This window comes from Hemiscyllium ocellatum (assembly GCF_020745735.1).
Source record: "Hemiscyllium ocellatum isolate sHemOce1 chromosome 27 unlocalized genomic scaffold, sHemOce1.pat.X.cur. SUPER_27_unloc_15, whole genome shotgun sequence".
In the NCBI taxonomy this organism is placed as follows: Eukaryota; Metazoa; Chordata; class Chondrichthyes; order Orectolobiformes; family Hemiscylliidae; genus Hemiscyllium; species Hemiscyllium ocellatum.
In genome coordinates this window covers 503485-640893 of record NW_026867482.1, presented here as the reverse complement: position 1 = coordinate 640893, position 137409 = coordinate 503485, and the positions used below count along the sequence as shown (strand labels likewise).

At 47.6% G+C, this 137409-nt stretch overlaps 4 protein-coding genes, 2 long non-coding RNA genes and 1 pseudogene across 14 annotated transcripts; 2 read left to right on the top strand and 5 right to left on the bottom strand.

The window, feature by feature from the left end:
- Nucleotides 1-12251: 12251 nt before the first annotated feature.
- LOC132807358 (uncharacterized) lies at nt 12252-15280 on the bottom strand. The gene is made up of 2 exons (XR_009641958.1): nt 15191-15280; nt 12252-14555 (listed from the first exon to the last, which is right to left on the bottom strand). It is a non-coding gene; the product is annotated as an uncharacterized LOC132807358 (long non-coding RNA).
- A 7133-nt stretch (nt 15281-22413) lies between these two features.
- LOC132807349 (zinc finger protein 239-like) lies at nt 22414-54986 on the bottom strand. Of its 7 annotated transcripts, XR_009641952.1 has the most exons (4): nt 37203-37507; nt 36116-36316; nt 34116-34220; nt 33353-34003 (listed from the first exon to the last, which is right to left on the bottom strand). XR_009641952.1 is itself a non-coding variant. In XM_060821579.1 (2 exons), exon 2 carries the CDS (start codon nt 43133-43135, stop codon nt 42116-42118), a length of 1020 nt encoding a protein of 339 aa, XP_060677562.1. In that variant the 5' UTR covers nt 43136-43385; nt 54887-54986; the 3' UTR covers nt 39224-42115. The 7 variants fall into 7 exon arrangements, 2 of the variants coding, with proteins under 2 accessions (XP_060677562.1, XP_060677560.1); XR_009641954.1 differs by lacking the exons at nt 33353-34003; nt 36116-36316; nt 37203-37507 and adding exons at nt 22414-22431; nt 54887-54986; XR_009641951.1 differs by lacking the exons at nt 36116-36316; nt 37203-37507 and adding an exon at nt 54887-54986.
- Nucleotides 54987-57496: 2510 nt separating this feature from the next.
- On the bottom strand, nt 57497-109476 carry LOC132807364 (zinc finger protein 271-like; annotated as a pseudogene).
- LOC132807348 (zinc finger protein 7-like) lies at nt 74582-78227 on the top strand. Of its 2 annotated transcripts, XR_009641950.1 has the most exons (3): nt 74582-74683; nt 75622-77177; nt 78160-78227. XR_009641950.1 is itself a non-coding variant. In XM_060821576.1 (2 exons), the coding sequence occupies exon 2, from the start codon at nt 76031-76033 to the stop codon at nt 77081-77083; it is 1053 nt and encodes a 350-aa protein (XP_060677559.1). In that variant the 5' UTR covers nt 74582-74683; nt 75622-76030; the 3' UTR covers nt 77084-77512. The 2 variants fall into 2 exon arrangements, 1 of the variants encoding a protein (XP_060677559.1); XM_060821576.1 differs by lacking the exon at nt 78160-78227 and having other exon boundaries at nt 75622-77512.
- On the bottom strand, nt 89003-95646 carry LOC132807355 (sulfhydryl oxidase 1-like). Of its 2 annotated transcripts, none has more exons than XM_060821586.1 (3): nt 95158-95646; nt 92053-92157; nt 89003-89097 (listed from the first exon to the last, which is right to left on the bottom strand). In XM_060821586.1, the coding sequence occupies exons 1-2, from the start codon at nt 95406-95408 to the stop codon at nt 92091-92093; spliced, it is 318 nt and encodes a 105-aa protein (XP_060677569.1). In that variant the 5' UTR covers nt 95409-95646; the 3' UTR covers nt 89003-89097; nt 92053-92090. The 2 variants fall into 2 exon arrangements, 1 of the variants encoding a protein (XP_060677569.1); XR_009641957.1 differs by lacking the exons at nt 89003-89097; nt 95158-95646 and adding exons at nt 89133-91940; nt 94072-94928.
- A 4494-nt stretch (nt 109477-113970) lies between the features above and the next one.
- LOC132807347 (zinc finger protein 229-like) lies at nt 113971-116788 on the top strand. The gene has a single exon (XM_060821575.1). It carries the CDS (start codon nt 114217-114219, stop codon nt 115393-115395), a length of 1179 nt encoding a protein of 392 aa, XP_060677558.1. The 5' UTR covers nt 113971-114216; the 3' UTR covers nt 115396-116788.
- A 13358-nt stretch (nt 116789-130146) lies between these two features.
- On the bottom strand, nt 130147-132526 carry LOC132807359 (uncharacterized). The gene is made up of 3 exons (XR_009641959.1): nt 132345-132526; nt 130324-130429; nt 130147-130211 (listed from the first exon to the last, which is right to left on the bottom strand). It is a non-coding gene; the product is annotated as an uncharacterized LOC132807359 (long non-coding RNA).
- Between the last annotated feature and the right edge of the window lie 4883 nt (nt 132527-137409).

Here is a 137409-nt window from a genome sequence, read left to right as displayed (position 1 = left end):
GTGACTCTGATTGGCGGGAGGACTAGACTCTTTCCGGTCCTCCAGTATTCCTATTGGCCAATCAAAAGAAAGATCGCGTGCCTATTTTGGCGGACTGCGATGAGCATACCTGGTGTTTTGCTGACACCAGAAAACATGCGCAGTATGTTCTTTTAAGATGCTGGTGTTACTGACAGATTTTAAGTGTCCAAATGCCAAAAAGAAGAAAAGGAGTAGAGTCACAATATTTTTTCCCTGTGGTTCGACATTTTATTGCTTTTGCATTTTGTCTCGCTGCTCAACTTTTGTATGTCTTTTCTCCTTGTTGAGACAGTCTCCCCGTGAGCTGACTGGGCAGAGCTTTAACAGTTACACTGACTGAGTGGGTCTCCCCGTGTGAGCTGACTGTGGGAAGGAGCTTTAACCAGTTACACAGACTGAAGAAACATTACACTATTCGCAGGAGGGAGTGACTGTACACGTTTCCTGAGTGTGATCACACTTTCAATTGTTCATTTGAAACACAGAGTCAAAAAGTCACCAGAACTGCGGAGAAGTTGTGGAAATGTCGACACTGAGGGAAGGGATTCCATTCCCTGTCGGCACTGGAGATTCATCAGCTCAGTCGCAATGCGGAGAGGCCGTTCTTCAAAAAAATTATTACAACATTATTTCTCATTGACAAAAACACATTTACGCTGCCTGATTACCTTGAACTTATACAAGTGCCCTATCATAATATCTTTAATAATAGCTTTGAACATTTTCCCTACGACATATGTTAAGTTAAACGGTCTGCAGTTTCCTGTTCTCGGTCTCACGAAAGGACTTTTCTAATCTAAAGAAACGACCCTGAAACTAATGAGATTTGGAAAATTAAAACCAATACATTAAATATTTCACTGGCTAGTTTGTCTTTCAGTGTCGAGGATGAAATCAGACTTGTCAGCTCGTAGTTTCAACAATTTACTCAGTACTACTTCCCTAGTAATTGTAATTTTTTTCAGTTCCTCCCTCCTTTCAATTCCTGATTTACAGCTAGTTCCAGGGTGTTACTTTTATCCTCTCGAGTGAAGTCAAATTCTAGCTCTTTCCAATTCATCTGCCATCTCTTTATCCTCCGTTACTGAATCCCCAGACTCATTTTCTGCAGAACCAACACTTACTTGTTAACGTTTTTTAAGAAAAGCTGACAAAACTTTCCTACCTGTTTTTATTGTTTTGGCTAACTTTCTAACCCTAATTGTTGTGTTCCTGCCTACATTATTTCTGACGTTTTGCCACAGCTCTCAACTCTAGCATCAACCTGTCTGCTTAGTCGAGAGAACTAAGCTTGGATAAGTGTTGCAAAACACACAAGGGCAAATCTGTCCTCTCCAGAAAGTGTTAGTGCTTAACATGATAAAATTCACTTTGAAATATTGTTCATCCAAATTTTACCAAACACATACTACAGATTCAACATCCCACAATGACACCCAGTTTTGTTATGATCTTTAATTCTGAAGAGACATTTGAATACCCAGTGATTAACTGAGAGAACTCTTCGTTAATTTTTCACATTTTGAAACATCTAAAAATTACCAATTAACTGGATTAACTTAGCAGAATGGGATGTATAGCCTTAATTGTAAATCTATGTTTCTTTACATCCCTGCAAGAGTTCCCACGAATATCTACATGAATCTTGATAGTTCATTCACTTTTGGGAATAGTCCAAGGCATGCAACATCTCTCTAGGATTCCAAATATTCCTGGTAATTGTATGTGAGAAAAGTTCTGCCACCCTGGCAACCCACAATAGGCCCACAATTGGCCAAACTGTACCAAAACACCCAGAATGCCTCAGCAGGGACCAAGCAGGCTGACAAGTGAAACTAGGCAGGACTCGCAGACAAGGGAATACCTGTACACTTCAAGCACCCACTAACAATGACAGAGCACCACCGCTATCCCAAAGCCCCGAGGGCAGCTTCACAACCCAGCAACACCAAAGCCACACAAAGGACAGGTCAGACAGAGAGGCACCAGCAAGAGCACTACTCCCAGGACAGGATAATGGAAGCAACTCACCACTTCAGAGGAGACATTAGCACCTCCCTGCAAAGAGAAATGATCCATCGATACTGTCAGAATGTTGCTTTGTGTAGAGAATTAGGACATTCCTCTGATAACTGTTTTCCAATTAACATCATTGTAACCATATTACTCGATTTCCAGCAGCAACATTCCATTGCCATACAGAGAACTGGCTGTGGGGTCACTTTACTACCTAAAGCCAACCTGTCCCTACAATGTGCCCCTGCCCCGAACCCCGCCACCCTACTCCCACTAACTCTGACCACCATTACGGATGACCACGATTGTTTAGACCTTGTCCAGCAGGTCGTCACCCCGCACCTTGACCGCTCTGAAACACCTCTAGACAACCCTGACCTCATACTCGATACAGATGGCTCCTCCTTCAGGCCCTCAGAACACTGCACACCGGCAGGGTATGCCATCTGCACTCCTTTCTCAGTCCTAGAGTTAGCTGCACTGCCAGATGGGGCACATCTGCACAAGCTGTGGTGCTGTTTGTGCTCATTCGGGCTTGTGTCATTGCTAAAGGACACACAGCAAACATTGATCCTGACTCCAGATATGCCTTCGGAGTCATTCACGATTTCGGCACATTCTGGAAACAGGCAGACTTCATCATTTCAGCAGGGAGGCCACTACAACACGCTGCATTGATATCTAACCTCCTGGTAGCAGTCCTGTTACCCTCAGCCCTAGTAATTATCAAATGCCGTGCCCATACCTCTGCCACTGACCCGGTCACCCTCCGGAATGCCTCAGCTGACACAGCAGCCCGGAAGTCGCACTGCACCCCACCATCTACATCCTGCAGGATCCCAGAATAGCAAAGACCCCAGTATTCCCTGAGCCCATGGAGGCAGTGCGAGCTACTCAAGAAACTTCTCCACAGCAGGGAAAGGACAGTTGGGCCCACAGTGGGGCCACACAATCTCCTTCGCTTAACCTGCTAATACACCCTGATGGCCACATCATTTGTCCAAGAGCACACACTGGCCCTAGCAGCCCACGGCATTGACCACACTGGCAAGAAGGTATGATGCATACTGATTCAGTCCTGGTATGCACCAGGATTCACTGCTGCTGCCCAAGCCCTGCTATCACAGTGCCTCATCTGCCTGCAGAACAATGCAGGGAAGCCAGTTGCCAAGTATGACCATCTGCCAGTTCTTGAAGGACCGTTCAGCCTCTTACAGGTTAACTTCACACACATGCCCCAAAAACAGGGTTACAAGTACATCCTGGTCATCATAGACTTGTTCTCCAAATGGGTGGAAGCATTTCCCACAAGAAAAGGACAATGCACACACGGTAGTATAATGCCTCCTAAATGATGTCATTCCCAGATTTGGAGTTCCTGGTAGCATAGAGATTGACAGGGGACTCACTTCACTGCTAGGCTCACGACTAGCATTAGCGAGGCACTAGGGATACCGTGGCGACACTACACCCCCTACCAACCTCAGTCATCAGGAATGGTCGAGCGGATGAATAGCACCCTTAAAACCACACTGACCAAGATCACCCAGGACACAGGACTGACCAGGCCAGACGCCTTGCCACTTGCCCTGTATACTATACCTGTGCAGGCAAACCACATGACTGGGCTCACCCGTTTTGAGATGCTTATGGGGTGACCTATGCCCACCGATACCAGGCCTCCTAAACTCTCCACAGATACTGACACAAGAGACCCTGCAGTGTGTCCAGGCCCTTAGCAGGAGCATTAGTGTTACGCATGATCAGGTCAGGGCTGCATTGCCCACATCCCAATCAGTGCCCATTCATCCGTTCCAACTCAGGGACTACATCATGATAACATCACTGAAAAGGACTCCCTCTTCCCGAGTTGGAAAGGCCCGTACCTCATCCTGCTGACAACCTGGACAGCTGTGAAACTGGAAGGACGGCTCAAATGGACACATGCCACCCGCTGCAAGAGGGCTCCACAACCCAATGAACACGGACCAGAGAGAGAAGAAGACACTACTCCACCCACCGAGGATGGATCCAGCTGCTCGCCTCAGCATCAGCACCCACGGCCTGACCATCACACTGTGACTTGCTGGTAAACAGGGACAAAGCGCGAGATATTTAATAATCCGGTGTGACTTGTGGGCTAACACCTTCCTGAGAATGGCCCATCAGTATGCCCAGAGATTCAACCAGACCCACTGTTGGGTCTGCACTAGAGTCCCTGTCCACTCTCATGGGGGCATTCCCTTAGCCCCAATCCCTTTTAACATCTCTGACAAGGCGGAATGGTGGCTGGAATCAGACAGGTCCCCGGAGGTTACCACACTCAAAATACCACCAGCAACGACCAAATATGGAGACAAGAGCCCAGCCTGCTGTATGTCTGCGGGTTACCACCTGGACAAATTGAAAGAGTGGTTTTACCCGGCCTACAAGCCCTCCCATGAGCCCCCAGCCCTGACCATTGCTGACACCAGCCCACACGGGCCACCTGCGGGATCCATCTGTTTGAAACACACACAGCCATCCGGATGGGAGGCTGGCTGCAGCCAGTGCATTGACTCCCTGCTCCTAACTCCCACACACGCCGATCTGCTGCAGATGGCAGCATTTTAAACTGACAGGATCACCCAGAATACCACCTTCCTCACCAGCTGGACAGGGACCCAGACACTCCATCTCCGAACTTACAATGGCACCTATTTTATCTGTGCCCACAAAGTCTACCCCTGGTTGCTGTTATCCTGGACTGGGAGCTGCTATGTCAGGTAGGCGGTATCATTCATCTATCACTCCCAGTCCCCTCCCTTCCTAAAGCCCATGACATGCAGCAGATAAGCCCTTGCTACCCTTGAAGTAGCCCTCTACCTGATGGCACTGCACCGCCACACACCCCCATCCCCAATATCTTGCACACCTCTATCAAGTCACCTCTCATTCTTCTTCACTCCAGTGAGAAAAGCCTTGGCTGCCTCAACCCTCCAGCCCAGGCAGCATGCAAGTAAATCTCCTCTGCACCTTTTCTAAGTTTCCACATCTTTCCAATAATGAGGCGACCAGAATGGAACACATTATTCCAAGTGTGGTCTCACCAGGATTCTATGGAGCTGCAACATAACCTTGCACCTCTTAAACTCAATATCTCGCTAATGAAAGCAAACACAACATACACCTTCTTAACAACCCTATCAACTTGGGTGGCAATTTTGAGGGATTTGTGGACATGGGTCCATACATCCCTCTGTTCCTCCATACTGCCAAGAATTCTGCCTTTAACTCTGTATTCTGCATTCAAATTTGACCTTTCACAGTGAATGACTTCACACTTTTCCAGGTTGATCTCCATCTGCCACTTATCAGCCCAGTTATGCATCTTGTCAATGTCTCATTGCAACCTACAACAGCCCTGCACACAATCCACAACTCTACCAACTGAACGTGGTACACGTGGCAATAAATCAAATTAAATCAAATCAAAATGCTCTCACAAACAGCCCTCAGTGGGAATCTGACTCCTGGCCAGCACTTTATTTCTCATATAGATTCAGTATACTTGCATCTGTCCTTATGGCAGATCAAGAGACAATTAAATGTGTCAAGTTGAGGAAACACAGCCTGTCACACAGATCTGGACCAACATTTTCCAGCGTCTATCCGCTTCTCCGGATTGACTTGCTTTCCCTCCAGCTCCTGCAAACCAACAGTTAAACCCCAGGGAGAGAAAAAAATGGAAAAGAAAGGGGAGGGTGAGAAAACAGAGCATTGTGCTCACAAATGTTGGACAGAAGAAGGCTGGGATAAAGCTTATTCTTCATTCAGAAAAAGAGCAGCATGGGGGGCGGGGCTCTGATTGGCAGGAGGACCAATCTCCTTCCGGTCCTCCAGGGTTGACCAAAGGTCGATTCCCCGTCCATCAAAACAATGAGGGGCGGGGCCTTATGTCGATCTCACACATGCGCACCAGCACCTCCATTACTGCATGCATCCGCACTGCCGGCAGATAGTGATTTCTGGACCGCATAGGATTGTGGGAGCTACAGCCGCCATTAACGTGGTGAAATCCAGTGTTCCTTATGCTTTCTTAACGTCCTATTGATGTGTTGGTGAAGTATATGTCAAGAGCCAATCTTTAATCGAGTTTCGATTTATGCACTGAGTTAAACACTACAAGTGTTTAATTCTAAACTCTGTTTCCAATTCAGTGTCAGTATATCACTTTCTCTGTCCTCAAGTAAAGACCGAAACAGTGCCCTCCATCTATCTCTCTTTTCTAGTGTTTTCTTTAGGTTGCAGATTCCAACCCTCTGTTTCGATCATTTATTAAACATTACTCGTGGTACATGGGCATCACTGGCTAGCCAGCATTTAGTTCCCCTTGAAAAGATGGTGGTGGCCTGCCTTCTCCAACTGCTGTGGTCCACACACTGTACAGTGACCCACAATGCCTTTAGGGAGGTAAATTCCAGGACATGGACCCAGCAACACTGAAGGAACAGCAATAGGTTTCCAAGTCAAGATGGTGAGTGGCTAGGAAGTTATTTGCAAAAGGTTGTGTTCCCAAGTATGTGTTGTTCTGGTCCTTCTAGATGGGGTTAAACATTACACAATACCAGATTAGAGTCCAACAGGTATATGTGGAAGCACTAGCTTTTGGAGCGCTGCTCCTTCATCAGGTGGTTGTGGAGTATGAAGGAGAAGCACACATAAAGCTAGTGCTTCCAAATAAACCTGTTGGACTATAAACTGGTGTTGTGAGATTTTCAACTTTGTACACCTCAGTCCAACACCGGCATCTCCAAATCACTTCTAGATAGAGATGGTTGTTGATTTGGAAGACATTTTCCAAGGATCTTTGGTGAATTTCTGTGGTGCATCTTGTAGATAGTGGATACTATTGCTTCTGAACAGTGGGGCAGAGGGAGTGGATGTATGTGGATATGGTGCCAATCAAGCAGGCTACTTTGTCATGGAGTCATAGAGATGTACAGCATGAAAACAGACCCTTCGGTCCAACTCGTTCATGCTGACCAGATATCCCAACCTAATCTCATCCCACCTGCCTGCACCAGCCCAAATCCCTCCAAATCTTTCCTATTCATATACCCTTCCAGATGACTTTTAAAATGTTGCAATTGTACTAGCTTCCAACACTTCCAATGGTAGCACATTCCAACCACGCATTACCCTGTGAGTGAAAAAGTTGCCCTTTAGGTCTTTTTTATATCTTTTCCCTCTTACCGTAAACCTCTGCCCTCATTCTGAACTTGCCCATCCCAGGGAAAAGATCTTGTCTATTCGCCCTATCCATGCCCCTCATGATTTTATCAAGCTCTATAATGTTCACCCCTCAGCCTCAAATGCCCCAGGAATACACCCAGAGTCTATTCAACCTCTCCCTATAGCTCAAATCCTCCAACCCTGGCAATATCCTTGTCAACCTTTTCTGAACCCTTTCAAGTTTCACAACATCCTTCCGATAGGAAGGAGACCAGAACTGCACGCAATGTTCCAAAAGCGGCCTAAACAGTGACGTGTTCAACCAACCTAACAGTATTAAAAAAACTTGGCTTCAGCTAACACATACCTCAGTTTCCTAGATTTGTGTATTGGCATATTTGCTTCCTATTTGTCAAATGCAAGCTGCAGTTCAACTGATCAACCTTCCTTAGCAATCTAAACTTGTGTGTCGATGACTCCTTTTTACTGCTATAAAAGTTATACTTGTCCAAAATTCCCCATAGCACATCCTTCCCCTTCACATTTGCTGCTCTTATTTCCAAATTTCCCAAAAAATATTTATCCATTTTTGTGGCATTGTAACTAAACTGAACATACTGTCCCAGATAAGCAGCAATATTTAAACAAGGCAAAAATGCTCTTGTCCCAGTGTTCTGGTTATATTTCAATACTTCAAAACTATGTCTCTTATTAAACAGTACAAACAGTGTACTATCATTTGACTCATGCGAATAACTTTTAATCTCAGTTTAAATTTTAGTTTTCACTCGTTTTCTTTCCCATAACTCATTTAAATTGCCTGTATATCTTTAGCACGTAGAGTACGTAATGCTGTCTATTGTAGTTTTATGGAAATTTGATAAAAGCTGCAATTGGTTTGATTCCTAGGTTATTTAAAGATCAGAAGCAACAAACATCTAATGGCCTTAGCATTCCACTCAACACCATTCCCTCAGTCTCAACCCAATTCTTCCCAATTGCACTTTTTCTTATTTTTGAACCAAATTCTTAGTTTGATTTCCCATGGAGCTAGGGTAGTCTTACACCCAATAAAAGCAAAAGTAAATGCTTTTGCTGGGTTCAAACCTTAACATGGAATGATAGATTGTGACCACTAGGGGCTGTGTAAGCAATTAAAGTGTGAGATACTCAGTACAGGTTTCAAAACTGAATTTCATCAATTGAATGTCCGGTTTACAGATTAAAACTCAATGTCCAATGCCTTGAGCTGCTACTAGTAGCTCTGGAACATCTTTCATAAATTGCTAATTCAACTTTTCTAAAATAGTTCAAAAAATCTTCACTTGATCTATGAAGTTTCTAATCTTCATTTATTCTAAGTGGATTGCAGAGTTGTTTTTTTTCCCAGTTCAGTGAGACCCATTTCCATTAGAATCCAGCATTGAGAAATTCAACGTCACATCTTTCTAATTATTAGATATTATTTTTAAAGTAATAAAATCCTATGCTGTTTTCATCCCTTAAATCAAATCAATGGATAATTGAAATTGCTATTTACACAGAAAACAACTAACCAATAATTAACAAGAGGCAGATTGCTCGGCATAGACTCCATTTATAATTCACCATATCTCCAGCATACATCTATAGTAATCTTGTTAAAATGAATTGTTTTAAACTCTCAGTTTATAGTCAGCAATGTGCATTGATGTAATCCTAGATGGTATCAAGTTTTTTGAATGTTGTTGAAGCTGCACCCATCCAAACTGGTGGGAGAGTATTCCATTACACTGCTGACTTGTGCCTTGTCGAAGATAAACAGGTTTTGGGAGTCAGGAGTGGACTTACTCACTGCAGTATTCCTGACCTCTGACCTGCTCTTCTAGCCACTATATATATGTGGCTAGTCGAGTTGCGTTTCTGGTAAATAGTAAACCCCGAGGATGTTGATAGTGGGGTACTTAGTGACTGTAATACTGTTGAATATCACGGGGCAGTGGTCAAACTCTCTTTTGTGGATGAGTCATTGCTCGGCATTTGCATGGCACATGTTACTTGCCACTCACCAACCCATTGGATATTATTAAGATCTTGTCACATTTCAAACTGAACTCCTTCAATTTGGGAGGAGTTGTAAATCGTGCTGAACATTGTGCAATTATTGGCAAACATCTTCACTTCTGATGATGGAGGAAGGTCATTGATGAAGATGGTTGGGCCAAGGACACTACCCTCTGAACTCCTGCAGAGACGTCCTGGAGCTGAGATGACTGACCTCCAATACCCATAGCCATCTTTCTATGTGCTGGGTATGACTTAATTATTAAGTCACACAAACAATATTTCAAAACTAATTGAAGGAATAGGTATGAGACACCCCTCTTCTGGGTGTTTCTAGATCCAAGTGTTGACTTTCATCAACTTTTTTGATCTTGGCAGTTTCCTTTCTCTCCAACATTTGTTTCATGTCAGCAAGTTGAATTCTTCATTTTCAGGAAAACGTTTTACAAGGTAACATTCTTAATATCTGTGTAACATTCCATGGGAAAATTGTTTGTAGTCTGCCAGTTGAAGAGAATTTCTGAAAATATTTGACAAATGCACAGCTTCCACAAGACCCAGTGTTCCCAAAGTTGGAGTACATTTAACAGCCCCTTAATATTTTCCAGGATTCCCAGGATCAGGGATATGTGCCACTTTTACCCACCACAAATCTCCTGAAATTGGGTACACTAAAAACCCAGCAGGAAGATCATCAGTAAAAAGGTCTGGTTTTGGTAATAGAGTTATAGACTTATAGAGTCACTCTGCACGGAAACAGACCCTTTGGTTCAACTCATCCATGCTGACCAGATATCCCAATCTGAGCCAGTCCCAAGTTCCAGGATTTGGTCCATATCCCTTTAAAAGGTGACTGGAGGAATATTTTGGTTTTAAATGTTGTAATTGTACCCACCTGCACTACTTTCTCTGGCAGATTGTTTCACACACACACCACCCTGTGCAGGAAAAAGTTGCACCTTTGTAAATTTTTCCCCCTCTCACCTTCAACTTATACCCTCTAGCTCTGGACTCCCCATCCCTGGGAAAAGGACCTTGGCAATTTGCCATATCCTTGCCCCTCATGATTTTATAAACCTCTATAAGGTCACCCCTCCAACTCCGATGCTCAGGGTAAAAATGCCCCAGCATCTTCCTAGAAGTCAAAACCTCCAGTCCTGGCAACATCCCTGTAAATCTTTTCTGCAGCCTCTCAAGTTTAACAGGGTCGTTCCAAATGAATGGTGACCAGACTGCCATGCCGTGTCCTAAAAGTAATCATCCCAATGTCCTGTACAGCCACAACAGGACGTCCCAACGCCTCTCCTCAATGCTGTGATCAACGAAAGCAAGCATTTTCTTCACAATCCTGTCTTCCTCCAACTCCACTTTCAAGGAATTATGTGCTGCATTCCTGGGACTATTTGTTTAGCAGCTGATACATTCACTGTATCAATCTGCCCTGCTTAGTCTTCTCCAATTTTGTTCCATTTGCCCACACAGGTGGGTCTTGTTGACTTTGTTCTGAGTAGTGTGGATGCTTTCTCCCTTCCATTAACACCTATATGATACCTCAATCGCTTCTTCACCATCATTACCAATCTCTGCCTTTGGCTCTAGGTACTCTCACCATGTTACCCTCGCTCTTACTCTCCCCTCTGGCAAGGACATAAAAACGAGCATTTTCCAGCACCATTCAGTTCTGAACAAGAGTGAAAACAGACTTTGGACATGAACTGTTTCTCATTCCATGCATGTTTCCTGATGTGAAGACTTCTCCCCCCCCCCCCCCCCCAGCCCACACAAGGATAGAAATGTCAGGACCTATTTCTCCAAATGTTATCTTTGATCTGCTCATGACACATTCCTTGGATTTGGAGTGTTCTGATGTAGTGTTTAATAGGAATCCATCAAAATTAACATCCAGTCTTGTCTGAGAGCAGAACCAACTCAACTGACCGAACAAGCTGCACAACTCTTCTGTCGGATCTGTAGACGCGACATCCTCTCTCTCTCTCGTTAACACAACAGGATTAGAAAGGCTTGGAGTACTATTCTCTCTGAACACGATTCCTAATCTACTGTTATTCCAGACTTATATGCGTAACATCTAAACCTAAATAGTTAAAGCTCCTCAGCCTGATCTCCCACAAACAACAGAATGGTTTCAGCACAGAAGGAACGTGCTCAAATGGAATGTCTGTTCTTAAATTCCATGTTAAGGTTATTATTGCATTAATCTGTTATAAATGGTGTCTGTTTCAGAAAGGCACAGAGAGACATGCTTTTGTGGAACCCTACGGGAGTTTTCTGATCACAGAATCATACAGTACAGAAAAGGCCCTGTGGCCCATCAAGTGTGTACCACCAATATATTATCACTTACACAAGAGTCATAGAGCTGTACAGCAAGGAATCAGACTCATTGGTGTTTAAAACTAGAGGACATAGGTTTAAGGTGGGGGGGAAGGAGGGAAAAGAGAGAGAAGGGGATCTAAGTGGCAACCTTTTCACACAGAAGGTGGTGCACGTACAAAATGAGTTACCAGAGGGAGTGGTGGGACTGGTACAATTACAACATTTCAAAGGCATCTGGATGGAGAGGTGAATTCAGAGAGATATGGGTCAATTGCACGCAAATGGGATGAGATTAATTTCAGATATCTGGCCATCATGGCCACGTTGGATGGAAAGGTCAGTTTCTGTGCTGTCCAGCTCTATAGTGGGGTCATAACCCATGTCCACATTCTGTCCTCTACCTTGCCACTCGTTGTGAGGCTCAGAGCCTGGGAATATCGTTGGGTCACCCAGACCCTGACAATTTCCACATAGCTCTGGGCATTTCTCACAAACACCACTCGGATTGTCAGCCGCCATCAGAAACTTTAGTTTTCCTTTTTATCCATCCTTCAGCACTGGGCAAGAATTCTCTGTTCCCGTTGTGGGATCGTGTTCAAATAGCGACCAAAATCAGCAACTGGTGAAAACAGCCTCTTTATTCAGCAACCACAAGTTGTACAAGTTTGAGGTGGTGATGGAAACCCGAAATACCATCCTTACAGCAGCCTCTTTACACACAGTTCTTATAGAGATTAACACTCCATCACTATGGTGTCCCATTGTTTTATCTATTGTACACAAACGTTGGCTGCTACTCCCGATGGGATTGAGATTGTCTGTGTGGTCTGCTTGCAGAACTAAGAGGTGACAGTCCTTTTGTCTTTTAAGTCAGCAAATGTTAGTAAAATTACTCGGCCTGTGTGCTCTAAATAAATTAGCCATTGTACCTGCACTGAATAAAAGAATAAACGGAATTAAACTGTTTACTGCAGCTGGGTTGGGAGACTTGTTTAGTATTTGCCAGTGAGAGTTTCATTCATTCCTGCAATTTCATGGAAGCGCAGTCTCGATAGTCAGCTTCTTAAAGGGGACAGTGGCTGCGAGTCAGGGAAACTGATGTATTTATGTATTGATGTATTTATTCAGGTCCTGATAGATGGTTGGCAAGGGCTGATTAATATCGTATTCTTTCATGGTGATAAGATGGCAGGGAGGTATTGTTCTGAAAACATGTTGACAGTTATTGAGAGGTAGCATTTGATGCAGAAATAGGCCTAAACACTGCTTGTAGCAAGAGCTGGTAAGGGATGAAGGTGTGAAAAAGCAGTAATGAGTGTTTTAGCTTATTCTATTTTGTAATAGTAAAATATACTACAAAACTGTGAGTGAGTGAGTGAGTGAATGAATGAATGAAGCAAGCTATGTTACAGGAAAGAGTTATGGGTGAATGAAATGGGAATGCAATATTATTAGATACAGGGCTCCTGTGAGCAAGTTAGAAAAGACTTATGAATGACTTAATAGAAAGAGTTTGAGAGTGGGTTAGTAAAGAGACCTACAATACAATATCTCACACCACGTCATCGTCCTGCCAGCCTTGTGGGGTCGGAGAAACCGGAGCCAATCTTTACACAGGGCAGGTTTCTTCAGCGTCAAACATGACAGATATACACCTCCTGACTTCAGTCCATGTTCCAAATCAGTAAGTGTGTCTTAACAGTTGCTCAACTCACCAGGCAATGTATGCCCTCTTGAATATTAATACAAGTAACACCCACAAAGCATCCAAACGTTTGCTACTCAGTGTGACTGGATTGGTGTCTGACCAGATGGTATGACTGACTGAATCCCTTCCCGCACTTGTAGATAGGCTGGTGTCTCCGCAGGGAAGACCAATCAATGAACCCCTTCCCACACACTGAGCAGGCGAATGGTCTCTCCCCGGTGTGGACCTGTTGGTGACTCTGCAGGTTGGAGGACTGAATGAATGCCTTCCCGCCAATGGAGCATGTAAACGGCCTCTCCCCGGTGTGGACCCGTGGTGTCTCTGCAGAGAAGATGAATCATTGAAGCCCTCCCCGCACATGGAGCAGGTGAATAGTCTCTCCCCGGTGACACTGCAGGGTGGATGAAGCGCTGAAAGTGCTTACCACACACAGAGGTGAACGGCCTCTCCCTGGTGTGGACCCGCTGGTGGGTAACCAGGGTGCATAACTGAACGAACGCCTTCCATCAGACAGAGCAGGTGTACGGCCTCTCCCTTGTGTGGACCCACTGGTGACTCTGGAAGTTGGAAGACCGGTTGAATGCTTTCCCACATACACAGCAGGTGAAAGGCCTCTCCCTAGAGTGGACCCGCTGGTGACTATGCAGAGTGGATAACTGAACGAACGCCTTCCTACACACGTTGCATGTGAAAGGCCTTGTCCTCCCGTCTGGACCCGCTGGGGGGTCACCAGGGCAGATGAATGGGTGAACCCCTTCCCACACACTGAGCAGGTGAATGGCCTCTCCCTAGTGTGATGGTGGCGATGGCTTTCGCAAACTCTGGAAGTTGAATTCCTTCCCGCAGTCCCCACATTTCCACTGTTTCTCCATCACGTGGGAATCCCCACCGCCCTCTAGTGTCAACAACCAGTTGAAGGACCACTCACAAATAGAACATGTTCTATGTCTTGCTGCTGCGAATGAGGTGTTGCTATTTCAGTCTTTGTACCCGCTTAAAGCTCTTCCTACAGTCAGTTCACTGGTACACGCTCACTGAGGTCTGTGTACTTCGGTCTCACTGAAGTTTGAAACCTTTCAAAGCAGGCAGGACAGAAGACAAATAAAATATCCAGTGAGATTCAAAAGGCTGATAACATTCCTGTGCCAGTGAATCGATTGGCTCGATCAGATCTTGTTTTGAGATTACTGGCTGCAATTCCATCCGTTCTCATATCCTGCAAAATGGAGATTACAGAAGACATCACTGTCTACACAGGATAGAAACTCCAAACAGACAGTTTTGGTTCCTGTGGAACATTCTTTCTGCTCTCCCTCCCCCCAGAATTTGAATCTAAATACCACAGTCTCCCTCCATCCTCACTAGGTATTATTGCCCCATGTTCCAAATTCTCCATAAATGCTGAAAAATATTGACTGATGGATCTATGCTCGCCTCTTCCTGCCCTGGACACAGCTTGTCACAGATTGAACTATGAGTGAGCCATTCAGCTCCTGGGGTTTGCTCTGCTGTTCCAAAGACCATGTCAGTACTGCTTTGGCCTTCACTCCATTTCCTGCTGTTCTCAGTAACCTTTCATATCCCTGCCATTTAAAATTCTCTTCAATTAAGCCTTGAATATATTCCATGAGCCAGTCTCCATTACTATCTGTGGGGGAGCATTCCATAGACTAACAAGAAAGGAATACATTCCTAATTTCTCCCTGAAATGGGAGACCACTTCCAGGCAGGTGGAGACTAGTTAGTTTAGAATCACGTTCAGCATGGACTGGATGGAATAAAGAGTCAGAAACGGAGCAGTTTAACCCCAGAATGGAAAGGGGGGGTGAAAAAAGAAAGTGCCGTACTCACAGATGGTGGACAGAGAAAGGAAGTTGCAGTCCGAGTTGAAGCTCAACCTTAATTCGGGGGGAAGCGGGGAGAGGAGTAACATCAGCTTCAGAGGCTCATGGTCTAACTTCCGCAGTCAGTCAATACGGCGGCTCTGATTGACACGCGGAACAATCGCCTTCCAGCCATCCAGGCATTCCAATTGGCTCACAATTGACCTGTGTGATGTCATGACATGTGGCCAATAGGAGAGAACCATCTTGGAACACGGGATTGTCATCGGCCGGCTACCTCCGGACGTCCCGCCTTCGTACGTGAACGTCACAATGCGGAAGTAGCCCGATCAGTTTCAAACTGATACCCCCAACTCTGAGCAACATCTGGGAGCAAAGCAATATCCCCCCACTTTCTATTCCTCATCCTGGGAAGGAGAAAGAAGAGGGAAGGCACTGTACACTTGTACCAATTGGCGGCGGAGAGTGTAGAATGCAAGCGAAGGGGTTTCAGATTCGCTCTCTCATAAGGCTTTCTGATCCTCATGGCATTTATCAGAACTAGAACGTGAAAAGGGTCAGAGATTTGTCCAGTGTTATTAAATTGTTAAACATTCAACGTGCTTTTCGTGGTTTTCTCACATTCGATTATAATTAATTGTCGTAATTGTGTGTTGCAGCTATGTCATATACTTCCAATTATGCTGTTATCGAAGGGGACGGTAAGTGGGCACTGGACAAAGAGACATAGAGATGTCCAGCATGGGAACAGACCCCTCAGTCTAACTCGTTCATGCTGACCAGTTAACCTGGATAAATCTAGTCCCATTTACCAACATTTGCCCACATCCCTGTAAACCCTTCCTAATTCATTCACCCATCTAGATCCCCTATAAATATTGTAATTGTATCAGCCTCCACCACTTTATCTGCAGATCATTCCATACGTACAAAGAGAGTCCATTCATCAGTCTAACAATGGCAGGGAAGGAGCTCTTTCTGAACCTGTTGGTGCATGTGTTTCCAGATTCTGTATCTTCTGCCTGACCAAAGATGTTGTGAGAGAGCATTAGGGGGTTGGAGGAGAATTTGATGATTTTGGCAGCATTTCTGCGGCAAAGTGAAGTGTAGGTGGTGACCGTGGAGGGTAGGTTGACTTCCATGATGGTCTGCAATGTGCATACAACCTTCTGTAGTATCTTACCATTCTGAGCAAAGCAGTAGCTGGACTAGGTCGTTACACATCCAGATAAAACACTTTCTATAGTGCATCTGTAAAAGTTGGTGAGGGTCATTATTGATATACCGAATTGCGTGAGCCTCCTGAGAAGGAGTGTTGTTGTGCTATCCTGACTGAGATTGCCCCATCATTTTTCCAGATGGTAAGAACACTCAAACAACCCACCGTGGAGTTTGCATTGCTGACAGAAAGCAGTTTGTGTTCTGCAGCAGCTTAGTCACTCACACACTAGGTGCTGTGAGATTAAAAGTACAAAGAGCCATGAGGAACCAGAGGTTTTTCCAACCAACATTCAAACTGATCAGTCTAAACCTTGAAGTCTCAAACGAAATCTAGAAGTTCACTTAGCCAAAAGCTAATGGAGGCATCCTCATAAAATTACCAGATGTTCTTGGAATCCTGAGAAGAATTCAAGTGAATCCTAGAAAGATATTGCCTGTCTTAGACTATTCCCAAAAAGTGAATGAACTATCAAGATTCATATAAAGATTTGTGGGAACTATGGCAGGGAAGGAAAGAAAACTAGATTTACAATTTAATGCCATACACACTATTCTGCTAAGTTACTCCTGTTGATTAGGTTTTCACATTTTTAAACAAAAAAAAGAGCTGTTCTTCCAGTTAATGACTGGGTTTTCAAACTTCTCTTCAAAGTTAATAGTTTTTTTCTTCAAACTGAATGATTGTAACAAAAGTGCATCTCATTGTTGAATTTTGAATCTGTAGGATGTGCTTAGTAAAGTTTGAATGAACAATATTTCAAAGTGAATTTTATCATTTTAAGTACCAAGACATTCTGGAGAGGAAAAACTTGTCCTTGTGTGTTTTGCAACACTTAATCAAGGTAAGTTTAATAGAAGAAGCAGAGAGGTTGATGCTCGAGTTGAGAGCTGGGGCAAAACAGCTGAAATAATGCAGGCAGTAGCACAGCAATTAGGGTTAGAAAGTTAGCCAAAAATACAAAAACAGGTAGGAAAGTTTCTTCAGCTTTCTTTTAAAAAGTTAACAAAGTAAGTGTTGGTTCTATAGAAAATTAGTCTGTGGATTCAATAACGGAGGATAAAGAGATGGCAAATGAATTAAAAAAGAGCTTGAATCTGTTTTCACTAGGGAGGATACAAGTAACACCCTGGAACTAGCTGTAAATCAGGAATTGAAAGGGAGGAAGTAACTGAAGAAAATTACAATTACCAGGGAAGTAGTACTGAGTAAACTGTTGGAACTATGATTTGACAACTTCCGGGTACCTGAAAGATTTCATCTAAGACTCTTAAAGAAACACTAACCAGTGAAATAGTTAACGCATTGGTTTTAATTTTCCACAACGTCATTAGTTTCAGGGAAGGTTTCTTTAAATTGTGTAAACTCTTTTCTTCAAAAAGGGAGACAGAGAATGGGAAACTGCAGACCATTTCCCTTACCATATGTCATAGGGAAAATGTCGAAAGCTATAAATAAAGATGTTATGACAGGGCACTTGTATACGTTCAAGGTAATCAGGCAGTGTGAATGTATTTTTGTCAATGGGAAATAATGTTGTAATAATGTTTTGAAGAACTGCCTCTTCCCAATGCGACTGAGCTCATGAATCTCCGGTGCCAACAGAGAATGGTATCCCTTTCCCCAGTCCCCACATTTCCACGACTTCTCCGCAGTTGTGGTGTCCTTTTGGCTCCTTGTTTCTGATCAGCAAGTGAAACTGTGATCACACTCAGGAAACGTGCACAGTTACTCTCTGCTGCGAATAGTGTAACGTTTCTTCAATCTGTGTAACGGGTTACAGCTCCTTCCCACAGTCAGCTCACTGGGGCACACACTCTCTCAACATTGGGAAAAGATGGACAAAAGTTGAGCAGCGAGACAAAATGCAAAAGCAATAAAATGTCGAGCCACAATGAAGATTGAGCTTCACCCAGATTGCAAATTCTTTCCTCTGTCCAATATCTGCGAGTGCGGTATTTTCTTTTCTCACCCCCTTTTCCAATTCTTTTTCATTCTGGAGTTGACTTGCAGCAACTGAAGGAAAGGGAGTGAATCCGGGAGGGGAAAGACTCTGAAAATGTTAGTCCAGGTCTGTGTCATAATCGGAAAAATAGACAGGCAGGAGGCTGCAAGAACACAGCAAGCCAGGCAACATCAGGAGGTGGAGAAGTCGACATCTTGGGTGTAACCTTTGTTCATAACTGGGGGTGGATGTAGGGAGAGATACAGAGACAGGGTGTGCTGGGGACACAATGGTGAGGTGGGGATAGGTGAAGACGGGTGGAGGGTACGACCTGATGGGTCAATAGGAGGAAGGAATCTGGTTGGTGGCAGAGAGGAGTGGAAAGGAAGGGTCAAGGCTGAGAAGGGAATTGTGGATAGGAAATGAAGTTATTTGAAAATGGGGTACTCTATGTTGAGTCCTCTGGGCTGTAGGCTGCCCAGGTGGAAGATGGGGAGTCGTTCCTCCAGGTTGCAGTTTAGTTTGTTGTGACAATGCAAGAGACCAAAGATGGTCATGTCAGAAAGGGCGTAGGAACAGGAATTAAAATGGATTGGTGACTGGGGAGGTATGAGCTGAAAGTGTGTTGCTGGAAAAGCAGGTCATGCAGCATCCAAGGAGCAGGCGAGTTGACGTTTCGGGCCTGAGCTCTTCTTCAGGAATGATGTGTGGATGTACAAAGGGGTCTCAGCGTCCTTCAACACCAGTCAATGCCAGTTGTCAGACAGGTGCAGCAAGCAATCAGCAAGGCAAGTGGTATATTAGCAAGAGGAATTGAGTTCAGAAGTGGGGATATCTTCCTGCATTTAGGGGGCCATTCCTGAAGAAGGGCTCAGGCCTGAAACGTCGACTTTCCTGCTCCTTGGATGCTGCTTGACTTGCTGCGCTTTTCCAGCAACACACTTTCAGCTCTGATCTCCAGCATCTGCAGTCCTCACTTTCTCTCCTGGGGAGGTATGGTCAGCCTCTGTGGACCCGGCTACAATGCTCAGCGAACCATTCCCATGTTTATGCTCTGTCTCCCCGATGTAGAGAATACCACAATTTCCAACACATGGTAAATACAGTGCTGTAATGTGAAGTTATAGCCTTTGCTGTGAAAAAAGGCAGAAAGGAGGTGTATTGTTTAAACCATGATGTATTGGGAAGCTGTGAAAGGGAGAACTGCAGATGCTGGAGATCTGAGTCAAAGTGTGGCATTGGAAAAGCACAGCAGGTAAGGCAGCATCCAAGGAACAGAAGAGTCAACGTTTCGGGCACGAGCCCTTCATCAGGAATGATGTGTGGATGTAGAAAGGGAGCTCAGTGTCCTTCTACACCAGTCACTGCCAGTTGTCAGACAGGTGCAGCAAGCAATCGGCAAGGCAAGTGATATATTAGCAAGAGGAGTTGAGGTCAGAAGTGGGGATATCTTCGTGCAGTTAGGGGTCATTGAATATATCCAAGGCTGCATCCATCTGATTTTTGAACATCAAATAAGTGAATGTTTATGGGGAAAGGCAAGAAAATGATTTTAAGACCAGTATAGGACAGTTACAGAGTCATACAGCACAGAAACAGACCCTTCAGACCAACTAGTCCATGCTGACTATATTCACAAACTAAACTAGTCACAGCTGCCTGTGTTTGGCCCATGCCCCTCCGAACCTTTCCTATTCATGTACTTATCCAAATGCCTTTTAAACATTGTTACTGTACCTGCATCCACCACTTCCTCTGGATATTCATCCACACACAAACTACTCTCTGAGTATAAAACAAAAGGTACCCTTCATGCTTTTTTAAAAGCTTTCTCCTCTCACCTTCAAATTGGCTGCCTTATCTTGAAACCCCCACCCAAGGGAAAGGATACCCATCGGTCAACTCGGCTATGTCTCTTGTGATGTTATAAACTTCTGTAAGGTCAACTCTCAGCCTTCTATGTTGCAGCGAAAATGTCCCAGCCTATCCACGTAGATGTTGGCAGATTCATATCCAGTTATGATTTGGTGAATGCTGGTGCAGGCTTGAAAGACCAAATAGCTTATTCCTGCTTCCAATTCTCACAGTCTGTGTCCAGGACAGCAAGAGACCATAGGACAGAGGAGCAGAAATTAGGCCATTCAGCCCATCAGGCCTGTTCCACCATTTAATATGGCTGATAGGTTTCTCAACCCCATTCTCTCACTTTGTCCCCGTAACCCTCTATCCCCTTGATATTCAAAGTCTCCATCTCAGTCTTAAATATCCTCAATGACCAGGCCTCCACAGCCTTCTGTGGCAGTGAATTCCATAGATTCACCACTCACCGCTATTCTGAAAATTCTTTCCTTTACTCTAAGGCTGTGCCCACTGGTTCTAGTCTCTCCAACCAATGGAAACATCTTCCCAACGTCCACTCTGTTCAGGCTGTTCAGGATTCAGTATTGTTTGTTTCAATTAGAACACCCCTCTCCCCCCCAAAGTGTGGGCCTGTTAACCAGCATGAACCAGACCCTTCAGGTTGTGGTACAGGAAGGATTAGGTTGAGCAAACTGAGAATAGAGGGAGAGTGTGTGGGATGGAGATTTTCAAATTCTAGGGAACAAGAGAGGAGAAATAGAGTTCACTATAAATTAGAATTGATTGGATGGGCTGAAGGGCCAAGGAGTGGCAGATGAAAATGCGTGGTTTGCATTTTGGTCAAGCAATGCAGGAAAGACTGACACACTTCAGAGGAGTGTTGCAGAACAAAGAGACCTTGGAGTGCAAGTTCATAGTTCGTTGTAGATTGAGTCACTGGTAGACAGGATAGTGAAGAAGGCATTTGGTATGCTTCCCTTTATTGGTCAGACCATTGAGTATAGGAGTTGGGAGGTCATGCTGCAGCTGTACAGGCCATGTTTGGGAGACTGCATTTGTTTCTGGTCTCCCTGCTATTGGAAAGATATTGTGTAACTTTGAAAGGGGTCAGAAAAGATTGACAACCTGTAGCCAGAGTTGGAGGGTTTAAACTACAGGGAGAGGCTGAATACACTGGGGATATTTTCCCTGGAACATCGAAGGCTGAAGGATGACCATGTCGACATTCATAAGGAGCATGGATAGGGTGAATACCCAAGGTCATTACCCCAGGGTAGGGAAGTCCAAAACTAGAGGGGCGTATGGTTGAGGTGAGAGGGGAATTTTAAAATTCTTCTGGTTGGGCACATGAATAGAAAGGATTTAGAGGGATATGGACCACATGCAGGCAAATTGGAGTAGGTTAATTTAGGATACCTGTTTGGCACAGACAAATTGGACCGACTGCTGTATGACTTTCATCGTCTTCTGTGAAAGCAGAAATCTGATGGTGAAGACTGGAGTTTCAGGATGTTTTGCCCTTACTGGGAGCAGAAATGTTTGACTGAAGTGTGTTGGTGTTAATGTCTTGATGTTCCATTTTGCTCCCACCTTCCTGGAGATGTTAACAGGTTGTTCATCAAGAAGCTGCATTGCACCCTGAATTGACATTTTTTTTTGCTGAGTGAGGCAATACTTCCTTCGAGTTACGCTGTACCAAGGATCCAGTTACAAAAGGACAGCTTGGTGGTGACAAACAGTAAAGAAGGTGAGGTGGGATGGGTGGAGAGTGTGTGTGCTTTTTCTACGCTTTTTTGCTGGGGGAGGGGGGGTGGTTCTGAAGCTGTAACAAAGTTGGGTCACAATAAAGGTTACCTGAACTTACTACCGGGCTCAGATTCTCATTGAAAGCTTTGAACTCCAAGAGTTTTTAGTATTAAAGCTGCTCATTTCTTTCAGCCTGCTGCACTAAGTTTCCAATGTCGCGTATCAAATGGAGCAGTGAATGAGTAGCTAGTATCTTGAAAAATTGGGAATTTTTCAGGAGTGCAGACTGAATCATTTCATTGACATTGTAAAGTGTAATGGCAGCACCGGGAGGTGTGGGCTGTGTTCACAAGATACAATATGGAGGAGCCGGTATTGGAGTGGGGTGGATAGAGTTAAAAATCTCACATCACCAGTTATAGCCCACAGATTTATTTGGAAGCACCCACTTTTGGAGTGCAGCTCCTTCATCGGGTAGCTGTGGACCAGGGTAATGAGACACAGATTTCATAGCAAAAGATCACAGTGTCATGCAACTGATAGGAGATATTGAACAAGCCGAGATTGCTGTTACCTCTTTCATCTTTTAGAATGGGTTGCAGGTTTTGGTTCATTAATATAAATCTTTTAAACCACATTCTCGAGATGACTTAAGGTTTTATAAAAAATAGGTGACATCTCAGTCCAGACAATGCTTTAAAGGTGTGAGGTTCGAGTCTATCAGTATCCCAATCTTGAATCAGACCGGTTCTATTTCCAAAGTAGGAATGTATAAAATATTACATGGATTGACTGCCTGCAGTTTACGTGCTCTTTGAGCAAAATTGAATGTATCTGCAAGAATAATCCTGCCAATACAAATTCACCCCAAAGAGATATGTGTGTGCATTCATGAGAGAATGTGAGTGTGTGCATGTAAGATTGTGTGCGTGCAGGTAAATTGTGAGTGTGATGGAGTATAAGCCTGTGAATGTGTTGGGGGGAGTATGTCTGTGTGTCTGAGAGAGAGCACGTGTGTATGAGAGAGGTATGGATAAAAGCAAGGGCTTGCATTTTGTGAAAACCAGGAAGGGCAGGACATGTACAGTTAATGGTAGGGCCCTGGGTTATGTTGTAAAACAGAGAGACATGGGGAGGGGGAGGGTGGTGAGGGATCATGTACTTTTTTAGAGAGGCTGGGACTTTTTTCACTGGAGTGAAGGAGGCTGAGGGGTGACCTCATTGAGATTTATAAAATCATGAGGAGTGGCGGTAAGGTGAATAGCAAAGGGTTCTTCCTTAGCATAAAACTAGGGGTTATTAAAAATGAGCTCGAGGCTAGGTGACATATTTCCTTAAGGTGAGAGGAGAGAGATTTAAAAGGAACCTGACAGGTAATGGTTTGACAGAGAATGGTTTGCACGTGGACTGAACTTGCTGAGGAACTGGTAGATGCAGGTACAGTTACAACCTTTAAAGACATTTGGGTGGGTACATGAATGGAAAGGTTTAGAGGGATATGGGCCAAATGCAGGTGAGTGGGACTAGTTTAGTTTCGGAATCCTGCTCGGCATGGACGAGTTGTTTCTGTGTTGTATACCTCTATGAACCAAAAGTGACCTCATTGAAATCAGTAGAATTCTGAAAGGGGCTTGACAGGATAGGTACAGATAAAATGCTCCTTTGGTTAGGGGTGTGGTTAGGGAGTCATAGAATCCCGAAAATGTGGAAGTAGGCCATTCAGCCCATCCATTCCACACTGGCCCTCTGAAGAACATCCCACCCATACCTACCCACTTACTCTATATTTCCCATGGATAATCCACCCTAATTTGCACATCCCTGGGCACTATAGGTAATTTAGCACAGCCAATCCACCCTAATTTGCACCCTAATCTATAAATTACCTTCTCAAGAGTATAATTTAAATGCAGAGCTTTTCTAAGAAAAATGTCAGTCTGACTCAACATTGGGACCCAGACAGAATTCACACTGTTATTAGAAAAACTCTGCATTTAAATGACATTCTTGAGAAGGTAATTAAAAACAAGTTCAGGGATTAACATATCACAGAGCAGAAACCCATTCTAAAAGATGGAAGATTTAATCTAAAATTGTTTAATGTATCACATTTTCATGACACTGGACTGTTTTTGCTACAAATTCCGGGATCACGATCTAATTCTCCACAACCACCTGATGAAGGAGCGGCGCTCCGAAAGCTAGTGCTTCCAAATAAACCTGTTGGATTCCAATCTGGTGTTGTGTGATTTTTAACTTTGTCCATGGGAAACTCATGAGTTGTGGGCTGGTAACAGTTGTTATTTTGTGATCCTGATGAAGGACTTTTGCCCGAAACGTTGCTTTCTCTACACTTTGGATGCTACCTGAACTGCTGTGCTCTTCCAGCACCACTAATCCAGAATCTGGTTTCCAGCATCTGCAGTCATTGTTTTTACCATTTTGTGATCCTGCACTCAGATGAGACTGGATATTGCTTTTTAATGGATCATAACTGAAACAACAATGGAACACCTTAAATTCAAGGAATTTTGATGGGCAAATCGAACCTTGAAGAGATAATATTCTTACATTAATAACGCTGGGTGACCCAAATTAGACATTTTATTGATAGTTCCAATATCATATTCCTGCTGGATTCTTTTCAGGGCAAACAATTTCAGATGGGAGAAATTCTATATCCTGGGGAGGCAGTGAAATAAAAAACAGTTGTTTAAAGCATTTTAACTGTAGACCCACGAGCTCTTGTCCATTAAATCTCTTTATTTGCAGAAATAGCCCGTGAAAAGGTCCATGTCCCTTTAAAATGCAGATTGCCTCTTTTAGATATGAGGCCGTTCCGTTAGATGTCGGAATATCTGTTTAAATGGAGCCGTGAGCTTTCCCAATGTAGACAGGGCTCCTCGAAACGTGGCAGTGTCCCCCCTGCAGCTGCAGAGCGAGACAGGAGAGTTTGTTTTTGTGAATGAGCAGTTGTAGCGCGAGGTGGCTGTTGCTTGGTGACGGTGAGGCTCCCCCGGCCCCGCCCATCCCCCCGTGCAGACGTCACGCGGGGGTGAAGGCGGTTGGGAGGAGAAGTCGCTCGAGCGGGGAAGCGGCGGCCGTTAGGAAAATGGCGCCGTGCGGCCCGGGGCAGACCCCCGTCACTGGTCACCGCCGCCTTCCTGGCGCAGCTGCTGTGTCACGGCCACACCGGCCGGCTGTACAGCAGGCAGGAGCCGGTGACCATTCTGGAGGCGGATGGGGTTAAGGCCCTGCTTGGGAACTGGTCGGGCGCCTGGGTGGTGGAGTTCTACTGGTCGTGGGGCGGCCCCTGTGTCAACTATGGGGCCACCTGGAAGGTACTGGGCCCGGGAGGTGAAAGGTGAGGCAGGTTGTGGGGGGGACGGAGGGGAAGGAATGTGGGGCCTGTCCTGTCATAGTCACATTTTACACTCACTTTCCATCTGCTTTTACTGGCGCTTGTGCTGTTTACCCCTCACTGTTTTTTAATCCTTGTGCTGTTTACCCCTCACTGTTACTTGTGCAATTGCTGAGGGTAGTGTGTAAATACTAGTGAAGGATACTATGCACCAGCATGTATATGTTCCTCAGTTATTGAAGGGGCAGGACCTGTTGAGAATGGTTAGTAAAGTATGTGGTGCACTAAGCCTTGTTAACATGGAGATAGTTTGGTATTTGGAAAAATATACTTTTTATTATTTAGAATCATAAAGATGTACAGCACATGAACACACCCATTTGGTCCAACCTGTCCATGCCAACCAGATATCCTAAATTAATCTAGTCCCATTTGTCAGCACTTGGTTCATATACCCATCCTGATGCCTTTTAAATGCTGTAATTATACGGCCTCCACTACTTCCTCTCGCAGCTCATTCCATACGTGCACCATCCTCTGCATGGAAAAGTTGCCCCTTAGGTACCTTTAATATCTTTCTGCTCTCACCCTAAACCTATGCCCTGTAGTTGTGAACCTCACCCCTATTCTGGGGAAAAGACATTAAAAAAAATGTTGAGCAGCCAGACAAAAGCGATAAAATGTTAAGCCACATGGGGAAAAAGAACTGTGGCTCTACCCTTTATTTCTCCTCTTGGCATTTGAACATTTAACATCTGTCAATAACACCAGCATCGCCACAGAGCACATTGTGTCTGCTCCTCGGTGTGAACAACAGCGCACCTGCTCGCTGGTGTCACCAGTACATTGTCCATGCTCCTCGCTGTCGGCAGAAAAGGAGACATCGCTTATCTCTGTTCCTAAAGGTCTTCCCTTTATTCTTAAAGCTGTGTCCTCTGGTCCTAGTCTCTCCTACCAATGGAAACATCTTCCCAATGTCATTGCACTGTGGGGATGAAGCCCTAGCCTGTCCAGTAATTTCTGGTGGGTGAGACTAGGCCTCAAGGTTAGAGGGAGTAGCTTTCAGAAAGAGATGAGGAGGAACTGCTTTTCCCAGAGGGTCGTGAATCTATGGAATAGTCTAGATTAGAGTGGTGCTGGAAAAGCTAGGCAGGTCAGGCAGCATCAGGAGAGTAGGAAAATCGATGTTTCGGGCAAAAGCCCTTCATCAAAATCTAGGGAATACACTGGCTAAGGAAGCAATAGAGGCAGCTTCATTAAGTATATTCAAGATACAGTTGGGTGGGATTTGGCCTGGTTGGGGAGTTAAGGGGTTCCTTGTGACAGTGCAGGGAGGAGAAGATGAAACGATGGATAGATCAGCCATGATCTTAATGAATGACGGAGCAGGCTCACTTGTAGCAACTGGAGTGAATCCAGCGAGGGAGCAGACTTTGGGACCTCAGGTATGTGTCTTGGTTACCTGGGTGAGGAGAGACAGAAGTTCAGGTTGGGACTTTTTTCCATAGCTTGCCAGAGTCTGAGGAGTGACCTTATACACTTTTATATCATCATGAGGGGCATGGATAGGGTAAATAAACATGGTATTTTCCTTTGGATGGGGCAGTCCAGAAGTAGAGGATAATAAGCTTAGGATCGAGTGTGTGGTGCAGCAGCAAGTCAGGCAGCATCCGAGGAGCAGGAAAATTGACGTTTCAGGGAAACTCCCTTCAGGGAAGTGTGTGTGTGTTTGTGCGCTGTGAGTGTGTTTTTGCATGTGTGCCTGCTTGATAAAGTGTGATTGTGATGGAGTATGAGTCTGCGAGAGGGTGAGAGTTTTGAGGGGGTGGTGTGTGTGTATGTCTGAGAGAGAGCGTGTGTGTATGAGAGAGGAATGGATATAAGTGAGGGGTTGCATTTGCTAAAATAAAGGAGGGCAAGAGTTGTACAGGTAATGGTAGGGCCCTGGGTCATGTTGTAGAACAGAGACATGGAGGTGTTCAGGTTCATTGTTCTTGAAAGTTACATCACTGGTAGAGGGGGGTGAAGAAGGTGTTCAGCACACTTGCCTTCATGGTTCACATGCTGAGTTCAGGAGTTGGGACATCATGTTGGAGATGCACACAGAAAGTACGTTACTCCGAGGGTGATAGGTGCCTGTAACGCATTGCCAGCAGAGGTAGGGACGGTAGATTCATTCAAGGTGCATCCAAGCAGTAGGACAGTCGAAGTTTCGGGCACAAGCCCTTCATCAGGAATGATACATGGATGTTCAGAGGGGCATCAGCGTCCTTCTGTGCCAGTTGTCAGACAGGTGCAGCAGGCAATGAGCATGGCAAGTGGTGTGTTAGCAAGAGGAATGGAGTTCAGAGATGGGAATGTCATCCTGCAGTTAGGGGGTCATTTGAATAAATTCAAGGTTGAGTTAATCTGATTTTTGAACAAGAAAGAAGTGAATGTTTATTGCGGAAGGCAAGAAAATGGTTTTAAGCCCAGTTTAGAACAGTTCCAGAGTCAGACAACACAGAAACAGACCCTTCAGTCCAACTAAACCGTGCTGTGTTCACAAACTAAACTAGTCCCATCTGTGTGTATTTGGCCCATATCCCTCTGAACCTTTCCTATTCACGTACTTATCCAAATGTCTTTTAAACCTTGTTACTGTACCTACATCCACCACCGTGTCTGGACATTGATTCCACACACAAACTACTCTCAAAAAAAAGGCGCTACTCCAGTCTTTTGAAAATCTTTCTTCACTCACCTTCCTCATTTGCTCCCTAATCTTGAAACCCCCATCCTAGGGAAAGGACACCTGCGGTTCACCTCATCTACCCTCCATGATTTTATGAGCCTCCTTTTAAGGTCACATCTCAACCTCATGTGTTCCAGTGAAAAAAGTCCCAGCCTATCCACCCAGCTGTAGGTATATTCATATCCAGTTATGAATTGTTCAATGCTGGTGCTGACTTGAAAGACCGAATGGCCTAGTCTTGCTCCCAACTCTCTCACTCTGTGTCCAGGACAGCAAGAGGCCCTAAGTCAGAGGAGCAGAAATTAGGCCATTCAGTCCATCAGGTCTAATCACCCCATTCAATCGTGGCTGCTAGGTTTCTCAACCCCATTCTCCTTTAACCCTTGATACTCAAGAACCTATCTGTCTCAGTTTTAAATATCCCCAGTGACCTGGCCTCCACAGCCTTCTATGGAAATAGATTCCACAGATTCACCGCTCTCTGGCTGAAGAAGTTTCTCCTTTCTAAAAGGACTTCCCTTTACTCGAAGCGCTGCCCTCTGGTCTGAGTCTGTCCTACCAATGGAAACATCTTCGCGACATCCACTCTGTCTGGGCTGTTCAGGATTATGTATGTTTCAATTAGACCCCCCCCCGAGTGTGGGTCTTTTAATCAGCATGAACCAGACCATTCAGGATGAGGTACAGCAGGGATTGGGGTCAGCAAAATGAGAATGTAGGGAGAGTGTGTGGATTGGAGATTTTCAGCTTGGGAATGAGAGAGAAAAGAGGGTTTGCTATAACTTAGAATTGATCGGATGGGCCAAAGTGTGGTAGATGGAATTAAATTTTGAGAAATTCGAGTTGTTGCATTTTGGTCAAGCAATTCAGGCAGGACTGACAGAGATAAGGGGAGTGTTGCAGAACAAAGAGACCTTGGAGTGCAGGTTCCATAGTTCCTTGAAAGTGGAGTCTCAGGTAGACAGGATAATGAATGAGGCATTTGGTAGGATGGCCTTTATTGGTCAGAGCATCGAGTAGATGAGTTGGGAGGTCATGTTGTGGCTGTCCAGGATGTTGGTTAAGCCAATTTTGGAATACTGCGTTCAGTTCTGGTCTCCCATTTTCCATGGAGCATCAGAGGCTGAGGGGTAAACTTATAGACCTTTGTAATGGGCATGGATAGGGGGGGGGGGAACCTAAGGTCTTTTCCCCAGGGTAGGGGAGTCCAAGAAAACTAGAAGGCATATGTTTGAGGTGAGAGCAGAATGATTTAACAGGGGTCTGAGGGGCAATCTTTTCACATAGAGGGTGGTGCATGTATGGCACGAACTGCCAGAGGAAGTGGTGGAGACTGGTACAATTACAACATTTAAAAGGCGTATGGATGTCGGTCTGTTCTCAGCTCTGCTGGATTTGTGTTGAAGCTTTGGCCGCCCCCCCCCCCACCCGCCCCCCGAGAGTGGGATGGTGCTTTCAATTTTGTGAAATAACAAAAGAAAAGAACTTTCCGCAGAAAGTAGAATTGCTTGTTCAGAGTTTCTACCCTGCACTGACAGTGATGACTTTTGTAATCTCTTTTTACATTTCAGGATCTGAAGATGGAAGTTTCAAAATCAACAGACGAAGGCCTAATGCCCAAAACGTTGACTCTCCTGCTCCTCGGATGCTGCCTGACCTGCTGTGCTTTTCCAGCGCCGCATTTTCTGACTCTGACTCTCCAGCGTCTGCAGTCCTTACTTTGACCTCCATGTCTGACAGTCATTCAATCCAATCCATCGGGACCGCAACAGTTTGCAACTATGATTCTGTGAGGAGCAAAGCTGTTTGGTTCCTGTTTGGGTACGTTTTCAGCATCAGTGGGACTGGATGAGAGACCCTACCATTGCAGTGCACTGAGTGAGGAGCGTGCAACAGCTCTACGGTTTGGAAAGAGGAATTCACGGTGGAGAGAAGCTCCACATGCGTTTGTGCGGCTGAAGCTTCGGCCATGGAGAAACCCGAGGAATCCCGCCCCGTGGAGAAACCATGGAAGTGTGATGACTGTGGGAAAGGCTTGTTTCCCGTCTGCCCTGGAGACTCATTGGCGCAGTCACACTGGGGAGAGGCCGTTCCCCTGCCCTGACTGCAGGAAGGACTTCAGCGATTCCTCCAACCTCCAGACCCACCAGTGGATCCACATGGGGGAGAGGCCCTTAAGCTGCCCCGAGTGCGGGAAGGCCTTTACCCAGGCCGCCTCCTTGCTGACCTACCAGCGGGATCACGTGGCATTGCAGGAGGATTGAAAGAAAGACGGCCGAGTGCCTTTACCAACTGGACTATCAACCCAGTTCCAGTGGCTCCCGAGTTCGATTCCCACAACAGATGGCGGAATTGGAATTTGGTCAGAAATCTGGAGTTCAGAATCTAACGGTGAAACTATTGTCGGTGGGGTGGGGGTGGAAAAAAAAAACCCCTTCTGATTCACTCAGTTCTTTTTTAGGGAAGACTTGAGCAGTTATTAGAGCAGTCGTCCCAGCTGCATCCTTTACCCGCTCTGGCCTACACGTGACTCCAGACCCACAATAGTCTGGTTGACTCTATGCTGCTCATCCAACTTACTTGGATACAGGTTGAAATTGCTGAGTGAGGCAATACTTCCTCCAGGTTAAGGCGATATCAAGGATCCAATTACAAAGGGACAACTCAGTGGTGACCAATAATGAAGAAAGTGAGGAGTTGCACTTTGACCTTGAGCATTTTTTAAAAAATTGCTACTTTTTCTACACCTTTCTGCTGGGAGATTCTGAAGCTGTAACAAAGTTGGGTCACAATAAAGATTACCTGAACTTCACACTGAGCTCATACTCTCAATGAGAGCTTTAAACTGCAACAGGTTTTTGGTTTAAAACTGCTGATTTCTTACAGGAGAAAGTTAGAACTGCAGATGCTGGAGATCAGGGTCAAGATTAGAGTGGTGCTGGCAAAGTACTGCAGGTCAGGCAGCATCCGAGGAGCAGGAAAATCGACATTTCGGGTTTGCTCCAGACTCCACCCTCCTTACTGTGTCAACCATCTGTGAGTAGGGTACTCTCTTCACAACTCCTTTTCCATTTATTTCATTCTGGGCTTCAATTTATGACTTGCAGCAACTGAAAGGAAAGAGAGTGAATCCATGGAATGGACAGAATTGGGAAAAGTTTGTTTATAACAGAGTGTTTCATGTATTGAGTGAATGTAAAGAGGAAGTGGTGGATGCATGTTCAGATGCAACGTTTAAAATTCATGTGGATAAGTACATGAATAGGGAAGGTGTGGATGTATATGGGCCAAATACTGGCAAGTGGCACTAGTTTAGTTTGAGAACATAGTCAGCATGGAATAGTTGGACTGAAGGGTCTGTTTCTGTGCTGTCTGACCATAACTGTTCTGTCGTGGTCTTAAAACCATTTTCTTGCCTTCCACTTTAAAAATGTCTACTCTTCCTGTATCCAAAACATAAACCACAAAAAAACACACCTCATCCACACAACATAAAAATCCACACTTTGTTGTTCAAAAATCAGATGAACTCAGCCTTGAATAAATTCAATGACTCCCTAACTGCAGGAAGACATCCCCATTTCTAATCTCAGTTCAGCCTGCTAATATACCACTTGCCTTGCTGCACCTGTCTGACAACTGGCATTGACTGATGTAGAAGGATGCCTCTAATCAAAGCACTGATCACAGGGTGGTCTGGTTTCAGGACCTGATTTCTCTATCCTCTGTTGATCTCCCTGTTCCCACAGACTAAGATGTTGGTCTGTTCTCAGCTCTGCTAGATTTCTGCTAAAGCTTTGACCCCGCCTTTTATAACTTCTGGAACGATAAAATATTCAATCAAGACCCAAGCCACAATCTCCCAGCCTGTCAACTATCCTAATACAAGGTGTAGTCATAGCAGGGAATCAAACAAGAAAAATAAAACAAAATCGTAAATAAATAGATACACGTGCTTAATGTTTGTTCATGAGGAAGTAAACCAGAAATAGGGGTCTCCCAGGAATCTTCCAATGCCCTACTTGAGGAATTCTGTCACCCTTACACCTATGAGGATCCAGCTATGAATTACAACAACATTTACACCAACAGAAATAAAGCAACGGTTATCAAATAACAATAAACAGCATGGAAATAGACTGTTTCTCTATCTCGTGCACACACGAGATAGATCATCCATGGGGGTGGGTTTGTATTTGCAGCATGGTGTTTGCAAATACATTCAACTTTGCAAGGTTTGTAGCTCAGGTTGAGGATTAGGGTGTAGGTTTGCTCGCTGAGCTGTAGGTTTGATATCCAGACGTTTCATTACCTGGTTCGGGAACATCATCAGTGGCGACCTCCAAGTGAAGCGAAGCTGTTGTCTCCTGCTTTCGATTTATATGTTTGGCCTGGATGGGGTTCCTGGGGTTTGTGGTGATGTCATTTCCTGTTCATTTTCTGAGGGGTTGATAGATGGTAGCTCGATCTATGTGTTTGTTTATGGTGTTGTAATTGGAGTGCCAGGCCTCTAGGAATTCTCTGGCATGTCTTTGCTTAGCCTGTCCCAGGATAGATGTTGTCCCAGTCGAAGTGGTGTTTTCTTTCATCCGTATGTTGGGCTACAAGGGATAGAAGATCGTGTCTTTTTATGGCTAGCTGGTGTGCGTGTATCCTGGTGGCTAACTTTCTTCCTGTATGTCCTACGTAGCGTTTGTGGCAGTCCTTGCAAACCCCCGGAGTATGGGTCTGGGTGATATACGCGTCGGCAGGTCGGTGTGGACTTGTTGGGCCGAAGGGCCTGTTTCCACACTAAGTAATCTAATCTAATCTAAAAAGATTTACAAGGATGTCGCCAAGACTGGAGGATTTGAGCTATAGGGAGAGACAGAACAGGCTGGGGCTATTTTCCCTGGAGCGTCAGAGGCTGAGGGGTGACCTTATAGAGGTTTATAAAATCATGAGGGGCATGGATAGGATAGATAGACAAAGTCTTTTCTATGGGATGGGAGAGTCCAGAACTACAGGGCATAGGTTTAGGGTGAGAGGGGAAAGATATGAAAGAGACCTAAGGGGCAACCTTCTCATTTAGAGGGTGGTACGTGTATGGAATGAGCTGCCAGAGGAAGTGGTGGAGGCTGATACAATTGCAACATTTAAAAGGCAACTGGGGGAAATATGGGCCCCGTGCTGGCAGGTGGGACTAGATGGGGTTGGGATATCTGGTTGGCATATACGAGTTGTCCAGGTTCAGGTGGATTGACAGTACTGAAATACCCATAGTGCCCAGGGATGTGCAGGTTAGGTGCATTAGTCAGGGGTAAATGTTGAGCAATGGGGTAGGGGAATTGCATGGTGGGTTACCCTTTGGAGGATCGGTGTGTAGTCTTTGGGTCAAGTGGCCTGCTTCTACACTGTGGGGAGTCTCTGAAGGGGAAGGGATTTTTGTAAACTGTGCAAGGCAACGCAGGAGTAGTGCGGGGGCCTGCTGTTGGCCTTGCCCTGCCCCTTGCACCTCCCCCTGTTGTTGAGCTGTCTAAAACACAGCTATTCTTTCTCTGCCCTTTTGCTGGGGGCATCTGCCGCTGTAACAATGTTGGGCCACAATAAAGGTAACCAGAACGTACTGCTGGGCTCAGGCTCTCATTGAAAGCTCCAAGCGGTTTTTGTTTTAAAGCTGCTCATTTCTTGCAGCCTCCTGCACTAAGTTTCCAAAGTCGTGTATCAGATGGAGCAGTGAATGAGTAGCTGGTTTCGTTAGAAATTATAAACTTTTCAGGAGTGCAGGCACTGCATCGTTTCATCGGCAGTTTACTGGCAGCACCGGGAGGTATGGGCTGTGTTCATTAGAAAGGAGGTGGAGGTGCTGCTGTTGGACTAGGTGGGACAAGGTTGAAAAATCACAACAGTGGGTTATAGTCCAACAGATTTATTTGGAAGCACTAGCTTTCAGTGCGCTGCTCCTTCATCGGGTAGCTGTGGAGCAGGATCAGAAGACGCAGAGTTAAGAGCAAAAGGTCACAGTGTCATGCAACTGATATGATATATTGACAAATGTAGATTGATGTTAAACATTCAGCACACTTACCTTAATTGTTCACACCATTGAACAAAGGAGTGGGGACATCATGTTGAAGGTGTACAGGATGTTGGTGAAGTCACTTGTAGAGTACTGAGAAGGCTTCTGGTGGCCCTGTAATAGGAAGAATACTATTACAGAGAGTCCAGTAAAGATTTACCAGGATGTTGCCAGGACTGGAGGGTTTGAGTTATAAGGAGAAGCTGAAACTGTCTTCACTGGAGCACAGGAGGTTGAGGGGTGACCTCATTGAGATTGATATGATCATGAGGGTTCTAAGTAACATGAACATCAAATAGCGAGGAGCCTGCACGGTTATGTCAAGTGAGTGGGGGAGAAATTGTGGCATTTGGACACTTTAAATCCATCAAAAACAGCATCTCCATAGAGCATACTGTGCATGTCAGGTGAGGTGCCAGAAGACTGGAGGTTGGCTAACGTGGTGCCACTGTTTAAGAAGGGTGGTAAGGACAAGCCAGGGAACTATAGATCAGTGTGCCTGACATCAGTGGTGGGCACATTGTTGGAGGGAATCCTAAGGGACAGGATTCTACCTTCATCTAGGTGGATGGGCTGGGACTTTTTCACTGGAGCATTGGAAGTGGAGATGTGACCTTATCAACGTTTATAAAATCATGAGGGGAGAGATGAGGTGAACAAAGGGTGTCCTTCCCCTAGGGTTGGGGTTTCAAGATTAGGGAGCAAACTTTGACGGTGACAGGAGAAGGATTTTAAAAAGACTTGAAGGGCACAATTTTTTTTTTTACACAGTAGTTCACGTGAGGACTAAATGTCTAGAGGATGTGGTGGATGCAGGTACAGTAACGTCATGAATAGGAAAGGTTTGGAGGGATATGGGCCAAAACACTGCCAGGTGGGACTGGTTTAGTTTGAGAACATAGTCAGCATTGACTAGTTGTACTGAAGGGTCTGTTTCTGTGCTGTCTGACTCTGGAACTGTCTTAAAACTGGATACTGGTCTTACAACCATTTTTTTGCCTTCCCCCACAAGCATCCACGTGAACTCAGCCTTGAATATATTCTATGACCTCCTAACTGCTGGAAGACATTCCCACTTCTGAACTTAATTCCTCTTGCTAATATGCCACTTGCCTTGCTCATTGCCTGCTGCACCTGTCTGACAACTGGCACAGAAGGACGCTGATGCCCCTCTGAACATCCACGCATCATTCCTGATGAAGAGCTTGTGCCTCAAACTACGACTGTCCTACTGCTCGACCCACTGTGCTTTGCCAGTTATGGTCTTCTCTACGTCAGGAAGACCGAGCGTAAACTTGGGGAATGGTTTGCCGAGCATCACAGCCAGGTCCACAGAGGCTGAGCGGACTTCCCAGTCTCCACCCATTTTAATGCCCCTTCCCACTCCCCTTCTGACAAATTGGAGGAACAAAACCTCATCTTGTCTGAGCAGTCCACAGTCCGGAGGACTCGACACTGAGTTCTCCAATTTCAAATAATCTCCCATCCCATCCCCCAACTCACTTCCCAGCCCTTTCCACTCTTCCCTGCCAACTAGATTCCTTCCTCCCATTCACCAACCAGGTTATGGGGATAAGGCAGGAACAGGATACTGATTGAGGATGATCAGCCACGATCATAATGAATGGTGGTGCTGGCTCAAAGGGCAGAAGAGCTGACTCCTGCATCTATTGTACCTTCTACCTGTCTCCACCTATCCTCACTTCATCACCCTGCCCCCAGCACACCCTTGTTCCACAGCTCTCCCTATTCCCACCCCCAATCCTGAACAAGGGTTCCACCAGATACCTCAACTCTTCCACCTACTGATACTGCCTGGCTTGCTGCATTCGTCCAGTCTCCTGCCTGTCTATTTTGTCAATTGAGACAAAGGCTTGGACTAATTTTTCCAGAGTCTGTCCCCTCACTGGATTCACTCCCATTCCTTTCAGTTGCTCCAAGTCAACAATTGAACCCCAGAATGAAATGTAAATGGAAAAGGGGGTGAGAAAAGAGAATGCTGTACTCACAGATGTTGGACAGAGGAAGGAAGCTGCAGTCTGAGTGAAGCTCAATCTTCATTGAGAGAGGGGAGGGGCAGGAACTTCAGAACCTCATGGCCCAACTTCCGCGTTCACCAATAGGGGAGCTCCGAATGGCAGGAGGACAAATCTCCTTCCGGTCCTCCGGTGAGCCTTATTTGTCCATCAAAAGTAGGTTTTGCCCCTTTTCTGCCGACAATGAGGAACACGCACAATGTTTTGATGACATTGGCAAACATGTGCCCTGCTTGTTGACACCGAGGAGTGTACACAATATGCTCTGTAGCAATGCTGGTGTTATTGACAGATTTTCAGTTTCCAAATGTCTATTGGAGATCAAAAAGGGCAGAGCGATATTTTTTCCCCCATGTGGCTTGATATTTGATTGCTTTTGCATTTGTTTGGCTGCTCAATGTTTTTAAGTCTTTTCCTCTGTGTTGGGGTGACCTTCACAACTAGAGGACATAGGTTTAGGGTGAGGCCACAAAGATATAAAAGATACCTGAAGGGCAATGTTTCCATGCAGAGGGTGGTGTGTGTATGGAATGAGCTGCCAGAGGAAGTGGAGGAGGCCGGTATAATTACAGCCTTTAAAAAGTATCTGGATGGGTATATGAATAGGAATGGTGTAGAGGGATATAGTGCTGGCAATGGGGACTAGATTAATGTAGGATATCTGGTTGGCGTGGACAGGTTGGACTGAGGGGATCTGTTTCCGTGCTGAAAATCTCTACGACTCTAAATAATAAAAAGTCAACTTTTCCAATGAACATATCCATGTTAACAAGGCTTAGTGCACAACCTGCTTTACTAACCGTTCTCAACAGGTCCTGCCCCTTCAATAACTGAGGAACATATACATGCTGGTGCATAGTATCCTTCACTAGTATTTACACACTACCCTCAGCAATTGTACAAGTAACAGTGAGGGGTAAACAGCACAAGGATTAAAACACAGTGAGGGGTAAACAGCACAAGCGCCAGTAAAAGCAGATGGAAAGTGAGTGTAAAATGTGACTATGACAGGACAGGCCCCACATTCCTTCCCCTCCGTCCCCCCCACAACCTGCCTCACCTTTCACCTCCCGGGCCCAGTACCTTCCAGGTGGCCCCATAGTTGACACAGGGGCCGCCCCACGACCAGTAGAACTCCACCACCCAGGCGGCCGACCAGTTCCCAAACAGGCCCTTAACCCCATCCGCCTCCAGAATGGTCACCGGCTCCTGCCTGCTGTACAGCCGGCCGGTGTGGCCGTGACACAGCAGCTGCGCCAGGAAGGCGGCGGTGACCAGTGACGGGGGTCTGCCCCGGGCCGCACGGCGCCATTTTCCTAACGGCCGCCGCTTCCCCGCTCGAGCGACTTCTCCTCCCAACCGCCTTCGCCCCCGCGTGACGTCTGCACGGGGGGATGGGCGGGGCCGGGTGAGCCTCACCGTCACCAAGCAACAGCCACCTCGCGCTACAACTGCTCATTCACAAAAACAAACTCTCCTGTCTCGCTCTGCAGCTGCAGGGGGGACACTGCCACGTTTCGAGGAGCCCTGTCTACATTGGGAAAGCTCACCGCTCCATTTAAACAGATATTCCGACATCTGATACAACGATGTTAACTTTCAACTGCGTTCAGGGAACATGTATTTTGCTCTGAGTAAGTCTATTGAGTTTAACTGCAGCACGGCTGTAGTTTTAAACTTGTTTGCTTTCCTGAACAGCTAGGTTTAAATGTTTTATTCGTTAGAAGAAAATTAGTGATAGTTCACATATCCACCCTGAAATGGGGTGGGTAACTGGATTGAGTGGGTAGGCGCCATACTAAGTTTAACTTTGGGGACAGCCTTTGAGCTGCATATGAACAAACTGCTTACATGTTGCACTTATCGACTGCTAAATATCGGCTCTTGTTATCTTAACACTTAGCCTTCTGATTGGACATTGCAAAGGTTCACCTCCCGCCCACACCCCGCCAGCACCCTTCCCAAGGGTCAGACCCTCCCTCTCTCCAGGCACACAGTCTGAATAATTGACGAAGCAAAATTCACTGTCAAATCCCATCAACATGGAAGATCCCAGCCCACCCTACCTCCCACTCTGTACCCAACCCATCCAAAAACCACAAAACATCATCTCATCTTTAAAAAACAAAAGAAAAACTGGACCGCATCAAAACGTTCAACAACGGTCAACGCTATGACTGTTACACAACACTTTACGGAGCTACATTTCAACTTGAGTTCGTTTGCACTCCCTCATGAGAGTTCACATTAAAAGCTCATTGTACCAAATCAACGGCATGCCACAGCTCTCTGGAATTCAGCGGAATTCTTCCTGGTATCCCTCATGTTTTCTGGTTTTTTTGAGAAAGGAGACCCTCCCGTGAGCTTCGCCTTCAGATCTCCTTGGCTACGCCCAAAGTTTCGGCTGATCAGTTCAAGCACAGGGTCGCAGCCTTTTCTTGCTAAGCTCAGCTGGCTTAAACGTTAGCAACGCCTCTGGTTCCCGTTGGGATTTACGCTCCCGAGCGCAGACCTGGCCCGCAGCCTCTAGTCCCACAGGTCCTGCTGACTGCAAACTGTCCTTCTGTCAGCAAAAATACAAACACGACGGGGACAGTGTTCATTTCGCTATTCTCAATGTCAACTCTGACCCCACGAAAGGTTCTCTTTTCAGGGGCGGGCATGTCAATTGCCTACTTGGGGTTTGGTGAAATGTCTCAACAAGTGTTTCCGTTTGTCTATATTTACAAGAATTCTAACCCCAACTAGACATTTACATGTAAAATCTAAGAATTATGCAACGTGACACATGAAAGCATGATGAGGAGCATCTCCTGTGTCCTCTCTCAGCTCAGAGAAGACTTAAACCCCGCTCCCCCCTGTCACATTCCTCCAGGTGACAAAAGGAACTTAACGCAGGCGGATTATAAGGGGTTGCTCAGTGGTCACAGCGCCAATGGACCCGGGTTCAATTCCAGCCTCAGGGGCAACTGTCCGTGTGGAGTTTACACATTTCCAGCCTGCGCCTGCGGTGCTCCGGCTTCCTCCCACAATCCAAAGATGCATAGGTGAGGGTGGATTGGCTATGCTAAATTACCCATAGTACCTAGGGATGTGTACGTGAGGGTGGATTGGCCATGCTAAATTACCCATAGTACTGTTAGGACGGAATTTGTCCTTGCATGTTCGTTTTAGGAGGAGAGACAACAGACGCTCAATTGTTTGGCACAAGCAGACTTTATTGCAGAATCGTAGCTGATACAGTGAATCACCATGCATTCACTGGAGAAGGCGCGTTCTGCCTTCCCCTCCCAAATCTGCTCCTGCTATACTCTTTGCTAAGCAGAGCTTCGCGGAGCTACTAAGCATTGCCTTATTAGGACATTTCGCGATTGCTAGGCGTTTCCTGTTATTGAGCTCATTTGGGCATTGGCAGCTGAGCTGGCCACGTAAGCAACAGTTTCAATTTCCCAATCAGCAGCTACAGCTACAGTTTCGATTCCCCAAACAGCAGCTATAGCTCCACCCTCCCTTGACCTATTTTATCCTAACAGTACCCAGGGATATGTAGGATTGGGTAATTTAGCATGGCCAATCTACCCTAACCTACACATCCCTGGGTACTATGGGTAATTTAGCATGGCCAATCCACCCTTAGTGTAGGATTGGCCAGGCTAAATTGTCCTATAGTATCCAGGGAACGTGCAGGTTTGGGTGGACTGGCCGTGCTAAATTACATAGTGTTTGGGGATGTGCAGGTTAGGGGGCATTGACCATGCTAAATTACCCATAGTGCCCAGGGATGTGTAGGCTAGGTGGGTTAGCCAATGGGAATTGCAGGGTTACGGGCAGAGGTCTGGGTGAGGGAGGGTTGGTGTGAATTGGATGGGCTGAAGGGCCTACTCCTACACTGCAGGGGTTCTAAGCGTGAGATGAGGTGCTTGACAGAAACGATGGGGAAGAGGCAGTGAAAACACAACGAGACCGTTTGAAAGTGGGAGCATGACAGGAGGGGGTGGGTAAATGGGATGTGGTGAGGGAGGGGGCTTAGGAGAGAAAGAGACACAGAAAGAGAGGGTCACACACAGATGCAACTGGTGAAAGTGGGGAAGATTGTGATAGGTTCAGATAAGGTGGAGGAAGAAAAGCTGTTCCCTATTCACTGATAGTGACAAGGTCAGGGGCGGCCTGAAGGTCAGGGGTTTGAGCAGGAGAGAGAGGAGGAAAACAGAGGAAAAACAGGTTTACCCAGCAAGCAGCAATACGCTGGAATCCGCTGTCACCTCAGAGAGACAGACAGACGCAGAGAGAGAGAGAGACAGAGCCAGAGACGGGGAGGTAATCAGATGAAAGGCCTCCCTGTGCTGTGAGATCCAAAAGGAGCACGCGAGCAGCTGCCCCAGTGTTTCTGGCGGTCTGAGGCATCTCCCCCTCGCCCCATTACCGGTACCGCTCTCCCGTCCCATTGGCACCTTCCCGGTGAACGGCCCACTCTCCCAATACACTCAAGCTGCCCCTTCCCCCACCCCCCCCGGGGGCTGGAAGAGGACGGAACAGCCCGTTCCGGAGCGGAGCTCGGGAACGCTGCCCATGTCCGCGACGTCCTTTCCGAGAAAGGAAACAAAAAGGACAACAGACAGGGGACCACCCGCATCAACGGGAATGACAACATTTCACCCTCAGACAAGGCTTTGTCAAGAGATGTACAGCATGGAAACAGACCCTTCGGTCTAACCCGTCCGTACCGACCAAATATCCCAACTCAAACTAGTCCCACCTGCCAATACCCGGCCCATATCCCTCCAAACCCTTCCTATTCATATACCCATCCAAATGCCTCTTAAATGTTGCAATTGTACCAGCCTCCACCACATCCTCTGGCAGCTCATTCCGTACACACACCACCTTCTGTATGAAAACGTTGCCCTGTAGGTCTCTTTTATATCTTCCCCTCTCACCCTAAACCTATGCCCTCTAGTTCTGGATTCCCCAACCCCAGGGAAAAGACTTTGCCTATTTATCCTATCCATGCCGGTCATAATTTTGTAAACCTCTATAAGGTCATCCCTCAGCCTCCGACGCTCCAGGGAAAACAGCCCCAGCCTGTTCAGCCTCTCCCTGTAGCTCAGATCCTCCAACCCTGGCAACATCCTTGTCAATCTTTTCTGAACCATTCCAAGTTTCGCAACAGCGGGGAGACCCAGAAATGGAAAAGACTGAAGGGGGAAGTCAGCGGTTAATCTTTTGAAGAGGTTACAAAGGAGAGACCTCTGTTTGCAGCGGGAATGACCCCCACAGTAGCAGGTCGAGGTGGACGGCATTTAAAGAGAAGCTGGATACAGACGTCAGGGAGAAAGGAACTGAAGGGAATGCTGCTGTAAGGGAAATCAAGTGTGAGCGAGTGAAGGGGAGGTGCGTAGAGGCTCACATGGGTCAGAAATAGAGAGAGAGAGACCAGTTGAGCTGAAGGACCTGACTGGAGACTCAATGGGACAGAGAGTGAAATCTTGGATCCACCTGCAAGAGAAGGAGAAACACGTGATTTACCTTCCAGGATTAAGCAAGTCCCGCAGATTCTGCAGATCACTTTATTGGCCAGAGCACTGAGTATAGGGGTTGGGGTCTGGACAGGACATTGATTCGGCCACTTTTGGAATACACAGGAACCTCGATTATCCAAAGGACACATGCAGGGTGTATTTCAGTCACTTGACGATTAGATCCCTTACAGTGTGGAAACAGGCCCAACCAGTCCACACTGAGCCTCCGAAGAGTAACCCACCCAGACCCATTTCCCTCTGACTAATGTACCTAACACGACGGGCAATTTAGCATGGCCAATTCACCCTGACCTGCACATCTTTGGACTGTGGGACGGAACCGGAGCACTAGGAGGAAACCCACGCAGACGCGGGGAGAATGTGCAAACTCCACACAGTCTGTCGCTTGAGGCAGGAATGAAACCCGGGTCCCTGGTACTGTGAGGTAGCAGCGCTAACCACTGAGCCACCGTGCTGGTTCATCTAATTCTGGATAATCGAAGTTCCTCTGTATTATGTGCACTTCTGGTCTATCGGAAGGATGTTCCCCCGTGTGGACCTGCTGGTGGATCTGGAGGCCGGACGAGTGGGGGAAGCCCTTGCCGCAGACCAGGCAGGTGAAGGCCCCCTCGCCGGTGTGGACCTGCTGGTGCCGCAGCAGGTTGGACGACTGGGTGAAGCCCTTGCCGCAGAGGGAGCAGGTGAAGGGCCGCTCCCCGGTGTGGACCCGCTGGTGCCGCAGCAGGGTGGACGAGCGAGTGAAGCCCTTGCCGCACAACGAGCAGGTGAAGGGCCGCTCCCCGGTGTGGACCTGCTGGTGGGTCAGCAGGGTGGACGACTGGGTGAAGCCCTTGCCGCAGACGAAGCAGGTGAAGGCCCCCTCGCCGGTGTGGACCTGCTGGTGCCGCAGCAGGTGGGACGACTGGGTGAAGCCCTTGCCGCAGACGGAGCAGGTGAAGGGCCGCTCCCCGGTGTGGACCTGCCAGTGCTTGAGCAGGTAGGACGAGTGAGAGAAGCCCTTGCCGCACACCGAGCAGGTGAATGGCCGCTCCCCGGTGTGGAGCCGCTGGTGGGTCAGCAGGTGGGACGAGTGAGAGAAGCCCTTGCCGCAGACGGAGCAGCTGAACGGCCTCTCCTCGGTGTGGACCCATTGGTGCGAGAACAGGTTGGATGACTTGGTGAAGCCCTTGCCACAGACGGAACAGGTGAAGGGCCGCTCCCCGGTGTGGACACGCTGGTGGGACAGCAGGTGGGACGAGTCAGAGAAGACCTTGCCGCAGACGGAGCAGGTGAAGGGCCTCTCCCCGGTGTGGACCCGCTGGTGGGTCAGCAGGTGGGATGACTGGGTGAAGCCCTTGCCGCAAACGGAGCAGGTGAAGGGCCGCTCCCCGGTGTGGACACGGCGGTGGATCTCCAGCACGGAGGGGGAGCGGAATCCTTTCCCGCAATCCCCACACTTCCACGGTTTCTCCATGGCGCGCGGAATGCCTCCTGAGACTTCCTTTCCCCACAGTGGGCAAACTGGCTCAGGCACGTGCCCCTGTGGTTCAGGTAAAGATGATACTTTAAGAGCCTACTGAAGCAGACAAAAACGTTCAAAGAATTTTCCCCTTCTGGACTGAAAGAGGGACGTCTCTCCTGTCCCACGAATCAAGGGGCTCTGTCAGACCTTCACATGGTACTCAGTTGCGAAGCTCTACCTGCAAAGCTGCTCTTCTCATATCCTGTGAAAAGGGGATTACAAAAGTCATTGCTGCCTGCACACAACAGGAAATCAGAACAGATCATTCTAGTTTCTGTAGAACTTCCCTAAAACAATCAAGTTACAATATGCAGATGCCAGTGTTGGGCTGGGGTGTACAAAGTTAAAAAAAAATCACATCACCAGGTTGTAGTCCATTAGATTTGTTTAGAAGTTCGAGCTTTCAGAGCTCTGCACCTTCATCAGGTAGCTAGTAAAACCTCCAGGCGAAAAAGACAGCAGATGCTGGAGATCAGAGTGGTGCTGGAAAAGCTCAGCAGGTCAGGCAGCATCCGAGGAGCAGGAACAAAAAAAATCAACGTTTCGGGCAAAAGCCCTTCATCAGGAATGAGGAAAGAATGAGGACACTTTCCTCATTCCTGAAGAAGGGCTCATGCCCGAAACGTCAAATCTCCTGTTCCTTGGATGCTGCCTGACCTGCTGAGCTTTTCCAGCAACACATTTTCAGTTCTGATCTCCAGCATCTGCAGGCCTCATTTTCTCCTATAACCTAGAGTTGTGTGATTTTTAACTTTAAAAAGTGTTGCAAATCTCCACACACACACACTTTTCTTCAATTCTCACTCTGCTGTTTCTGATATTACCCATCCCCCAGTATTGTCCAGAAAGGGACAAAAGCTGTAAATCTCCATCCCACACACTCTTTAACTCTTGCTGTACCTAATATCCCACCTCCCTCCCCCATGCTCCAGCAGGGTCTGACTGATGCTCATTGACTGAGCCACACTCACCTCTTCCTGGACACAGGGACCCTCCAGACCAACACAACATCAGCTCCCCTTAACCGCCCCCCCCGTAACGGCGCATGTGCAGGAGCATCCGGTCACGTGAATGGAGGGACCGCCGTCGTCACAAAGGCCGCGCGTTGATTGGAATGAGTGCCCGCCCGTGCGGCGTTCCAGCCTTTCCCATTGGTCCACCGCGCCGTGCGTCACGCGGCGGCGCTGGTCTTTGTGACGCCCAGGCCCACGTGACCTCTCTCCTCCACCACCACCCCCAACGCGCCCCTCCCTTCACCTTGACACGGGGAAGCATGACCAATGGGGAGCCTTGGAGGACCGGAAGGAAGGTTGGTCCTCCTACCAATCAGAGCATCCCCTCATTGTCTGAATGCGGAAGTTGGAGCATGAGCTCCTGCTGCTCTCTCTCTCTCTGAATGAAGATTGAGTGTTACCCCAGACTGCACCAACCTCTGTGAGTACAGCACCCTCTCTTCTCACCCCTCCTATTCCATTTCTTTTCTCATTTTGGGATTAAACTGTTGGTTTGTAGGAAGTGAAGTGAAAGGAGGTGAACTCAGGAAAGGTGCATATGCTGGATGCATTGGTCTGGATCGCTGTCTGTGTCTCTCTCGTGTCCTTCATCAGGAATTGCGGAGGGGGAGGGGTGGAAAGGGTGCTGAGAGATAAATAGGAAGGTGGGAGTGGGGCTGGGGGTAAGGTAGATGCAGGTTGGGTGGGGGGTGATGGTGACAGGGTGGAGCAGATTGGTGGGAAGGAAGATGGACAGGTGGGACAGTTCAAGAGGGTGGTGCTGAGTTGGAGGGTTGGAGCTGGGGTGGGAGGGGGGAGGGAATGTGAGGAAACTGGTGAAATCGATGTTGATGCCATGTGGTTGCAGGGTCCTAGGCCACCTGATACCTGGAGGAAGAATGCCTCTGCATTGGGACCCTCCAACCATACGGGATCATTCTCCCCCTCCCCCCCCAGCCCAATCCCAGATACAACCCTCGAACTTGGGAATGCTCTTTTGAACTGTCCCACCTGTCCATCTGCCTTCCCATCTATCTGCTCCACCCTCCTCTCTGACCTGTCACCTTCTTCCCCCACTTTCATCTACCCATAGCATTCTCAGCTCCCTTCCCCCAGTCCCACCTCCCTCCCCCAGTCCCACCTCCCTCCCATTTATCTCTCAGTCCCTTTGGGCCCACCCCACATTCCTAATCAAGGGGTTATGCCCAAAACGTCAAACCTCCTGCTCCTCAGATGCTGGCTGACCTGCTGTACTCTTGCAGCACCAGACATTTAGGTGCTAATTTGTCTGGATGTTCTGATGTGACCCCTTCGCAGATGTGAAGTCACATTCGAGAAAAACTCCTTCATGGAATGTGGGCTTTTTTTTTGGCAAGGCCAACAATGTTTTCGTCCGTAACTGCCCTTCAGACAAGAGGATTGCCAGACTTTAGGGGGCATTTTAAAAGTCAAGCACGTGAGCCATCATATGCAGGCAGCACCAAGTTCATGCTAGCGGGTTTCCTTCCCTGAAGAGCGTTATTGAATCAAATGGGTTTTCAGAAAAGTTTCATTCTCTCAATGACTGAGACTAGTTTTCAATTCAGATTTTAAAAAAATAAATTTAAATTCCCCAATGTTTGTTTTTACTGGTATTTGGACCCATGAGCCCAGATTATTTGCCTGGGGCCTCCGGATTGCTGGTCCAGTGTTGTTGTTATAACATCACTGACTCACCTGGACAGCATTGAGAGTCATACAGATGTATAGCACACAAAGAGACCCTATGTGCAACTGGTGCATACCGAGCCCATAGCCAAAATTGATCTAGTCCGATGTGCCAGCACGTCCCTCTAAACCCTTCCCATTCATATTCCCATCCAGATGCCTTTTAAATGTTGCAATTGTCCCAGCCTCCACCACTTCCTCTGGCAGCTCATTCCATACACGCACCACCCTCTGACTGACAAAGTTGCCCCTTAGGTCCTTTTTATGTCTTTTCCCCTCTCACCTCTAGTTCTGGACTCTCCCACCCCAGGGAAAAGACCTTGTCTATTCACCCTATCCATGCCCCTCATCATTTTATAAACCTCAATAAGGTCACCCCTCAGCCTCCGATGCTCCAGGAAAAACAGCCCCAGCTTATTTAGCCACTCCCTGTAGCTCAAACCCTGGCAACATCTTTGTAAACATTTTCTGAGCCCTTTCAAGTTTCGTTTAACTGAACAGTAAAAGTCATACTGGACAGGGATATATCATAGTGTTACTATGCAATATGTATTTATTTACGGCTGTATAAATTTGATTTATAATTTATTTCTAGTTATATCATAGTGTTGTAGCCATGTTATGTATTCCAAGTTTTGGAGAAGATTTGTAGCTTGGCTGCTCGTTGTTGTGGTTCTGTTTGCCGAGCTGGGTATTGGTGTTGCAGACGTTTCGTCCCCTGTCTAGGTGACATCCTCAGTGCTTGGGAGTCTCCTGTGAAGCACTTCTGTGTTGTTTCCTCCGGCATTTACAGTGGTTTGTCTCTGCCGCTTCCGATTGTCAGTTCCATCTGTCCGCTGCAATGGCCGGTATAGTGGGTCCAGGTCGATTTGTTTATTGATTGAATCTGTGGATGAGTGCCATGCCTCTAGGAATTCCCTGGCTGTTCTCTGTTTGGCTTGTCCTGTAATAGTAGTGTTATGGATGTGGATCATTAGCTGTCTTCCTGTTTGTCCTATGTAGTGTTTTGTGCAGTCCTTATTGTGTACAAAATCCCATGCAAGGCCTGCACAAAACACTACATAGGACAAACAGGAAGACAGCTAACGATCTGCATCCATGAATATCAACTAGCCACGAAACGACACGACCAGCTATCCTTGGTAGCCATACACGCAGATGACAAGCAACATGAATTCGACTTGGACAACACTACTATTATAGGACAAGCCAAACCGAGAACAGCCAGGGAATTCCTAGAGGCATGGCACTCATCCACAGATTCAATCAATAAGCACATCGACCTGGACCCAATATACCGACCGCTGCAGCGGACAGCTGGAACTGACAACCGGAAGCGGGCAGAGACAAACCACTATAAATGCCGGAGGAAAGATCACAGAAGCGCTTCACAGGAGGCTCCCAAGCACTGAGGATGTCACCTAGACAGGGGACGAAACGTCTGCAACACACATTCCCAGCTCGGCGAACAGAACCACAACATGTCATGTATTTCCAGTCATACCCTTTACAGGACAGGAGAATACTGGGCTCAATGCTGACTCTGTGGATGAATCTAGTCAGACTCATTCCTCTCTATATCCACAGAGTCCTGAAAGTGTATTCCTCTATAGGGTCCCTCCAGTCTCACTTGGGTATTGATCGACTCCACTACAGTCATCCTCAGAGCGAGCATATTCTAGGTCTTGTTACCAAAGCAAAGTTCTTGCTCTGATTCTCTTCCCCCCACACACACATCTTGGTCTGTCAATATGGTAGAAAGAGAGGGGGGGGCAGATAACTAGGTTAGCAAACTGCATGAGGGTGGCATGATGGCTCAGTAGGTAGCACCGATGCCTCATAGTGCCAGGGACCTGGGTTCAATTCCAGCCTCGGGCGACTCTCCGTGTGGGTTTCCCCCGAGTGCGCCGGTTTCCTCCCACAGTCCAACCTTGTGCAGGTGAGGGTGGGTTGGCCGTGCTAAATTGCCCAGAGTGTTCAGGGATGTGTAGCTTAGGTGCACGTGTCAGGGGTAAATATAGGGGAATGGGTCTGGGTGGGATACTCATCACAGGGTCAGTCTGGACTTGTTGGGCCAAAGGGCCTGTTTCCACACTGTAGGGGTTCTAATTCTTAACTTTTCTTGGAGCTAGATCTGTCAAATGTCAGGAATCAGAAAAATTGGGAGGGAGCGTATTAGGTACGGCAGTAGGGAGAGTGTGTGGGATGGAGACTCTCAGGTTTTGGGTTATGGGCGTGGAATGAATATTCCGTGAAATCGATCTGTTAAACTCTGAGATTCTACGTGATACTGACAGCGATGACTTTCTAATTGACAGGCTTTCACAGGAGGATTTACCTGCATATCTTGAACTAATTGCCTCAGCCAGCTTGACTCATTGGGACTGGAATTTTATCGACCTTTTGAGTAGAGAAGGAGGATTGTCCCGCCTGCTTCCAGAGATCTGACTGGTAAAGCACTGAGATGCCGCTGTTCGAGGGTGGAGGGAGCTTTACCGGAGCGGAGAGTTAGCCAGCCGGCCACCCGCAGCAGAGTGGGACGTCAGAGGGAGCGTCGAACCTGGAGGGAGCCCGCGCCGTGGGGAAACCGTGGAAGTGTGGGGAATGCGGGAAGGGGTTTCGAGTCCCCTCTGAGCTGGAGATCCACCGGCGCGGTCACACCGGGGAGAGGCCGTTCTCCTACCCCGAGTCCGGCAAGGCCTTCATTGGGTCCTCCAAGCTGCTGAGGCACCGGCGGGTCCACACCGGGGACAGGCCGTACCCCTGGCCCAAGTGTGGCAAGGCCCTTCACCCAGCTGTCCCACCTGCAGACGCACCGGCGCCTCCACACACCAGGGAGAGGCCTCTCACCTGCCCCGGGGGCGGCAAGGCCTTCAATCGATCGCCGACCCTGCGGACGCACAGGCGCCTTCCAAACCTGATCGCACGGAGTTGAAGTCTGCAGCGAATCCCACCCAGGACTGGGGGGATCGTGCCCGTGGGGGGATTGTGCCCCGTTCAAAGACAGTGGGTGAAGCGGGAAGGGAGCGAGGCTTCCTTTCTGCCGGACTGGCCGCTCTCGCTCCCTTTGCTTCCCGTGGGACCGATGCTGTTTGAGGCTGGGACTGCACGTTCCCCGGGCCAAAGATCTGCAGGAGCTGAGGAAGTGCACTCCTTTCACACCGGATGGTAAATCATGTTTGTCCCATCTATTTCAGTCTTAAATACCCTCCGTGACCTGGCCTCCCAGCCTCCTGTGGCAGTGAATTCCACAGATTCCCCACTCTCTGTCTGAAGAGGTTTCTCCTTATCTCCGTTCTAAAAGGTCTAAGGCTGTGCCCTCGGCTCCTGGTCTCTCCTACCAATGGAAACATCTTCCCAATGGTCACAGGTAGATCAAAGTCAAATACAATAGCCTCTATTCCATTGAGTGTCCAGCACACTTTATAACACTTTGTAAAATCAGGAGGGCCATTGATCAGGTGAGTGGCAGGTGTCTTTTCCCGATAGAATAAAGAATATTCCAGCACAGGAACAGGCCCTTCGGCCCTCCAAGCCTACACCGATCCAGATCCTCTATCTAAACCTGCTGCCTATTTTCTCAGGATCTGTATCCCTCTGCTCCCTGCCCTGTCATGTATCTGTTGAGGTACATCTTAAATGACACCATTGTTCCCGTCCCTACCATCTCCGCTGGCAACACATTCCAGGTACCCAGCACCCTCTGCGTAAAGAACTTTCCATACATATCTTAAATCTTTCCCCTCTCACTTTGAACTCATGACCCCAGGTAACGGAGTCCTCCACTCTGGGGAAAAACATTTCTTGCTATCCACCCTGTCTATACCTCTCATGATTTTGTTGGCTTCAATCAGGTCCCCCCTCAACCTCCGTCTTTCCAATGAAAATAATCCTGATCTATTCAAACACTCTTCATAGTTAGCATCCTCCATACCAGGTAACATCCTGGTGTACCTCCTCTGCACCCTCTCCAAAGCATCCACATCCATTTGGGAATGTGGCAACCAGAACTGTACGTGGTATTCCAAATCTGGCCGAAACAAAGTCTTATCTAACTGTAACATGACCTGTCAACTCTTGTACTCAATACTCTGTCCGATGAAGGAAAGTGTGCCATATGCCGCCTTGACCACTCTACTGACCTGCATTGCCATCTTCAGGGAACAATGGGCCTGAACACACAGATCTCTCTCTACATCAGTTTTCCCCAGGACTTTTCCATTTACTGCATAGTTCGCTCTTGAATTGGATCTTCCAAAATGCATCACCTCACATTTGTCTGGCTTGAGCTCCATCTGCCATTTCTCTGCCCAACTCTCCAGTCTATTCTCCATTCTGCTGTATTCTCTGACAGTCCCCTTCACTATCTGCTACTCCACCAGTCTTAGTGTCAACTGCAAACTTGCTAATGAGGCAACCTACACCTTCCTCCAAATCATTTAGATATATCACAAACAACAGTGCTCCCAATTAGCCTAATCTCATGCTAGTGCTCTTAAGAGTTCTGTAATTTATTGTACGGTTATTGTATTTCTTTCTCCCTTGTGTCTGTATCCAGCTTCCCCTTAATTCTACTCCCCTCTTCATCTCTTTGCCCACTCATCATCCCTTCACAAATCAGCATATCATAAGACCATAGGAGCTGAAATTAGGCCATTCACCCTATTGAGTCTACTCCACCATTCAATTGTGGCTGTTAACTTTCTCAAGCCCATTTGTCCCGAAACCCTTGATCCCCTTGATACACGAACATTTCTGTCTCCATCTTAAATACGCTCAATGATCTGGCCTCCACAGCCTTCTGTGGTTGTGAATTCCATAGATACACCACTCTCTGGCTGAAGAAGTTTTTCCTTATCTCCCAACGAAAGGGTCTTCCTTTTCCTCTAAGGCTGTACCTTCGGATCCTAATTTGTCCTAACAATGGAAACATCTTCCTAACAGAGCCGACCAGAGTTCCCAGTCACCACCTATTTCAATTCCCCTTCCACCCCCTTTCTGACATTACCATCTTTGGCCTCCTCTATTGCCACAACGAATCAAATTGGAGGGACAACACCTCATCTTAATAGGGAAGGAAGTAAGCAATAAATAATAGATCACTACAGAGTGCTCAGGAACAAAGGGACCTTACTGTCCAAGTTCAGAGATCCCCGAAGGTATCAGTACAGGTAAAACGGGGGATGAGGAAGGCATAGATTGGTACTTTTTCACACAGAGGGTGGTGCGTGTGTGCAATGAGCTGTGAGAGGAAGTGGAGGCTGGCACAAATACAACTTTTAAAGGGCAGCTGGATGGGGATGTGAATAGGTAGGGTTTAGAGGGATATGGGCCAAGTGCTGGTAAATAGGATAGATTAATTTCAGATATCTAGTCAGCATGGATGAGATGGACTGTTTCTGTGCTTCCACAGAAGCACGGTGTTTCTGGCCATCCACTTCATTTTGAAATGTTTTCACTACCACTTGGAACACCCTGTTAGGGTTCAGAGTGTGCCAGGTCCTGACATCTCCTTCCTCACGTCTCCTGTGTATTTTAAATCAATTATACCAGTCGTATGTTACTGGGTTAGTACTTTAAACACACAGACACACACAATATAAACCAGAATTTCTATTCGGTATGGAAAGTGATGACTTGTTTCAACTTTGCTAACTGGGTATCAGAAGGGGAGGATCTGCAGACAGAAACCTTGGAAGAAATTCCATAACAAAACCTGACAGGGTCACTCAATATCATTGGGGGGTTGAATTTGGAAAGAGAAATCCATTCGACCTGCTTCAAAAGGTACTGGACATCAGTGTGAGCAGAGAAGCACTCCGAAAGGAACCACCAGTGAACTGAGCTTTAACTGGTTACACAGACTGAGAGGGGAACTGGAGCATTTATTTTACCCTGGAGCATCAGAGCCTGAGGGGTGACCGTAGAGAGGTTTATAAAATCTTGAGGGGCATGGATAGGGCAAATAGCCTAGGTCTTTTTCCCCAGGGTGGGGGAGTCGAAAACTAGAAGGCATAGATTTAAGGTGAGAAGGGAAAGACTTAAAAGGGACCTAAGGGACAACTTTTCATGCAGAGGGTTGTACATGTATGGAATGAGCTGTCAAAGGAAGTGGTGGAGGTGGGTACAATTGCAACGTTTGAGGCATTTGGATGGGTATACGAATAGGAAGGGTTTGGAGGGATATGGGCTGGTGCTGCAAGGGGGGATTAGATTGGGTTGGGATATCTGGTTGGCATGGGCAGGTTGGACTGAAGGGTCTGTTTCCATGCTGTACATTTCTATGACTAGCACTCGCTGCGTGGCTCCTTCATCAGGTGATCGTGGAGAATAAAATCATAAGGCACAGAATGGATGGAAAAACATTACAGTGCACTGAAATGATATATCAAAAAACCCTGGATTGTTAAGTCTTTCATCTTTTAGTATGGGCTGCTCGTATCGTTCATTTGTAAATCCCAGAATTTCCTCAAAGACATTTTCTTGAGATAACTCAAAGTTTAATAAGAAAAAGGTGACATCTCAGCTCTGACAATGCATTAAAGGTGTGAAATCAGGGTCTGTCTGTATCACAATCTTGAGTCAGATTGGTTCTATTTCCAAAGTGGAATTTACAAAATATTACATGGATTGAACAGCCTGTATATTGTGCATTTTTGAGAAAAAATAGAATGTCTCTGCAAATATAATTCTGCAAATACAAATTTACCCCCATGGATGTATATGTGTGTGAATGAGACAGAGAAAAGTCTATTTTGTATTGTATATCCCTATGTCTACTTGATAACAGATACTTTATTTCTGTTGGTGTAAATATTGTTGTAAACCATAGCTGCGTATGAATAGTTAGATGTTAGGGAGAGAGAATGCCTCAAGTTGGGCAGTATAAGATTCTGGGAGAGCCGTATTTCTGGCTTACTTCCTCATGAACAAACATTAAGCATGAGCATGAGCATTTATTTATTTCTAATTTTGTTCTTTTCTTTTGTTTGATTCCCAGCTCGGACTACACTCTGTGTCTGGATGGTTGACAGGCTGGGGGATTGTGGCTTGAGTCTTGCATAACTGAATGTTTTATTGTTCCAGAAGGTGTAGGGGTGGGGGTCAAGGCTTCAGCAGAAATCTAGCAGAACAGAGAACAGACCAATATCTTACGGTGTGGGAAACTGAAATCCGAGCTGATCATGGCTGATATATCCATTGTCCCAACTACCCTTATCTCCCTGACCATGAAAACCCATCCAATTGTGTCTTGAATATACTTAATGAAGATGCCTCTACTGCTTCCTTGGGCAGAGAATTCCATAGATTGATTACTGTCCAGGAAAAGCAATTCCTCCTCGTCTGTTCTAAATGGCACCGTGGCACTGCGAGCAGCACTGCTGCCTCACAGCGCCAGAGAACCGGGTTCAATTCCTGCCTCGGGCAACTGTGTGTGGGTTTCCTCCCACAGTCCAAAGATGTGCAGGTTAGGTGAATTGGCCATGCTCAATTGCCTGTAGTGTCAGGTGAAGGGGTAAATGTGGGGGGGGGGAAGGTTGCTCTTCAGAGGGTTGGTGCGGTCTTTTTGAGGTGAAGGGCCTGTTTCCACACTAAGTAATCTAATATAATCTAAAATCTACTCCCTTCAACTTGAGGCCTGGTCTCATCCACCAGCAGATTTGACTGGATAGGGTAGGGCTTCATCCCCACAGTGCAATGAATTCCCACTTTCCACCAAACTCCCAGATGTATTCCCTCACTCAGTTGCTGTCTCAAATGAAAGACTTCATTGTAATTTATTTTGCTCCCAATAAGAGCAAAACATCTTGGGAAGCTGCTCTGAAAGTCCAACCACACTTCTGCATTCACCAAAGACAATTCCAGTATTACAGCACAGAAACAGACCCTCTGGCCCAACTCGTCCGTGCTGACCAGATATCCTAAACTAATCTTGTCTCATTTGCCCACATATGGCCCATATCCCTCTCAACACTTCCTATTCACATACCCATCAAGATGGGTTTTAAATGTTGTACTTGTTGCAGCCTCCACCACTTCCTCTGGCAGTTCCATAAATGCACCACCCTCTGTGTGAAAAGGTTGCCCCTCATGTCCCTTTCCCCACTCACCTAAAAGCAAGCACTTTAGTTCTGGACTCTCCTACCCTGGAGAAAAGACCTGGGGTATTGACTCGCCATGCCCCTTAAACATTTATAAGGTTAACCCTCAGCATCCAATGTAGAGAAAGTGAGACCTGCAGCTGCTGGAATCAGAGTCGAAACGTTTGGGGTTGGAAAAGCACAGCAGGACAGGCAGCATCTGAGGACCAGGAGTGTTGACGTTTCAGGCCCGAGCCCTTCATCAGGAATGATGTGTGGATGTACAAAGAGGCCTCAGCGTCCTTCTACACCAGTCACTGCCAGTTGTCAGACAAGTGCAGCAAGCAATCAGCAAAGCAAGTGGTATAAATCACAAAATGAACTGGGATTAGAAGTGGGGATGTCTTCCTGCAGTTAGGGGGGTTATTGAATATATTCAAGGCTGAGTTCCTCTGATTTTTGAACAAAGTGTGGATATTTATGTTGTGTGGTTGAGGTGGGGTTTTTTTGAGTGATTTGTGTGTTAGAAGCAGGTACAAGGCAAGAAAATGGTTTTAAGACCACAACAGAACAGTTACGGTCAGACAGCACAGAAACGGACCCTTCAGCCCAACTATTCCACGCTGACTATGTTCTCAAACTAAACTAGTGCCACTTGCCAGTGTTTGGCCCGTATCCCCCGCACCTTCCCTATTCATGTACTTATCCAAGTATCGGTTAAACGTTGTATCTGTCCGTGCATCCACCACTTCCTCTGGATATTCATCCCATACATGAACCACTCTCTGTTTATGAAAACCTTGTCCCGAATCGGTCCACGCCGTGCATTCATTTGCAGCAACCGAAAGGAAAGGGAAGTGAAAGATTGAATCCAAGAATGAAAATAAAAGGAAAAGGAGTTGAGAAGAGAGTGCCGTACTCACAGATGGGTGACGGAGTGAGGAGGTTACAGTCTGGAGCAAACTCAATCTTCATTCAGAGAGAGGAGCAGCAGCTTCCGAAGCTCGTGTTCCAACTTCTGCATTCAGACAATAGGAAGGCTCTGATTGGCAGGAGGACCGGTATCCTTCCGGTCCTCCAGTGCTTCCGATTGGTCCACCAAAAGAAAGCCGTGACGCGTGCTTTGCGAGGAGCATGCGCGGTTTCATCCTCGTAACGGCGAGCATGCGCAGTATGCTCTCTGGTGATGCTGCTGTTACTGGCAGAATTGAAGTGTCCAAATGCCAAGAGAAGTAAAAAAAAGGGGAGATGCACCGTTTCTCCCCCCCTGTGACATTTACCTTTCCTACACGCCCCATTACTTTATAAATCGAAATAAGGTCACCCATCAACTTGTGGTCGTTGATAGGGCGACCAGAAGTGTACTCAGTACTCTACACGTGGTCTCACCAATATCCTGTACAACCTCAACGTGATGTCCCACCTCCTGCACTGAACGGTGTGAACAATGAAGGAAAGTGTGCTAAACGCCTCCTTCACCACCCTGTCTACCAATGATGCAACTTTCAAAGAACTATGTCCCCAATTTGGAGATGCCGGTGTTGGACTGGGGTGTACGAAGTTAACATTCACACCACACCAGGTGATACTCCAACAGGCTCATTTGCAAACATAAGCTTTTGGAGCGCTGCTCCTTCATCAGGTGGTTGTGTCTTATGATCCTGTTCTACAAACATCCCATGAAGGAGCAGCACTCTGAAAGCTCGTGCTTCCAAATAAACCAGTTGGACGATAACTTGATGTTGAGAAATGTTTAACTTTATGTACCTGAACCCCTCCCCCACCATGTCTCTGTTCTCCAACACAACGCAGGGCCCTACCTTAAACTGTACAAGTTCTGCCCTTCCTTGTTTTAGCAAAATGCTAACAACATTTTGCCTTCATCTGTCACGCTCTCTCGGACACTCACACACACCCTAACACTCACACCGTCTCCCAAGCTTATACTCCATCAAACACACGCTTCATTAGCATGCATGCACAAACTCGTATACGCGCACACTCTCATGCACACACAGTCTCACATAAGTCTATGGGGTGAAATTGCATTTGCAGATATATTCAATTTTGTTCAAAAAGCACACAAACTGCATGTAATATTGTATAAAATTCCCACTTTAGTTAATAGAACCAATCTGATTCAAGATTGGGATACAGACTCGAACCTCACACCTTTTGTGCAGGATCTGAGCTGAGATGTCACCTATTTTTATAAAACCTTAAACCATCTCGAAGGTGAATTCAAAGTAGTTCTGGGGTTTACATATTAATGAACTGAAACCTGCAACCCATGGTAAAAGATGGAAGACAATCTAGATTTATTCAATATCTTAGCAGTTGCATGACACCATCAGCTTTTGCTATAAATTCTGTGTCTTATGATTCTGCTCCACAGCTATCTGATGAAGGAGCAGCACTCCAAAAGCCAGTGCTTCCAAATAAACCAAAGGAAGATAACCTGGTGTTGTGTGATTTTTAACTTTATCCACCCCTGTCCAACACCGGCACCTCCAGATCGTTTCCAGTGGACACAGCCACCACTTCCCAGTGCTGCCAGGAAATTGTACAATGACAATGGGATGATATAGTACCTGCACTCCTGAAAAATTCACAATTTCTAACAACACTGGCTACTCATTCACTGCTGCAACTGATACACAACATTGGAAACATAGTACAGGAGGCTGTCAGAAATGAGCACAACAGGTAAGGCAGCAATCTGAGGAGCAAAATCAACATTGCCCGAAAAATGTCGATTTTCCTGCTCCTTGGATGCTGCCTGACCTGCTGTGCATTGCCAGCACCACTCTAATCTTGACTCTGATCAGCAGTTCTCACTTTCACCTGTAAGAAATGAGCAGTTTTAAAACAAAAACCTGTTGCAATTCCAAGCTCTCAATGAGAGTCTGAGCTCGGTGTGAAGTTCAGGTAATCTTTATTGCAACCCAACTTTGTTACAGCTTCAGAATCTCCCAGCAGAAAGGTGTAGAAAACGCAGCAATGTTTTTAAAACAGCTCACAGTCAAAATGCACACACTCTCTCCAACCCCTCACTTTCTTCATTATTGGTCACCACCAAGTTGTCCCTTTGGAATTGGATCCTTGGTACCCAGAGAAAGTATTGCCTCACTCAGCATTTTCAACCCGTATCCTGTATCCAAGTTAGTTGGATGGGCATTGCAGAGTCGATCATACTGCTGTGGGTCTGGAGTCATGTGTAGGCTAGACCGGGTAAAGGATGCAGCTGGACGACTGAGTGAATCCTCTCCCACAACGACAGTGTGTTTCCCTAAAAGAAGAACAGGGACTTCTTCCACCCCCACCCCACCGACAGTGGTTTCACCGTTAGATTCTAAACTCCAGATTTCTGACCAAATTCCAATTCCACCATCTGTCGCGGTGGGATTCGAACCTGGGTGTCCCCTGAACCAGGCTGATACTCCAGTCGATAACGGCACTCAGCCGTCATTCCTTCAATCCCCCTGTGATGGCACATGAACTCGCTGGTGCCTCCGCAGGTGGGAGGAGCGGGTGAAGGCCTTCCCGCACTCAGGGCAGCTGAAGGGCCTCTCCCCCGTGTGGACCTGCTGGTGCCTCAGCAGGTGGGAGGAAATGCTGAAGGCCTTCCCGCTCACGTGGCATGGGAACGGCCTCTCCCCTGTGTGGACCCGCCGGTGGGTCAGCAGGTTGGTGGAATGCCTGAAGGCCTTCCCACACTCGGGGCAGCTGAAGGGCCTCTCCCCGGTGTGGTCCCGCCAGTGGGTCAGCAAGTGAGAAGAATACCTGAAGGCCTTCCCACACTCTGTGCAAGGGAACAGCCTCTTCCCAGTGTGGACCTGCTGGTGGCTTAGCAGGTTAGAAGAATTGGTGAAAGCCTTCCCGCACTCAGGGCAGCTGAAGGGCCTCTCCCCCGTGTGGACCTGCTGGTGCCTCAGCAGGGCGGAGGATGTGCTGAAGGCCTTCCCACATTCAGGGCAACTGACGGGCCTCTCCCCCCGACGGGCCTCTCCCCCGTGTGGACATGCTGGTGGGTCAGCAAGTGGGAGGAATTCCTGAAGGCCTTCCCACACTTGGGGCAGCGGAAGGGCCTCTCCCCAGTGTGGACCCGCCGGTGGGTCTGGAGGTTGGAGGCCTGGGTAAAGGCCTTCCCACAGACAGGGCAGGGGAATGGCCTCTCCCCAGTGTGGCAGTGCTGATGAGTCTCCAGGGCAGATTGGAAACGGAAGCCTTTTTTGCAGTCGCCACACTTCCACAGTTTCTCCGCGGGGCGGGATTCCTCTGGTTTCTCCATGGCCGGAGCTTCAGCCACACACAAACGCACGTAGAGACTCTCTCCGATGTGAATTCCTCTTTCCAGGCCCAAAAACTGCTTCAGGCTCCACACTCAGTGCCCTGCAATGGTAGGGTCTCTCATCCAGTCCCACTGATGCTGAAAACGTACTGAAACAGAAACCAAAAAGCTTTGCTCCTTCTCACAGAATCATAGTTACGGTCCTGATGGACTGAGTGACTTTCAAAGTGAGGACTGCAGACGCTGGAGAGTCAGATTTGAAATGTGCAGCGCTGGAAAAGCACAGCAGGTCAGGCAGCACCTGAGGAGCAGGAGAGTCAACATTTTGGGCAAACAGCCTTCACTTGTTGATTTTGAAACTTCTGTCTTCAGATAATCAAATAGTCCATAAAAAGAGATTACAAAGGTCATCACTGTCAGTGCAGGGTAGAAATTCTGAACAAGGAATTCTACTTTCTGTGGAACATTCTTTTCTTTTGTTATTCCACAAAATTGAAAGCACCATCCCATCTCTTTCCCCCTCTGTCCTCACTCCACTCTAACTGAAGGTGCTGAGTCAGGATCTTACAGGGGCAGAAATGCAAAAACGTCAAGACTAACATCTCCCTGCATTTTGGATAACTCCACAACACTGGGATACAGTTGACAGTAAGCAACAGTCTGAATCTGGGAAGCAAATATAAGTGTGTCAATTCATGGAGTAACCTGCAATGCAGCTATTTGTGGAACAAAATGGTTAACGACCCCAGGAAGGTGGGAGCGAATTGAGACATCAAGGTATTAACACCGACACACTTCAGTGAAACTCTTCTGCTCCCAGTCAGGGCAAAACATCTTTAAAAGCTGCTCTGAAAGTCCAGTCTTCACAACTACACTTCTGCTTTCACCAAAGACAATTAGAGTCATACAGCACGGAAACAAACCCTTTGGCCCAACTTGTCCAAGCTGACCAGATATCCTAAATTAATCCAGTCACATTTGCCATCACTTGGCCGGGTGCTGGCAGCTGGGACTAAATTGGGTTGGCTATCTGTTCGGCAAGAATGAGTTGGACCAAAGGGCTTGTTTCCGTGCTGTATATCTCTAAGACTCCAGTCGCATTTGCCATCACTTGGTCCCGATCCACTAAACCCTTCATATTCATGCACCCATCCACATGCCTTTTAACTGTTGGAATTGTACCAGACCCCACCACCTCCTCTGGCAACTCATTGCATAACTGCACCACCCTCTCCATCAAAAATGTTGCCCCTGAGATCTCTTTTACATCTCCCCCCACTGGCCTCACCTGAAACCTATTACCCTCTCGTTCTGGACTCCCCCATCTGAAGGAAAAGACCTTGAGTATTAACCCTATCCATGCCCCTTCAGACTCTGGAAAACAGTCCCACGCCATCCTTCCGTCCCTCCTCGCCCAGGTTATGAAGTTTGCAGAATCTGCTCCCTCCCTGGATTCACTCCAGCTGCTACAAGTGAACAGATTCCCCCCTCTCCCCTCTCCAGGATGAACAGTTGTCCAGAGGGAGGGAGTTTCACTCTGAAACTGACAGGGCCACTTTCGCATTGTGACGCCATCAATGGGTCGCAGGTGGGGGAGGGGATGGGAGGCGGGGCAAGAGATAGGGTCGGGGCAAGAGATAGGGTCGGGACGAGATGCGAGACTCGACCGATAGCGGGACCCCGCACTGCGCCTGCGCTGCCCTGCACAGTTCGCAGGAATTCCTTCCCTTCAGAGAATCCCCAGTGCAGAAGCAGGCCACTCGGCCCAACCAGTCCACACCGACCCTCCAAAGGGTAACTCACCCTCAACCATTGCTCAATATCAATCCTCCTGATTAATACACCTCACCTGCACATCCCTACGCACTATGGATAATTTAGCATAGCAAATCCCCCCTAAAATGGATAAAGTTAAAAATCACACAACACCAGGTTGGAGACCAACAGGTTTATTTGGAAGCACTAGCATTTGGAGTGCTGCTCCTTCATTAGGAGAATAAGGTCGTAAGACACAGAATTTATGGAAAAACATGACAGTGTCCTGCCACTGAAATGACATGTTGAACAACCCATTTTCGAATGGGTTGCAGGCATCATTAACATGCAAATCCCAGAACTACCTGTAAGGCACCTTCTCAAGAGAACTGAAAGTTTTATAACAAAAAGTGACATTTCAGCCCAACTTTGCAATTATAATTCTGCAAACATACATTCACTCCTGTGGACGTGTGTGTGTGTGTGTGTGTGTGTGTGTGAGAGAGAGAGAGAGACAGAGAGTGTGTGGTGTGTGTGTGCATGAAAGAGAGAAAATGTCTATTTCCATTCTGTATGTCTCTACCTATTTGAGAACAGATGCCTTACTTCTGTTGGTGTAAGTATTGTTGTAAATCATAGCTGGGTACTAATAGTTAGATATAAGGGGGAAGAGAATTCCTCAAGTAGGGCAGTATAAGAATCCTGGGAGAGCCCTATTTCTGGTTTACTTCCTAATGAACAAACATTAAACACAAGCACCTACTTACTTCAAATTTGGTTTCATTTTTCATGTGTGATTCCCTGCTGTGACTACACTGCCTGGATGGTTGACAGGCTGGGAGATTGTGGGTTGGGGCTTGATTGGCTGAATGCTTTATTGTTCCAGAAGATTAGAAGGGAACAGGGAGATCAACAGTGGACAGAGAAATCAGGACCTGAAATCCGAGGTGACACCAGACTACCCTGTGATCAGTGCTTTCAATAGCAGTGCCAACCCTCCACCTTTACCTAGCTTCCCATTTGAGGACACCCTCAGTATTCAGGATCCAATCCTTGTCATTCTGAAGCCATGTCTCTGTAGGGAGTGTCAGATCACAATCATTCACTTCAATGTGTGTAGTTAATTCCTTCACTTTTGTCACAATGCAGCACACATTCAGACACACCATTTTTAATTTTAATTTTTGTGATGTTTAGAATCCAGTTTTGATTGCTGGTACATTTACTCCCCTTGTCCCTTTCTATCGTTCTCTGATGTTCATTTCCCACATCACTGCATTACTCACCGGCCTTGAGTTGGATTGACCATAATGTCCATGGAAGTTAGGAGGGTTAGCCATGGGAAATGCAGGGTTATAGTTTCGGAGTAATAGAAGCAGGAATAGGCCATTTTGCCCGTCCAGCCTGCTTCACCATTCATTATGATCATGGCTGATCTATCCATTGTCTCAGCTCCTCCTCCCTGCATTGTCCCAACTACCCTTAGTTCCCCTACCATTGCAAAATGTGTGTCTTGAATATACTTTACAAAGCTGCTTCTACTGCTTCCTTGGGCAGAGAATTCCAAAGATTCACTACTCTCCAGGAAAAGCAGTTCCTCCTCATCTCTGTCCTAAATTTACTCCTCCTAATCTTGAGCCTGGTTTCATTCACCAGCAGAAAGGACTGGATAGGGTAAAGCTTCATCCCCACAGAGCAATGAATTCCCACTTTCCACCAAAACCTCGGATGTACTCACTCACTCAGTTGCTGTCTCACAAATGCAAGTTTTCATTGTAACCTCTGCTCCCATTAAGGACAAAACATCTTTGAAAGCTGCTCTGAAACTCCAGCCTTCACAATCACACTTCTGCTTTCACTGAAGAAGATTAGAGTCATACAGCACGGAAACAGACCCTTTGGTCCAAGTTGTTCAGCCCAACAGATATCCTAAATTAATCTACTTCCGATTTGCCTGCATGTGGCTCATATCCCTCGAAATCCTTCCTTTTCATGTACCCGTCCAAATGCTTTTTAAAATTCCCTCTCACCTCAAACATATGCCTTCTAGTTTTGGACTCTGGGGAAAAGACCTCGGATATTCACCCTATCCATGCCCCTTACGAACGTCTATAAGGTCACCCCTCAGCCTCCAATGCTCTAGGGAAAATATCCCCAGCCATTTCAGCCTCTCCCTGTAGCTTGAACCCTCCAACTCTGACAGCAGCCTTATAAATCTTTTCCAACCCCTTTCAAAAGTTTCACAGCATCTTTCCTATAACAGGGAGACCAGAAATGAATGCAGTCTTCCAAACGTGGACTAACCAATGTCCTACACAGCCACAACATGACCTCCCAATTCATGTATTCTCTGCTCTGACCAATAAAGGAAAGCATACCAAATGCCTTCTTCACTATCCTGTCTACCGGTGACTCCACTTTCGAGGAACTATGAACCTGCACTCCAAGGTCTCTTTGTTCTGCAACATCCCCCTTAACTGTGTCAGTCCTGCCTGGATTGCTTGACCAAAATGCAAACCACACACTTCTCTAAACTAAACTGCCATTCCTTGGCCCATCAGCTCACCTGATCAATTCTCATTCATAGTGAGCTTTCTTTCCTCTCTTATTCCTTTGAAGTTGAAAATCTCCATCCCACACACTCTCCCTCCATTCTCAGTTTGCTGAACCTAATCCCTGCTGTAACTCATCCTGAAGGGTCTGCTTCATGCTGGTTAACTGGCCCACACTCGGTGGGGGACCGAATTGAAACAAGGAATACTGAACAGCCCGGACAGAGTGGAAGTTGGAAAGGTGTTTCCATTGGTTGGAGGGACTAGAACCAGTGGGCACAGCCTCAGAGTAAAGGGAAGACCTTTCAGAATGGAGGTAAGGAGAAACTTCTTCAGCCAGAGAGTGGCGAATATATGGAATTCACTGCCACAGAAGGCTGTGCAGGCCAGGTCACTGAGGATATTTAAGATTGAGATGGATACGTTCTTGAGTTTCATGGTGATGGAGGGTTATGGAGATGAAGTGGGAGAATGTGGCTGAGGAACCTATCAGCCATGATTGAATGGCAGAGCAAACCTCGAATGGTCCAATTTCTGCTCTGATGCCTTATGTTCTCTTGCTGTCCTGGACACACACACAGAGCACATCAGAAGCAGGAGTAGGCTGTTTGGTCTTTCAAGCCTGCACCAACATTCATCAGATTGTTGGCAGATTCACAACCATCGAGGTGAATAGGTTGGGACTTGTTCACTGGATCACAGGAGGTTGAGAGGTGACCTGACAGAGGTTTATAAAATCACGAGGGGCATAGATGAGGTGACCGCTGGGTATCCTGGGTATACATCTCCTTTCTGCTTTTTTTCACAGCAATGGCTATAACTTCACATTGAGATACTGCATTTTCCACGTTTTGGAAAGTCTGGTCTTCTCTACATCGGGAAGACCGAGTGTAAACTTGGGGAACAGCTGGCACGCGATGAACATCCCCCAGAGTTTTGCTGACACCAGTGGGCATGCGTACTGTGTTACTGACACCGGATAACATGCGCAGTATGCTCACTGGGCATGCAGGTGTTTGTGTCAGATTTTAAGAGTCCAAGTGCCAAAAGGTAAAAAAGGGGTAGAGCTGCAATTTGTTTTTCCCTGTGGTTCGACACTTCATTACTTTTGCATTCTGTCTGTCTGCTCAACTTTTGTATGTCTTTTCCCCACGTTGGGGAGGCGAGTCCAGTACTGGAGGGCACGGGTTTAGGGTGAGAGGGGGAAGGTTTCTGAGGGGTAACCTTTTTGCACAGACGATGGTGCGTGTCAGCCAGAGGAAGTGGTGGCGGATAGTACAATGATAATATTTAGAATGCATCTGGATGGGGATATGAATAGGACAGATTCAGAGGGATAAGGGGTCAAATACTGGCAAATGGGTCACTGGATTAATTCAGGAAATCTGGTCGGCATAGACCGAAGGGTATGTTTCTGTGCTCTGTGACGCTATTTCTAGATAGTTGGAACAACTTCACTCAGCCATTCACCCATTACAATCAAGATCAGAATGGTGCTGGAAATACACAGCAGGTCAGGCAGCATCCAAGGGAGCAGGAAAATCGACATTTCAGACAAAAGCCTTGAATGCTGCCTGACCTGCTGTGCTTTTCCAGCACCACTCTAATCTCCAGCATCTGCAGTCCTCAGTCTCGCCCATTCACCCCTCCCAGCCTCTCCTGAGCTGTGGCCTGACTGCGCTTATTTCAGTGAAAGTTTCAGAAAGATTTCAGCAGCTCTTTGAAAAACTTGAATGTGCATTCTGACTTTAATGATGTTTCTGAAGATATCATTTTAGGTATTCTCAATTTTGAAGATCAGCCATTTCTCACCCCTCCCGGCTCCCAGGTAGAGTCAGTGTGTGTGTGTGTGTGTGTGTGTGTGTGTGTGTGTGGTTGATCCAGCGGTCAAAGCTGGTTCGAGGCATGAGAAAGGACGGGTGTGGTGGGGGCTGGGGAGAAAAGAGACAGAATGGATGGGGTCAGAGGGGGAGAAAATGTACGGGGTAGAGAGAAACTGTGGGGGAGGGGAACAGAGAGAGAGAGAGAGAAAATAAGTGGGGTTGATAGAGAGATTGGGCAGGGGAGAGAGAGTGGGCGTGGCGGAGAAGTGGGAGATGGCACAGGGCAGGGTGACACTAGGTACACGGATACACAGGATACACTGAGCCATCAGTTGGCCAAATTGACACACTAGATGGCCGCCGGATCACAATACTGAGAGAAACAGCAGAGCAGATACAGACACTGCCTGGGAGCCACCAGAATGCCAGCACAACGGACTCACAACCCAGGTGATTAGTTTAAGACGGGTGGGGGAGAGAATACACATGAGTAATGAACACTGCCGGCCGAAGTGTCTGGGTCCGACCAACACCTCTTATAGAAGAGTAAAAAATGAGGTCTGCAGATGCTGGAGATTACAGCTGCAAATGTGTTGCTGGTCAAAGCACAGCAGGCCAGGCAGCATCTCAGGAATAGAGAATTCGACGTTTCGAGCATAAGCCCTTCATCAGGAATAAGCAACACATTTGCACCTCTTATAGAAGTGCTAACAGCTTGGTACAGACTCAATCCCAAATGCTAATAGCCAGGGCTGCAGGAATCCTCCTTCTCAGGAAGAGCAATTAGTGCCCATTACTACAACAATGGATTTCCATGCAGACATTGAAATGGACAATGTCTTCACTGAAACTGACAACGACTGTGCGGAAATTAACAAAGGCTGTGCCTGAACTGACAATGATTGTATCAACTATCAACGATTCTGCAAGGACTACCATAAACAAATCATGTTACAAAGACAATAATCTCATCCCTGACCGATTGTATCACAAGATGTATAAAAGTTTCTTGACGTATGCTCCGGGTCGAGAGAAGTCTCGCAGCTGACACTGTGCTGTTGGTGTCTTTCTCTCCCCGGAGCCCCGGGATTTCCTTGTGCAATAAACTCTGTCATTGAACCCCAATTCTGATTCCGAGCCTGGTGTTTTTCCCCACAACAGGGGAGAGAGAATGGGGGTGGGGAGAGAGAATGGGGGTGGGGAGGGGGTGGGGAGAGAGAATGGGTGTGGGGGGTAGGGAGAGAGAGTGGGGGGTGGGGGTGGGGGGAGAGAGTGGGGAGGTTGGGGATAGAGAATGGGGGAAAGGAGAGGGAATGCAGGGGTGGGGGAAAGAGAATGGGGAGGAGGGGAGAGAGAATAGGGGTGGGGGAGAGAGAATGGGGGAAAGGGGAGAGAGAATGGGAGAGGGGAGAGAGAATGGGGAGGGAGAGAGACGGAGGGGAGAGAGAATGGGGGAGGGGAGAGAAAATGGGAGGGTGGGGGGAGAGAGAATGGGGAGGGGAGAGAGAATGGGGGAAGGGAGAGAGAATGGGGAGGGGAGAGAGAATGGGGAGAGGAGAGAGAATGCGGAGGTAGGGGAGAGGAAATGCGGGGTGGGGGAGAGAGAATGGGGGTGGGAGAGAGAGAATGGGGGAGAGGGGAGAGAGAATGGGAAAGGGGAGTTAGAGTGGGGAAAGGGGTGAGAGAATGGGGAGGGGAGAGAGAATGGGGGAAGGGGAGAGAGAATGGAAGAGGGGAGAGAGAATGGGGGGAGAGAGACTGAGGAGAGAGAGACTTGGGGGAAGGGAAAAGAGAATGGGGAGGGGAGAGAGAATGGAGGGAGGGGACAGAGAATGGGGGAGAGGAGAGAGAATGGGAAGGGGAGAGAGAATGGGGAGGGGGAGAGAATGGGGAGGGGAGAGAATGGGACGAGGGGAGAGAGAATGGGGGAGAATGGACATTGAACAGAGGGTGTGGTGAGAGGGAATAGTGGGGGGGGGCAGACGGTGGGGAGAGAATAGATGGAGGGGACAGAGGACGGGGAAAGAAACGACAGGGATGCAGAGGGTTGCATGACAGAGAATGGACAGGGCGTTCAGAGGAAAGAGCGAGAATGGACAAGAGGCTGGGGCTGGAGAGAGAATGGACGGGGCGCTGCAGTTGGCGGGACAATGGACAGTGAGCACTGAGGGCAGTGGATGGAACAGACAAGGGGCTGTGAGTGGCGGGTAGAATGGATAGAGGGTGCTGGAGTGGGGTGGTGAATGGAAAGGGGGCACTTTGTGTGGCGGGGGCTAATGGATAGGGGGCATCCGGGGTGGCAGGGGATAATGGATAGGGGGCGCTTGAGTGGCGGGGTGAATGGACGGGGTGCTGTGGGTGGCGGGGGAGAAATGGACAGGAGGCGCAGTGTGTGGCCAAGATCAAAAAGGGTTAATGACAGTCAACACTTATCAGATTGTTCCTGGAACAGAAAAACTTGCACTGAAGGCTCCCAGAAGAGGGGTGTCTCATATGTATTCCATCAATTAGTTTTGAAATATTATTGTGTATCTTAAGTGTTAAGGTATACCTGGTATATAGAGAGATGGCTGTGGTTGTTGGAGGTCAGTCATCTCAGTTCCAGGACGTCTCTGCAGGAATTCATAGGGTAGTGTCTTAGGCTGACCCATCTTCATCAATGACCTTCCTCCATCATAAGGTCAGAGGTGGAGATATTCGCCAATAATTGCACAATGTTTAGCACAATTCACAACTCCTCACAAACTGAAGCAGTTCAGTTTGAAATGCAACAAGATCTTAATAATATCCAATGGGCTCAGGAGTGGCAAGTAACATGTATGCCATTCCAATGCCAAACAATGACTCATCCCCAGAAGAGATAATCTGACCACTGCCCCATGATATTCAACAGTGTTACTGTCACTAAACACCCCACTCTCAACGTCATTGGGGTTTACCATTGACCAGAAACTCAACTAGACTAACAACAGACACAATGGCAACAAGAGCAGGCAACAGGTCAGGAATACTGTGGCGAGTCACTCACCTTCTGACTCCCCAAACCCTGCCCATCTTCTACAAGACACAAGTCAGCAGTGTAATGGAATACTTTCCCACCAGCTTGGATGGGTGCAGCTTCAACAACATTCAAAAAGCTTGATACCATCCAGGACAAGGTCGCCTGCTTGATTGGCACCATCTCCACATAGATCCACTCCCTCTGCCCACTGTTAAGAAGCAGGAATGCGTACGGTGTACAAGATGTACCACGGAAATTCACCAAAGATCCTTAGAAAATACCTTCCAAACCAACAACCACTTCCATCCAGAAGGATCAGGGCAACAGATACTTGGGAACACAATCTCTTGTAAATACCCCTTCAATCCACTCACCATCTTGACTTGGAAACATATTGCTGTTCCTTCAGTGTCTCTGGGTCTAAATCCTGGAATTCCCACCCAAAGGACATTGTGGGTCACCGTACCATTATGGATCACAGCAGTTGAAGAAGGCGGGTCACCTTCTCAAGGGGAACGAAATGCTGGCCAGCCAGCGATGCACATGTACCATGAGTAACTTTTAATAAATGATTGAAACAGAGGTTTGGAACCCGCAAACTAAACAAAAATCGAGGTTCAGGTGGAACAGATATAGGGCTTTGATTCTGTCCTGATGTGAGGACAAATAAAGAGTGCTGCACTGACACCGAATTGGAAATAGTGTTTAGAGTTGAAGGCCTGCAGTGTTTCACTCAGTGTATCAATCTAATATCGATTAAAGATTAGTTCCTGACGTATACGTCACCAACATACAGAAAAGGACGGTTAAATAGGCATATGGAACGCTTGATTTCATCTCTTTAATGGCTGATGTAACACCCACAATCCCATGCGATCAATAAACCGTTCTATCGGCCGTGAGCAGTACTGATGGTGCGCATGTGTGAAATCGATTTGGGGCCCCGCCCCTCATCGCTCTGATGGACGGGGAGACGAACCTTTGGGAAACCCTGAAGGACCGGAAGGAGCCTGGTCCTACTGCCAATCAGAGCCCTCCTATTGTCTGAAGGCGGATGGTTTTGACCATGAGCTTCTGAAGTTGCTGCTCCACCTCTCTCTCTGAATGAAGGTTGAGTTTTATTCCAGACTGCAACTTCCTTCCTCTGTTTAACATCTGGGAGTACCGCACTCTCTTTTCTCGCCCCCTTTCCCATTTCTTTTCACATCCTTGGGTTCAGCTGTTGGTTTGTGGGAGCTGAGGGAAAAAGGAAGTCAATCGAGGTGAAGGGACAGACTCTGGAAAAGGTTGGTCTACATCTGTGTCGATTAATGTTTGACAGGCTTTGTTTCCTGAGCTTGAGACATTTACTTGTCTGGCAAAAAAGGATGGCCTCTTGATCCATTTTGGGGATGGAAGTGGATTATGCTGTGGGCGACTTGCTTGTAGTAGTCCAATAAGCATTGGATAAGTAATCATGACTCACAAACCTTGAGTTATTGACTGTTTATTTGAGAGCTCACAGGGAGAGCCAAGTCGACCTAATAATCACAAGTCACTCCGACGACAAACAAAGTTGTGTGATTATATAGGTCACAATCATTTAACAATTAGCAATCTTAATTGCAGGATATTGAGCAAACTGAGGCACTTTGCCCAGTCACGTAGTGTCTGGACAGTTTTGGTTAGAATCTGCTAAGTATACAATAGGTCGTTGCAAAGAGAAGAATATTCCCATGCAAGGAAAGAATTTTATCAGGTAGCAGCAAGGCCGAGTGTCTCTGTTGAGCCTGGGAAACACAATCTTAGCCTGGGAAACAGAAGCTTTGGCAAGCAGGCACTAAGTGAGATTGAATGTGGTTTCCAGGTTTTTAATATGTGACAAAATAGCTGACCAGAATATAATAATTCTCCCACAATTCCTTCCTTCTTTCCTTTCACCAAATCAGGAGGTCAGTTCAGAGGAACCGGCAAAAGGAGGGATGTAGCGGACCCAGTGGGGCTTGTTGGCGATGGGGGTTTAGAGTTGCCAAGGTAACTGTCATAGTCCAGGTCACCAGGATCAGGAGAGAGAGTGTCAGTGAAACCATCCATTGGTGCGGAAATGTCAGAAATGAGAAGCGGCACAAGTTGGGAAAATGCGGGGCTATTCGGCATCAGAAGGCAGCTGAAATGGGCACAGCACTGTTTCTGGAAAATAATGCCATGTGCTCGCAGAACAAAACCAGCAATGAGAAGCACAAGGCCCTGGAAGAGAGTGGAAGCCCAAGAGCCAAGCCAGCCACCCATCCATGTCCAAAGGTCCCAACGGGGAGTAGTGTCATGGAGGGAGGAGGCCACCTTGCCAATGTGGGCGGCAATGTTAGTAATTTTGTCACTGGAGTCAGGAATGTAGGTACAGCAGTCAGAGCCGATAAGGGCACAAGTGCCTCCTTTCTTGGCTAACAGGGAGTCAAGGGCAATGTGATTTTGGAGAGTAATGGTGCAGACAGTGACCATCCCTGCATTGAGCAGGTCAAAGGCTGAAGATGTTGCAGTGGCAATCTCTTCCAGAGTGGTAGCAATTCACTAACCCTCAACCTCAAGGTGGAGGGTAGCAGAGGGAGGAGAGAAGGTAGAGACAAGGTGCTGAAAAGTTGTGAGCACTCTCTTGATTTGTGGTTTGGAAGTCTCAAAAGGCAAAGTGTGGGAGTGGTAAAGGAAAGGGACACTATAACCTAAATCCCAGCTGCCAGTCCAGGAGGTAGACAGCCAGGGGGAGGCCGTATGGCCACAAATGAAATCAGTGCCATTGAAGGGCAACAAATGATTGCATTGGGTTCCAATCCAAAACTTGGGAAATGGGGAATTGATGGCAGTCTTGTTGGCACCCCTGAGGTTAAGTATGCTCCTGTCTGCAGTGGGCTGGTAAGCAGTTAAAGGAAGGAGTAGGGAGTGCAGACACTTACTGAAACCAGCCTGCCATCCTGAGGGATGCTTACTCTTGATGCAAATACTTCCTAGATGTGGAGTCATGGCTGTGAGATTGGTGAGGAACAGGGAGGGGGGTGTATGGGAGGGGTTGTATTTTTTTCTCTTCTCTACCCCCACACTACTGCCCAACTTCAGGAGTGCTTATATTTCCCCCACATCCATGTTGTGTGTGTGCAGGTGTGAGACACAGTGAAAGACAACAAGTGCACAAATCTTTATTCAATTTCCACCACCAGGAAGAAAGGAAACACCTGAGTGGCCAGTGACAAGCAGTGCCCCTCTCAGAGGGCAATGCTGCATGATCAAATAGTGAGGGGGAGGGCAGCGATCAAATCCAAATAGAGTTGGAGGGGGAAATAATACACTCCACTCCCTGCGGTGCCCACCTCTCTCTGAACAGTCCTAAGGTGTTGGTTGGCACCGCGTGCTCCTTCTCCAGAGACACCCCGGCTCTGACATACCCACAGAGGAGGGGCAGGCAGTCGGCCCTAATGACCCCCTCCACGGCCTGCTGCCTGGACCTGTTTATGGCCAGTTTGGCCAGGCCCAGGAGCAGACCCACGAGGAGGTCCTGTGACCTGTCCTCCCCACTTCGCACTGGGTGCCCAAACATCACAGGAGTGATCGTATTGTGGCTGGAACCAACCCTTGAATGTATCCATTGTATATCCCACTGATTGCCAGCGGAGATGGGTATTATCCCTGTCAGAGTTTGGGGTGCTCACCCTCTTACGAAACCAGACGGATGTGAGAAGTTGTGACAGCAGCAGAATGACCCTGATGCAGCCCCCATTCAGCAGGGTCAGATTCATTAAAAGGTATGGATCTCAGGGGGATCCCTCCCTTGGAGTGAGTGGGAATATGGGCACAAACCCAGCAGCTGGAGAGGTTGTCCTTTTCTGCATAAAGGTATGTCCTGTACAAAAAAGTATTAAACTGTAATTTCTGTTTACTAGAGGTTATCAGGCCCAATCAAACAAAGTTAGAGAAAGAAAGATAAGGAAGAGTGCAGTGAAAGGCAGAATGATGAGACTGAGCCATTCACGGATGAAGGCTGAAGATGTGTCTCTGACGGGGTCTTCTGGTGTTCCTCCAGGAGGTGGCGCTGGTTTGCATTGTGCTGTGTGTGTCTATGCGGCCTCCCCATGACCTTGCCTGCTGAACGGGGAACCAGCAGGACTAGGAACGGGCCTTTCCATCTCAGCTCCAATATGCTCCAGTCCTAATGCTGAGAAACTTGGCGGACCCGTGAATGTAAACTTTGAAGAGTTTTGGTGAACTGATGCAAATATTTCCCACTTGTCCAAAACTACAGTGTCAGCTGTTTCAGCCATTGGGATTGTTTTGATTTATCTACTGAATACATCTACTCTTATTAGACAATATTCATAACAATGTACGCGAGGTGATTCTATAAAAGCAAGTTGTAGATAGCGGAAAACGGCCTACCAGGCAGGGAGGTGTTTAACAACCTCAGGGCATCCCTCTTACAGCATGCATCCTGTATGTTTACAAATTAAATACACTTCAGCTCTTTTCCTCGCTGCTTTCTGGAAATCTGGGTGACATCAGGTTTGTAATACAGTATTAACCATTCCCTCCTTGCCCAAGTATGTACATTAAAGCACATAATCAATTGAAAAAGGCTGCAGCAAAGAAGGAACACAAACCAGTCCATCAGGGATCACTCACATTTCGCTTTGAGTATCGAGGGAGTACCCTATTTGAGGCCATAGTTTGTGGTCTTCAACAGGGGGCCTCTCCTGTGATTTCAGTCCCATACCCAGGCCTGACATTCCTATCTCCATATTGTCTCTATCCGGGTTTTGGGGTGTAAGGCTGTCTGCTTGGCAGCAGTATTTATCTGCTCATTCCTTTGGAGACTGTATCCATTGCCTCAGCGTGAGCTGAACATCTTGATAGCTGCAAGATTGATTGGACAAAACGGCATTACTATTAGCCTGCCCCATGGGGGTTAAAAATCCTCTACGTTCCCACAAGTCTCTGTAATCATGGCTCTCACCAAAACCACAGTGAGAGTTGAAGATCTCAATCCCCGGGAGGGGTGTCTCAGTTCCGAGATCAGTTAAATGAACACGAGGAGTATGGTCTGCTTCAGCAAGGTTTCACACTTTAATTTGTAACGGCCGGGCAAGGATTTGTCCAGCAACACAGATATTAAAAGATTCTGTGTACCTTGGAGAAACTGCGTGATTAACTTGGAACAAAAAGCAATCTTTATATGTTTCTTCAGAGACAGTACAGCTGTAAGTACAGAGTAAATCCAATAAAATGTAACAAAATTATATAATGGACAACAGGTTAACCCAATGATATTTCCTGGGAAACAATGTAGTTTCACATGCATTATCTCCTCATACTTGTGCTTCAAGGTTAGCTAGGATAGTCAATAATGTCCTATCTAGCTTAATTAGATCCATACTATGAAGAAGGCATTGTTTGCTTAATCTGTAATTCAGTTAGCTCAGGAATGCAGAAATGCAGCTTTTAGCCATTTTAAACACCGTGTTAATTTGCAGCCTGAAGCCATATTGTTCTATTACTTTATATTGAGATGCCATTTTGTGGTTAATAAAAGCTCCTGACAATAGCCTAAATCCAGGTATTAGATCCTCATCTGGTGTAGATCTGCTCCGTCACACAAAAGAAAACTAGATTTAAAGCCATACGTGCTATTCTGCTAATTTAATCCAGTTGATTTGTTTTTGTTTAAAAATGTGAAAACCTCGTGAACAGTCCTTCCAGTTAATCACTGGATATTCAAATTTCTCTTCAAAATTAAAAATCATAACAAAACTGAGTGTCATTGTGGGATTTTGAATCTGGAAGATGTGCTTGGTAAAGTTTGGAAGAACAATATTTCAAAGTGAATGTTATCGTGTTCAGTCTAAGACTTTCTGGAGATGAAAAATTTGCCCTTGAGTGTTTTGCAACACTTAATCAAGGTCAGTTCCATACAATATGCAGTCAGGTTGATGCGAGAGTTAAGAGCTGGGGCAAACATCAGAAATAATGGAGGCAGGAGCACAGCAATTAGAGGTAGAAAGTTAGCCAAAAATATAAAAACAGGAAGGAAAGTTTTGTCAGCTTTTCTTTAAAAAAGTTAACAAAGTAAGTGTTGGTTCATCAAAAAAAATGAGTGTGGAGATTCAATAACAGAGGATAAAGAGATGGTCAGAGAATTGAAAAGAGCTTGAATCTGTCTAGCGAGGATACAAGTAACACCCTGGAACTAGATGGAAATCAGGAATTGAAAGGGAAGGAGGAACTGAAGACAATTACAATTATCAGGGAAGTAGTGTTGAGTAAACTGTTGGAACTATGAGTTCACAAGTCCCAGTTGGCCAAAGTATTTCATTCTAGAACCTTAAAGAAAAACTAGCTAGTGAAATAGTTAATGCATTGGTTTTAATTTTACAAACCTCATTAGTTTCAGGGGAGGTTTCTTTAGATTGGAAAACTCCTTTCTTCAAAACGGCAGACCGAGAACAGGAAACTGCAGACCATTTACATATGTCATAGGGAAAATGTTCAAAGCTATGATTAAAGATGTGATGACAGGGCACTTGTGTAAGTTCAGGCAGCGTGAATCTGTTTTTGTCAATGGGAAATAATGTTGTAATAATGTTTTGAAGAACTGCCTTTCCGCATTGCGACTGAGCTGATGAATCTCCAGTGCCGACAGGGAATGGAATCCCTTCCCACAGTCCCCAGGCTTCTCCTCAGTTCTGGTGTCCTTTTAGCTCCCAGTTTCTGATGAACAATTGAAACTGTGATCACACTCAGGAAACGTGTACAGTCACCCCCTGCTGCGAATAGTGTAATGTTTCTTCATCTGTGTAACTTCCCACAGCTCCTTCCCACAGACAGCTCACTGGGGCACACTCTCTCCCAAAATGGGGAAAAGACATACCAAAGTTGAGGAGTCAGACAAAATACGCAAGCAATAAAATGTCGAAATACGGCGGGGGGTGGGGAGTGGAATTGTGGCTCTCCCGCTTTTTTCCCTGTTGCCATTTGGACACTCAAAATCCCAAAGAGCATACTGCGCATGTTTGCCGGTGTCAGCAACGCAGTGCACATATTTGTCGGTGTCAGCAAACATTTGGGCATGCTCGTCACTGTGCGTTTAAAAAGGGCGGGACCTTTTCTTGATTGCCCAATAGGAACCTCTGGAGGACCGGAAGGACGTTGGTCCTCCTGCCAATCAGGGTCACCCCATTGTCTGAATGCGGAAGTTGGACCGTGAGGTTCTGTAGCTGCTGCTCGTGTCTGAATGAAGGTTGAGCTTTATCCCAGACTGCAAATTCCTCTGTCCATTATTTGTGAGTACGGCACTCTCTTCTCTTGCCACCTTTTCAATTTAATTTTCATTCTGGGGTTCAGTTGTTGACTTGCAGCAACTAAAAGGAAAGGGAGTGTGTCGGGGTGGGGACAGACTCTGGAAACGTCGCTCCAGGTCTGTGTCTTAATTGGCAAAATAGACAGGCAGGAGGTTGGAAGAACACAGCAAGCCAGGCAGTACCAGGAGGTGGAGAAGTCAATGTTTCGGGTGTAACCCTTCAGGATTGGGGATGGGTGTAGGGGGTGATGTAGATAAAGGGTGTGCTGGGTGGTGAAGTGGGCATAGGTGTAGACAGGTAGAGGGTTCAACCTAGACAAAAGGGAGGACTGCAGATGCTGGCAACCAGAGGTTACTCAGGGTGCTGCTGGAAAACATAGCAGGTCAGGCAGCATCCAACACCAGGAGAATCAACGTTTCAGGCGTGAGCCCTGAAGTCCTCCCTTTCTCCTCACTGGAAGCAGAAGAGTTTGACTGAAGTGTATTGGTGTTAATGCCTTGATGTCTCATTTTGCTCCCACCTTCTCGGGGTCATTAACCATTTTGTGTCTGGTCCTTCCTCAAGAAGCTGCATTGCAGGTTCACTCTGAATTGACACTATCTTTTTGCTTCCCGAAATCAGACCTGCTCACTCTCAGCAGGATCCCAGTGTTGTGAAAGATACTAACTTTCAGGTGGAGGTATCCAAAATTCAGAGAGATGTCAGTCTTGATGTTTTTGCTTTTCTGCCCCTGTAAGACCCTGAATCAGCACCTTCAGGAGAATGAGTTAGAGCGGAGTGAGAACAGAGGGGAAAGGAGAGTGGGATGGTGCTTTCAATTTTGTGGAACAACAAAAGAATATTCCACAGAAAATAGAGTTGCTTGTTCTGAAGTTCTACCCAGCACTGATAGTGATGATTTTTGTAATCTCTTTTTGCAGAGTATTTGAAAATCTGAAGACTGAAGTTTCAAAATCAACGGATGAAGGGCTTATGCCTGAAACATTGACTCTCCTGTTCCTCGGACGCTGCCTGACCTGCTGTACTTTTCCAGCGCCACATTTTTCGACTGACTCTCCAGTGTCTGCAGTCCTCACTTTGATGTCAATGTCTGACAGTCACTCAATCCATTGGGACAGCAACGATTTTTGACTGTGATTCCTGTGAAAGGAATCACCGCTTTTTGGTTCCAGTTTGAGGACGTTTTCAGCATCAGTGGGACTGGACAGGAGACCTCACTGTTACAGCGCATTGTGTGCTTGGAGCCTGAAACAGTTATAAGGCCTGGGAAGGGGATTTCACGGCAGGGAGGGGCTCTACACGTGTTCCTGTGCAGCTGAAGCTGTAGCCATGGAGAAACCTGAGGAATCCCGTCCTGTGGAGGAACCGTGGAAGTGTGGCGACTGTGGGAAAGGCTTCCGTTTCCTGTCTGCCCTGGAGACTCATCGGCGCAGTCACACCGGGGAGAGGCCATTCCCCTGCACTGACTGCGGGAAGGCCTTCAGACATTCCTCCCACCTGCTGGCCCACCAGCGGGGCCACACGGGGGAAAGGCCCTTCAGCTGCCCAGAGTGCGGGAAGGCCTTCAGCACTTCCTCCACCCTGCTGAGCCACCAGCATGTCCACACGGGAGAGAGGCTGTTCACCTGCCCTGAGTGTGGGAAGGCCTTCAGGTATTCCTCCACACTGCGGACCCACCGGCGTTTCCACACAGGGGAAAGGCCGTTCAGCTGCTCCGAGTGTGGGAAGGCCTTTACCCGCATCTCTGCCTTGCGGAGCCACCAGCGGATCCACACCGGGGAGAGACCCTTTACCTGCCCCGAGTGCGGGAAGGCCTTTACCGACATCTCCTCCCTGATGAAGCATCAGCGGATCCATACTGGGGAGAGGCCCTTTACCTGCTCTCAGTGCAGGAAGGCCTTCAGCACATCCTCCCACCTACTGATCCATCAGCGTGTCCACACAGGGGAGAGACTGTACACCTGCCCTCACTGTGGGAAGGGCTTCAGGTATTCCTCCTCCCTGCTGACCCACCAGCGGATCCACACGGGGGAGAGGCTTTTCAGCTGCCCCGACTGTGGGAAGGCCTTTTGCGATTCCTCCACCCTGCTGACCCACCAGCGGATCCACACAGGGGAGAGACCGTACACCTGCCCTCAGTGCGGGAAGGGCTTCACCCGCTCCTCCCACCTGCGGAGACACCAGCGGATCCACACGGGGGAGAGACCCTTCAGCTGCCCCGAGTGCGGGAAGGCCTTTACCGACATCTCCTCCATGATGAAGCATCAGCGGATCCACACCGGGGAGAGACCGTACACTTGCTCTCCGTGTGGGAAGGGCTTCACCCGCTCCTCCCAACTGCGGAGCCACCAGCGAGTTCACGTGCCATTGCAGGGGGATTGAAGGAGTTACGGCCGAGTCCCATTATCGATTGGACTATCAACCCAGTTCCGGAGATTCCCAGGCTTGAATCCCACCACGACAGATGGCAGAATTGGTATTCAGTCAGAAATGTGGAGTTTGGAATCTAACAATGAGACTGTTTCAGGGAGGGGTGGTGCAGGGGGGAAAGCCCCCATCTGATTTACTCTCCCTTGTTAGGGAAGGGAACCGCCATTGTGGGAGAGGATTCACTCAGTCGTTCCAGCTGCATCCTTTACCCGGTTTGGCCTACACATGACTCCAGACCCACAGCAGTCTGGTTGACTCTACACTGCCCTCCCCCCACTGGCAAAGGAGCGGGGAGAAACTTACTTGGAGACAGGGTATGGGTTGAAATTGCTGAGTGAGGCAATACTTCCTCCGGGTTACGGCTGTACCAAGGATCCAATTACAAAGGGACAACTTGGTGCTGGCCAATAGTAAAGACAGTGAGGGGGGGGAGGTGGGTAGGGACAGGGGAGGTGTGGTGTGTGCACTTTCACCTTGAGCTGTTCAAAAAGCAACTACTTTTTCTCTGCTTTTTTGCTGGGGGGATCTGAATCTGTAACAAAGTTGGGTTGCAATAAAGGTTACCTGAACTTACCACTGGGCTCAGACTCTCATTGAAAGCTTTGAGCTCCAAGAGGTTTTTTGTTTTAAAGCTACTCATTTCTTTCAGCCTCCTGCACTAAGCTTAGAACATAGAACAATCCAGCGCAGAACAGGCCCTTCGGCCCTCGATGTTGCGCCGACCTGCGAACTATTCTCAGCTTGTCTCCCTACACTATCCCAAAATCAACCATGCACTTACCTAAGGATTGTTTAAATCTCCCTAATGTGCCTGAGTTGACTACCTTAGCAGGTAGGGCATTCCACTCCCTTACCACTCTCCGTGTAAAGAACTTGCCTCTGACATCTGTCTTAAAGCTATCACCCCTCAATTTGTAGTTATGCCCTCTCGTACAAGCTGACGTCATCATCCTAGGAAAAAGTCTTTCTCTGTCCACTCTATCTAATCCTCTGATCATCTTTTATGTCTCTACCAAATCCCCCCTTAGCCGCCTTCCTTCCAATGAGAAAAGACCCAAGTCTCTCAGCCTTTCCTCATAAGACCTTCCCTCCAGACCAGGCAACATCCTGGTAAGTCTCCTCTGCACCTTTTCCAATGTTTCCACATTCTTTCTGAAATGGGGCAACTAGAACTGTACACAATATTCCAAGTGTGGCCGCACCAGCATTTTGTATAGTTGCAGCATGATACTGCGGTTCTGAAACTCAGTCCCTCTACCAATGAAACCTAACACACCATATGCCTTCTTAACAGCACTATCCACCTGGGTTGCAATGTTCAGGGATTTATGCACATGGACTCCTAGATCCCTCTGCACATCCACACTACCAAGAATCTTTCCATTGCCCAACTACTCTGCCATCCTGTTATTCTTCCTGAAGTGCATCACCTCACATTTAGCTGCATTGAACTCCATTTGCCACCTCTCAACCCAATTCTGCAGTTTATCCAAATCCCCCTGCAACCTGTAACATTCTTCCAAACTGTCCAGTACGCCACTGACTTTAGTGTCATCTGCAAATTTACTAATCCATCCACCTATACCTGTGTCTCAGTCAGTTATAAAAATGACAAACAGCAGTGGTCCCAAAACATCCTTGTGGAACACCACTAGTAACTGGACTCCAGACTGAATATTTACCATCAACCACCACTCGCTGCCTTCTTCCAGTTTCTAATCGAAACTGCTAAATCACCCTCAATTCCATGCCTCTGTACTTTCTCCATCAGCATCCCATGTGGAACCTTATCAAAGGCTTTACTGAAGTCCAAGTATACCACGTCAACTGCCCTACCCTCATCCAAATGCTTGGTCACCTTCTTAAAAAAAAAACTCAATGAGGTTTGTGAGACACGACCTGCCTTTGACGAAATCATGTTGACAATCTGAAATCAAATCGTTGCTTGCCAGATGATTATAAATCTTATCTCTTATAATCCTTTCTAAAATCTTTCCTACAATAGAAGTAAGGTTCACTGATCTATAATTACCAGGGTCATCTTACCTGCTGCCCTTCCTGAATAAGGGCACAACATTTGCAATCCTCCAGTCCTCAGGTTCTAAACCCGTAGACAATGATGACTCAAATATCAAAGCCAAAGGCTCTGCTATTTCCTCCCCAGCTTCCCAGAGAATCCTCGGATAAATCCCATCCAGCCCAGGGGACTTGTCTACTTTCACTCCTTCTTGAATTGATAACACCTGTGTGTAACTAGCCTCGATCCTTTCGAGTCTAATATCTTGTACCTCGTTCTTTTCCTGAGTGAACACCGATGAGAAATGTTCATTTAGCACCTCTCCGATCTCTACAGGGTCCACACTCTACTTCCCACTTCTGTCTTTGACTGGCCCTATTCCTACCCTAATCATCCTTTTATTCCTCACATACCTATAGAAAGCTTTCGGGTTCTCCTTTTATTCTATTTGCTGAAGACTGTTTGTGTCCTCTATTTGCACTTAACTCTCTCTTTAAGTACTTCCTCGGTGATCTGTAATTCTACATTGCCTCATCTGTACCATCTTGCCTCATCAACACACAAGCCTCATGGAACAGCATCATTAGACACAGAACTTATATCGAAAGATCAGTGTCATGCAACTGATAGAATATATTGAACAAACTTAGATAGTCTTCATCTCTTAGAATGGGTGTGGGCTTTGGTTCATTAATATGTAACAATGTTCTTGAGATGACATAAGATTTTATAAAAAAAAAACTCCGCTCAGACAATGCATTAAAGGTGTGAGATTTGAGTCTGTCAGTATTCCAACCTTGAATCAGACCGGTTCTGTTTCCAAAGTCGGAATTTGTAAAATATTAGATGCATTGACTGCCTGCAGATTGTGTGCTTTTTGAACAAAATTGAATGTATCTGCAAATATAATTCTGCCAATACAATTTCACCCCAAAGAGTAGTGTGTGTGTGTGTATCTGCATGTGAGTTTGTGCATGAGAATGCGCAGAAGTGTGTGTGTGCATGCTTGGGAAAGTGAGAGTGATGGAGTATGAGGCTGCGAGTGAGAGAGAGCATTGAGGAGTGTGTGTGTGTGTCTGTCTGTGTGTGTGTGAGAGAGAGAGAGGCTGAATAAAAGCAAGGGGTTGTACAGTTAATGGACGAGCCATGAGTCGTGTTATAGAACAGACAGATGGGCGGTGTGTTCAGGTACATAATTCTTTGGAAGTTGTGTCACTGGTAGACAAGGTGGTTAAGGCGGCATTTCGCAACATTGCCTTCATTGTTCACACCACTGAGGAGAGGGGTTGGGACATCACGTTGAGGTTGTACAGGATGTTGGTGAGGCCACTTTCAGAGTACTGAGTACAGTTCTAGTGGCCCTGTATGAGGAAGAATACTATGAGAGTTTAATAAAGATTTACCAGGATGTTGTAAGCACTGGAGGGTTTGAGTTATAAGGAGAGGCTGGGACCTTATTCATTGGAGCACGGGAGGTTGGGGGGTGACCTCAGTGAGATTGATAAAATCATGAGGAGTGGAGGTAAGGTGAGTAGAAAATGGCTCTTGCTTAGCGTAGGGGAACTCAAAACTAGGAGGGCATTATTTTTTAAATGTAAGGAGAGAGATTTAAAAGGAAGCAGAGGGGCAACATTTTGAAAAAGGGTGATTTGCATGTGGAATGAACTTACTGAGGATGTGGTAGATGCAGGTATAGTGACAACATTGAAACAGCATTTGGATGGGTAGATGAATAGAAAGGTTTAAAGGGATATGAGCCAAATGCAGGCAAGTGGGACTGGTTTAGTTTGGAATCCTGGTCGGCATGGACGAATTGGACCGAAGTGTCTGTTTCTGTGCTGTATACCTCTATTGAAACCAGTAGAATTCTGAAAGGGGCTGAACAAGATAGTTGCAGATAAAATGCCCCTTTGTGGGGAGGGTCTCGAAATCCGACAATGTGGAAGCAGGCCATTCAGCCCATCTATTTCACTCTGGCCCTCTGAACAGTATCCCATCCATACCCAACCCCTTACTCCGTATTTCCCATGGCCAATCCACCCTAACCTGTACATCCTTGGTCACTATGGGTAACTTAGCACGGCCAATCCTCCCTAACCGACACTCTAATCTATAAATTACCTTCTCAAGAATGTAATTTAAGTGCAGAGCTTTTCTAAGAAAAATGTCAGTCTGACTCAACATTGGGACACAGACAGAATTCACAACTATTGTCTCTACTTATAAAAAGGGCAACGTCTCTTCGAAATGTAGATTCATTTAGATATAACTGCGTCACTTTACATATTAAGATATCCCTTTGAATGTGCCACATCCCTTTGAAATGTAATCTCGTCCATTTACATCTCTGTATTTGCGGAAATACCCGTTAAAATGTCCATGTCCCTTTAAAATGCAGATTGCTCCCTTTAGATATGAGGCCGTTCCGTTAGATGTCGGAATATCTGTTTAAATGGAGCCGTGAGCTTTCCCAATGTAGACAGGGCTCCTCGAAACGTGGCAGTGTCCCCCCTGCAGCTGCAGAGCGAGACAGGAGAGTTTGTTTTTGTGAATGAGCAGTTGTAGCGCGAGGTGGCTGTTGCTTGGTGACGGTGAGGCTCCCCCGGCCCCGCCCATCCCCCGTGCAGACGTCACGCGGGGGTGAAGGCGGTTGGGAGGAGAAGTCGCTCGAGCGGGGAAGCGGCGGCCGTTAGGAAAATGGCGCCGTGCGGCCCGGGGCAGACCCCCGTCACTGGTCACCGCCGCCTTCCTGGTGCAGCTGCTGTGTCACGGCCACACCGGCCGGCTGTACAGCAGGCAGGAGCCGGTGACCATTCTGGAGGCGGATGGGGTTAAGGGCCTGTTTGGGAACTGGTCGGCCGCCTGGGTGGTGGAGTTCTACTGGTCGTGGGGCGGCCCCTGTGTCAACTATGGGGCCACCTGGAAGGTACTGGGCCCGGGAGGTGAAAGGTGAGGCAGGTTGTTGGGGGGACGGAGGGGAAGGAATGTGGGGCCTGTCCTGTCATAGTCACATTTTACACTCACTTTCCATCTGCTTTTACTGGCGCTTGTGCTGTTTACCCCTCACTGTTTTTTAATCCTTGTGCTGTTTACCCTTTGCTGTTACTTGTGCAATTGTTGAGGGTAGTGTGTAAATACTAGTGAAGGATACTATGCACCAGCATGTATATGTTCCTCAGTCATTGAAGGGGCAGGACCTGTTGAGAATGGTTAGTAAAGTATGTGGTGCACTAAGCCTTGTTAACATGGAGATAGTTTGGTATTTGGAAAAATATACTTTTTTATTATTTAGAATCATAAAGATGTACAGCACATGAACACACCCATTTGGTCCAACCTGTCCATGCCAACCAGATATCCTAAATTAATCTAGTCCCATTTGTCAGCACTTGGTTCATATACCCATCCAGATGCCTTTTAAATGCTGTAATTATACGGCCTCCATTACTTCCTCTCGCAGCTCATTCCATACATGCACCATCCTCTGCATGGAAAAGTTGCCCCTTAGGTACCTTTAATATCTTTCTGCTCTCACCCTAAACCTATGCCCTGTAGTTGTGAACCTCACCCCTACTCTGGGGAAAAGACACTAAAAAAAATGTTGAGCAGCCAGACAAAAGCGATAAAATGTTGAGCCACATGGGGAAAAAGAACTGTGGCTCTACCCTTTATTTCTCCTCTTGGCATTTGAACATTTAACATCTGTCAATAACACCAGCATCGCCACAGAGCACATTGTGTCTGCTCCTCGGTGTGAACAACAGCGCACCTGCTCGCTGGTGTCACCAGTACATTGTCCATGCTCCTCGCTGTCGGCAGAAAAGGAGACATCGCTTATCTCTGTTCCTAAAGGTCTTCCCTTTATTCTTAAAGCTGTGTCCTCTGGTCCTAGTCTCTCCTACCAATGGAAACATCTTCCCAATGTCATTGCACTGTGGGGATGAAGCCCTAGCCTGTCCAGTAATTTCTGGTGGGTGAGACGAGGCCTCAAGGTTAGAGGGAGTAGCTTTCAGAGATGAGGAGGAACTGCTTTTCCCAGAGGGTCGTGAATCTATGGAATAGTCTAGATTAGAGTGGTGCTGGAAAAGCACAGCAGGTCAGGCAGCATCCGGAGAGCAGGAAAATCGATGTTTCGGGCAAAAGCCCTTCATCAAAATTTAGGGAATACTCTGGCTAAGGAAGCAATAGAGGCAGCTTCATTAAGTATATTCAAGATACAGTTGGGTGGGATTTGGCCTGGTTGGGGAATTAAGGGGTTCCTTGTGACAGTGCAGGGAGGAGAAGATGAAACGATGGATAGATCAGCCATGATCTTAATGAATGACGGAGCAGGCTCACTTGTAGCAACTGGAGTGAATCCAGCGAGGGAGCAGACTTTGGGACCTCAGGTATGTGTCTTGGTTACCTGGGTGAGGAGAGACAGAAGTTCAGGTTGGGACTTTTTTCCATAGCTTGCCAGAGTCTGAGGAGTGACCTTATACACTTTTATATCATCATGAGGGGCATGGATAGGGTAAATAAACATGGTATTTTCCTTTGGATGGGGCAGTCCAGAAGTAGAGGGTAATAAGCTTAGGATCGAGCGTGTGGTGCAGCAGCAAGTCAGGCAGCATCCGAGGAGCAGGAAAATTGATGTTTCAGGGAAACTCCCTTCAGGGAAGTGTGTGTGTGTGTTTATGCGCTGTGAGTGTGTTTTTGCATGTGTGCCTGCTTGATAAAGTGTGATTGTGATGGAGTATGAGTCTGCGAGAGGGTGAGAGTTTTGAGGGGGTGGTGTATGTGTATGTCTGAGAGAGAGCATGTGTGTATGAGAGAGGTACGGATATAAGTGAGGGGTTGCATTTGCTAAAATAAAGGAGGGCAAGAGTTGAACAGGTAATGGTAGGGCCCTGGGTCATGTTGTAGAACAGAGACATGGAGGTGTTCAGGTTCATTGTTCTTGAAAGTTACATCACTGGTGGGGTGGGGGGGGGGGAAGAAAGTGTTCAGCACACTTGCCTTCATGGTTCACATGCTGAGTTCAGGAGTTGGGACATCATGTTGGAGATGCACACAGAAAGTACGTTACTCAGAGGGTGATAGGTGCCTGTAACGCATTGCCAGCAGAGGTAGGGACGGTAGATTCATTCAAGGTGCATCCGAGCAGTAGGACAGTCGAAGTTTCGGGCACAAGCCCTTCATCAGGAATGATGCGTGGATGTTCAGAGGGGCATCAGCGTCCTTCTGTGCCAGTTGTCAGACAGGTGCAGCAGGCAATGAGCAAGGCAAGTGGTGTGTTAGCAAGAGGAATGGAGTTCAGAGATGGGAATGTCATCCTGCAGTTAGGGGGTCATTTGAATAAATTCAAGGTTGAGTTAATCTGATTTTTGAACAAGAAAGAAGTGGATGTTTATTGCGGAAGGCAAGAAAATGGTTTTAAGCCCAGTTTAGAACAGTTCCAGAGTCAGACAACACAGAAACAGACCCTTCAGTCCAACTAAACCATGCTGACTGTGTTCACAAACTAAACTAGTCCCACCTGTGTGTATTTGGCCCATATCCCTCTGAACCTTTCCTATTCACGTACTTATCCAAATGTCTTTTAAACCTTGTTACTGTACCTACATCCACCACCGTGTCTGGACATTGATTCCACACACAAACTACTCTCAAAAAAAAGGCGCTACTCCAGTCTTTTGAAAATCTTTCTTCACTCACCTTCCTCATTTGCTCCCTAATCTTGAAACCCCCATCCTAGGGAAAGGACACCTGCGGTTCACCTCATCTACCCTCCATGATTTTATGAGCCTCCTTTTAAGGTCACATCTCAACCTCATGTGTTCCAGTGAAAAAAGTCCCAGCCTATCCACCCAGCTGTAGGTATATTCATATCCAGTTATGAATTGTTCAATGCTGGTGCTGACTCGAAAGACCGAATGGCCTAGTCTTGCTCCCAACTCTCTCACTCTGTGTCCAGGACAGCAAGAGGCCCTAAGTCAGAGGAGCAGAAATTAGGCCATTCAGTCCATCAGGTCTAATCACCCCATTCAATCGTGGCTGCTAGGTTTCTCAACCCCATTCTCCTTTAACCCTTGATCCCCTTGATACTCAAGAACCTATCTGTCTCAGTTTTAAATATCCCCAGTGACCTGGCCTCCACAGCCTTCTCTGAAAATAGATTCCACAGATTCACCGCTCTCTGGCTGAAGAAGTTTCTCCTTTCTAAAAGGACTTCCCTTTACTCGAAGCGCTGCCCTCTGGTCTGAGTCTGTCCTACCAATGGAAACATCTTCGCAACATCCACTCTGTCTGGGCTGTTCAGGATTATGTATGTTTCAATTAGACCCTCTTCCCCCCCGAGTGTGGGTCTTTTAATCAGCATGAACCAGACCATTCAGGATGAGGTACAGCAGGGATTGGGGTCAGCAAAATGAGAATGGAGGGAGAGTGTGTGGGATGGAGATTTTCAGCTTGGGAATGAGAGAGAAAAGAGGGTTTGCTATAAATTAGAATTGATCGGATGGGCCAAAGTGTGGTGGATGGAATTAAATTTTGAGAAATTCGAGTTGTTGCATTTTGGTCAAGCAATTCAGGCAGGACTGACAGAGTTAAGGGGAGTGTTGCAGAACAAAGAGACCTTGGAGTGCAGGTTCCATAGTTCCTTGAAAGTGGAGTCTCAGGTAGACAGGATAATGAATGAGGCATTTGGTAGGATGGCCTTTATTGGTCAGAGCATCGAGTAGATGAGTTGGGAGGTCATGTTGTGGCTGTCCAGGATGTTGGTTAAGCCAATTTTGGAATACTGCGTTCAGTTCTGGTCTCCCTACTGTAGGAAAGATGTTATGAAACTTTGAAAGGGGTCAGAAAAGATTTGAGCTGTAGGGAGAGGCTGAATAGGCCAGGGATATTTTACATGGAGCATCAGAGGCTGAGGGGTAAACTTATAGACCTTTGTAATGGGCATGGATAGGGGGGGGGGAACCTAAGGTCTTTTCCCCAGGGTAGGGGAGTCCAAGAAATCTAGAAGGCATATGTTTGAGGTGAGAGCATAATGATTTAACAGGGGTCTGAGGGGCAATCTTTTCACATAGAGGGTGGTGCATGTATGGCACGAACTGCCAGAGGAAGTGGTGGAGACTGGCACAATTACAACATGTAAAAGGCATGTGGATGTCGGTCTGTTCTCAGCTCTGCTGGATTTCTGTTGAAGCTTTGACCCCCCCCCCCCCACCTGCCACAACTGTCTTTACACCTTCTGGGACAATAAAACATTCAGTCAATCAAGTCCCAATGCACAATCTCCCAGCCTGTGAACCATCCAGGCACAGTGTAGTCACAGCAGGGAATCAAACAAGAAAAATGAAACAACATTAGAAATAAATAGGTGCTCGCGTTTAATGTTTATTCATTAGGAAGTAAACCAGAAATAAGGCTCTATTTGTATTTGCAGAATGATATTTGCAGATACATTCTATTTTGCTAAAAAAATACACAATCAGTAAGCAGTCAATCCATGTAATTTACAAAATATTACACTTTGGAAATAGAACCAGTCTGACTCAAGACTGGGACACAGACAGACTCTGACCTCACACCTTTAATGCATTATGTGAACTGAGATGTCACATTTTGCTATAAAACCTCGAGTTATCTTGATAAGGTGCCTTGCAAGAAGGTCTGGGATTTACATGTGAATGATAGCTGCAATCCAGTCTAAAAGATGAAAGACTTGACAGTCCAGGTTTGTTCAATATATCATTTCGGTGGCAGAACGCGATAATGTTTTTCTATAAGTTATGTCTTAAGATCTTATTCTCCACAACCACCTGAAGGATCAGCGCTCTGAAAGCGAGTCATTCCAAATAAACCTGTTGAACACTCACCTGGTGGTGTGATTTTTAACTTTGTCCCGGTTAGGATGGATTGACCATGCCCAGAGATGTGCAGGTTAGGTGCATTAATCAGGGAGTAAAAGTTGAGCAATAGGGGGTAGGGGAATAGGTGTGGGTCTGTTACCCTTTAGAGGGTCGGTATGGATTTGTGGGGCTGAGTGGCCTGCTTTCACACTCTGGGGATTCTCTGAAGGGAAGGGATTGGCACAAACTCATTATTTTTTTTTGCTTCCCAAAATCAGACCTCCTCACCTCTCAGCAGTATCCCAATGTTGTGAAAGATATTAACTTTCAGGTGGAGTTATCCAAAATTCAGAGAGATGTCAGTCTTGACGTTTTTGCTTTTCTGCCCCTGGAAGATCCTGAATCAGCACCTTCAGGGGAATTAGTTAGATCAGAGTGAGAACAGAGGGAGAGAGAGAGTGGGATGGTGCTTTCAATTTTGTGAAATAACAAAAGAAAAGAACTTTCCGCAGAAAGTAGAATTGCTTGTTCAGAATTTCTACCCTGCACTGACAGTGATGACTTTTGTAATCTCTTTTTACATTTCAGGATCTGAAGATGGAAGTTTCAAAATCAACAGATGAAGGCCTAATGCCCAAAACGTTGACTCTCCTGCTTCTTGGATGCTGCCTGACCTGCTGTGCTTTTCCAGCGCCGCACTTTCTGACTCTGACTCTCCAGCGTCTGCAGTCCTTACTTTGACGTCCATGTCTGACAGTCATTCAATCCAATCCATCGGGACCGCAACAGTTTGCAACTATGATTCTGTGAGGAGCAAAGCTGTTTGGGTACGTTTTCAGCATCAGTGGGACTGGATGAGAGACCCTACCGTTACAGTGCACTGAGTGAGGAGCGTGCAACAGCTCTACGGTTTGGAAAGAGGAATTCACGGTGGAGAGAAGCTCCACATGCGTTTGTGCGGCTGAAGCTTCGGCCATGGAGAAACCCGAGGAATCCCGCCCCGTGGAGAAACCATGGAAGTGTGGCAACTGTGGGAAAGGCTTGTTTCCCGTCTGCCCTGGAGACTCATTGGCGCAGTCACACTGGGGAGAGGCCGTTCCCCTGCCCTGACTGCAGGAAGGACTTAAGCGATTCCTCCAACCTCCAGACCCACCAGTGGATCCACATGGGGGAGAGGCCCTTAAGCTGCCCCGAGTGCGGGAAGGCCTTTACCCAGGCCGCCTCCTTGCTGACCTACCAGCGGGATCACGTGGCATTGCAGGAGGATTGAAAGAAGGACGGCCGAGTGCCTTTACCAACTGGACTATCAACCCAGTTCCAGTGGCTCCTGAGTTCGATTCCCACAACAGATGGCGGAATTGGAATTTGGTCAGAAATCTGGAGTTCAGAATCTAACGGTGAAACTATTGTCGGTGGGGTGGAGGTGGAAAAAAACCCCCTTCTGATTCACTCAGTTCTTTTTTAGGGAAGACTTGAGCAGTTATTAGAGCAGTCGTCCCAGCTGCATCCTTTACCCGCTCTGGCCTACACGTGACTCCAGACCCACAATAGTCTGGTTGACTCTATGCTGCTCATCCAACTTACTTGGATACAGGTTGAAATTGCTGAGTGAGGCAATACTTCCTCCAGATTATGGCTACACCAAGGATCCAATTACAAAGGGACAACTCAGTGGTGACCAATAATGAAGAAAGTGAGGAGTTGCACTTTGACCTTGAGCTGTTTTTAAAAAATTGCTACTTTTTCTACACCTTTCTGCTGGGAGATTCTGAAGCTGTAACAAAGTTGGGTCACAATAAAGATTACCTGATCTTCACACTGAGCTCATACTCTCAATGAGAGCTTTAAACTGCAACAGGTTTTTGGTTTAAAACTGCTGATTTCTTACAGGAGAAAGTTAGAACTGCAGATGCTGGAGATCAGGGTCAAGATTAGAGTGGTGCTGGCAAAGTACTGCAGGTCAGGCAGTGTCCGAGGAGCAGGAAAATCGACATTTCGGGTTTGCTCCAGACTCCACCCTCCTTACTGTGTCAACCATCTGTGAGTAAGGTACTCTCTTCACAACTCCTTTTCCATTTTTTTCATTCTGGGCTTCAATTTATGACTTGCAGCAACTGAAAGGAAAGAGAATGAATCCATGGAATGGACAGAATTGGGAAAAGTTTGTTTATAACAGAGTGTTTCATGTATTGAGTGAATGTAAAGAGGAAGTGGTGGATACATGTTCAGATGCAACGTTTAAAAGACATGTGGATAAGTACATGAATAGGGAAGGTGTGGAGGTATATGGGCCAAACACTGGCAAGTGGCACTAGTTTAGTTTGAGAACATAGTCAGCATGGAATAGTTGGACTGAAGGATCTGTTTCTGTGCTGTCTGACTGTAACTGTTCTTTCGTGGTCTTAAAACCATTTTCTTGCCTTCCACTTTAAAAATGTCTACTCTTCCTGTATCCAAAACATAAACCACAAAAAAATACACCTCATCCACACAACATAAAAATCCACACTTTGTTGTTCAAAAATCAGATGAACTCAGCCTTGAATAAATTCAATGACTCCCTAACTGCAGGAAGACATCCCCACTTCTAATCTCAGTTCAGCCTGCTAATATACCACTTGCCTTGCTGCACCTGTCTGACAACTGGCATTGACTGATGTAGAAGGATGCCTGTAATCAAAGCACTGATCACAGGGTGGTCTGGTTTCAGGACCTGATTTCTCTATCCTCTGTTGATCTCCCTGTTCCCACAGACTAAGATGTCGGTCTGTTCTCAGCTCTGCTGGATTTCTGCTAAAGCTTTGACCCCGCCTTTTATAACTTCTGGAACGATAAAATATTCAATCAAGACCCAAGCCACAATCTCCCAGCCTGTCAACTATCCTAATACAAGGTGTAGTCATAGCAGGGAATCAAACAAGAACAATGAAACAAAATCGTAAATAAATAGGTACACGTGCTTAATGTTTGTTCATGAGGAAGTAAACCAGAAATAGGGGTCTCCCAGGAATCTTCCAGTGCCCTACTTGAGGAATTCTGTCACCCTTACACCTATGAAGATCCAGCTATGAATTACAACAACATTTACACCAACAGAAATAAAGCAACGGTTATCAAATAGAGATAAACAGCACGGAAATAGACTGTTTCTCTATCTCATGCACACACGAGATAGATCATCCATGGGGGTGGGTTTGTATTTGCAGCATGATGTTTGCAAATACATTCTACTTTGCAAGGTTTGTAGCTCAGGTTGAAGATTAGGGTGTAGGTTTGATATCCAGACGTTTCATTACCTGGCTTGGGAACATCATCAGTGGCGACCTCCAAATGAAGCGAAGCTGTTGTCTCCTGCTTTCGATTTATATGTTTGGCCTGGATAGGGTTCCTGGGGTTTGTGGTGATGTCATTTCCTGTTCATTTTCTGAGGGGTTGATAGATGGTATCTAGATCTATGTGTTTGTTTATGGTGTTGTGATTGGAGTGCCAGGCCTCTAGGAATTCTCTGGCATGTCTTTGCTTAGCCTGTCCCAGGATAGATGTTGTCCCAGGATAGATGCTGTCCCAGTCAAAGTGGTGTTTTCTTTCATCCGTATGTTGGGCTACGAGGGATAGAAGGTCGTGTCTTTTTGTGGCTAGCTGGTGTTCGTGTATCCTGGTGGCTAACTTTCTTCCTGTTTGTCCTACGTAGTGTTTGTGGCAGTCCTTGCAAACCCCCGGAGTATGGGTCTGGGTGATATACGCGTCGGCAGGTCGGTGTGGACTTGTTGGGCCGAAGGGCCTGTTTCCACACTAAGTAATCTAATCTAATCTAAAAAGATTTACAAGGATGTCGCCAAGACTGGAGGATTTGAGCTATAGGGAGAGACAGAACAGGCTGGGGCTATTTTCCCTGGAGCGTCAGAGGCTGAGGGGTGACCTTATAGAGGTTTATAAAATCATGAGGGGCATGGATAGGATAGATAGACAAAGTCTTTTCTATGGGATGGGAGAGTCCAGAAATACAGGGCATAGGTTTAGGGTGAGAGGGGAAAGATATGAAAGAGACCTAAGGGGCAACCTTCTCATTTAGAGGGTGGTACGTGTATGGAATGAGCTGCCAGAGGAAGTGGTGGAGGCTGATACAATTGCAACATTTAAAAGGCAACTGGGGGAAATATGGGCCCCGTGCTGGCAGGTGGGACTAGATTGGGTTGGGATATCTGGTTGGCATATACGAGTTGTCCAGGTTCAGGTGGATTGACAGTACTGAAATACCCATAGTGCCCAGGGATGTGCAGGTTAGGTGCATTAGTCAGGGGTAAATGTTGAGCAATAGGGGTAGGGGAATTGCATGGTGGGTTACCCTTTGGAGGATCGGTGTGTAGTCTTTGGGTCGAGTGGCCAGCTTCCACACTGTGGGGAGTCTCTGAAGGGGAAGGGATTTTTGTAAACTGTGCAAGGCAACGCAGGCGTAGTGCGGGGGCCTGCTGTTGGCCTTGCCCTGCCCCTTGCACCTCCCCCTGTTGTTGAGCTGTCTAAAACACAGCTACTCTTTCTCTGCCCTTTTGCTGGGGGCATCTGCAGCTGTAACAATGTTGGGCCACAATAAAGGTAACCAGAACGTACTGCTGGGCTCAGGCTCTCATTGAAAGCTCCAAGCGGTTTTTGTTTTAAAGCTGCTCATTTCTTGCAGCCTCCTGCACTAAGTTTCCAAAGTCGTGTATCAGATGGAGCAGTGAATGAGTAGCTGGTTTCGTTAGAAATTATACACTTTTCAGGCGTGCAGGCACTGCATCATTTCATCGGCAGTTTACTGGCAGCACTGGGAGGTATGGGCTGTGTTCATTAGAAAGGAGGTGGAGGTGCTGCTGTTGGACTAGGTGGGACAAGGTTGAAAAATCACAACAGTGGGTTATAGTCCAACAGATTTATTTGGAAGCACTAGCTTTCGATGCGCTGCTCCTTCATCGGGTAGCTGTGGAGCAGGATCATAAGACGCAGAGTTAAGAGCAAAAGGTCCCAGTGGCATGCAACTGATATGATATATTGACAAATGTAGATTGATGTTAAACATTCAGCACACTTACCTTAATTGTTCACACCATTGAATAAAGGAGTTGGGACATCATGTTGAAGGTGTACAGGATGTTGGTGAAGTCACTTGTAGAGTACTGAGAAGGCTTGTGGTGGCCCTGTAATAGGAAGAATACTATTACAGAGGGTTCAGTAAAGATTTACCAGGATGTTGCCAGGACTGGAGGGTTTGAGTTATAAGGAGAAGCTGAGACTGTCTTCACTGGAGCACAGGAGGTTGAGGGGTGACCTCATTGAGATTGATATGATCATGAGGGTTCTAAGTAACATGAACATCAAATAGCGAGGAGCCTGCACGGTTATGTCAAGTGAGTGGGGGAGAAATTGTGGCATTTGGACACTTTAAATCCATCAAAAACAGCATCTCCATAGAGCATACTGTGCATGTCAGGTGAGGTGCCAGAAGACTGGAGGTTGGCTAACGTGGTGCCACTGTTTAAGAAGGGCGGTAAGGACAAGCCAGGGAACTATAGATCAGTGTGCCTGACATCAGTGGTGGGCACATTGTTGGAGGGAATCCTGAGGGACAGGATTCTACCTTCATCTAGGTGGATGGGCTGGGACTTTTTCACTGGAGCATTGGAAGTGGAGATGTGACCTTATCAACGTTTATAAAATCATGAGGGGAGAGATGAGGTGAACAAAGGGTGTCCTTCCCCTAGGGTTGGGGTTTCAAAATTAGGGAGCAAATTTTGACGGTGACAGGAGAAGGATTTTAAAAAGACTTGAAGGGCACAATTTTTTTTTTACACAGAGTAGTTCACGTGAGGACTAAATGTCTAGAGGATGTGGTGGATGCAGGTACAGTAACGTCATGAATAGGAAAGGTTTGGAGGGATATGGGCCAAAACACTGCCAGGTGGGACTGGTTTAGTTTGAGAACATAGTCAGCATTGACTAGTTGTACTGAAGGGTCTGTTTCTGTGCTGTCTGACTCTGGAACTGTCTTAAAACTGGATACTGGTCTTACAACCATTTTTTTGCCTTCCCCCACAAGCATCCACATAAAAATCACGTGAACTCAGCCTTGAATATATTCTATGACCTCCTAACTGCTGGAAGACATTCCCACTTCTGAACTTAATTCCTCTTGCTAATATGCCACTTGCCTTGCTCATTGCCTGCTGCACCTGTCTGACAACTGGCACAGAAGGACGCTGATGCCCCTCTGAACATCCACGCATCATTCCTGAGGAAGAGCTTGTGCCTCAAACTACGACTGTCCTACTGCTTGACCCACTGTGCTTTGCCAGTTATGGTCTTCTCTACGTCAGGAAGACCGAGCGTAAACTTGGGGAATGGTTTGCCGAGCATCACAGCCAGGTCCACAGAGGCTGAGCGGACTTGCCAGTCTCCACCCATTTTAATGCCCCTTCCTACTCCCCTTCTGACAAATTGGAGGAACAAAACCTCATCTTGTCTGAGCAGTCCACAGCCCGGAGGACTCGAGACTGAGTTCTCCAATTTCAAATAATCTCCCATCCCATCCCCCAACCCACTTCCAAGCCCTTTCCACTCTTCCCTGCCAACTAGATTCCTTCCTCCCATTCACCAACCAGGTTATGGGGATAATGCAGGAACAGGATACTGATTGAGGATGATCAGCCACGATCATAATGAATGGTGGTGCTGGCTCAAAGGGCAGAAGAGCTGACTCCTGTCCCTATTGTCTATTGTACCTTCTACCTGTCTCCACCTATCCTCACTTCATCACCCTGCCCCCAGCACACCCTTGTTCCACAGCTCTCCCTATACCCACCCCCAATCCTGAACAAGGATTCCACCAGATACCTCAACTCTTCCACCTCCTGATACTGCCTGGCTTGCTGCATTCTTCCAGTCTCCTGCCTGTCTATTTTGTCAATTGAGACAAAGGCTTGGACTAATTTTTCCAGAGTCTGTCCCCTCACTGGATTCACTCCCATTCCTTTCAGTTGCTCCAAGTCAACAATTGAACCCCAGAATGAAACGTAAATGGAAAAGGGGGTGAGAAAAGAGAATGCTGTACTCACAGATGTTGGACAGAGGAAGGAAGCTGCAGTCTGAGTGAAGCTCAATCTTCATTGAGAGAGAGGAGGGGCAGGAACTTCAGAACCTCATGGCCCAACTTCCGCGTTCACCAATAGGGGAGCTCCGAATGGCAGGAGGACAAGTCTCCTTCCGGTCCTCCAGTGATCCTTTTTGTCCATCAAAAGTAGGTTTCGGCCCTTTTCTGCTGACAGCGAGGAACACGCCCAATGTTTTGGTGACACTGGCAAACATGTGCCTTGCTTGTTGACACCGAGGAGTGTACACAATATGCTCTGTAGCAATGCTGGTGTTATTGACAGATTTTCAGTTTCCAAATGTCTATTGGAGATCAAAAAGGGCAGAGCGATATTTTTTCCCCTATGTGGCTCGATATTTGATTGAGCAGCCAAACAAATGGAAAAGCAATGTTTTTAAGTCTTTTCCTCTGTGTTGGGGTGACCTTCACAACTCGAGGACATAGGTTTGGGGTGAGGCCACAAAGATATAAAAGATACCTGAAGGGCAATGTTTCCATGCAGAGGGTGGTGTGTGTATGGAATGAGCTGCCAGAGGAAGTGGTGGAGGCCGATATAATTACAGCCTTTAAAAAGTATCTGGATGGGTATATGAATAGGAATGGTGTAGAGGGATATAGTGCTGGCAATGGGGACTAGATTAATGTAGGATATCTGGTTGGCGTGGACAGGTTGGACTGAGGGGATCTGTTTCCGTGCTGAAAATCTCTACGACTCTAAATAATAAAAAGTCAACTTTTCCAATGAACATATCCATGTTAACAAGGCTTAGTGCACAACCTGCTTTACTAACCATTCTCAACAGGTCCTGCCCCTTCAATAACTGAGGAACATATACATGCTGGTGCATAGTATCCTTCACTAGTATTTACACACTACCCTCAGCAATTGCACAAGTAACAGCAAAGGGTAAACAGCACAAGGATTAAAAAACAGTGAGGGGTAAACAGCACAAGCGCCAGTAAAAGCAGATGGAAAGTGAGTGTAAAATGTGACTATGACAGGACAGGCCCCACATTCCTTCCCCTCCGTCCCCCCCACAACCTGCCTCACCTTTCACCTCCCGGGCCCAGTACCTTCCAGGTGGCCCCATAGTTGACGCAGGGGCCGCCCCACGACCAGTAGAACTCCACCACCCAGGCGGCCGACCAGTTCCCAAACAGGCCCTTAACCCCATCCGCCTCCAGAATGGTCACCGGCTCCTGCCTGCTGTGCAGCCGGCCGGTGTGGCCGTGACACAGCAGCTGCGCCAGGAAGGCGGCGGTGACCAGTGACGGGGGTCTGCCCCGGCCGCACGGCGCCATTTTCCTAACGGCCGCCGCTTCCCCGCTCGAGCGACTTCTCCTCCCAACCGCCTTCACCCCCGCGTGACGTCTGCACGGGGGGATGGGCGGGGCCGGGGAGCCTCACCGTCACCAAGCAACAGCCACCTCGCGCTACAACTGCTCATTCACAAAAACAAACTCTCCTGTCTCGCTCTGCAGCTGCAGGGGGGACACTGCCACGTTTCGAGGAGCCCTGTCTACATTGGGAAAGCTCACGGCTCCATTTAAACAGATATTCCGACATCTAATACAACTATGTTAACTTTCAACTACTTTCAGGGAACATGTATTTTGCTCTGAGTAAGTCTATTGAGTTTAACTGCAGCATGGCTGTAGTTTTAAACTTGTTTGCTTTCCTGAACAGCTAGGTTTAAATGTTTTATTCGTTAGAGAACCAAAATTAGTGATAGTTCACATATCCACCCTGAAATGGGGTGGGTAACTGGATTGAGTGGGTAGGCGCCATACTAAGTTTAACTTTGGGGACAGCCTTTGAGCTGCATATGAATAAACTGCTTAAATGTTGCACTTATCGACTGCTAAATATCTGCTCTTGTTATCTTAACACTTAGCCTTCTGATTGGACATTGCAAAGGTTCACCTCCCGCCCACACCCCGCCAGCACCCTTCCCAAGGGTCAGACCCTCCCTCTCTCCAGGCACACAGTCTGAATAATTGACGAAGCAAAATTCACTGTCAAATCCCATCAACATGGAAGATCCCAGCCCACCCTACCTCCCACTCTGTACCCAACCCATCCAAAAACCACAAAACATCATCTCATCTTTAAAAAAACAAAAGAAAAACTGGACCGCATCAAAACGTTCAACAACGGTCAACGCTATGACTGTTACACAACACTGTACGGAGCTACATTTCAACTCGAGTTCGTTTGCACTCCCTCATGAGAGTTCACATTAAAAGCTCATTGTACCAAATCAACGGCATGCCACAGCTCTCTGGAATTCAGCGGAATTCTTCCTGGTATCCCTCATGTTTTCTGTTTTTTTTTGAGAAAGGAGACCCTCCCGTGAGCTTCGCCTTCAGATCTCCTTGGCTCCGCCCAAGTTTCGGCTGATCAGTTCAAGCACAGGGTCGCAGCCTTTTCTTGCTAAGCTCAGCTGGCTTAAACGTTAGCAACGCCTCTGGTTCCCGTTGGGATTTACGCTCCCGAGCGCAGACCTGGCCCGCAGCCTCTAGTCCCACACGTCCTGCTGACTGCAAACTGCCCTTCTGTCAGCAAAAATACAAACACGACAGGGACAGTGTTCATTTCGCTATTCTCAATGTCAACTCTGACCCCACGAAAGGTTCTCTTTTCAGGGGCGGGCATGTCAATTGCCGACTTGGGGTTTGGTGAAATGTCTCAACAAGTGGTTCCGTTTGTCTATATTTACAAGAATTCTAACCCCAACTAGACATTTACATGTAAAATCTAAGAATTATGCAACGTGACACATGAAAGCATGATGAGGAGCATCTCCTGTGTCCTCTCTCAGCTCAGAGAAGACTTAAACCCCGCTCCCCACTGTAACATTCCTCCAGGTGACAAAAGGAACTTAACGCAGGCGGATTATAAGGGGTTGCTCAGTGGTCACAGCGCCAAGGGACCCGGGTTCAATTTCAGCCTCGGGGCGACTGTCCGTGTGGAGTTTGCACATTTCCAGCCTGCGCCTGCGAGGGTTTTCTCCGGGTGCTCCGGCTTCCTCCCACAATCCAAAGATGTGTAGGTAAGGGTGAATTGGCTATGCTAAATTACCCATAGTACTGTTAGGACGGAATCTGTTCTTGCATGTTCGTTTTAGGAGGAGAGACAACAGACGCTCAATTGTTTGGCACAAGCAGGCTTTAATGCAGAATCGTAGCTGATACAGTGAATCACCATGCATTCACTGGAGAAGGCGCGTTCTGCCTTCCCCTCCCAAATCTGCTCCTGATATACTCTTTGCTAAGCAGAGCTTCGCGGAGCTACTAAGCATTGCCTTATTAGGACATTTCGCGTTTGCTAGGCGTTTCCTGTTATTGAGCTCATTTGGGCGTTGGCAGCTGAGCTGGCCACGTAAGCAACAGTTTCGATTTCCCAAGCAGCAGCTACAGCTACAGTTTCGATTCCCCAAACAGCAGCTATAGCTCCACCCTCCCTTGACCTATTTTATCCTAACAGTACCCAGGGATGTGTAGGATTGGGTAATTTAGCATGGCCAATCTACCCTAACCTACACATCCCTGGACACTATGGGTAATTTAGCATGGCCAATCCACCCTTAGTGTAGGATTGGCCAGGCTAAATTGTCCTATAGTATCCAGGGATGTGCAGGTTTGGGTGAATTGGTCAGGCTAAATTACCCATAGTGTCCAGGGTTGTGTAGGTGAGGGTGGATTGGCCATGCTAAATTGTCCTATACTATCCAGGGATGTGCAGGTTTGGGTGGACTGGCCGTGCTAAATTACATAGTGTTTGGGGATGTGCAGGTTAGGGGGCATTGGCCATGCTAAATTACCCATAGTGCCCAGGGATGTGTAGGCTAGGTGGGAATTGCAGGGTTACAGGCAGAGGTCTGGGTGAGGTGTGGGTTGGATGGGCTGAAGGGCCTACTCCTACAGTGCAGGGGTTCTAAGCGTGAGATGAGGTGCTTGACGGAAACGATGGGGAAGAGGCAGTGAAAACACAACGAGACCGTTTGAAAGTGGGAGCATGACAGGAGGGGGTGGGTAAATGGGATGTGGTGAGGGAGGGGGCTTAGGAGAGAAAGAGACACAGAAAGAGAGGGTCACACACAGATACAACTGGTGAAAGTGGGGAAGATTGTGATAGGTTCAGATAAGGTGGAGGAAGAAAAGCTGTTCCCTATTCACTGATAGTGACAAGGTCAGGGGCGGCCTGAAGGTCAGGGGTTTGAGCAGGAGAGAGAGGGGGAAAACAGAGGAAAAACAGGTTTACCCAGCAATATGCTGGAATCCGCTGTCACCTCAGAGAGACAGACAGACGCAGAGGCAGATGCAGAGAGAGACACACAGAGAGAGAGAGAGAGACACAGAGAGACAGAGAGCCAGAGACAGAGTCAGAGACGGGGAGGTAATCAGATGAAAGGCCTCCCTGTGCTGTGAGATCCAAAAGGAGCACGCGAGCAGCTGCCCCAGTGTTTCTGGCGGTCTGAGGCATCTCCCCCTCGCCCCCATTACCGGTACCGCTCTCCCGTCCCATTGGCACCTTCCCGGTGAACGGCCCACACTCCCAATGCACTCAAGCTGCCCCTTACCCCCCGGGGGCTGGAAGAGGACGGAACAGCCCGTTCCGGAGCGGGGCTCGGGAACGCTGCCCATGTCTGCGACGTCCTTTCCGAGAAAGGAAACAAAAAGGACAACAGACAGGGGACCACCCGCATCAACGGGAATGACAACATTTCACCCTCAGACAAGGCTTTGTCAAGAGATGTACAGCACGGAAACAGACCCTTCGGTCTAACCCGTCCATACCGACCAAATATCCCAACCCAAACTAGTCCCACCTGCCAGCACCCGGCCCATATCCCTCCAAACCCTTCCTATTCATATACCCATCCAAATGCCTCTTAAATGTTGCAATTGTACCAGCCTCCACCACATCCTCTGGCAGCTCATTCCATACACACACCACCTTCTGTATGAAAACGTTGCCCTGTAGGTCTCTTTTATATCTTCCCCTCTCACCCTAAACCTATGCCCTCTAGTTCTGGATTCCCCAACCCCAGGGAAAAGACTTTGCCTATTTATCCTATCCATGCTGGTCATAATTTTGTAAACCCCTATAAGGTCATCCCTCAGCCTCCGACGCTCCCGGGAAAACAGCCCCAGCCTGTTCAGCCTCTCCCTGTAGCTCAGATCCTCCAACCCTGGCAACATCCTTGTCAATCTTTTCTGAACCATTCCAAGTTTCGCAACAGCGGGGAGACCCAGAAATGGAAAAGACTGAAGGGGGAAGTCAGCGGTAAATCTTTTGAAGAGGTTACAAAGGAGAGACCTCTGTCTGCAGCGGGAATGACCCCCACAGTAGCAGGTCGAGGTAGACGGCATTTAAGGAGAAGCTGGATACAGACGTCAGGGAGAAAGGAACTGAAGGGAATGCTGCTGTAAGGGAAATCAAGTGTGAGCAAGTGAAGGGGAGGTGCGTAGAGGCTCACATGGGTCAGAAATACTGAGAGAGACCAGTTGAGCTGAAGGACCTGACTGGAGACTCAATGGGACAGAGAGTGAAATCTTGGATCCACCTGCAAGAGAAGGAGAAACACGTGATTTACCTCCCAGGATTTCGCAAGTCCCGCAGATTCTGCAGATCACTTTTTTGGTCAGAGCACTGAGTATAGGGGTTGGGGTCTGGACAGGACGTTGGTTATGCCACTTTTGGAATACACAGGAACCTCGATTATCCAAAGGACACATGCAGGGTGTATTTCAGTCGCTTGACGATTAGATCCCTCACAGTGTGGAAACAGGCCCAACCAGTCCACACTGACCCTCCAAAGAGTAACCCACCCAGACCCATTTCCCTCTGACTAATGTACCTAACACGTCGGGCAACTTAGCATAGCCAATTCACCCTGACCTGCACATCTTTGGACTGTGGGACAGAAGCGGAGCACTAGGAGGAAACCCACGCAGACGCGGGGAGAATGTGCAAACTCCACACAGTCTGTCGCCTGAGGCAGGAATGAAACCCGGGTCCCTGGTACTGTGAGGTAGCAGCGCTAACCACTGAGCCACCGTACTGGTTCATCTAATTCTGGATAATCGAAGTTCCTCTGTATTATGTGCACTTCTAGTCTATCGGAAGGATATTGCAAAACTTGAAAGGGTTCAGAAAGATTGACAAGGATGTTGCCAGGGTTGGTGGGTTTGAGCGACAGGGAGAAGCTGAACAGGCTGGGGTTGTCTTCCCTGGAACGTCGGAGGCTGAGGGTTGACTTTAAGAGAGGTTTATAAAATTATGAGGGGCATAGATAGGGATAGACAAAGTCTTTTGCCAGTACTAGAGGGCATAGGTTTAGGGTGAGAGGGGAAAGATTTAAAAAGGGTCCTAAGGGGCAACATTTTTCACACAAAGGGTGGTGTGTGCGCGTGTGGAATGAGCTGTCAGAGGAAGTGGTGGAGGCTGGTACAATTGCAACATTTAAAAGGCAACCACTTGGGTATCTGTGTAAGGAGGGGTTTGGAGGGATAGGGCCAATTGCTGGCAAATGGGACTTGATTAGTTGAGGATATGGAGGAGTTGGAGCGAAGGGTCTGTTTCTTTGTTGTACATCTCTACTTCAGGAGGAAATGCGCAGTCGCAGGCTCGCAGAGCCACTGGCTGCCAAGCAGATGGGAGCACAGCAACTGCAGTGACCCTCCACCCTCCCACCCAGGGTTCAGCCCTGGGCGGTGACTCACAGCAGCTGGCCCCGTCACTTGTGCCCCCGCTGGTACCGCAGCAGGTGCTGGGAGTGAGCGAAGCCCCTCTCGCAGACGGGGCAGGTGAATGGCCACTCCCCGGTGTGGACCCGCTGGTGTGTCCGCAGGTTGGTCAGCCGGGTGAAGCCCTTGCCGCAGACGGATCAGATGAACGAGTGCTCGCCGCTGTGAAGCCGCCGGTGCGACAGCAGGTTGGAGGAGCAGGTGAAGCCCTTGCCGCACTCGGGGCAGGTGAACGGCCTCTCCCCGGTGTGGACCCGCTGGTGTGAGAACAGGCGGGACGAGCGGGTGAAGCCCTTGCCGCAGACCGAGCAGGTGAAGGGCCGCTCCCCGGTGTGGACCTGCTGGTGGGTCAGCAGGTTGGATGACCGGGTGAAGCCCTTGCCGCACACCGAGCAGGTGAAGGGCCGCTCCCCGGTGTGGACCCGCTGGTGGATCTGGAGGCCGGAGGAGTGGGGGAAGCCCTTGCCGCAGACGGAGCAGGTGAAGGGCCGCTCCCCGGTGTGGATCTGCTGGTGCCGCAGCAGGGTGGACGAGTGAGGGAAGCCCTTGCCGCACACCGAGCAGGTGAAGGCCCCCTCGCCGGTGTGGACCTGCTGGTGGGTCAGCAGGGCGGACGACTGGGTGAAGCCCTTGCCGCAGACAGAGCAGCTGAACGGCCTCTCCCCGGTGTGGACCCGCTGGTGGGACAGCAGGGCGGACGAGTGAGGGAAGCCCTTTCCGCAGACGGAGCAGGTGAAGGGCCGCTCCCCGGTGTGGACCCACTGGTGCCGCAGCAGGGTGGACGAGTGAGGGAAGCCCTTGCCGCACACCGAGCAGGTGAAGGCCACCTCGCCGGTGTGGACCCGCTGGTGGGTCAGCAGGTTGGACGACTGGGTGAAGCTCTTGCCGCAGACGGAGCAGGTGAAGGGCCGCTCCCCAGTGTGGATCCGCTGGTGGGTCAGCAGGTTGGACGACTGGGTGAAGCCCTTGCCGCAGACGGAGCAGGTGAAGGGCCGCTCCCCGGTGTGGACCCGCTGGTGGGTCAGCAGGGTGGACGAGTCAGAGAAGCCCTTGCCGCACACCGAGCAGCTGAACGGCCTCTCCCCAGTGTGGACACGGCGGTGGATCTCCAGATCGGATGGGTAGCGGAATCCTTTCCCGCAATCCCCACACTTCCACGGTTTCTCCATGGCGCGCGGAATGCCTCCTGAGACTTCCTTTCCCCACAGTGGGCAAACTGGCTCAGGCACGTGCCCCTGTGGTTCAGGTAAAGACGATACTTTAAGAGCCTACTGAAGCAGACAAAAATGTTCAAAGAATTTCCCCCTTCTGGACTGAAAGAGGGACGTCTCTCCTGTCCCACGAATCAAGGGGCTCTGTCAGACCTTCACATGGTACTCCGTTGGGGAGCTCTACCTGCAAAGCTGCTCTTCTCATATCCTGTGAAAAGGGGATTACAAAAGTCATTGCTGCCTGCACATGACAGGAATTCAGAACAGATCATTCTAGTTTCTGTAGAACTTCCCTAAAACAATCAAGTTACAATATGCAGATGCCAGTGTTGGGCTGGGGTGTACAAAGGTAAAAAAAAAATCACATCACCAGGTTGTAGTCCATTAGATTTGTTTAGAAGTTCGAGCTTTCAGAGCTCTGCACCTTCATCAGGGCGGCACGGTGGCACAGTGGTTAGCACTGCTGCCTCACAGCGCCTGTAGACCCGGGTTCAATTCCCGACTCAGGCGACTGACTGTGTGGAGTTTGCACGTTCTCCCGTGTCTGCGTGGGTTTCCTCCGGGTGCTCCGGTTTCCTCCCACAGTCACAAAGATGTGCGGGTCAGGTGAATTGGCCATGCTAAATTGCCCATAGTGTTAGGTAAGGGGTAAATGTAGGGGTATGGGTGGGTTGCGCTTCGGCGGGTCGGAGTGGACTTGTTGGGCCGAAGGGCCTGTTTCCACACTGTAAGTCTAATCTAATCTAATCTAATCTAATCTAGTAAAACCTCCAGGCGAAAAAGACAGCAGATGCTGGAGATCAGAGTGGTGCTGGAAAAGCACAGCAGGTCAGGCAGCATCCGAGGAGCAGGGAAAAAAAAAGACGTTTCAGGCAAAAGCCCTTCATCAGGAATGAGGACACTTTCCTCATTCCTGAAGAAGGGCTTATGCCCGAAACGTCGAATCTCCTGTTCCTTGGATGCTGCCTGACCTGCTGAGCTTTTCCAGCACCACTCTGATCTCCAGCATCTGCAGACCTCATTTTCTCCTATAACCTAGAGTTGTGTGATTTTTAACTTTAAAAAAAAGTGTTGCAAATCTCCACCCGACATACACACTTTTCTTCAATTCTCACTCTGCTGTTTCTGATATTACCCATCCCCCAGTATTGTCCAGAAAGGGACTTATTACCTAAAAAAGCTGTAAATCTCCATCCCACACACTCTTTAACTCTTGCTGTACCTAATATCCCACCTCCCCCCATGCTCCAGCAGGGTCTGACTGATGCTCATTGACTGAGCCACACTCACCTCTTCCTGGATACATGGACCCTCCAGACCAACACAACATCAGCTCCCCTTAACCGCCCCCCCGCAAGTGCAGGAGCAACCGGTCACGTGAATGGAGGGACCGCCGTCGTCACAAAGGCCGCGCGTTGATTGGACGGAGCGCCCGTCCGTGCGGCGTTCCAGCCTTTCCCAATGGTCCACCACGCCGTGCGTCACGCGGCGGCACTGGTCTTTGTGACGCCCACGTGACCTCTCCCCTCCTCCACACCCCACGCGCCCCTCCCTTCACTCGACACGGGGAGGCCTGACCAATGGGGAGCCGTGGAGGACCGGAAGGAAGGCTGGTCCTCCTACCAATCAGAGCATCCCCTCAATGTTTGAATGCGGAACTTGGATCATGAGCTCCTGCTGCTCTCTCTCTCTCTGAATGAAGATTGAGTGTTACCCCAGACTGCACCAACCTCTGTGAGTACAGCACCCTCTCTTCTCACCCCTCCTATTCCATTTCTTTTCTCATTTTGGGATTAAACTGTTGGTTTGTAGGAAGTGAAGTGAAAGGAGGTGAACTCAGGAAAGGTGCATATGCTGGATGCATTGGTCTGGATCGCTGTCTCTGTCCCTCTGTGTCTGTATCTCTGTGTGTCTCTGTCTCTCTCGTGTCCTTCATCAGGAATTGCGGAGGGGGAGGGGGGTGGAAAGGGTGCTGAGAGATAAATAGGAAGGTGGGAGTGGGGCTGGGGGTAAGGTAGATGCAGGTTGGGTGGGGTTGATGGCGACAGGGTGGAGCAGATTGGTGGGAAGGAAGATGGACAGGTGAGACAGTTCAAGAGTGTGGTGCTGAGTTGAAGGGTGGAGCTGGGGTGGGAGGGGGGAGGGAATGTGAGGAAACTGGTGATATCGATGTTGATGCCATGTGGTTGCAGGGTCCTAGGCCACCTGATACCTGGAGGAAGAATGCCTCTGCATTGGGACCCTCCAACCATACAGGATCAATATTGATTTCACCAGTTTCCTCATTCTCTCTCTCTCTTCCCCCCCCCCCCAGCCCAATCCCAGATACAACCCTCGAACTTGGGACTGCTCTTTTGAACTGTTCCACCTGTCCATCTGCCTTCCCATCTATCTGCTCCACCCTCCTCTCTGACCTGTCACCTTCTTCCCCCGCTTTCATCTACCCATAGCATTCTCAGCTCCCTTCCCCCAGTCCCACCTCCCTCTCATTTATCTCTCAGCCCCTTTGGGCCCACCCCACATTCCTAATCAAGGGGTTATGCCCAAAATGTCAAACCTCCTGCTCCTCAGATGCTGGCTGACCTGCTGTACTCTTGCAGCACCAGACATTTTGGTGCTTATTTGTCTGGATGTTCTGATGTGACCCATTCGCAGATGTGAAGTCACATTCGAGAAAAACTCCTTCATGGAATGTGGGCTTTTTTTTTGGCAAGGCCAACAATGTTTTTGTCCCTAACTGCCCTTCAGACAAGAGGATTGCCAGACTTTAGGGGGCATTTTAAAAGTCAAGCACGTGAGCCATCATATGCAGGCAGCACCAAGTTAATGCTGACGGGTTTCCTTCCCTGAAGAGCGTTATTGAATCAAATGGGTTTTCAGAAAAGTTTCATTCTCTCAATGACTGAGACTAGTTTTCAATTCAGATTTAAAAAAAATACATTTAATTTCCCCAATGTTTGTTTTTACTGGTATTTGAACCCATGAGCCCAGATTATTTGCCTGGGGCCTCTGGATTGCTGGTCCAGTGTTGTTGTTATAACATCACTGACTCGCCTGGACAGCATTGAGAGTCATACAGATGTATAGCACACAAAGAGACCCTATGTGCAACTGGTGCATGCCGAGCACATAGCCAAAATTGATCTAGTCCGATGTGCCAGCACGTCCCTCCAAACCCTTCCCATTCATATTCCCATCCAGATGCCTTTTAAATGTTGCAATTGTCCCAGCCTCCACCACTTCCTCTGGCAGCTCATTCCATACACGCACCACCCTCTGACTGACAAAGATGCCCCTTAGATCCTTTTTATGTCTTTTCCCCTCTCACCTCTAGTTCTGGACTCTCCCACCCCAGGGAAAAGACCTTGTCTATTCACCCTATCCATGCCCCTCATTATTTTATAAACCTCAATAAGGTCAGCCCTCAGCCTCCGATGCTCCAGGGAAAACAGCCCCAGCTTATTTAGCCACTCCCTATAGCTCAAACCCTGGCAACATCTTTGTAAACATTTTCTGAACCCCGTCAAGTTTCGTTTAACTGAACAGTAAAAGTCATACTGGACAGGGATATATCATAGTGTTACTATGCAATATGTATTTATTTACGACTGTATAAATTTGATTTATAATTATTTCTAGTTATATCATAGTGTTGTAGCCATGTTATGTATTCCAAGTTTGGGAGAGGATTTGTAGCTCGGCTGCTCGTTGTTGTGGTTCTGTTTGCCGAGCTGGGAATTTGTGTTGCAGACACTTCGTCCCCTGTCTAGGTGACATCCTCAGTGCTTGGGAGTCTCCTGTGAAACACTTCTGTGTTGTTTCCTCCGGCATTTATAGTGGTTTGTCTCTGCCGCTTCCGGTTGTCAGTTCCAGCTGTCCGCTGCAGTGGCCGGTATATTGGGTCCAAGTCGATGTGTTTATTGATTGAATCTGTGGGTGAGTGCCATGCCTCTAGGAATTCCCTGGCTGTTCTCTGTTTGGCTTGTCCTGTAATAGTAGTGTTATGGATGTGGATCATTAGCTGTCTTCCTGTTTGTCCTATGTAGTGTTTTGTGCAGTCCTTATTGTGTACAAAATCCCATGCAAGGCCTGCACAAAACACTACATAGGACAAACAGGAAGACAGCTAACGATCCGCATCCATGAGTACCAACTAGCCACGAAACGACACGACCAGCTATCCTTGGTGGCCACACACGCAGATGACCAGCAACATGAATTCGACTGGGACAACACTACTATTATAGGACAAGCCAAACCGAGAACAGCCAGGGAATTCCTAGACGCATGGCACTCATCCACAGATTCAATCAATAAGCACATCGACCTGGACCCAATATACCGACCACTGCAGCGGACAGCTGGAACTGACAACCGGAAGCGGGCAGAGAGAAACCACTATAAATGCCGGAGGAAAGATGACAGAAGCGCTTCACAGGAGACTCCCACGCACTGAGGATGTCACCTAGACAGGGGACGAAACGTCTGCAACACAAATTCCCAGCTCGGCGAACAGAACCACAACATGTCATGTATTTCCAGTCATACCCGTTACAGGACAGGAGAATACTGGGCTCAATGCTGACTCTGTGGATGAATCTAGTCAGACTCATTCCTCTCTATATCCACAGAGTCCTGTAAGTGTATTCCTCTATAGGGTCCCTCCAGTCTCACTTGGGTATTGAGTGACTCCACTCCAGTCATCCTCAGAGCGAGCATGTTCTAGGTCTTGTTACCAAAGCAAAGTTCTTGCTCTGATTCTCTTTCCCTTCCCCCCCACATCTTGGTCTGTCAACATGGTAGAAAGAGAGTTGGGGGGCAGATAACTAGGTTAGCAAACTGCATGAGGGTGGCATGATGGCTCAGTAGGTAGCACCGATGCCTCATAGTGCCAGGGACCTGGGTTCAATTCCAGCCTCGGGCGACTCTCCGTGTGGGTTTCCCCGGAGTGCTCCGGTTTCCTCCCACAGTCCAACCTTGTACAGGTGAGGGTGGGTTGGCCGTACTAAATTGCCCAGAGTGTTCAGGGATGTGTAGCTTAGGTGCACGTGTCAGGGGTAAATATAGGGGAATGGGTCTGGGTGGGATACTCATCACAGGGTCGGTCTGGACTTGTTGGGCCGAAGGGCCTGTTTCCACACTGTAGAGGTTCTAATTCTTAACTTTTCTTGGAGCTAGATCTGCCAAATGTCAGGAATCAGAAAAATTGGGAGGGAGCGTATTAGGTACGGCAGTAGGGAGAATGTGTGGGATGGAGACTCACAGGTTTTGGGTTATGGGCGTGGAATGAATATTCCGTGAAATCGATCTGTTAAACTCTGAGATTCTACGTGATACTGACAGCGATGACTTTCTAATTTACAGGCTTTCACAGGAGGATTTACCTGCATATCTTGAACTAATTGCCTCAGCCAGCTTGACTCATTGGGACTGGAATTTTATCGATCTTTTGAGTGGAGAAGGAGGATTGTCCCGCCTGCTTCCAGAGATCTGACTGGTAAAGCACTGAGATGCCGCTGTTCGAGGGTGGAGGGAGCTTTACCGGAGCGGAGAGTTAGCCAGCCGGCCACCCGCAGCAGAGTGGGACGTCAGAGGGAGCGTCGAACCTGGAGGGAGCCCGCGCCATGGGGAAACCGTGGGGAATGCGGGAAGGGGTTTCGAGTCCCCTCTGAGCTGGAGATCCACTGGCGCGGTCACACCGGGGAGAGGCCGTTCTCCTGCCCCGAGTCCGGCAAGGCCTTCGTTGGGTCCTCCAAGCTGCTGAGGCACCGGCGGGTCCACACCGGGGACAGGCCGTACCCCTGCCCCGAGTGTGGCAAGGCCTTCACCCAGCTGTCCCACCTGCAGACGCACCGGCGCCTCCACACACCAGGGAGAGGCCTCTCACCTGCCCCGGGGGCGGCAAGGCCTTCAATCGATCGCCGACCCTGCGGACGCACAGGCGCCTTCCCAACGTGATCGCACGGAGTTGAAGTCTGCAGCGAATCCCCCCCAGGACTGGGGGGGATCGTGCCCCTTGGGGGTATTGTGCCCCGTTCGAAGACAGTGGGTGAAGCGGGAAGGGAGCGAGGCTTCCTTTCTGCCGGACTGGCCGCTCTCGCTCCCTTTGCTTCCCGTGGGACCGATGCTGTTTGAGGCTGGGACTGCACGTTCCCCGGGCCAAAGATCTGCAGGAGCTGAGGAAGTGCACTCCTTTCACACCGGATGGTAAATCATGTTTGTCCCATCTATTTCGGTCTTAAATACCCTCCGTGACCTGGCCTCCCAGCCTCCTGTGGCAGTGAATTCCACAGATTCCCCACTCTCTGTCTGAAGAGGTTTCTGCTTATCTCCGTTCTAAAAGGTCTAAGGCTGTGCCCTCGGCTCCTGGTCTCTCCTACCAATGGAAACGTCTTCCCAATGGCCACAGATAGATCAGAGTCAAATACAATAGCCTCTATTCCATTGAGTGTCCAGCACACTTTATAACACTTTGTAAAATCAGGAGGGCCATTGATGAGGTGAGTGGCAGGTGTCTTTTCCCGATAGAATAAAGAATATTCCAGCACAGGAACAGGCCCTTCGGCCCTCCAAGCCTACACCGATCCAGATCCTCTATCTAAACCTGCTGCCTATTTTCTCAGGATCTGTATCCCTCTGCTCCCTGCCCTTTCATGTATCTGTTGAGATACATCTTAAATGACGCCATTGTTCCCGTCCCTACCATCTCCGCTGGCAACACATTCCAGGTATCCAGCACCCTCTGCGTAAAGAACTTTCCATAGATATCTTAAATCTTTCCCCTCTCACTTTGAACTCATGACCCCAGGTAACTGAGTCCTCCACTCTGGGGAAAAACATTTCTTGCTATCCACCCTGTCTATACCTCTCATGATTTTGTTGGCCTCAATCTGGTCCCCCCTTAACCTCCGTCTTTCCAATGAAAATAATCCTGATCTATTCAACCTCTCTTCATAGTTAGCATCCTCCATACCAGGTAACATCCTGGTGAACCTCCTCTGCACCCTCTCCAAAGCATCCACATCCATTTGGTAATGTGGCGACCAGAACTGTACGTGGTATTCCAAATCTGGCCGAAACAAAGTCTTGTATAACTGTAACATGACCTGCCAACTCTTGTACACAATACTCTGTCCGATGAAGGAAAGTGTGCCATATGCCGCCTTGACCACTCTACTGACCTGCATTGCCATCTTCAGGGAACAATGGGCCTGAACACACAGATCTCTCTCTACATCAGTTTTCCCCAGGACTTTTCCCATATTACCTCACTGCTCGAGTCCTTCATAGTGCCCTCCTTCAGCACAGCTGTGATAGCCTCTCTGACCAGTAATACAACTCCTTCACCTCCCTCTCTATCCCACCTGAAGCATCGATATCCTGGGATATTTAGTTGCCAATCTGGCACTGAGGCATCGGTGCTACCTACTGAGCCATCATGCCACCCTCTTGCAGTTTGCTAACCTAGTTATCTGCCCCCCCCTCTCTTCCTATAATAGTAGTTTGGTTTGTCCTATAATAGTAGTGTTATCCCAGTCGAATTCATGTTGCTTGTCATCTGCGTGTATGGCCACCAAGGATAGCTGGTCGTGTTGTTTCGTGGCTAGTTGGTATTCATGGATGTGGATCGTTAGCTGTCTTCCTGTTTGTCCTATGTAGTGTTTTGTGCAGGCCTTGCATGGGATTTTGTACACAATAAGGACTGCACAAAACACTACATAGGACAAACAGGAAGACAGCTAATGATCCGCATCCATAACACTACTATTACAGGACAAGCCAAACAGAGAACAGCCAGGGAATTCCTGGAGGCATGGCACTCACCCACAGATTCAATCAATAAACACATCGACCTGGACCCAATATACCGGCCACTGCAGCGGACAGCTGGAACTGACAATCGGAAGCGGCAGAGACAAACCACTATAAATGCCGGAGGAAACAACACAGAAGTGCTTCACAGGAGACTCCCAAGCACTGAGAATGTCACCCAAACAGGGGACGAAACGTCTGCAACACAAATTCCCAGCTCGGCAAACAGAACCACAACAACGAGCAGCCGAGCTACAAATCTTCTCCCAAACTTGGAATACATAACATGGCTACAACACTATGATATAACTAGAAATAATTATAAATCAAATTTATACAGCCGTAAATAAATACATATTGCACAGTAACACTATGATATATCCCTGTCCAGTATGACTTTTACTGTTCAGTTAAACGAAACTTGAAAGGGTTCAGAAAATGTTAACAAAGATGTTGCCAGGGTTTGAGCTATCGGGAGTGGCTAAATAAGCTGGGGCTGTTTTCCCTGGAGCATCGGAGGCTGAGGGCTGACCTTATTGAGGTTTATAAAATAATGAGGGGCATGGATAGGGTGAATAGACAAAGTCTTTTCCCTGGGGTGGGAGAGTCCAGAACTAGAGGTGAGAGGGGAAAAGACATAAAAAGGACCTGAGGGGCAACTTTGTCAGTCAGAGGGTGGTGCGTGTATGGAATGAGCTGCCAGAGGAAGTGGTGGTGGCTGGGACAATTGCAACATTTAAACGGCATCTGGATGGGAATATGAATGGGAAGGGTTTGGAGGGACGTGCTGGCACATCGGATTAGATCAATTTTGGCTATGTGCTCGGCATGCACCAGTTGCACATAGGGTCTCTTTGTGTGCTATACATCTGTATGACTCTCAATGCTGTCCAGGCGAGTCAGTGATGTTATAACAACAACACTGGACCAGCAATCCAGAGGCCCCAGGCAAATAATCTGGGCTCATGGGTTCAAATACCAGTAAAAACAAACATTGGGGAAATTAAATGTATTTTTTTAAAATCTGAATTGAAAACTAGTCTCAGTCATTGAGAGAATGAAACTTTTCTGAAAACCCATTTGATTCAATAACGCTCTTCAGGGAAGGAAACCCACTAGCATTAACTTGGTGCTGCCTGCATATGATGGCTCACGTGCTTGACTTTTAAAATGCCCCCTAAAGTCTGGCAATCCTCTTGTCTGAAGGGCAGTTAGGGACGAAAACATTGTTGGCCTTGCCAAAAAAAAAGCCCACATTCCATGAAGGAGTTTTTCTCGAATGTGACTTCACATCTGCGAATGGGTCACATCAGAACATCCAGACAAATAAGCACCAAAATGTCTGGTGCTGCAAGAGTACAGCAGGTCAGCCAGCATCTGAGGAGCAGGAGGTTTGACATTTTGGGCATAACCCCTTGATTAGGAATGTGGGGTGGTCCCAAAGGGACTGAGAGATAAATGGGAGGGAGGTGGGACTGGGGGAAGGGAGCTGAGAATGCTGTGGGTAGATGAAAGCAGGGGAAGAAGGTGACAGGTCAGAGAGGAGGGTGGAGCAGATAGATGGGAAGGCAGATGGACAGGTGGGACACTTCAAAAGAGCAGTCCCAAGTTCGAGGGTTGTATCTGGGAGTGGGCGGGGGGGGGGGGGGGGTGTCGGAATGAGGAAACTGGTGAAATCAATATTGATCCTGTATGGTTGGAGGGTCCCACCTGTCCATCTTCCTTCCCGCCAATCTGCTCCACCCTGTCACCATCACCACCCCCCCCCAACCTGCATCTACCTTACCCCCAGCCCCACTCCCACCTTCCTATTTACCTCTCAGCACCCTTTCCACCCCCCCAACCCCTCCGCAATTCCTGATGAAGGACACGAGAGAGACAGAGAGAGCCATCCAGACCAATGCATCCAGCATATGCACCTTTCCTGAGTTCACCTCCTTTCACTTCACTTCCTACAAACCAACAGTTTAATCCCAAAATGAGAAAAGAAATGGAATAGGAGGGGTGAGAAGAGAGGGTGCTGTACTCACAGAGGTTGGTGCAGTCTGGGGTAACACTCAATCTTCATTCAGAGAGAGAGCAGCAGGAGCTCATGATCCAACTTCCGCATTCAGACAATGACGGGATGCTCTGATTGGTAGGAGGACGGCCTTCCTTCCGGTCCTCCAAGGCTCCCCATTGGTCATGCCTCCCCTTGTCGAGGTGAAGGGATGGGCGTGCGGGGGGAGGAGGAGGAGAGAGGTCACGTGGGCGTCATAAAGACAAGCGGTGGACCAATAGGAAAGGCTGCAACGCCGCACGCTCCGTCCAATCAACGCGCGGCCTTTGTGACGAAGGCGGTCCCTCGATTCACGTGACCGGTTGTTCCTGCACATGCGCCGTTGCGGGGGGGGCGGTTAAGGGGAGCTGATGTTGTGTTGGTCTGGAGGGTCCCTGTGTCCAGGAAGAGGTGAGTGTGGCTCAGTCAATGAGCATCAATCAGACCCTGCTGGAGTATGGGGGGAGGTGGGATATTAGGTACAGCAAGAGTTAAAGAGTGTGTGGGATGGAGATTTACAGCTTTTTTAGGTAATAAGTCCCTTTCTGGACAATACTGGGGGATGGGTAATATCAGAAACAGCAGAGTGAGAATTGAAGAAAAGTGTGTGTGTGTGGAGATTTGCAACACTTTTTAAAGTTAAAAATCACACAACTCTAGGTTATAGGAGAAAATGAGGTCTGCAGATGCTGGAGATCAGAGCTGAAAATGTGTTGCTGGAAAAGCTCAGCAGGTCAGGCAGCATCCAAGGAACAGGAGATTCGACGTTTCGGGCCAGAGCCCTTCTTCAGGGCTTATGCCTGAAACGTCGAATCTTCTGTTCCTTGGATGCTGTCTGACTTGCTGAGCTTTTCCAGCAGCACCTTTTCAATTCTAGGTTATAGTCCAACAGGTTTAATTGGAAGCACTGGCTTTCAGAGAGACACTACTTCATCAGGCAACTTGTTAATATTTCAGATAATGGAAATGTATTGCTGGAAAAGCGTAGCAGGTCAGGCAGCATCCGAGGAGCAGGAGAATCGAGGTTTCGGGCATGAGCCCTTCTTCAGGAATGAGGAAAGTGTCCTCATTCTTTTCTCATTCCTGATGAAGGGCTTTTGCCTGAAACGTCGATTTTTTTTTTCCCTGCTCCTCGGATGCTGCCTGACCTGCTGTGCTTTTCCAGCATCACTCTGATCTCCAGCATCTGCTGTCTTTTTCGCCTGGAGGTTTTACTAGTGTTAGGTAGGATAGAGATGTAGTTACTTCTTAGGACATTGGGGGGCACTGTGAACCTATAGTTTAAAATGATGATCAAAGTAATTTTAATTCTGGGCTTGTTGCCATGACAACTAACAAAGCTGATGTTCAAATGAAAGAACATCAGCAAGGTCAATTTTGCCTGCTAAACTAAGTGATTAGATTAAGGTAAACTATGTGATAATAAGACTAGGAAAAATGTCTCAATCATAGTAATTCTTTGTGTCTATGATACAGAATGTCTCAAATATATGTAAAGCCTTTGTAAAAATGTTTCCAGAATACATAGAACATTTGTTTGCAAATTATACCATTTTGAAGAAGGCTTTTGTTTGTGAAAGATCACGTTGCATGCATTGAGATTAGAAAATAGTATACCTAACGGAGCTTATCGATAGATTTTCAGAACTTGTACATTTTCTCCAGCGAACCATTCGATCTTTCTTTCGTGCTTCGCTGTAACAGCTAAGTTTCTGCAGCTAAATAAATGTACCTCCAATTATATCAAATAATTGGGTAAGTGTGGTCTCTCCTTAAAAGAACACGCTTGGACGTTATTTCGTCCCAACACTAGCTACCTGATGAAGGTGCAGAGCTCTGAAAGCTCGAACTTCTAAACAAATCTAATGGACTACAACCTGGTGATGTGTGATTTTTTTTTTTACCTTTTGTACACCCCAGCCCAACACTGGCATCTGCATATTGTAACTTGATTGTTTTAGGGAAGTTCTACAGAAACTAGAATGATCTGTTCTGAATTCCTGTCATGTGCAGGCAGCAATGACTTTTGTAATCCCCTTTTCACAGGATATGAGAAGAGCAGCTTTGCAGGTAGAGCTTCCCAACTGAGTACCATGTGAAGGTCTGACAGAGCCCCTTGATTCGTGGGACAGGAGAGACGTCCCTCTTTCAGTCCAGAAGGGTAAAATTCTTTGAACGTTTTTGTCTGCTTCAGTAGGCTCTTGAAGTATCGTCTTTACCTGAACCACAGGGGCACGTGCCTGAGCCAGCTTTCCCCACAGTGGGCAAAGAAGTCTCAGGAGGCATTCCGCGCGCCATGGAGAAACCGTGGAAGTGTGGGGATTGCGGGAAAGGATTCCGCTACCCGTCCGATCTGGAGATCCACCGCCGTTTCCACACTGGGGAGCGGCCCTTCACCTGCTCCGAGTGCGGGAAGGACTTCAGCGACTCGGCCAACCTGCTGGCCCACCAGCGGGTCCACACCGGGGAGCGGCCCTTCACCTGCTCCGTCTGCGGCAAGGGCTTCTCTCACTCGTCCAACCTGCTCAAGCACCGGCGGGTCCACACCGGGGAGCGGCCCTTCACCTGCTCCGTCTGCGGCAAGGGCTTCACCCAGTCGTCCCACCTGATCTCACACCAGCGGGTCCACACCGGGGAGAGGCCATTCAGCTGCTCGGTCTGCGACAAGGGCTTCACCCGCTCGTCCCACCTGCTTTCCCACCAGCGGCTCCACAACGGCAAGAGGCCGTACGTCTGCTCCGAGTGCGGGAAGGCCTTCACTAAGTCGTTGAAGCTGAAGTCCCACCAGCGGGTCCACGCCGGGGAGCGGCCCTTCACCTGCTCCGTCTGCAGCAAGGGCTTTACCCAGTCGTCGCACCTGCTGGCCCACCAGTGGGTCCACACCGGGGAGCGGCCCTTCACCTGCTCGGTGTGCGGCAAGGGCTTCCCTCACTCATCCACCCTGCTGCGGCACCAGCGGGTCCACACCGGGGAGCGGCCCTTCACCTGCTCCGTCTGCGGCAAGGGCTTCCCTCACTTGTCCACCCTGCGGTCCCACCAGCTGCTCCACACCGGGGAGCGGCCCTTCACCTGCTCGGTGTGCGGCAAGGGCTTCTCTCACTCGTCCACCCTGCTGCGGCACCAGCGGGTCCACACCGGGGAGAGGCCCTTCACCTGCTCCGTCTGCGGCAAGGGCTTTACCCAGTCGTCCACCCTGCAGTCCCACCAGCTGCTCCACACCGGGGAGCGGCCCTTCACCTGCTCCGTCTGCGGCAAGGGCTTCCCTCGCTCGTCCACCCTGCTGCGGCACCAGCGGGTCCACACGGGGGAGAGGCCATTCACCTGCTCTGTCTGCGGGAGGGGCTTCGCTCGGTCCCAGCACCTGCTGCGGCACCAGCGGGTCCACACGGGGGAGAGGCCATTCACCTGCTCTGTCTGCGGGAGGGGCTTCGCTCAGTCCCAGCACCTGCTGCAGCACCAGCGGGGGCACAAGTGACGGGGCCAGCCGCTGTGAGTCACCGCCTAGGGCTGAACCCTGGGTGGGAGGGGGGAGGGTCACTGCAGTTGCTGTGCTCTCATCTCCTTGGCATCCAGTGGCTCTGCGAGCCTGCGACTGCGCATTTCCTCCTGAAGTAGAGATGTACAACACAGAAATAACTCCAACTCCAACTCCTCCATATCCTCAACTAATCAAGTCCCATTTGCCAGCAATTGGCCCTATCCCTCCAAACCCCTCCTTACACAGATACCCAAGTGGATGCCTTTTAAATGTTGCAATTGTACCAGCCTCCACCACTTCCTCTGGCAGCTCATTCCGCACGCACACACCACCCTCTGTGAAAAATGTTGCCCCTTAGGACCCTTTTTAAATCTTTCCCCTCTCACCCTAAACCTATGCCCTCTAGTTCTGGCAAAAGACTTTGTCTATCCCTATCCATGCCCCTCCATGATTTTATAAACCTCTCTTAAAGTCAAACCTCAGCCTCCGACGTCCCAGGGAAGACAACCCCAGCCTGTTCAGCCTCTCCCTGTAGCTCAAACCCTCCAACCCTGGCAACATCCTTGTCAATCTTTCTGAGCCCTTTCAAGTTTTGCAACATCCTTCCGATAGACCAGAAGTGCACATAATACAGAGGAGCTTCGATTATCCAGAATTAGATGAACCAGCACGGTGGCTCAGTGGTTAGCGCTGCTACCTCTCAGTACCAGGGACCCAGGTTTCATTCCTGCCTCAGGCGACAGACTGTGTGGAGTTTGCACATTCTCCCCGCGTCTGCGTGGGTTTCCTCCTAGTGCTCCGGTTCCGTCCCACAGTCCAAAGATGTGCAGGTCAGGGTGAATTGGCCATGCTAAATTACCCGTAGTGTTAGGTACATTAGTTAGAGGGAAATGGGTCTGGGTGGGTTACTCTTCGGAGGGTCAGTGTGGACTGGTTGGGCCTGTTTCCACACTGTAAGGGATCTATTCTTCAAGCGACCGAAATACACCCTGCATGTGTCCTTTGGATAATCGAGGTTCCTGTGTATTCCAAAAGTGGCCTAAGCAACGTCCTGTCCAGACCCCAACCCCTATACTCAGTGCTCTGGCCCATAAAGTGATCCACAGAATCTGCGGGACTTGCTTAATCCTGGGAGGTGTTGTGATGAATATAGGTCTAGGGAGGGTAGAACTGTAGTTGTTGCTTGGGGAATCGGGGGGTGCTGCGAAGCTGTTGTTTGGACCGCTGACTGAAACCGTCTCGTAAACAGCTGCCAAGGCCGAGTGAGCTCAATAACAGGCTCTGCTCGGCGCAGCTGCCAAGGCCAAACGAGCTCAAAAACAGGCGGCTGGACTGTTGTTTACGAGACTGAAACCGTCTCGTGGGCAGCTGCCAAGGCCAAACGAGCTCTGTGACAGGAAACGCTTTGTATGTGAGAGATCACGTAGCTTTGCTTAGCAAAAGTATATCAAGAGCGATTTTGTAGGGGGAAGGCAGAACGCGCGCCTTCTCCAGTGAATACATGGTGATTCACTGTATCAGCTACGATTCTGCAATAAAGCCTGCTTGAGCCAAACGATTGAGCGTCTATGGTCTCTCCTCCTAAACGAACACGCGAGGACGGGACTCCCGTCTTAACATTCTGGTGACCCCGACTCAGGGAGGGAAGAGACAGCAAGTTGGCAGATCGGTTGGCAGACAACTTTCGGCCGAAACTTTCTAAGGTAAGGAAGCGCCTGTTACATCTAAAGCTTCCAGTAGTTAACTTTTAAGTTAGTTCTTGTCTGCTTCCCGATCCTCTCCAACCCAAATTAATTTGATTTGGCCGCAGAAGGTGGTTGAGTCTAAAACATTGAATGTTTTTCAAGAAGGACTTAGATAGGGCTAAAGGATCAAAATGTATTAGAAGAAAGTGAGTCCAGCTATTGGAATGTTATTCCTTATTGTGAGGGGAGTTAAATCCCATAAGTTAAGAGACTATGCTTCAGTAAAAGAGGGCAGTTATGGAGACCATATCTGGAACACGGCACAATGTTAGGCACCTGTATTTAAGAATGGGTGTATGTGTTCAGAGAGCATTTGGAAGGGATGGGTTGTCTTTTGAGAACAGGCTTTGTTTGTATCTGCAGGAGCTTTGCAGAGTGAGTGGTTATTAATCGAAACTTAAGATGTTGAGTGGTTTGAAGTTTCATCTGGTGGGATAATCTTAAATTGGAAGTCTCTGTTTCAAAGGCCACAGATTAGAACAATTTTTTCTTCCTTTATGGAGAATTGGGAATCTTTGGAACTGTTCTGCAAAAATGTGGTGTTAAATATAGATTCTTGATCAGCAAGGAGGGAAATCTTCTGTGCTGTACTCTTCTATCTGTGTCCTAAGATACATGGGATTACAGAGTAAATGGATCATCCATAGCTTGAATAGCTGAGCATTTGGAAACCATTAGCAGAATTGGAGACAGTCAGCATAGATTTATGAAAGGGAAGTCAAGCTTGACAAATTTACTGGAATGTTTTGAGGATGTAAATAATAGAGTTACTGAAAGGGAGCCAGTGGAGGTGGTTTATTTGGAATTTCAGAAGACTTTTAACAAAGTCTCAATAAGGGATTAATGCGTAAAGTTCAAGAATGTAGGAATAGATCTAGTTTGAGGTGGATATAAAACTGGTTGGCAAGTGGGAAAAGAGTAAGAAGAAACAGGTCTTTTTCTGAATGGGAGGCTGGAAATGAGGGGCAGTAGCCGGATCCTGATGTGGATAGGTTTTTGCCCTGTTGTAAGATTCTCCATACAGGTATCAAAGGACCCATGCGGAGCGAAGGTGGTATTGGACTCCGACCCCACACAAGATCGCTTACCCGAGGATATCAAGTTGGTACAATTGACAAAGCCAGCTGCAACAGAACCCGTTTCCTCACGAAGAGTGAAGCAGCCGAATTAACGGTGAGCCGAGTGGACCTGTGGTGGTACTGCGGAGGTAGGATCCTGTACAATTGGTTGCCTCTAAATTGGCAAGGGAGTTGTGTCCTAGTAACCCTGAATCCCCGCTCTTTATGTCCCCACGAGCCCCTGGTGATTACACCTTCCAGAAGCCGCCCCGGGGACTCGATCCCCATGCCCGACATAGGCGAAACATCAACCCAATAGTGGATTTAAAGAACCCTCATGGGGTCTGGATCGATGCAATCAGTCACGCCAGAAACATCCCTGATGAGTATAAACTAATAGACGAGGTGGCCTTCGGCTTTGAGAGCTTTCCCCTTTTTGTGGCCATCTTCCCCATCACGATAAATAAACACACCAATAGAATCGATCTCATCCATTATAATGTCCAAAGGCTTGCCAACTTAACCCGAGATGCGGTTGACGCAATCCACGAGCAACTTGCTCAGACTTCCCTTATGACCTTGCAGAATAGGATGGCCCTGGACATGTTACTGGCCGAGAAAAGGGGGGTCTGTGCTCTGTTTGGAGAAACGTGCTGTACTGCGATAACAAACAACACAGGCCCGGATGGCAAGCTCACCAAGACCTTGACAAAACTCCGAGCCCTAGCCACTGAACTGAAGCAACAGTCGGGGGTTAAAAACCCAGTCATAGATGGGCTGAATAGCACATTCGGTAGATGGGGAACTGTGCTGGGACAGCTGGCCCTTGGTTTATGCATCTCTGTTGCTATCTTTATTACCTGTGGTGGTTGTTGTATACCATGTATCAGGACGCTTGTGACACGAAAGATTGACTGTGCCCTGACGGGAAAGGATGACCCCCCGCCCGCATACCAGGCAGCGGTGCTGGAGGAGCCTGTGATGGGGGCACCCCAAGGAAAGATTACGGGATCGGAACCAGAGGGAATGGAGGAGCTATGCCTGAGAGAGAAACGCGGGACAATATATGATTTTGCTTTATATCATTTCTAATCCTTTTCCTTCAGGGCCTCAGAATGTGAGGGCTGTGGTCCAAAGACCCCCTAGTTGTATATTTTTCCCATTCAAATTGGCAACAGGTAAATTTGTGCTTTTTATGCTGCAGTTACAGATTGTGAAGTGCTATATGCCTCAAGACTGAAGAAACTATTGTTTACCCAAAAGATTCCTAGCCAACATCTTGTATTCCTAAAATGTTTTGATTGGTCTCAAAAGCCACTGATCACAGTAATAAGCCAGTAGCTGTGACGTGGATGTGGGTTTTTGTTGGTCAGTAAAGATAACTGGTTAGCCAGTGACGGGTAAGATTCCTCGAGCGAGGAACAACCTAAGATAGGCACAGTCATGCATTGGCCCTCAGAATAGTGGCCTGTGGCTTTAGCAGATCCCTGGCTTTTGCATCCGTACCGGAATCTGGTCAAGTTTCTGGCTGGCAAAGCAGCTTGATAGAAGGAAAATCGTGCACTCGGTACATTGTATTCACTGTATTTTTGACAAAGGAAAATGCTAGTTTTGTGGCATCTTCCAGAACCGACTTAACAACAAACCTTTGGGAAGGAGGGAAAGCTCATTGAATCCTATTACAAAAGATTTGACACGATGTCAGTAGTTTGAAAATTTATTTCAAGATGTCATGGTATAATACGACCGATTTTAATGAGTAGTTGTATAATTAGGTGTTCTTTGGACAACAGACCTTCATTCTACACTCATCCTAACTTTTGTTAATCTTGAGATCTACTTATGAGACCTTTCTTGTAGTTTTTTTTTAAAAGAAAAGAATCTAGAATTGCCTACCAATTGTTAATTTTTGTTTGTTACTTGTTTTGTAACAGTATGCTGCTTAGTGACCCCTTCACCCTGACCTAATGTTTCCCTAGAACCGGTCAGTCGGGTCAACATAATGTGTTCGGAGAAGCCAAAGGGATGTTTGGTGGGGCATCCGCCGACACACCTGGCACCGGTTGCCGCGCGACATTGCGTTTGTAGCGGTATGGGTTGATGTCACCTCAGTAGAGGCCAAGGGAGGGAATGTTAGGATGGATATAGGCCTAGGGAGGGTAGAACTGTAGTTGCTGCTTGGGGAATCGGGGGGCGCTGCGGAGCTGTTGTTTGGACTGCTGACCGAAACTGCCTGTGCAGCTGGACTGCTGTTTACGAGACTGAAACTACCAAGGCCAGGCGAGCGCAATGGCAGGCTCTGCTCAGCGCAGCTGCCAAGGCCATACGAACTCAATAACAGGCGGCTGGACTGTTGTTTACGAGACTGAGACCGTCTCGTGGATAGCTGCCAAGGCCAAACGGGCCCTGTCACAAGAAACGCTTTGTGTGCGAGAGATCACGTAGCTTTGCTTAGAAAAGTATATCAAGGGCGATTTTGTAAGGGGATGGCAGAACGCGCGCCTTCTCCAGTGAATGCATGGTGATTCACTATCAGCTACGATTCTGCAATAAAGCCTGCTTGAGCCAAACAATTGAGTGTCTGTGGTCTCCTCCTAAACGAACACGCAAGGACGGGACCCCGTCCTAACAGTATCCACACCGGGGAGAGACCATACACCTGCTCTCAGTGCGGGAAGGCCTTCAGCACATCCTCCCACCTGCGGAGCCACCAGCGGATCCACACCGGGGAGAGGTCGTTCATCTGCTCTCAGTGCGGGAAGGGCTTCACCTACTCCTCCAACCTGCGGAGCCACCAGCGAGTTCACGTGCCGTTGCAAGGGGATTGAAGGAGTGACGGCCGAGTACCATTATCGATTGGACTATCAACCCGGTTCCGGGGACACCTGGGTTTGAATCCCCCCATGACAGATGCAGAATTGGTATTCGGTCAGAAATGTGGAGTTCGGAATCTAACGATGAGACTGTTTCAGGGAGGGGGTGGTGCGGGGGGAGAAATCCCCATCTGATTCCCTCTCTCCTGTGTTAGGGAAGGGAATCGCCATTGTGGGAAAGGCTACACTCAGTCGTTCCAGCTGCATCCTTTACCTGGTCTGGCCTACACGTGACTCCAGACCCACAGCAGTCTGGTTGACTCTACACTGCCCTTCCTCCACTGGCAAAGGAGCGGGGAGAAACTTACTTGGAGACAGGGTATGGGTTGAAATTGCTGAGTGAGGCAATACTTCCTCCAGGTTACGGCTGTACTAAGGATCCAGTTACAAAGGGACAACTTGGTGCTGACCAATAGTAAAGACAGTGAGGTGGGGGGGGTGGGTGAGGAAACAGGGGAGGTGTGGTGTGTGCACTTTCACCTTGAGCTGTTCAAGAAACAACTACTTTTTCTCTGCCTTTTTGCTGGGGAGATCTGAAACTGTAAGAAAGTTGGGTTGCAATAAAGGTTACCTGAACTTACCACTGGGCTTAGACTCTCATTGAACTCCAAGAGGTTTTTGTTTTAAAGCTGCTCATTTCTTTCAGCCTCCTGCACTAAGTTTAGAACATAGAACAATCCAGCTCAGAACAGGCCTTTCGGCCCTTGATGGTGCGCCAACCTGTGAACTATTCTCAGCTCGTTCTCCTACACTATCCCAAAATCATCCATGCGCTTATCTAAGGATTGTTTAAATCTCTCTAATGTGGCTGAGTTGACTACCTTAGCAGGTAGGGCATTTCACACCCTTACCACTCTCTGTGTAAAGAACTTGCCTCTGACACCTGTCTTAAAGCTATCACCCCTCAATTTGTAGTTATGCCCTCTCTTGAATAAGGGCACAACATTTGCAATCCTCCAGTCCTCAGGTACTAAATCCGTCGACAATGACGACTCAAATATCAAAGCCAAAGGCTCTGCTATCTCCTCCCTAGCTTCCCAGAGAATCCTCGGATAAATCCCATCCAGCCCAGGGGACTTGTCTACTTTCACTCCTTCTCGAATTGATAACACCTGTGTGTAACTAACCTCGATCCTTTTGAGTCTAATATCTCATACCTCATTCTTTTCCTGAGTGAACACCGATGAGAAATGTTCATTTAGCACCTCTCTGCTCTCTACAGGGTCCACACTCCACTTCCCACTTCTGTCTTTGACTGGCCCTATTCCTACCCTAATCATCCTTTTATTCAATTTGCTAAAGACTGCTTGTGTCCTCTCTTTGCTCTTCTTAACTCTCTCTTTCAATCCTTCCTCGGTGATCTGAAATTCTCTATCATCTCATCTGTACCATCTTGCCTCATCAACACATACGCCTCATGAAACAGCATCATAAGACACAGAACTTATATCAAAAGATCAGTGTCATGCAATTAATAGAATATATTGAACAAACTGAGATAGTCTTCATCTCTTAGAATGGGTGCGGGTTTTGGTTCATTAATATGTAACAATGTTCTTGAGTTGACTTAAGGTTTTATGAAAAAAAAAAGACATCTCCGCTCAGACATTGCATTAAAGGTGTGAGATTTGAACCTGTCAGTATTCCAATCTTGAATCAGACTGGTTCTGTTTCCAAAGTCGGAATTTGTAAAATATTAGATGCATTGACTGCCTGAAGATTGTGTGCTTTTTGAACAAAATTGAATGTATCTGCAAATATAATTCTGCCAGTAGTGTGTGTGTGTGCATGAGAGAGTGAGAGTGTGTGCATGTGAGTTTGTGTGTGTGCGCGCAGAAGTGTGCGTGTGCATGCTTGGGAAAGGGAAGTGTGATGGAGTATGAGGCTGCGAGTGTGAGAGAGTGTTGAGGGGTGTGTGTGTGTGTCTGTCTGAGAGATAGAGTATGTGTGTGAGAGAGAGCCTTAATCAAAGCAAGGGGTTGCATTTTTGCTAAAACAAGGACTTGTACAGATAATGATCGGGCCATGAATCGTGTTAGAGAACAGACAGACGTGGGGGGTCGTGTTCAGAAATAAGGCTCTATTTGTATTTGCAGATACATTCTATTTTGCTCAAAAAATACACAATCAGTAAGCAGTCAATCCATGTAATATTTTGTAAATTACACTTTGGAAATAGAACCAGTCTGACTCAAGACTGGGACACAGACAGACTCTGACCTCACACCTTTAATGCATTATGTGAACTGAGATGTCACATTTTGCTATGAAACCTCGAGTTATCTTGATAAGGTGCCTTGCAAGAAGGTCTGGGATTTACATGTGAATGATAGCTGCAATCCAGTCTAAAAGATAAAAGACTTGACAGTCCAGGTTTGTTCAATATATCATTTCGGTGGCAGAACGCGATAATGTTTTTCTATAAGTTATGTCTTAAGATCTTATTCTCCACAACCACCTGAAGGATCAGCGCTCTGAAAGCGAGTCATTCCAAATAAACCTGTTGAACACTCACCTGGTGGTGTGATTTTTAACTTTGTCCAGGTTAGGATGGATTGACCATGCCCAGAGGTGTGCAGGTTAGGTGCATTAATCAGGGAGTAAAAGTTGAACAATAGGGGTAGGGGAATAGGTGTGGGTCTGTTACCCTTTAGAGGGTCGGTATGGATTTGTGGGGCTGAGTGGCCTGCTTTCACACTCTGGGGATTCTCTGAAGGGAAGGGATTGGCACAAACTCATTTTTTTTTTTGCTTCCCAAAATCAGACCTCCTCACCTCTCAGCAGTATCCCAATGTTGTGAAAGATATTAACTTTCAGGTGGAGTTATCCAAAATTCAGAGATGTCAGTCTTGACGTTTTTGCTTTTCTGCCCCTGGAAGATCCTGAATCAGCACCTTCAGGGGAATTAGTTAGAGTGGAGTGAGAACAGAGGGGGAGAGAGAGTGGGATGGTGCTTTCAATTTTGTGAAATAACAAAAGAACTTTCCGCAGAAAGTAGAATTGCTTGTTCAGAATTTCTACCCTGCACTGACAGTGATGACTTTTGTAATCTCTTTTTACATTTCAGGATCTGAAGATGGAAGTTTCAAAATCAACAGATGAAGGCCTAATGCCCAAAACATTGACTCTCCTGCTCCTCGGATGCTGCCTGACCTGCTGTGCTTTTCCAGCGCCGCACTTTCTGACTCTGACTCTCCAGCGTCTGCAGTCCTTACTTTGACGTCCATGTCTGACAGTCATTCAATCCAATCCATCGGGACCGCAACAGTTTGCAACTACGATTCTGTGAGGAGCAAAGCTGTTTGGTTCCTGTTTGGGTACGTTTTCAGCATCAGTGGGACTGGATGAGAGACCCTACCATTGCAGTGCACTGAGTGAGGAGCGTGTAACAGCTATACGGTTTGGAAAGAGGAATTCACGGTGGAGAGAAGCTCCACATGCGTTTGTGCGGCTGAAGCTTCGGCCATGGAGAAACCCGAGGAATCCCGCCCCGTGGAGAAACCATGGAAGTGTGACGACTGTGGGAAAGGCTTGTTTCCCGTCTGCCCTGGAGACTCATTGGCGCAGTCACACTGGGGAGAGGCCGTTCCCCTGCCCTGACTGCAGGAAGGACTTCAGCGATTCCTCCAACCTCCAGACCCACCAGTGGATCCACATGGGGGAGAGGCCCTTAAGCTGCCCCGAGTGCGGGAAGGCCTTTACCCAGGCCGCCTCCTTGCTGACCTACCAGCGGGATCACGTGGCATTGCAGGAGGATTGAAAGAAAGACGGCCGAGTGCCTTTACCAACTGGACTATCAACCCAGTTCCAGTGGCTCCCGAGTTCGATTCCCACAACAGATGGCGGAATTGGAATTTGGTCAGAAATTTGGAGTTCAGAATCTAACGGTGAAACCATTGTCGGTGGGTGGGGGTGGAAGAAAACCCCCATCTGATTCACTCAGTTCCTTTTTAGGGAAGACTTGAGCAGTTATCAGAGCAGTCGTCCCAGCTGCATCCTTTACCCAGTCTGGCCTACACGTGATTCCAGACCCACAATAGTCTGGTTGACTCTATGCTGCTCATCCAACTTACTTGGATACAGGTTGAAATTGCTGAGTGAGGAAATACTTCCTCCAGATTAAGGCTACACCAAGGATCCAATTACAAAGGGACAACTCAGTGGTGACCAATAATGAAGAAAGTGAGGAGTTGCACTTTGACCTTCAGCTGTTTTTAAAACATTGCTACTTTTTCTACACCTTTCTGCTGGGAGATTCTGAAGCTGTAACAAAGTTGGGTCACAATAAAGATTACCTGAACTTCACACTGAGCTCATACTCTCAATGAGAGCTTTAAACTGCAACAGGTTTTTGGTTTAAAACTGCTGATTTCTTACAGGAGAAAGTGAGAACTGCAGATGCTGGAGATCAGGGTCAAGATTAGAGTGGTGCTGGCAAAGTACAGCAGGTCAGGCAGCGTCCGAGGAGCAGGAAAATCAACATTTCGGGTTTGCTCCAGACTCCACCCTCCTTACTGTGTCAACCATCTGTGAGTAGGGTACTCTCTTCACAACTCCTTTTCCATTTTTTTCATTCTGGGCTTCAATTTATGACTTGCAGCAACTGAAAGGAAAGAGAATGAATCCATGGAATGGACAGAATTGGGAAAAGTTTGTATATAACAGAGTGTTTCATGTATTGAGTGAATGTAAAGAGGAAGTGGTGGATACATGTTCAGATGCAACGTTTAAAAGACATGTGGGCATCCAAGATGGCGGCGACTCAGCAAGTCTGAGTTTACAGTGCTCTTCCCAAAACCTGGGTAAAGTGAGTTACTCACCCCCACCACACTTACCAAACCACCCAAAAAAATTTTCTAACCTTAATTAGCTGCTTACTATTATATTTAAGCAGTTTAATATTAAGTGGATAATGAGTAAACCAAAGGGACCCCGCAGCTCTCAGAAAACAAAGACTCCTCCGGCTGCAGCTGATGTAAAAACAGGCCTTGAAGAGATGATTGCCAGGCTGGAAACGACACTCGTCAATTTCATCGCAGAATCCAGACAGAGGTGGAACTCATTCGAAGAAAAGCTACAAAAGCACAGCCAGGCTATTGAGGAACTGCAGGGCCGAGTGGAGGGGGCGGAGCTAAAGGCCACGACCTCCGAGGCTGCAGCACAAACAGCTGCAGAACAGGTGCGAGCTCTGGAGCAGAGAGTCCGGGCCTTTGAAATCTACATGGATGACCTGGATAATAGAAATCGGAGAAAGAATATCCGTCTTCTGGGCCTCCCTGAACAAGAAGAGAAGGGACAATTAGCAGCATTTCTGGAGCGATGGCTGCCCCAGCTTTTAAACCTGGGGGCTGAAACTGACCGGGTAAGGGTGGAGTGGGCCTACCGGGTCGCAGTACGCGGATCTGGCCCAAACCAGCGCCCACGCCCGGTCCTGTTCCGGCTGCAGAGTTATAGGGAGAGGCAGATACTCCTGGATGCCTCCAGAAATCTTGGAAAGGATCCTAAAGCCATGATCCATGAAGGATCCAAGATTATGTTATTTCAGGACTTCTCCCCGGCTTTGGCCCGAAGGAGGAAGGCGTTTGATGAGGTGAAGAAATGTCTAAGGAACTTAAATATTCAATTCATCTTACGCTACCCAGCGACGTTATGCTTTAACCACGAAGGATCCGAGTATAATTTTAGATCACCAGAAGAGGCTAAGGAACTTTTAGACTCGTTTAAATAAATCGTAAGAGACAATTTATGTTGGCTTGCCTCTTCCACACGCCGTGGGGAGAAATGGATACTTTACTCTACTTTACTTTTGCTTCTGGGAGCAGGGTTGTCTTCCCTTGCTATTTTATGTTATTATACTTAACTGTAATTTGTTGGAGTTGTAATTTTATAGTTATGTGTGTTTGTACGTGGCATTGATGCTATCAGATATACTCAGGTATGGGTGGGGAGGGGTGGGGGTGGGGCACTCACTGTTAACTCTAGCTCGGTATTATATCTAAATCCTATTAAGGAGCGCCCGGGTCAAGGGTGGGACACTGTTTGGGAGAGGATATGGTGGACCTTTAGAAAGGAAGTAAGGCCCCTGAGAACAAGGGGGAGGATCTCCATTCAAACATGTTTTTTTTTGTTCTTATTGTTTGGAAATAGTTTCCTTTTTATTATACTGTTATGAGTGTATTAGAGAACATTTTCTCTTGTTTGAAGGATGTAAGTGACTCAACTATACACTCTGGATAATTGTGGATTAGATTAGTAGTTAACTGAGTTTCATTGTTTTTCTTTCTTCTTTAGTATCATTCCTTTGAATTTTGATGATTATATATTTAAGATCTATTTTTATATTAATGTTTGTGCTTGAAAGTTCAGTTTATTTTTGTAAATCTGTCAAAATATTAAATTTCTAATAAAAATATCTTCTAAAAAAAAATAAAAGACGTGGATAAGTACATGAATAGGGAAGGTGTGGAGGTATATGGGCCAAACACTGGCAAGTGGCACTAGTTTAGTTTGAGAACATAGTCAGCATGGAATAGTTGGACTGAAGGGTCCGTTTCTGTGCTGTCTGACCGTAACTGTTCTGTCGTGGTCTTAAAACCATTTTCTTGCCTTCCACTTTAAAAAAATGTCTACTCTTCCTGTATCCAAAACATAAACCACAAAAAAACACACCTCATCCACACAACATAAAAATCCACACTTTGTTGTTCAAAAATCAGATGAACTCAGCCTTGAATAAATTCAATGACTCCCTAACTGCAGGAAGACATCTCCACTTCTAATCTCAGTTCAGCCTGCTAATATACCACTTGCCTTGCTGCACCTGTCTGACAACTGGCATTGACTGATGTAGAAGGATGCCTCTAATCAAAGCACTGATCACAGGGTGGTCTGGTTTCAGGACCTGATTTCTCTATCCTCTGTTGATCTCCCTGTTCCCACAGACTAAGATGTCGGTCTGTTCTCAGCTCTGCTGGATTTCTGCTAAAGCTTTGACCCCGCCTTTTATAACTTCGGGAACGATAAAATATTCAATCAAGACCCAAGCCACAATCTCCCAGCCGGTCAACTATCCTAATACAAGGTGTAGTCATAGCAGGGAATCAAACAAGAAAAATAAAACAAAATCGTAAATAAATAGGTACACGTGCTTAATGTTTGTTCATGAGGAAGTAAACCAGAAATAGGGGTCTCCCAGGAATCTTCCAGTGCCCTACTTGAGGAATTCTGTCACCCTTACACCTATGAGGATCCAGCTATGAATTACAACAACATTTACACCAACAGAAATAAAGCAACGATTATCAAATAGAGATAAACAGCACGGACATAGACTGTTTCTCTATCTCATGCACACACGAGATAGATCATCCATGGGGGTGGGTTTGTATTTGCAGCATGATGTTTGCAAATACATTCTACTTTGCAAGGTTTGTAGCTCAGGTTGAGGATTAGGGTGTAGGTTTGCTCGCTGAGCTGTAGGTTTGATATCCAGACGTTTCATTACCTGGCTCGGGGTCGTCATCAGTGGCGACCTCCAAATGAAGCGAAGCTGTTGTCTCCTGCTTTCGATTTATATGTTTGTCCTGGATAGGGTTCCTGGGGTTTGTGGTGATGTCATTTCCTGAGGGGTTGATAGATGGTATCTAGATCTATGTGTTTGTTTATGGTGTTGTGACTGGAGTGCCAGGCCTCTAGGAATTCTCTGGCATGTCTTTGCTTAGCCTGTCCCAGGATAGATGTTGTCCCAGTCGAAGTGGTGTTTTTTTTTCATCCGTATGTTGGGCTACGAGGGATAGAAGGTCGTGTCTTTTTGTGGCTAGCTGGTGTTCGTGTATCCTGGTGGCTAACTTTCTTCCTGTTTGTCCTACGTAGTGTTTGTGGCAGTCCTTGCAAACCCCCGGAGTATGGGTCTGGGTGATATACGCGTCGGCAGGTCGGTGTGGACTTGTTGGGCCGAAGGGCCTGTTTCCACACTAAGTAATCTAATCTAATCTAAAAAGATTTACAAGGATGTCGCCAAGACTGGAGGATTTGAGCTATAGGGAGAGACAGAACAGGCTGGGGCTATTTTCCCTGGAGCGTCAGAGGCTGAGGGGTGACCTTTATAGAGGTTTATAAAATCATGAGGGGCATGGATAGGATAGATAGACAAAGTCTTTTCTATGGGATGGGAGAGTTCAGAACTACAGGGCATAGGTTTAGGGTGAGAGGGGAAAGATATGAAAGAGACCTAAGGGGCAACCTTCTCATTTAGAGGGTGGTACGTGTATGGAATGAGCTGCCAGAGGAAGTGGTGGAGGCTGATACAATTGCAACATTTAAAAGGCAACTGGGGGGATACGGGCCCCGTGTTGGCAGGTGGGACTAGATTGGGTTGGGATATCTGGTTGGCATATACGAGTTGTCCAGGTTCAGGTGGATTGACAGTACTGAAATACCCATAGTGCCCAGGGATGTGCAGGTTAGGTGCATTAGTCAGGGGTAAATGTTGAGCAATAGGGGTAGGGGAATTGCGTGGTGAGTTACCCTTTGGAGGATCGGTGTGTAGTCTTTGGGTCGAGTGGCCAGCTTCCACACTGTGGGGAGTCTCTGAAGGGGAAGGGATTTTTGTAAACTGTGCAGGCAACGCAGGCGTAGTGCGGGGGCCTGCTGTTGGCCTTGCCCTGCCCCTTGCACCTCCCCCTGTTGTTGAGCTGTCTAAAACACAGCTACTCTTTCTCTGCCCTTTTGCTGGGGGCATCTGCAGCTGTAACAATGTTGGGCCACAATAAAGGTAACCAGAATGTACTGCTGGGCTCAAGCTCTCATTGAAAGCTCCAAGCGGTTTTTGTTTTAAAGCTGCTCATTTCTTGCAGCCTCCTGCACTAAGTTTCCAAAGTCATGTATCAGATGGAGCAGTGAATGAGTAGCTGGTTTCGTTAGAAATTATAAACTTTTCAGGAGTGCAGGTACTGCATCATTTCATCGGCAGTTTACTGGCAGCACCGGGAGGTATGGGCTGTGTTCATTAGAAAGGAGGTGGAGGTGCTGCTGTTGGACTAGGTGGGACAAGGTTGATAAATCACAACAGTGGGTTATAGTCCAACAGATTTATTTGGAAGCACTAGCTTTCGATGCGCTGCTCCTTCATCGGGTAGCTGTGGAGCAGGATCATAAGACGCAGAGTTAAGAGCAAAAGGTCACAGTGTCATGCAACTGATATGATATATTGACAAATGTAGATTGATGTTAAACATTCAGCACACTTACCTTAATTGTTCACACCATTGAATAAAAGGAGTTGGGACATCATGTTGAAGGTGTACAGGATGTTGGTGAAGTCACTTGTAGAGTACTGAGAAGGCTTCTGGTGGCCCTGTAATAGGAAGAATACTATTACAGAGAGTTCAGTAAAGATTTACCAGGATGTTGCCAGGACCGGAGGGTTTGAGTTATAAGGAGAAGCTGAGACTGTCTTCACTGGAGCACAGGAGGTTGAGGGGTGACCTCATTGAGATTGATATGATCATGAGGGTTCTAAGTAACATGAACATCAAACAGCGAGGAGCCTGCACGGTTATGTCAAGTGAGTGGGGGAGAAATTGTGGCATTTGGACACTTTAAATCCATCAAAAACAGCATCTCCATAGAGCATACTGTGCATGTCAGGTGAGGTGCCAGAAGACTGGAGGTTGGCTAACGTGGTGCCACTGTTTAAGAAGGGTGGTAAGGACAATCCAGGGAACTATAGATCAGTGTGCCTGACATCAGTGGTGGGCACATTGTTGGAGGGAATCCTGAGGGACAGGATTCTACCTTCATCTAGGTGGATGGGCTGGGACTTTTTCACTGGAGCATTGGAAGTGGAGATGTGATCTTATCAACATTTATAAAATCATGAGGGGAGAGATGAGGTGAACAAAGGGTGTCCTTCCCCTAGGGTTGGGGTTTCAAGATGAGGGAGCAAATTTTGACGGTGACAGGAGAAGGATTTTAAAAAGACTTGAAGGGCACAATTTTTTTTTTTACACAGAGTAGTTCACGTGAGGACTAAATGTCTAGAGGAAGTGGTGGATGCAGGTACAGTAACGTCATGAATAGGAAAGGTTTGGAGGGATATGGGCCAAAACACTGCCAGGTGGGAGTGGTTTAGTTTGAGAACATAGTCAGCATTGACTAGTTGTACTGAAGGGTCTGTTTCTGTGCTGTCTGACTCTGGAACTGTCTTAAAACTGGATACTGGTCTTACAACCATTTTTTTGCCTTCCCCCACAAGCATCCACATAAAAATCACATGAACTCAGCCTTGAATATATTCTATGACCTCCTAACTGCTGGAAGACATTCCCACTTCTGAACTTAATTCCTCTTGCTAACACACCACTTGCCTTGCTCATTGCCTGCTGCACCTGTCTGACAACTGGCACAGAAGGACGCTGATGCCCCTCTGAACATCCACGCATCATTCCTGATGAAGAGCTTGTGCCTCAAACTACGACTGTCCTACTGCTCGACCCACTGTGCTTTGCCAGTTGTGGTCTTCTCTACGTCAGGAAGACCAAGCGTAAACTTGGGGAATGGTTTGCCGAGCATCACAGCCGGATCCACAGAGGCTGAGCGGACTTCCCAGTCTCCACCCATTTTAATGCCCCTTCCCACTCCCCTTCTGACAAATTGGAGGAACAAAACCTCATCTTGTCTGAGCAGTCCACAGCCCGGAGGACTCGACACTAAGTTCTCCAATTTCAAATAATCTCCCATCCCATCCCCCAACTCACTTCCCAGCCCTTTCCACTCTTCCCTGCCAACTAGATTCCTTCCTCCCATTCACCAACCAGGTTATGGGGATAATGCAGGAATAGGATACTGATTGAGGATGATCAGCCACGATCATAATGAATGGTGGTGCTGGCTCAAAGGGCAGAAGAGCCGACTCCTGCACCTATTGTCTATTGTACCTTCTACCTGTCTCCACCTATCCTCACTTCATCACCCTGCCCCCAGCACACCCTTGTTCCACAGCTCTCCCTATACCCACCCCCAATCCTGAACAAAGGTTCCACCAGATACCTCAACTCTTCCACCTACTGATACTGCCTGGCTTGCTGCATTCTTCCAGTCTCCTGCCTGTCTATTTTGTCAATTGAGACAAAGGCTTGGACTAATTTTTCCAGAGTCTGTCCCCTCACTGGATTCACTCCCAGTCCTTTCAGTTGCTCCAAGTCAACAATTGAACCCCAGAATGAAACGTAAATGGAAAAGGGGGTGAGAAAAGAGAGTGCTGTACTCACAGACGTTGGACAGAGGAAGGAAGCTGCAGTCTGAGTGAAGCTCAATCTTCATTGAGAGAGGGGAGGGGCAGGAACTTCAGAACCTCATGGCCCAACTTCCGCGTTCACCAATAGGGGAGCTCCGAATGGCAGGAGGACAAGTCTCCTTCCGGTCCTCCAGTGTCAAAAGTAGGTTTCGCCCCCTTTCTGCCGACAATAAGGAACACGCCCAATGTTTTGGTGACATTAGCAAACATGTGCGCTACTTGTTGACACCGAGGAGTGTACACAATATGCTCTGTAGCAATGCTGGTGTTACTGACAGATTTTAAGTTTCCAAATGTCTATTGGAGATCAAAAAGGGCAGAGCGATATTTTTTCCCCCATGTGGCTCAATATTTGATTGCTTTTGCATTTGTTTGGCTGTAAAAAATGAGGTCTGCAGATGCTGGAGATCACAGCTGCAAATGTGTTGCTGGTCAAAGCACAGCAGGTTAGGCAGCATCTCAGGAATAGAGAATTCGACGTTTCGAGCATAAGCCCTTCATCAGGAATGAAGGGCTTATGCTCGAAACGTCGAATTCTCTATTCCTGAGATGCTGCCTAACCTGCTGTGCTTTGACCAGCAACACATTTGCATTTGTTTGGCTGCTCAATGTTTTTAAGTTTTTCCTCCGTGTTGGGGTGACCTTCACAACTAGAGGACATAGGTTTAGGGTGAGGCCACAAAGATATAAAAGATACCTGAAGGGCAATGTTTCCCTGCAGAGGGTGCTGCAGGTATGGAATGAGCTGACAGAGGAAGTGGTGGAGGCCGGTATAATTACAGCCTTTAAAAGGTATCTGGATGGGTATATGAATAGGAATGGTGTAGAGGGATATAGTGCTGGCAATGGGGACTAGATTAATGTAGGATATCTGGTTGGCGTGGACAGGTTGGACTGAGGGGATCTGTTTCCGTGCTGAAAATCTCTACGACTCTAAATAATAAAAAGTCAACTTTTCCAATGAACATATCCATGTTAACAAGACTTAGTGCAGAACCTGCTTTACTAACCGTTCTCAACAGGTCCTGCCCCTTCAATAACTGAGGAACATATACATGCTGGTGCATAGTATCCTTCACTAGTATTTACACACTACCCTCAACAATTGCACAAGTAACAGCAAAGGGTAAACAGCACAAGGATTAAAACACAGTGAGGGGTAAACAGCACAAGCGCCAGTAAAAGCAGATGGAAAGTGAGTGTAAAATGTGACTATGACAGGACAGGCCCCACATTCCTTCCCCTCCGTCCCCCCACAACCTGCCTCACCTTTCACCTCCCGGGCCCAGTACCTTCCAGGTGGCCCATAGTTGACACAGGGGCCGCCCCACGACCAGTAGAACTCCACCACCCAGGCGGCCGACCAGTTCCCAAGCAGGCCCTTAACCCCATCCGCCTCCAGAATGGTCACCGGCTCCTGCCTGCTGTACAGCCGGCCGGTGTGGCCGTGACACAGCAGCTGCACCAGGAAGGCGGCGGTGACCAGTGACGGGGGTCTGCCCCGGGCCGCACGGCGCCATTTTCCTAACGGCCGCCGCTTCGCCGCTCGAGCGACTTCTCCTCCCAACCGCCTTCACCCCCGCGTGACGTCTGCACGGGGGGATGGGCGGGGCCGGGGGAGCCTCACCGTCACCAAGCAACAGCCACCTCGCGCTACAACTGCTCATTCACAAAAACAAACTCTCCTGTCTCGCTCTGCAGCTGCAGGGGGGACACTGCCACGTTTCGAGGAGCCCTGTCTACATTGGGAAAGCTCACGGCTCCATTTAAACAGATATTCCGACATCTAATACAACGATGTTAACTTTCAACTGCGTTCAGGGAACATGTATTTTGCTCTGAGTAAGTCTATTGAGTTTAACTGCAGCACGGCTGTAGTTTTAAACTTGTTTGCTTTCCTGAACAGCTAGGTTTAAATGTTTTATTCGTTAGAAGAAAATTAGTGATAGTTCACATATCCACCCTGAGATGGGGTGGGTAACTGGATTGAGTGGGTAGGCGCCATACTAAGTTTAACTTTGGGGACAGCCTTTGAGCTGCATATGAACAAACTGCTTACATGTTGCACTTATCGACTGATAAATATCGGCTCTTGTTATCTTAACACTTAGCCTTCTGATTGGACATTGCAAAGGTTCACCTCCCGCCCACACCCCGCCAGCACCCTTCCCAAGGGTCTGACCCTCCCTCTCTCCAGGCACACAGTCTGAATAATTGACGAAGCAAAATTCACTGTCAAATCCCATCAACATGGAAGATCCCAGCCCACCCTACCTCCCACTCTGTCCCCAACCCATCCAAAAACCACAAAACATCATCTCATCTTTAAAAAACAAAAGAAAAACTGGACCGCATCAAAACGTTCAACAACGGTCAACGCTATGACTGTTACACAACACTTTACGGAGCTACATTTCAACTTGAGTTCGTTTGCATTCCCTCATGAGAGTTCACATTAAAAGCTCATTGTACCAAATCAACGGCATGCCACAGCTCTCTGGAATTCAGCGGAATTCTTCCTGGTATCCCTCATGTTTTCTGGTTTTTTTTGAGAAAGGAGACCCTCCCGTGAGCTTCGCCTTCAGATCTCCTTGGCTACGCCCAAAGTTTCGGCTGATCAGTTCAAGCACAGGGTCGCAGCCTTTTCTTGCTAAGCTCAGCTGGCTTAAACGTTAGCAACGCCTCTGGTTCCCGTTGGGATTTACGCTCCCGAGCGCAGACCTGGCCCGCAGCCTCTAGTCCCACAGTTCCTGCTGACTGCAAACTGCCCTTCTGTCAGCAAAAATACAAACACGACGGGGACAGTGTTCATTTCGCTATTCTCAATGTCAGCTCTGACCCCCCAAAAGGTTCTCTTTTCAGGGGCGGGCATGTCAATTGCCTACTTGGGGGTTTGGTGAAATGTCTCAACAAGTGTTTCCGTTTGTCTATATTTACAAGAATTCTAACCCCAACTAGACATTTACATGTAAAATCTAAGAATTATGCAATGTGACACATGAAAGCATGATGAGGAGCATCTCCTGTGTCCTCTCTCAGCTCAGAGAAGACTTAAACCCCGCTCCCCCCTGTAACATTCCTCCAGGTGACAAAAGGAACTTAACGCAGGCGGATTATAAGGGGTTGCTCAGTGGTCACAGCGCCAAGGGACCCGGGTTCAATTACAGCCTCAGGGGCGACTGTCCGTGTGGAGTTTGCACATTTCCAGCCTGTGCCTGCGAGGGTTTTCTCCGGTGCTCTGGCTTCCTCCCACAATCCAAAGATGCGTAGGTGAGGGTGGATTGGCTATGCTAAATTACCCATAGTACCTAGGGATGTGTACGTGAGGGTGAATTGGCCATGCTAAATTACCCATAGTACTGTTAGGACAGAATTTGTCCATGCATGTTCGTTTTAGGAGGAGAGACAACAGACGCTCAATTGTTTGGCACAAGCAGACTTTATTGCAGAATCGTAGCTGATACAGTGAATCACCCTACATTCACTGGAGAAGGCGCGTTCTGCCTTCCCCTCCCAAATCTGCTCCTGCTATACTCTTTGCTAAGCAGAGCTTCGCGGAGCTACTAAGCATTGCCTTATTAGGACATTTCGCGTTTGCTAGGCGTTTCCTGTTATTGAGCTCATTTGGGCGTTGGCAGCTGAGCTGGCCACATAAGCAACAGTTTCGATTTCCCAAGCAGCAGCTGCAGCTACAGTTTCGATTCCCAAACAGCAGCTATAGCTCCACCCTCCCTTGACCTATTTTATCCTAACAGTACCCAGGGATATGTAGGATTGGGTAATTTAGCATGGCCAATCTACCCTAACCTACACATCCCTGGGTACTATGGGTAATTTAGCATGGCCAATCCACCCTTAGTGTAGGATTGGCCAGGCTAAATTGTCCTATAGTATCCAGGGATGTGCAGGTTTGGGTGGACTGGCCATGCTAAATTACATAGTGTTTGGGGATGTGCAGGTTAGGGGGCATTGACCATGCTAAATTACCCATAGTGCCCAGGGATGTGTAGACTAGGTGGGTTAGCCAATGGGAATTGCAGGGTTACAGGCAGAGGTCTGGGTGAGGTGTGGGTTGGATGGGCTGAAGGGCCTACTCCTACAGTGCAGGGGTTCTAAGCGTGAGATGAGGTGCTTGACGGAAACGATGGGGAAGAGGCAGTGAAAACCAACGAGACCGTTTTGAAGGTGGGAGCATGACAGGAGGGGGTGGGTCAATGGGATGTGGTGAGGGAGGGGGCTTAGGAGAGAAAGAGACACAGAAGAGAGGGTCCCACACAGATACAACTGTTGAAAGTGGGGAAGATTGTGATAGGTTCAGATAAGGTGGAGGAAGAAAAGCTGTTCCCTATTCACTGATAGTGACAAGGTCAGGGGCGGCCTGAAGTTCAGGGGTTTGAGCAGGAGAGAGAGGGGGAAAACAGAGGAAAAACAGGTTTACCCAGCAATATGCTGGAACCCGCTGTCACCTCGGAGAGACAGACAGACGCAGAGGCAGATGCAGAGAGAGAGAGACAGAAAGACACAGAGACGGGAGGAAATCAGATGAATGGCCTCCCTGTGCTGTGAGATCCAAAAGGAGCACGCGAGCAGCTGCCCCAGTGTTTCTGGCGGTCTGAGGCATCTCCCCCTTGCCCCATATCGGTACCCCCGCTTCCCGTCCCCGTCCCGTGGCACCCTCCCGGTGAACGCCCACGCTCCACTCCTCCCAATGCACTCAAGCTGCCCCTTCCCCCCCCACCGGGGGCTGGAAGAGGACGGAACAGCCCGTTCCGGAGCGGGGCTCGGGAACACTGCCCATGTCCGCGACGTCCTTTCCGAGAAAGGAAAGGAAAAGGACAACAGACTGGGGACCACCCACATCAACGGGAACGACAGTTCACCCTCAGACAAGGCTTTGTCAAGAAGATATACAGCACGGAAACAGACCCTTCGTTCTAACCCGTCCATACCGACCAAATATCCCAACCCAAACTAATCCCACCTGCCAGCACCCGGCCCATATCCCTCCAAACCCTTCCTATTCATATACCCATCCAAAT

Excerpts from the sequence above, each read along its gene's own strand:
- LOC132807349 (XM_060821579.1), bottom strand. The coding sequence starts at position 43,135 with ATGGAGAAACCGTGGAAGTGTGGGGATTGCGGGAAAGGATTCCGCTCC.
- LOC132807348 (XM_060821576.1), top strand. The coding sequence starts at position 76,031 with ATGGAGAAACCTGAGGAATCCCGTCCTGTGGAGGAACCGTGGAAGTGT.
- LOC132807355 (XM_060821586.1), bottom strand. The coding sequence starts at position 95,408 with ATGGCGCCGTGCGGCCGGGGCAGACCCCCGTCACTGGTCACCGCCGCC. Across the intron at positions 92,158-95,157 it reads CTGGGCCCGGGAGGTGAAAG|GGCCACCACAAGCCTTCTCA; the intron begins GTGAGGCAGGTT and ends TTCCTATTACAG.
- LOC132807347 (XM_060821575.1), top strand. The coding sequence starts at position 114,217 with ATGGAGAAACCGTGGAAGTGTGGGGATTGCGGGAAAGGATTCCGCTAC.